This window comes from Anoplopoma fimbria, chromosome 4 (genome assembly GCF_027596085.1).
Source record: "Anoplopoma fimbria isolate UVic2021 breed Golden Eagle Sablefish chromosome 4, Afim_UVic_2022, whole genome shotgun sequence".
Taxonomy (NCBI): domain Eukaryota; kingdom Metazoa; phylum Chordata; class Actinopteri; order Perciformes; family Anoplopomatidae; genus Anoplopoma; species Anoplopoma fimbria.
The window spans coordinates 4,805,107-4,949,285 of record NC_072452.1 but is presented as its reverse complement, the minus strand read 5'-3'; the positions used below and the strand labels follow the sequence as shown (position 1 = coordinate 4,949,285).

Below are 144,179 nucleotides of genomic sequence, written 5' to 3'. Positions count from 1 at the left end.
TTGAATTTCACTGTTCCGAATACCAATAAAGAATATGATATTTACACTGCAAACAGCAGAGCAGCAGCTACGCACTCGCTGCCACATGTGTGTGTTTGTGTGTGTGTGTGAATCAGTATACATTTCACTTATTAGGTTTGTGTGAACACAATACACACACTCACAGTACATCGTGATTAATATTACTGCATTATTACCAAGTGTCTGTGTACTGTATGTTTGAACTTACACAAATAATTCTGTATTTTCAGACGTTTAAATTGACAGAAATTTGTGTTTAAGCATCATCCACTTGTGCATCCGTCTGTCTGCGTGTGTGTGTGTGTGTGTGTTTGTGAGTGTGTGTACATGCAGTAATGCGCTGCTGCTCGGTCGTTTAGCTTGTTGACACTTTGGGGTCAGAGCCATGCAGGGTGAATGGTGTTGGCTGACAGCGTGGAACCTCTTCATTATCCAGCCATAATGTTCTCATCGCCGTCGGCTCCCTCCCCCTCCCACGTCCCCTCGCCGCCACCGGCCCCACGCCACCGCCCTCCATCATTCTCCCCCTGCCCTTTCCCGCTCCGTCCCTCCCCCTCCCCTCCTCACCTGGCTATTTCCCTCCCCTGTTCCCCGCTATTCATCGCTGTCGATTCATCCTCCAGCTTTCTCTGTCTCTCTCTGTGTCCATGTATCTGTCTCTCTCTCTCTCTCCCCCCCTCCTCTCGCTCTCTCTCCATCTCTCTGACCCAATTCCACTGAAGTTATTACTTTTTCTCTGTTTCATGCTTTTCCCTCTCATCATTTTTACCTTCATTTGTCAATTTGCTTTGAATTATTGGCTTTACCGCTGTCACTTTTTGACGGAAATGATATTGCCAAAACAAAACCGGCTTTGCAAGAGCATTAAGCAATATTTTATGTATTCAAACGCTGTGAAGGTGATAAATTACAGCATTTGGATACAAGTGGTATGTTAAAAAATTGCCAGACTTTATGATATCTCCGTTAAATGGTTTGAAGACATGAACTGCAAGGTAGGCTTAACAACAGCTCTGTTCTTTGTATGCCATAAAAATCAAGCATTGAAAGCAACAACCAATTTCCAGGGGACTTAACTATTCGTAGAGCCTTAGCTGTAGTAGGGGGTGTGGGTGGCACCAGAAAAGAAAAGCAGCACTAATGTGCTCAGAAAATCCATGCAAAGTACCAATTGGAAGACAGAGTTCTTCACCAAGACCCAAACTGAGTCAAACTGGGTCCAAGGTACACTCATAGCTCATACAGTGGCATCTAGGCATACTCAGCATCATGTGCTAGATCATTACCAGGAGAAAACTAAATATATATAAGAATTCAAAATTTGCTATTAAATCACAATATTAAATATTCTGTCTATAGTATTTATCAGGTGGCTCCGGGAACTGTTGGTGCAGGAGGTGAAAACAGGACTTCAACAGAGCAGCCTCATATTAGATTATTTTGCCGTTCAAATTAACACACATGTGCTGCATAATCTTCATGTTGGAGGGTCGGCTTGTTGGGGTAAAGTTACTAGAAATTATCACGGGTTTGGGCGGACGGGTCAAAAAATGACAATGCAGCGCTCAGAGTAGGTTATTAATAACTTACAGAAAAATGCGCAATAGTCCACCTTCCACCATCTCCGATCCTTTCTATCGCTCTCTCTGTCAAACACACACTCACATTCGACTCTATTCTGTCCATCAACATTGAACCAAGCCATTGATTTCTAACCTGGATACAAAACAAACCATTTCAAGTGCTTCTGTTACTGTTACTGCCTAGCTTTTTCAAGTAGAGGGATAACTAAAGATTCATTGGTCATTAGGTCATGGACATCACTTCCATCAGTGATGATAATATCGGATCAAAAGGGTTGAAAACAGTACCAAGATCACCAGCATCATCCTTTAACCAGACACTCCACTTGTCTGTTATTTCCCTGCAGGTTCCTACGTGTCAAACTGTGACGCTAACGTATCCTTCTAGCTTCATATTCTGCTGCCTCTAGTGGCAGTATTAATCATTTTACTAATTTTGTAAAGGTTAAAACTGTTTTCAGGAACGTAAGTGGCAATGCCATTACAGGTGTGACATATAAGGAAAAAACTATACAATATAATAACCGACAACGCCACCTAGGTTAAGGAGTCTGGGGTTCCAGTGAGTTCAGTTTCTTTTCAAATCGGAGGGAGAGCAGCATGGGTCACCAAGACAGTACATAAAAGAACAGTTGAAGTATAAATGTATGTATACTCTTAAATTGTACCATAAAAACAAGTCTGTGTAGACGTTATTAAAAGGAAGCTAAAACCAAAGTTCAGCACGGCACTACCATAAAATGGGCCTGTCCAAACAGTAAAAGAGTAAGCTAAAATGAATTGAAGTCCAGCACAATAAAAAAGGGAAAAGTAAGGGATCTAAAAGAAATGAATGTTCAAACACTAGCCGTTCCAACAAGTGTTGAGGCCCTCATTGCCACCACGTCCTCAGACTCTCCCACCAGTCCTCTCCTCTTCCCTCATTTCCTCTTGCTCTACATCCTCTACTTCCTCCGCATCCTCTGCTTGATTTACGTCCCTGCATCTTCCAAGCTAGTGTGAGGGGGCGGGGGAACAATGTTGTCCGCAGAGCTGAGGAGCACTGTCCGGGATGATGTCCCCCATTGGTTTGGGGACTGCTGTTTTGGAGCCTCGATTTCAGAGATTTCAGCGTCGCCATCTTGGATTACAGCTGTCGCCATGTTGTTTTTTGACAACCAATGAACTGAAGTTACCATATTTGGAATGCAGACTAGTGACGTAGAGACACCGTATACAGCTCTTGTCTTGCAGCGACCTGTCAATCACAGTAAGCCCGCCTAAAGCACTCTCTACTTTATGGTCTATTTTAATTTAAAAGGGACCATAATTCACTAAATGAACATCATGCGGTATTGAAGAAGACTTGAAACTAGAGATTGAGACCATAAACTCATGTTTACAATGTTTACTGAGGGGAATCAATCAAGTGAGAAGTAATTTTCTCATAGATTTCTATACAACCAGAGGAGTCGCCCCCTGATGGTCAGTAGAGAGAATGCAAGTTTTAAATCACTTCCGAATTGGCTTCACTCAGCAGAACCTGAGGAACCTGAGGTTACCTGGTAGGAAAGCTAAGCAGGATACCCAGACTACATAATCGATGCCCACATACACATCTTGGTCTGACTGTGGCTCTGAGGTAAGATAAGATAAGATAATCCTTCATTAGTCCCGCAGTGGGGAAATTTACAGGTAGAGTGGGTCGTCCTTCAATCAGAGGATTGTCGATATGCTAACCCCAAATTGCTCGCGAAGGCTGTGCCATCGGTGTGTGAATTATTTAGTTAGTCCTTATGGGCATTGTACCTTGCATGGTACTCCCTCCCATCAGTGTATGAATGGGTGTGAATGGGTGAATGATGACATGTAGTGTTAAAGCACTGTGAGTGGTCGGACAACTAGAAAGGCGCTAGATTACAGGTGTAGCATTGCTCCCCAGCTCTACCTTCCTCCTCCTTGGCCTCATGCTGCTGCTCGTCTCTGTGTCTTTTCTTTATCAGTGTTGTTGTCCTTTTCTTTCTGTTATTGTCTGTCTGCTTTTGTCTTTATGGAGCACTGGTCCCTTCTCCCAGCATCACTTTTGGTCTCAGGTGGCGGTATTTTGGGAAAATCGTCAGGAAGTAAGAAAACGTAAAACAAAAATACATTTCTAACTCAAAGCACGCAAATATAACCAAGCATAATAATAATAAACTATTTAAAAGAAAATATATAGAGCCATTAAAACATTATTTCCGTTGTGTAACATAAACTGCAAAGCAGGAGACTTTTTTGATTTAATATTTTTTGTGTTTTTTCAAATGTTATTTAAAAAGACATTGTGGTTCCACTTACATCTACAGTACGTGTGTAATATCCAGTATGTCTTGTAACTGAGAATGTTCATGTGGTCTCTTCCCTCAGGTGGATAAAATATCTTCTTTCCTCCGACCTTGTCCCTTCACTTTGATGTGGCCCTCCTCTGCAGCCTGCACCTCGCCTCTTACCTCTCTGTTCTCCTTTCAAACCATGTCTCCTGCCTCACATTCTCCTCTCCTCATCTCTGAGCTCCACATTCTCTCTGCCTCTCTGCCGCTCACTCCTCTTTTGACTGCCACCTTGCCTCACTCTCTGCTGCTTCTTTCTTCGACCCTCCTGCTCCACTCCCGGTTACTCAATACTTTCAATTTACTCTCCTCCTCTCTAATCTGCCACTCCATTCATTCCGTGCTCCCCTTCATTATCTCCCCCTATCGTCCTCCGCCTTCTGTCCTCCTCTTGCTGTTGGCTTGTGTGAAGGATGGATTTAAGGATCCTCTCTTTCTACTTTCTCCACCCACTCGATACCTCATATACTGTATGCTCCTACAGTTGAATGCGTGTCACACTGACATGTGAGTGTTTTTGTGTAGTTCAATGCTTATTTGTTCCCTTGAATGGCTGAATCTTTCTTGTGTACATTCATATTAGTGTTATTAAAGATGTTACAGTTGATAACTTCTACAATGAAACAGTGATAACTGCGTAAGAGGTTTCCCAGGTGGCTCCAAATGAGTTGTCTAAAGAGCGCTCATGATTCGGAATATAACCGTTTGCAACAAATACACATTGATGCTGGTACATGTGGTTAGGAACCGACGTTGATATTAGCGATAGTAAATTACGATGAACTATATCTTTTCCCCTTCTCTTTATTTAACAGCAGAGAATCAGTAGGAGCTCGATCTCTGCATTGAATCATTTTTCCCCCCTTGTTTACATTTGTTCGCCTGGTTTTGAACCCCAACCCGCTCCACCGGTTCAACACCGGATCAACCGACTCACTTTGCCCAGGGGAATTTGTTAAGGTTTTTAGGTTTGACTGGCCCCCTAGTATAAATAAGGTCATGGTATGGTGACCTATCTAGATAAGCAGAGAAATATCTATGGGGTGTCCTGGTGGACCGGTGGTTAGGACACCGACCATAAAGTGCCACGGTCATGTGACGAAAACGTCATGTAAAATATAAATATTTTGTATGTTAATATTTTGTATGTTATCCACGTAATCATGAACGAAGAAGTATAAAGACTTCAAAAACACACCCAGGGCAGGAGGTGAGGTGGATGGGTCCAACAACCAGGAGACCGCTTTTTGTTCCCCATGTGGAACGAGAGGCCATTTTGATGTTTTTGTTAAGTAACTTGCGTAATGTAGTTATGGTACTTCCTTGGTTATTTAAGCCAAAGGACGCTCTTTTCCTTAACTCAACTTAGTATTTTACAATCTTTACCTAAACCTAACTAATTTTCCTGTGAAGATGTTTATTTGGTAAAGACCGTATGCATGTAACGGGAATTGACGGTTGTGCCACTTTTGCTGGCTTTCGAAGGCAAAAGCACAGAAAATGAGGAGTAACTTTTTGTAAGATATCATATGAACCTTTGTATGAGAATACTGAACAAGAGGACACATTGTCTAGTTGCAGAAATAGTGTATCTGCTCCACCGGCTCAATCATCCTCCACCAAAATAAACCTCTTTCTTTTGGAGCAGTTTGTGCCTATGCTGATAAACGGGGGAATGTAGACCTCCTTTTTTTTTAATCGCTATCTGAGTGTGTTTCGGTCACCTAGCTTCCTTCATCGTTTGCTTGATTTTGAACATATTTCATGTGATTATGGCGGTCCCTGAGGTTGTCAACAGGAAGTGAAATTATCTTGTAACGTCTGCTATTGCAATAGATGTAAGGAAAGCAGGGAGAGCGAGCTCACTCAGTGGCAGCAGCAGGTAGTCATGGCGCTCCCGAAGGCGCCTCCAGCTGCCGGAGAGATGCCACGTCAGTCGCTGCTGTTTGTGGCACGTTCATGCTGTGCGGCACCCCTCTGCGGAAAATATGTTCCAGCACGCATTGGGCCAAGGTGCAGTCTGAACAGATGAGGTTTCAGTCTGTGAATCAAGATGTGTGGCGTTTCTACTGTCCCGATGTCAATGTAGAGCTCGTTCCACCATCATGGAGTCAGGACAGCAAGTTGCAATTGTCTATAGGCGTTTTATCAACACACGTGTCCTGCTGCCTTCAGACTTCTGCAGGGATTTAATGAACAGAAGGAGAAGTTTCTCATGCAGTATAAAGCAGCTGTGGTTCACAGAATCACCGTACGAATCACCCAGATTTGATCCAAAATTTTTATTTACTTTATTGTTCTTGGTGATGAAATAACCAAAGTAGTAGCAAGTTGACATGGTGACAGAAACTGACACACTTTCTTTTTTAGATAAGTTTTTTTCTTCCTGATACCTGAAAGTTGCACACTGTCACTTTTGACCCTGTTAGACACATGGATTATAATTAACACCCAGTATAAACTTCTGTTAATATTATTTTACTTTTTATGTAAAAATATCAGACATTGTCCTTGTTAATTGGTAATTGCAAACATATTGTGGCTTTATCTTAGGTTTCATTTACAATTTTCAATTTCATCAAATGTTTACAACAGATTGAGAAGTATAACAATGATTCAGAGTCAGACAACTTTCTTCATAATAAGACATTTCATTACTAACATTAATTTATCTTTTGTTATTCATTGTCACAGTTTCCACAGATGTAGTGCTCTACACTACTCATGAAACCAGTGCAGACAGAAGAGACACTGCACCCACACTTCCTATTCGGTTGGTGAAATGTGGTATACACGTGCTGTAATTAATGCTGTAACACATACAGTGTGATCACAATAGCAGCGGGGTGAAATAAGCGACCATTATTACTGTAGAGGGTTTAAATAAACATCTGTTACTTTCATCCAGACAGTGACTCCTGAAAAACTCTGATATATATATATATAAAATTCACTTTCCGTATTTCAAAACAGCTTTTTTGGTACAACACTGTATGACGTATCATAATAATTTGTCCTGGTTCTGGTAAGTGTTGCATGCTGTACGTGCTTATCAGACTCGTATTCGAATTTCGATGTGTGACTTTTCTACCGGCTCGGTCTAGTGTTGCCATTGATAAAGTGACAATTTATTTATGCATTTCATGTCACGATTCAATGTATCCTCATAGTATGGTTTGTATGATATCTTGGAATTTTTTATTTTTCGTGTCTTCTCCTACGAATGTCCAGCAATGTGACCGATCAGTGCACATGTGCAAGCCAGTGCAGTGTAGAACCTGTTAAGATAAAAAAAAATAAAAAATACTTGGTTATGTTTGGGATATCATTTTGGTTTGTGTTAAAATAAGTATGTATCTTAAGTAAATTATGTACATGGTGACCTTCCTTTGTTTGACCCATCCATCCTTCCTGATCTCTGATCGACTTTGTCGCTCGTTACTCCTCATCACCTGACGTCGTTAGAGGCAGCACTGCTACTTTAGGTATATAGTAGGTATACATGCATTATAGTGACTTGCTGACTGTAACAGTTGTGGGTCAACTACACACTTAAGGTGGACTGGTCATATAGGGCTGAACATGAGACAAGCTGGTCCGACTTGGTCTGCTACAGACAACGTCCAACAGGGCTACAGCTGCTTCTGTGTCTAATTGAACGGCAGTTACACGTGTGTATACTGTAAGCCATTACAGTTTATTGATTGACAAAATGTCATATTTAGATAAAAATCCAGTTCATAAACTGATCATATTTATTATTATTCGCACACTTCTGTACAAACTTGGTGACAATATGTAGTCCTATTTTACACATTACAAATAGATAATATAGATCAATGCCCACTTCCATGTCGTATAATGTAATAAGATTGAGCCTGTAAATAAAGTTTCTCCCAAGACTGTATTTGACATGGAGCTGAGCTTGAGCTTGATATAAAACAAGCTCAGCTCCATATATACTGTATATTCTCACTGCACTTAGATTTTTTTAATAACCAGTTTTTGTGTGGAGAGCAGGGCATGCATTGTTTTTGTGTCTGTGTTTTTCGATCATTCCTCGTGGTCCAGATGTTTTCAGCTGCACATGCTCAAGCTTTTCTCATCACATGAAATGCACTTTTGTTAATATTAAAATGTATAACTTTAGAAAAGAGCAGTGTAGATGCAAAAAATTATCACAAATACAATATAAAGCTAATAGCAACACACCAACACACACACATACAGTGACCCTATGAACCTATCTGGCCAAAATGTAGCATGTAGTATTCAGTATGGAAAAAATACCCGTATGTGGCACTGATTCGGAAAACAAGTCTCCCTCCCCGACTGTATCTCACAAAACAAGTTATTGTGTTACATTTTGATATGTTATTCTATCACTTAATCCACTCCTGAGAATTTTTGAGGCAAGAAATCTAAATATATAGATTTCAAATATTGTCAGTTTTAAGAAAAATGTATGGAACAAATGTTTCCGAAGTTGAGAGGTTCCACAAACTTGATGTTGAACTGTTAGATTCAATTGTGTAAATGTGTAAAGGATGGGGGTGCTAAACCACGTAGTATCTTATACAGTCAACAAGCATTGGTCATTAACCCCCAAAAAACTAAGAGCTCAAAACTTTATTTCTTTGTAGTGGGATGTGTCTTGGATTAAATTCAATGTAGCAGAAACAAGAAAACAACTAGTATTTATGTTCTGTCCTTCCCTGCTGCCAGGAAACCAGAAAAGCTGTATAATGGCAGCAAAGAAAGTCACAGAATTCCACTTCCTCACACTTCTGCAGGTTATACAGAAACAGAGAGGCTGCTTTGTTATCTTAAATGAACATTGTCCATAACATTTCAAGCTAAAAATAATAAATGTTCCACTTAATTCTGCATATTATCATTCTGGATCATTGCTGAAAAAAAAAAAAATGAAGAACAAAAGAAATCAGCTGATTTCTTCTGGGTCTGCAAATAAGTGGTATATAAAACTAATTTCCGGGTGACAGGGTTGCATTTTTGAGTTGAGTTATGATTGACCCAAAATCTTTGTCTGACTACTTTCAACAATTCTGGAACACATTGAATAAGACTGATCCATCCAAACTTGTGTTTATGAAAATTCGGCTATCTGAAAAGATAAATCCTTGTTTGAAAACGTTTTACATCTAATTGGTAAAATGTTGCAGAAAATATCAATATTGGCAAGCATTTATGTAAAAGTACCAGTTTGTGTATCGGCCGTGACAGTGTATTATCGGTGGAGCCCTGCGATGTGTGTTCAGAGAGCGGGGATGGGAGTGTACTTGTGTGTCCATGCATGCGTGAGTGGACTGTCAGTAGTCACAGCAGTCCCAGTACTTCATATTCATGTCTCTCTCTCTCTCTCTCTCTCTCTCTCTCTCACTCTCCCTCCATCCCTTCGTTTCTCTCTCTCTCCCGCTCTCTCCGAGTCTCTCTCACCTGTTCATTTGTCGCTGCTTGACAGTTCTCATTATTGCCTTGGCACTAGCTCAGCATGTCCTGCCAAAGCAAGACACTGAAATGGAATTTGAGAAAGAGGGAGTGCGTGGGAGATTGTAAATGAAGAAAGGGAGGAAGATGCTGACAGAGAGAGTGAGTGAGAGAGAGAGAGAGAGAGAATCAGAAAAAAGGGGGAATCAAATTAGAGAAAAGGGAAAAAAGACAAAGAAACAGGGAGCAGTAGTAGAGAGCGAGGGATGCTGCAGCGTAATTAAAAGTACTTAACTCTAGCCAGAATGACAATGAAGAAGCACAAACGACACTGACAAAGGTATTAACATGGACACGTTTACCTCGACACAAGACAAACAGCCACATTGACAACACAGACACCGAGCCAGAACCGCAGAGCATCCAGAGGGCCACAACTGTGCACACCGCAGTCCCATTCAAACACGAGCAGGACAGCCGCACAGGGCTTTATTGTAAGTAAAGGTGACTGCTACTCAAGGCACTGAGTCCCATTTACTTATTTATGTACTGTTCCTTATCAGGGATCGTCTGTTCTTGTGGTTGATGTTTCTGTCGGTGGTGGCCACTTCTCTTTCGGCTCAGCCACGTTTCTCGACCAATCAAGTTGTTGTAATGTTTAGTGAAACATACATGTTATTTTCATTCAGGCTGTTCAGGCTGTTAAAAGACAACTATGTTAGACATTATGGACATTTACATTACATGTCATCCTCGGGTGTTACTGATGCTTGCCTTCATGCAGTTTAACTTTAGTTAGGAAAACAAAAAACATTGTTATTATATGTACAAAAATCCCTTAGATTTATATTTGTAATGTTCATGACAGCCAAAAAAAACAAGTGTGAAAGTGCTCACTTCCTTTATTATGCAGTTTAGGTGGACTAAAGGTATATATGTTCAGGTAGAGTGTGAGGTGACATGAACATGAGTCCATGTGACACATAGACATTAGCTGTAGCTTGTTAGCAAAATTCAGAACAACCTATGCTGCCTATCTGTATACACTTGGTATTTTGAGTGCATAAGTGTGTTAACATTGACAAGTGTAGTGTACTAAAAGTACCTCGATAAGAGTCCAAAAGTTGTCTAGATCGTTGGACACTCCCCATCAACCGTCGCCATCTTTGCTACGTACTGAAAGAGGAGGGAATACCAACCTATTTGATGAATGGACTCGCAGTTGTAGATCACTTTTCTTCCGTCTTCCGACCTTAACACTACATGTCAACATTCACCCATTCACACACATTTATACACTGTTGACAGGGGATACAATGCAAGGTGACACCTGCCCATCAGGAGCCTAAACTGATTCACATTCACACCGATGGCACAGTCTTCTGGTCCAAACTGACACATTCTGTTCAGATTAATACAACAGGCCTATACAATAACTGCACACAGAGCAGCTTCACCTAATGACATTAACATAAACCTATAGTATAGTTATATTAACCAGGCGAGTTCAGCGTGTCTATGTTTGAGGAAAATATGAAATATGACAAGAAATAATTTCAATAGGAATTAGGTTGTATGAGCGTCCAAATGGAAAGGTTCCTACACTGGGGAGCAGAAATATGCTCCCCATTGTTGTCCGTCCATAAGTGTTTCTTTCGGTATGTGTCTTTTGTTGGGTACGTCCTGTGACCCAATCTGTCTACTACTTGCACACGTGAAAAAATAACGGTGGTGACACACGGTAGTTCAGCATTTAGCACTATCAGTCTAGGGTTCGATCCCCGGTTTGGGCAGCGCTCAGAGATTGCATGTTCCTCCTGTGTTTGCGTGGGTTTCCTCCAGGTGCTCTAGTTTCCAAATAAAAAAGAAAGTTAAAAAAATCCCCCTTGGGCAGGGTTAATGTGGTGGTTGCGTCAGGAATGCAAAATCAAAAATGCAGATCATATAGATGTCCATACGGGTTTGGTAGAGGCCCAAGTAACCAGCCAGATAGAAATAGATGATTCCCAGTGGTGAACCCTTAAAGGGGACTGATGAAGACATTTTTTTAATTGTTCTTAATTGTTATATGCCTGCTGTACCGAAAACATACCGAACCATGACCCCAGACCATGCCACATACCAACACATGAATTTTGTGTACTTTTCCACCTAAAATAAAATATACAAAATAGTGTGAATTGCATCTCTAACAGCAGCATTAATAGAGAGACAATGACAAAGCGAGACAAAAAACAGCCTCAAACAAAAGATGTCTACAGCAGCATCAAGCCCATACAGCTGGGACCAGACCCAGTATTCACTGTGACGGGGTTCTGTGCGGTGTAAGCACGGGGGCTCATACATGCGCACAAACACTACACACATAGAGAGGCTTTATTGATTATGATGAGTCCTTCATCCTTTCAGGTTATTAAATTATTGATCAGAGACAAAGACTTTTAATGGAATCCAAATGTCATGGTGTGTGTATGTGTGTGTAAATGTGTAGTGTTTGTGCGCATGTATGATTCGCCGTGTTTACACTGCCTGTACTACATCATCTCAGTGCTGACTGACACAAGCACACACACACACACACACACACACACACACACACACACACACACACACACACACACACACACACACACACACACACACACACACACACACACACACACACACACACACACACACACACACACACACACACACACACACACACTTTTGAGGACATTCATTAATACGATGCATTCCCTTAACCCGACCCTAACCCTAACCTTAAACCTAAACCTGATCCTAACCTAAACCGACCCCTCAAACAGGCCTTTGAAGGTCTGTCCCAGAGTGAGGACTAAGTAGGGCTGAACCTAATGATTATTTTTGCATTGATTTATCCACCGATTATTTTTTGATTAGACCATTAATCTCACAACTAATAAATTATTTATTTTTTAAGAGATTATTATTTATCCATATAAAATATTAAACTCATCTGATTAATATTTCAATATTTTATTCAATCATCTTCTCATGAAAACAAACAAATGTAACAAGATAACAGACCCTTTTTTATCATATCACTGATCTGAAATAAACATGGACTTCCGATTTAAAAGGTTTGCTGTGACACATTAATTCATTAAAACAGTGTATGTCATGACAACCCTTTCTCTGATCTAGAGGATCAGTAATTTACGTAAAGTACGTGATTTAAAATGGTTATGACATGCATTGATCTCATCACTGGACTAACATTTAGTTAAGATAATCACTAGCAATTGTGTTTTTTGAATCAGTGAAGGGCAAGCAGGAAAATAATTGAAAGAATTGAAAGATTTAACAACAGTCACAGACTGTAAAAACAGTGTGTAACTTAGTTCGAACCATTTAATCGTCATAAATGGCAGTTAAAGTGAACAAAAAATATAAAATGACCGAATAACAACGTTAGATAAGGCATGGTGTAACTTTACCAGAATCCTTGCCGAAATTACTTTCTACATGGTTGCGATAAAGAAACATTTAGAAAATGAAATGTACCAGTGATTCCAGAAACACATTCCACACATTGATAATCCTAATATACCATGCTTTGGTGGGGACAGAGGGTGATCAGGACTTAAGGCCTTTACACAGCGGGGATGAACGATATATATTTTTTAAACGGTAGTTTTTGTCGAGAAAACTTCCACAAATAGTACTATTTTAATTTTGCAAAGAAAGGGGCATCTCTTTTTGAAGTGAGGCTGATTTTATCCATGTTTTGCACTGCAAATGGAGGATCGATGAGTTTGATTATGTCAACAATTCGCCCCGGCCCTACCCCGAAGGTCAAAAACTGAAATTTGTCCTCACAAAGAGAGCTGTACAAGTAAACACACACACACACACACACACACACACACACACACACACACACACACACACACACACACACACACACACACACACGCTTATACAAACACAATTACACAAGTACGAACAGAAGGGTTTGGATATATGACAGGATTTAATTTTCTTTGATAATGTTTCTCTATTTCAGTTTATCCCTTGTTCTGTCTCTCTCTCTCTCTCTCTCTCTCTCTCTCACACACACACAAACACACACACACACACACACACACGCACGCACGCACGCACGCACGCACACACACACACACACACACACACACACACACACACACACACACACACACACACACACACACACACACACACACATTGTCCCTCTGTCTTATCTCTTGCTGAGCTTTCCTCTTGTCTCGTCTGTTGTCCTGCTGCTTTCCCAATGGGCCAGGCCTCTCGCTATCACATCAAAACAATTCAAATGCCAGTTCACAGTCCAGGTAAGAAAAAAAAGTAATCTCGTGGTGGACAGGGAGAATATGGAGGCTGTGGGATTTCCCAGTCTTACAAAAGAAGGCCTTTCACGCTAGAGGATGATCATTTATTCACTGCAGACTTTCACAAACATTTACCATAATTTTCCTCAGGCGTTCAACCACGTTAGTTCAGGTGTGGAGGAGGAAGGGGGGCCTCAGGCTAATTCTTAAATCAGGCAAGAGGCAAGACGGCTACACACTGCTTAATTTGCAAGCTGGGTGGACTCACTTTCCTCCGAGGGGGTGGAAACTAAATCAAATGTGCAATGAAAAAACTCCAAACACTGCATTTCACTGCATTGCTGATTCTTAATAGGTGCAATATCTTTAATTACATACTCATTTTGTATTCCGTGGAATTTCGGTTTCAGCCTTCAGGTCAAATAGCATTAGTTACATGACAAAAAGCTCTGCCATATTTGTATGCAACATATAAATTCAATATAAAGAACCTACTCAGTGTGTTTCTTTTTAAATAGGGTAGATTTATTATATAATAGACATCAGACATTTTAAAATGAATTAGAGGTAGAACAAAGTAAGAATGATTGTTGGCCTCTTTAATCAGCTTTATATTCATGTTCTTTTGATGTGTCCAGTAAAGAGGTCCAGGGTTGTTTTTAGTTTAGCTTTATTTTGCTAGCACAAAGACTCATCCGCTCCGCTATATTTACTCAACCATTTTATCTGAGTATGTTCTCATGGGAAAATGTACACAACACACTGTGCCCTAATCATAAGCAACTGTCCATAGCATGAACTAAACATCCCAAAATGCAATAGATTGCTTTATGCAATAATAAACTGTGTTAGGGTAAAATCAGTCATGACACAAAATTGTCATTGGTGGTTTATAAGTGTCCAGTTTCTCAATTTTCAGCTCACTTTACAGAGAGCTAGGCCAGTACTTTCTCCCATTACTAGAATAGACGAGTGTTTGTACTAACCTAGGTTTAACATGACCTGTCTCTGCATTAGACCCAAGGAAATTAAACTTATATTCATTTCATTTCCTCAAACATGGGTTGAATGGCAAATGGGCAAATGTAATAAAAAAAACAATTATAAATGTTCTCTTTAAAACCTTGTGACTCACTTTGAAAAGAATTATGTCCTTGAAATAAAAAGATATCCACGTCAAAAAATGACCATAGAATTATATAATATTATTGTAAATGATCACTGAGTTAAATCTTTTGATTGTAGTGTGATCATAACTACAAAATGTTCATACATTTTCAGAATTTCATACCTTAAAAGCCGGTTTGTTACATAAGGCCACTCAAAGGGTTAGGGTTAGGGTTAGGGTTAGTTAACTCTAACCCTAACCCTAACATAAGAGAATGGCTCAAACTGGTGGAAATATATTACAAAAGCTGGGGTTTACCTTCCAATTAAAATTAAGAAAATCTAAAAAACAATTTCCACAGCCATAATGGTTGAAAAATAAAAAGTCTCAATAAGGGTTAAATATTCTCCTCTTTAGTGTGCATTTCTCTCAATGGTATCGGGCCATTAAATGTTGATGTATCATGTGTAAAATAATGTAATTTTTTGGAATACGTAGTCATGGGTGAAAATATTGGTCAATTGGAATTTACCAAAATTCTTCTGGTGTTGAAACTGCACCAATCAGTATTTCTAGACTGTGGGTAATAAGCCACCATTGGCCCCATATTTCACGTGGCATCCTCCTCCGCAGAGTGTTTTCTTCCCCTATAGCAGAATGATAATGTGTGGAGCCAGACCTTTCTTTAGCTGACCCAGCGCTGTGGTGAGAGGTCTGGCTATGACTAGGCAAGACTTTATTATCGGATGTCTGTGTCATTTTTCAGATTCAGCAGGTATTCATCCTCAGGACAATGGTCAATTGAAATCAATGTGGTGGAGGTCTTTAGAAATCTTTGGGAATAAAGATAATAAAAATCGAAAGAAAAACATCAATGGTTTTCAAAAAGTCTATGCACTCAAATACTCATTTGAACCTAGATGTGGAATAAGTAGGAAATCGGACTTCAAGTGACAGCGCTGAATTACAACCCAGCGAAACCCAACCCACCATTCTAACTTCCAAGTAGTCAAATACAGCATGCTTGGTCATTGGTTCTGTACTATGACGCTCTATTTACCCCTCTGGCATCAGTTTTCGCTTGGTACATGCATACACTTTTTTTTCCAAAATAAACTTATATCTTCACAGGTCGAACTTGTTTAACTTTAAGTAGCAAAGCTACTTGCATAGTTTTGTAATTAGCGTTCTTGACTTAAGTTAAGTATGTTACAATATAATACGTTACGTGAACATCATCTTTTGGATTCACAGGGGACACAAACGCCTGTTTCCTGAGGTTTTCCTGTCCTGTGTTTGTTTGACCCATCAATCCGCCCCGACCTTACATGCACTCATACTCATAAATTGTATATAAGAAGTGGAGGTAGTCATCGTGACATCACCCGTTGGTTTGTGGACTGCCGTCATGAAGCCTCGAGTTCTGCAATTTCGCCGTCACCATCTTGAATGACAGCCGTTGCTAACTTGGCTTTTTTGCATCAGATGAATGGAAGCTACCATATTTGGAATTCGGAGGAGTGAAGTAGAGATGGCGTATACAGCTCTGGTAGGAGCAGCATCCTGTTAATTAGAGTAAGTCAGTAAACATACAGTTATGGTCTATTTCAGTGGTTCTCAACGTCTTTTCAGTGATGTACCCCCTGTGAAATATTTTTTCAGCCAAGTACCCCCTAACCAGCGCAAAGCATTTTTGGTTGAAAAAAAGGTGTAATACACAGCGCTCTGCCATCAGTGTCTGATTTATTAAACTGTCAACACTGAAGATTGCATTGTTGCATTGAATTCAGTTTATGAACTTGCACTTATATTTTATTGAATATTTATTAAATAACTATTTTTAAAGGATTTTTGAATGGATGCTAATTTTAAATATATATTTTTTAAATCTCAAGTACCCCCTGGGGTGCCTTCACGTACCCCCAGGGGTACACGTACCCCCATTTGAGAACCACTGGTCTATTTGACTCTAAATGGACCATCATTTACTAAATGAACATCATGCTGTATCGAAGAAGACTTGAGACTAGAGGATTAAGACCATAAACTCATGACTACAATGTTTACTGAGGTAGTAAATCAAGTGAGAAGTTTCTTCTCATAAACTTCTATACAATAAGACTCCGGCCATAACTACGGCCACGTAAAGCTTCATATTTTGAAGTATTGGGCCACATACCGAGCATTTTGATGCTTTGGGAGTGAGAACTAGCTGAAAGACTGCAGGCCAAGTTGGGCTGGACACAAGCACAATGACATAAACTCTGATGCAAAAAACACAAATTATTGTCACCGTCTATTGTTGGAGGTATCTCCATGGACACTGCTTTCTCCCTGTCTGTCTGTCTCTAATACTTTAGCCAATCCTCCACTCTGCTGCTCTGTTTCCCTCTCTCTCTCCCTGTCTGTTTGGTGCTTGTGATGTCAAAGCTCGCCCGGCCTCCTGGTGTGCAGAGTTTGATTTTTGTGACGGAAAATGATGCAAGTGAAAGCAAGTAAATAAACCGGTTATATACATTATCTGCTCTCTATTTCACTTCCCCCTCTGTCCCTGTCTGTTTTGATTGCATACACACTGGAACAAAGCGCACTGAGACATAAACCGTATGCCTCGGCTTTCAGCACATGGGTAGTAAAATGAAATACAGAGAGGAGGAGGAGGAGGAGGTGAAGAGTGTGTGGAAGATAGAGAGGCTCTTAGGTGAATTATTTTGCTGGATTAATGTTGAGGATAAATAAAGAGAAATCTGAGGTGTCGGTGAGCTGCGATGAGCTCCATCACTCCACCACCTTAATGAAATCACCCAGCTCTTCATATTTCACTCAGCTACACAATCTGATTAAGACCTCTTCCAAATATGGACACATGCGTGCATAAACACACACACACACACACACACACACACACACACACACACACACACACACACACACACACACACACACACACACACACACACACACACACACACACACACACACACACACACACACACACACACACACACACACACACACACACACACACACATTCATGCATCAAATATAGAGACATATGGCCTGGAAAGAGGAATGAAGGGGAGGGAGGAAGAGGAGGAGGGAGGAGGCTCAGAGGAGAGGAACTGAGTGATGGGTTGATGTCCCGGGAAAACACATATGGACCCATCCTGCAAACACAAACTGTACACCAACTCCCTTGTGATGGGTCTGCCGTTTCCCGCACAAAGTTACAACAGTGCTGAGAGCTCACAAAAATAAAGCCATTATTCTCAAAGGAAAGTGCTGTAGCAAATTTCCGTTTGAGTCCTACTATAAGTTGCCAGTCCAGCAGAAAATAAATCATCGTTTTTGTTTATACTATATCACATCCTGGATGATAGAGTTTTTTTTTTTTCTTCACCACTCTCTCAAAGAAACATTTTTTTATTTTTGGTTGTGGGCAGATTTTGAGAGCAGTTGGTTCCAGGCACACCTCCAGATCTCAAAAGTGAAGTCAATGCTGAAGTGCCTTTTACTTGCATTCTTTCTAATAGCCAGCAGGGGGCTAATCCTCTTTTTGCAAAAAGACATCTGATTGTATAGAAGTCTATGAGAAAATTACCCTACTTCTCACTTGATTTATTACCTCAGTAAACATTGCAAACATGAGTTTATGGTGTCAATTGCTAGTGTCAAGTCTTCTTCAATGCATTCATACATCGGACATGGGACAGATATGGTCCCATTGAGAGTAAAATAGACAATAAAGCAGGGTATGCTTCAGAGCGGAGCTACCTAGTGATTGACCAGAGCTGTTTATGCAGCTTTAGGTCACTGCTCCACAGTCCAAATATGGTCACTTCTATTAATTGGTTGCAAAAAAACAAGATGGTGACGGCCAAAAAACCAAATGGCAATGGCCAACATTTGAGGTTTCAAGACCGAAGTCCACAAACCAATTGATGACTTTTCTATGAAAACCTCCACTTCTTATTTACAGTCCATGCCCTGGACACAGACAGTAATCCTTTGACTACAAGAAAATAACCAACAACACTAATGGTTGTGTTCACTTAGAATGGATTGCCACGACTCAAGATCCGATTCACAAAAGGTATTGTGTCAATGATATTACAGCGCAAACACGCCCTTAAAGTTTTTCACCTAAGTGCAATTAATCCTGTTTTTACTTCTGATTGCAGTTATCCAAGTGGCAGAGATGTAATGTTGCCTTTGAACCAAGAACTCCTGTGATTTGGACTGTTTTTGCAATGAGGCTCATTTGCATAGAATTCTTCAGAATCTGACTTATTTGGCCAATTATGTGTGCGCACACAAGGAATATTATCCCAGTTCTTTTCATTGCTCACAATGTACTTACGCAGAAATAAAATTTTCAGCTATGGACAAGGACAACACACTCTTCGTTACATTTGTGCCGGTTTAGCGGTCCCAAAAGTGGAGGCTGACTAACACAAACCAGGTTACTTTAAAGGTCTTCTCATCTCTGTCTGCTACCTGATTGTGTTGAGTGAACAGAGACAAAACGTTCGATTAGAGATTTCAGGTTTTCGCCAACAAAGCACCTATCTGAACTTAATCCTAACAAAAGGACTCCGATCACAATCAGAGTCCAGAAAGTCAACAAGCAGAAATATTGGCAATAGTCTCTTTAAAAGGAGGCTCTGGCTCGCGGGCCGCCTGACTATTTGAGTCCCTTTGTGCCCCTTAGTCCTCCATGCTATGTGTTATCAATACTTGGAAGAGAAATGGAAGAAAAACATGAAGTAAAATCTAAGGTTGTCCTCAACCTCAACCCAATCGATTGGTCAGTGAGAGGAACAGAAAAATCATTTGTGTGTTCTTATTCAACCCTGCAGCAATTGTGGTGACTTTTGTGATATTTCTGTCATATATTATTGTACTTCCTTTAAGACCATGACTTTTACTAAAACTTTTATTTATCAGTTTCAAAGCTGCTGTGCAAAGAGGACAGAACAAGCAAACGACAATTACCCCTGAACAGTAAAAGCCTGTTTAATTATTATTTCTGCATGTCTTGACTTCCTAAATGCTAAACAAGCTTTGTTTTTCCTCAAATGATCACATCTTTAGAATGTATTACTGCATTGGTAAGTTGAATAAATAATTAGTCAATTGAGATGATTAGACAACTAGACAGTTAATGAACAGTTTAATAACACACAGAATAACTTGAAAACCCAGCTAATCTGCTACATCTGGACTGTATGGGTGTGGTTTGAACAGATTTTATTGACAGTGACCAAATGAACATCAACTGTCATTAGATTGTTCAGTGTTGCTAAAGTGTGATTGGTGCATGCTTGCTTGTGACATCACATCACAACTGCCACCCGCAAAAGTTCTCTGATGACTCTGCAGTCGTCGGCCTCATCTCCGCCGGTGATGACAGAGAACTGAACCAGGACTTCATAGGATGGTGCCAGCGGAACCGCCTCCAGATCAACTCTGGTAAAAACAAAGAGCTGGTGGTGGACTTCCGCCGGGGAAAACACTGTCCTCCGGAACCAGTGAACATCCAGGGAATGGACATTGAGATTGTGAAATCTTATAAGTACCTGGGTGTTGACTTGAACAATAAACTGGACTAATCATACAAATGCACTTTATAAAAAGGGTCAGAGCAGACTGTATCTGCAGAGGAGACTGAGGTCCTTTGGAGTGCAGGGAGCACTCCTGAGGACCTTTTTCAACTCTGTGGATGCATCAGCCATTTTTTATGCAGTGGTCTGCTGGAGCAGCAGCATTTCGACAGCTGACAAGAAGAGAGCGAATAAACTTGTCAGGAAGGCCAGCAGTGTGCTGGGGATCCACTGGAGGTGGTGGGAGACAGGAGGATGATGGCCAAGCTGTCATCCCTGATGAACAACACCTCCCCCCCATGCAGGACACCCTGGCAGCTCTGTGCAGCTCCTTCAGCCACCGGCTGCTTCACCCCCGGTGGTGAAGGAGAGGTACTGCAGGTCCTTCCTTCCAGCTGCTGTCAGGCTGCACAACCAACTCTGCTCCCAGCAGACCACATGACACGTGCAATACAATACACTGTGCAATTATAGCTATAATAGTTTCTCTGTCTGTACATATAATATTTCAGTTATTGTGGATTTTTTTATTGCTTATTTATAATACTTGTTTTTATTTCATTTTATATCTTGTGTTTCTTTTACTATGTCTCTTGTGTGCACTGTACCCTATGCTGCTGTAATCCTGCAAATTTCCCCGCTGTGGGACTATTAAAGGATTATCTTATCTTACATTTTTCAACATCCACTTTGAACCAGCGAGAAAAAAAAAATACAAATACAGAAATATCAAATGGGAAATAGGCAAATCAGAAGGTGTGCTCCTGACCTGTCTGTTGTTTCATGCAAAGGGTCTTTACCACAAAGAGCCAAAGGAGCTCGTAAAACAAGCTTTTCCCTGCTTTATATTTGTCACTTCCTGTTTTAGATATGTATTTTTCAATTAGAGGGTGCCTCATTGCTGTTGCAGCTCCACTTGGTGTTTTAGACTGGAAGGACAGGAACATTTTCACATTAATGCCCATGCTTTCCTGGTGATATTGCTAATTTGTGTCAAGTCGGCTTGGCCGGCCAGAAACTCATTACCTGTTTTCAAGTTTAATCCATCCAGCCCACAATGCCATTAAAACAACAATAAAAAGAGAGAGAGAGACAGAGACGGAGAGGAATGAGAAGCAGAAGATGAATGGATGAGAATAAGATGTTGGGTTTTTCACCTTGAGATTTTCTTAGATAATTCTAATTTTAATTGTGACAAAACTATTAGTAATTCTACTTGACCAAATCGGATCTGTTGAAACACAGGCCTCAACCACAATCATGAGGAAAACCTTCACAATTCATTTTTGTATGGGGTGCTACCAGTAACTCACCTCAGGTGCAACACAGCAATACTCAACAAAAGGGTGCAGTCTACACTCTTATCCCAGTGTTTACACATGCATGCATACAGTGTAGGGACTTCACCACGGGTGCCTGAGCCTCCCAACAATGGCACTCGACTCTACCTTAAGAAAAAGGGAACTAATAGCAAAAAGAATCAAGACAAATAAACAAACAAACCCAGTTGGTTGAACAATATAAAAGAAGAACAACATCATGTTAAACAGGCAAAACAGACAACGAAAAACAGCAAAACCAAACCATGGTGCCAAAAAGGACTGCGGCCATGCCAACAGGTGCATTTTATTAGCTGGCCTTGATTAGGGAATTGGTTGGGGGAGGAGCAAGCCTGAGTTCACAATGATACACACTATGCTTCATAAGCTGGGGAGCATTCCCCACCACATATGGATGGATGTATCAACTTTAAACACATTCTCACACCAATGTTTCAAATAAAACAGCTCGGTAAGCAGCATTAAGCTTTAAACTAAGGCGCTGTACCTTCCCCTCTAGCTTTAGTTTAGCACGCCTCAGCGATGGCGTGTCAACATGCGCTCGTTACATGCATTGCGTCTTTTAAAATAAGACTTCAGCGACGTACATGCAGCGAAGTTTAAGTCCTCTAGGGTTTGCTAGCCGGGCTTTAGACTTTTAGTCTTGCTTATTTATTATTATTGATATCTTATTATGAACCGTAATGCATTTTGTGGGTATCAGTCGATTCCATTTCATTGCTTTTTTGCAGAGTGGGGCTGAATTAGAATCGGGTAGAGAGAGACGGGAGAGGCAGGGGGACGTGATGGGCAGTGATGGGGGTGTACAGCTCCATTAAGACAACAGTTAAAGTAGTGGTGACTACAGAGCAGCAGAGGAGACAGTTCTGACCGAGAATTATTAGTCAGCAGCGCAGTACTCAGCATCGCCGAGGACATGGCCAGGGCCTCTCTGTACTACACTCCAGCACACCAGACGACGTGCTCAGTCCCTGTGCCAAAACACAGCTGTAGTTGTTATTGGCAAATTGGGCCTCTACACCTGTGGCGGTGGCGTTTTCCCAGCCCTGACGATGATGATGATGATGATGATGATGATGATGATGATGATGATGACTCCTTTTGGCTGCGACGGTGAAGATTCCGCCTGCAGTGACGACGCCTCTGCTCAGGATGGAAGGGGAACACACTGTGAGAATTGCATTTCCACCTGACTGACTCTGGGAGATTCCATCACGGGACGTGCTGTGTGCATTTAAAGCTTGCATTAATGGGCTTTCTCCATCCGGATAAGATTCTTTTGCATGGATTACATATTAATAATCGCCTGTTAAAAACACAACCTAGCAACTTTTCCTCACTTCCCTCCTCATATCACTTTTTCTTTCTTCGTAGCTCTCAGGGCTCAAACACAGTGGGCCATCAGCTCTTAATGATGAGGGACAAAACCTACTGCTGTGCACTTCAGCTACCGCTATATTGCTCTGATGCTGTAATGAGACTGAACGAACAGTGTGTGTGTGTGTGTGTTGCGTTAGTGTTGTCTAATGGTTAGACTTAAGGGCTCAGATGAAGATTCAATTACTGTGGCCTGTTGTTGTTCACAGCCCGTGGGTACACACATACACACACTCACACACACTCACACCGATCCATACGCTGTCACAAGATTGCCCACACACTTCATATACTGGCCATAGTTCATTGACTCATTGAAATTTGAATGCCCTCAACACGCAGATAAACAAGCACACACGCACACACACTCACAACACACTCGACAACAAAGTCATTTAAGAACCCTGAAGGAGCAATATCCAAATCTGCCAAAGAGAAAAGAATGATAATTCTATTGAGAGTCAATCTCGGGGCGTTTTGTGATTATGGTTATTTATTTGGAGCCGCGCGGTACAGTCAGCGTCAGAATGAACGCAAATATCGATCTCTTTTAGGATATGAAAACACCTGCAGGCCTCAAATCATTCCTTGCAGTCTCTCTCTCCACAACACTCATTCATTGGCTCCATCTCAACTCCTCTCCTCCCCCTCCTCCCCCTCCTCTTCCTCCGCCACCACTTGAGTTTCATTCTCTCTTTACCGCCTTCTCATCTTCTTTTGAGATGGGTCATCTGAGGGGAGAAAAAAAGACCATTTGCCACTGGTGTTTAGACACTTTGTCTCTGCGGATCACTTTCTAACGTCCTACCTCCACAGAAAGAAGCAAATACAAATACCAATAAGTTCACTGTAATGTTATTCCTTTGTGAACACAGCAGCAGCGAGGCCAAAGGACGGCAGTCTGAGACGTACTTCAATCCATCAGTCCATCTGTCCAACACGGTCCAGATCAACATACCTCAACAACTGTCTGGCCAGCTTGCCATGACATTAGCTGTGAATATTCAAGGTCTCCAGATGATGATTCATAACATTTTTGGTCACAAATCTAAATGTTCCATCATCTCTTTGTTCCACTAATGGATAAAATGTTCATAAATGTCTCAGTGGATATAGATGAGTTCAAGTCATAGAAGATGAACACTACTAATTGGTGTTACCCCCCGACATTGCTCTCCCATCCCTCTCAAGACAACATTTACACTACACTCCCCTGTATTTAAAGCTTCACTTTTCAATTCTTTATCAAACTGAATCAAATTAGGACCTTCATTGAGACGATCCCAAGAATAATCCCTTTACATTGAAGATCCGCTGAACTTTTCAACAACTTTAGCTCAAAAAGTGCAGTGCCGGTTCGTGACGTGAGCATTGGCGACAGGATTATAACTTGTATCCCTGTATTGCTGCTTGTAGCGTTGTTGGAGGGTGTGCCCGTTCGGAGTTCGGGTCATTCACAATGCGTCCTCATTCAGGGCCCATGGGAGTGGCGCAGTCTGTATAGCTGTGGACGACATGTGCAACTCAATCCGCAGAGCCCTGGAGCCCCGCCCACAATGATGCTCTGATAAACCCACTGTATATATGTACCTGCCCTGCATCTAACAACCCACAGACAGATAGAGACTAGCTGGTGGACATAGTGTATAATTTAGCAGCTAAAGAGCTAGATAAAGAGACCAAAACAGAGCAAAAAGAGTAGCGAATATTGGATTTTAAATGTTTAGGAGCACAACTTTGCAGTGGAATTTCTTGAGCGCAATTATGATACCCTGAGGAAGAACATTTAAAAAAAATTTAAAGGGTTTCCAGGACTTTTTACTTGTAAATGTGTTTAGTCAAACCAACCCCTTGACTCCAAAATAACCCAATAGTCCAGTTTTGTCCAGTCCGGCGTATTTCTGTCAGGTCCGTCCTCTCAAGTTCAGTCTCCAGTTTGTTCCTGTCCATCCCTGTGTGGTCCAGTCGTGTGCAATACATTCAGTTCAGTCATTTCGAGTCGAGTCCAAAACAGCAGAAATTCAAAGAGACGTGCACAAAAGAAAAGCAGTGTAATATAGATCAATAAAGCAATAACAATAAAGTGAGAGCAATAAAGAGAGACATAACTGACAAAGAGGAGTGGGTGGGGGTGTGGGGAGGAAGATGTTTGATGAACAAATGTATTTATACTACACTAAGTTCAGGAATCAAGTAGACTCTCTGTAGTGGACGTAAGTGATCAAATAAAAGCGATCATCAGCATGGAAAGAAGTGTTTATGAATTATTTAAAGGTTCAGGGGATTTACAGTAGATGCCAGCTGACTTAGCTAAAGACCCGCTTCCTCTCCTCTCCATCTCATTATTTACTCATCCCATCTTCCACTCTGTTTGACCCACACCCTTTACTCACACACTCTGCCTGTCTACATGCATAACACTGCTTTCATCTTTTATGGTCTCTTTATGTCTTCCCCAATAATTTTTGTCCAAAATTACTAACTCACACAACTCATCAAAAGCGCAGCCAACCAACGTTTAAAATGGGTAGTTAAAATCCATCTCCACATCATCTCCTACTCATCTTTCGTCCATCTGTTGGTCCCAGATTTTTTCAACTAATCTCCTCCTGTCTGTCTTCATTTCCTCCCTCTGTTACCTTCCTCTCTTCTTCTTCTTCTTCTTCTTCTTCTTCTTCTTCTTCTTCTTCTTCTTCTTCTTCTTCTTCTTCTTTCTTTTCCTTCATCCTTAGCCTAGGACCAAATTCAACACAACACACAAGTACAGGCAGCAGAGCCAATGTAGGTTTGCGTGTAGCGTGAATTAGGCATTAGCATTCTGACATTTAGCTCAAAGTGCCATACAAAAAAATGAAATGGGTACTAACATGCCAAAACTACAATGTGCACTGAGAGGTATTGAAATTGCTGGAGAGCAACTGCGGCTCGTTGATCTAGAAAGGTGGTGTAAAGAATACACAGAAGTTGCACCGCAGTCCAAATCCCCACGTAGCTTATTACGACCCATATGTACATTTATTGTTAGGGCGCACCTCCAACCAAACTGTGACCGTTTCAGAATGTTAACCACGTGTTTAAAATTGTGACCGTTATGTTAAGGTATGAGGAGGTGTTTACCTGCTGCCACCGGTGAAGGTGCTAAATTAGGAAAGTGGGTATTAGAGGGTAGAAACCAGGCGGCAAACTCCAGTTCTGCCAAGGGAAGCCAATGCGGAAGTGTCTTAAAACTTGCATTCTCTCTACTGACAAGCAGGGGGCGACTCCTCTGGTTGCAAAAATAAGTTTATTGTATAAAAATCTCACTTGATTTATTACGACTTAAACATTGTAAACATGAGTTTATGGTCTCAATCGCTAGTTTAAAGTATTTTAAATACAGTATGATGTTCATTTAGTAAATTATGGTCCCTTTCGGAGTAAAATAGACCATGAAGCAAGGTAGGCTTTTGGGCGGGCTTACTGTGATTGACAGGGAGCTGCTGCAACCACAGCCGTTTACTGCGTCTCTACGTCACTCCTCCCCATTCCAAATATGGTAACTTCTGTTCATTGGTTGCAGAAAAAACAACAAGGAGTTTGCCGCAATCAAAGATGGCGACAGCCAAATCGCTGGACTAGAGGCTTTAAAACGGTAGTCCACAAACCAAAGGGGGACATCATGATGACTTCATCCACTTCAAACAGCCTATGCCTTGTTGGTTCAGGCTGTGGCTTGTCCACACTGTCTCATTCAGTTATTAGATTATGATTGTTTCAGTGGACTCAACTGCTTAAAGCTACTGATTTGGTCAATAGTAATGGCGTTCTAGAACAGTCAGTACACTTAGTAGATTTAAAGGAAAAGAAACGTCAGTGCCAACAAATCTATAGATTTCCTCCAAGCTCTCTTCTGTTCTGGTAAAACTAACGCCATTTATGGGAAATGGTGTGAAATTTGCAATTTGAGGGACACAATTTTAGAGCATCTCAGCAAGCAAACAAAGATAGTAAAATGCGGGTGCCAAGAGTATGTCATCTGCTCTAAGCCCCCTGCCACAATGATCCTTTCACACTGCCTCATGATTTAAGTCTGGGAGATAACACACCAGATGCTCTCCTGTGGGGAAAAAGTCTGCCACGAGAAAAAGGAATGGCATCAAAGGAATCAGTGAAGTTCGGATTTAATAATGCATTCTACATGTAACTTTAAATAGCCGCAGTATGTTAGTTATTCAGATTCATAATACAGGTTGAGAGAAATGTTAGTGTCCATCACATTGAGTGTGAAGTTGGTGTTTGATGTGACACACAGTACACACATCGTGCCAAAAGACAAACAGATATAGAATAATAACTGGATAAAATAGTAGTATAAAGTTAAAATAGTGTTTGTGTGCATTATAGTACTGTTTAAATTGATAATGGAAGTTGAAACAAAGCACTGACTGTCTTGGTCTTGATACGCTTAATTATCCTTGTTTCCAAGCAACAAATTAAAACATGGCCATTGAGTTGGTATTTGTGTGCACAGCCTTCAGACATTGTTCATTCATCCTCTGCCGATGCAACCAACAAGCTCAACTGCTGTTTCTCAACAACAGACATTTAGCCAGATAAGTTTCAGTGAGAGGGCAATTAGTGGAGTTTCCAACACGTGACTGATGGTTCAATATAAATTTAGACTGTTGAAACAAATCACACCAGTGTTCCAAGCAGAACCGTTAACATAATGTAAAGGCACAGTCACGTATTATGCAGGTGAGTAGTGACCATCGCCAGCTGAGGCTATATTTGCCTGGAAGTTCATGAAAGTTGAACACTTTTTTTGTTTTGCCACTGGTAGAAAATGTTATTTCGCCCCTTCATTGGCATAGAATGGAAGTCAACAGGCATTTATTAACAATTCTGAACCAGGACTGGTGTGACATGATGTAACTAAGATCAACCAGACACTGATAGAAGCTTTAAGCAACCCCTCAACTCATTTATTGTTTGGCTAGGAACTTGGCACAGACAGTAGACTGTAATATAAAATTGACTTCAGTTATTTTTGCACCACATTTAACTTGCTTGTTTGACAAATGCACTATTTCATGTTATATTGCAAATTTACTACTGTCAAATGCATTATAGTGACACATTCTCACTCAAAACTCGTCAAATACCGACACTTAGTCTGTAGCCCTGCATTCAGCCTATGATGCTCCAGGTAGCATCTTCCAACGTGTCAGTAATGGGGTGTCATGGACAGTGTGTCCAACACATTCATACTCCCAAACTTAAATTAAGTCATTACTGATTGACTAATGACTTTCGTGACAAAAAACACTAACGACTCAGGTGACAAATGTAAATATTTACTTTTAGTGTCGGACTGAATACAAACACCTGTCCGGATGTAAATCCTGTGTTTGTCTGACCCATCCAAGCTCCTGTCCCTCACATCTGTTTTAAGGCCTGGTGCGTCTGTTAAACAGTGAATTGGTGCTTTGCTATGAGACGCTGAAGGGCACTGACCAAGCTTTGGTGTTTGATAAGTTGGAAATGAGTTGGGAGTGAGGGGTTGCACAGCATCGGCAACCCCTTCCCCAAACACCTCTCTGGCATTGTGATCTGGAGTAAATTTCTGTAATTTTTCCAAAACTGACAATCCAAAAGGTATACGACAATCAAGAGAACACATGTTTGAGAACTTAATATATCCTTGAGACTCTAACCCTGATCTAAGTTGTTGAAACAGTGACCCCATTTACACTTTCACCTCGTTCACACTTTGTATCGGATGCCATCAGATGGTGGTGGAACACATGAAAGTACTGGTGTAAATGCCCCCAAAACACACTGAGGACAAACTTTGTTCAGATCGGCCATACCACCTCTGGAGGTGGTCAGGGAAACGTTGAACACAAGTGTAAATGCAATATCTTTTTTAATCCACATACAAGAACTACCTGATACGAGAGAAAGGATGCGACAAGCGGTTATTCGGGTTTGATGGAGCATTCAGATCTGAAACGTATCTTAATACCAGATGCACGCATTGTAAATGTGTATAAATGCATCCAATACCGATTTAAATCTGATTGTTCAAAGCACCTCTGGAGGAGGTTTGAGACTAGATTCTAGCCAAATGTTAAAAATATGTAAATGCTCCGTTCTTTCAAGATGCATACAGTATTTTCGCCTCCATTTAACTATGGTTAATAATGTGTTACCAAATTAATTGTAATTTTCTGATCTTTGTCTGATAATTAGAGTCTAACAAAAGTCAGCCTGTTTTCTAATGTGTCCTAATCTGCTGTTATGCATCACAGTGCACTTGAGTAAAAGCACTGCTTATTTCTTCTTTGAGAGAGCAGGAGATCTAAGAAGGGCAGCAAGGGTACAAGCAGCTGCAAAATGTAAGGATTACAGTTATACGTGAGATGAAAAGACAACCCAGCATGAACATAACAGTAGCCATTTCTTCTGTGTTACTCCAGGCTAATAGGGCTAAGTACTCCTAACACTAACGCAGAGGTTGTAAAACCACAGCTTTTATCTTAGCTAGACCAGCACTTTCCCCGCTGCCTCCGGTCTTTGTGCTAAGCTAGGCTAATCAGGTTCTGGAGCTATCTCTTTACCGATGAGATAAACTGACTTTGGGTCAGTAAGTCCATGTTGTCACAGAGTCCCCATGTAACAGCTCTTGCAACACAGTATAACCTCATGATGGAATGTAACTAAGCACATTAACTGATCTGCACTTTACTTGACGTACTTTTACTTTAAGTATCTAAATTGTATATAGCTTAAAAAGGCCCTATTATGCTATTTTCCGGGTGCATATTTTTATCTCAAGTTACAGTTACAACATGTAACATGCATTAATGCTCATAATCCTCCTTGTTTTTCTCATCCTGGCTGTCTTGCAGCACCTCTTCTCACCCTCTCTCTGAAACGCTCTGTTGTAGCGCTTGCTCCTCCCTCCAGAAAGCAAAGTCTGCTCTGATTGGTCAGCTAGCCCGCTCTGTTGTGATTGGTCAACTTTCACATTAAAAAAGCTCTCAAACTAGCCGGAAGGAGTTTTACGTCACTTCCGTAACATTGTGACCTTGTAAAGTTACGGAAGTGATGGAGAGAATTCTTTTCAGGCAGCTCAGAAGCAGTGTTTCTGGAAAGTAACTCCTCTAGTTACTTTGCAGATTATACTTTTACATATGAAAGTATTTATCAGAGGTTCACGGATTAATTGTTGTCATTGTACAATAAAAGATTGCATGATGAAATGTATATGCAGCCCCATATTATAAAGGTGTTTTCTAGTTTTTTCTGCGAAATTGGGTTTCTGTATTATATTAATTTCAAGTACCTGCAGCAACATACCCACACCAACCGGCCACAGTCTATGTGTGGCTTTAGGGATGCCAATAAGCAACTTAGGCTCAGGAGGTCGAGTGGGTTTACTGACATCAGTGTGTATGAATCGGTGAATGACTGGTACGGTAGAAAAGCATTTATCATTTCAGTGTACCACTGAAAACGGATTTACCTGAAGACTTATTGATATTACTCAATGTTGCGATTTTTGCCTTCAAAACTTGCAGCCATTTGTAAAAGACGCTCATCCTGTAAGTATATAAATAGACAATAAATCACTGTGAAATCTTGCAGACGTTCATAGTTACTAGAGGATGAATCCTAATGCTGATCAGAGGTGATGTATTTACTCTTCCTAGAGCGCCACCAGCAGGTTCACATACTTGTATCAGAGTTAAATGTCTTGACAATCATTGGATGGAGTGACATAAAATCTTGAGAAGATTTTTCTGTTCCCAAAAGAATGAATTGTAATCCAAATTTTAAATTTGTCCTATACTTTGGTTTATACCTGCAAAACATTCCCTCCAGACTCAGCCGGAAATTGTATGCTTATTCTCTATAAACTTTTTTGTAATAAGCTACAAATCATGTCCTGTATATATTGCTTAACTAATGCATAAATCATGAGATTTAATTTGTGAGCAAATTAGCTGGATTCTAGTTAAATAGCTGTTAATATCAGATGTATGCATTTGCTCAGCCTCTCTGAAAGCAGAGTAGTAATTCTTTTTAATTCTTCTCTTATTTGGTAATTACCACCTGCTAGATGATTTTGTTTTAGTGCATTCTTTTCTATTGTGCTACACTTCTTCTTTCAATAACAACAAAAAAATATAATCTGTAGGCGATTACTTAATTTTCAAAGAGACGTCTGTAAATAAGCGGATCATTTTATTTAAATCTTAAGGCCGTAAAAGTTTTAACATGCAGTAAAAGCTGAATGCAGAGTTATTTACCGTCCTCTGTTCATGTGAATGAGCCGCTGGACTGCGGCTGGACAGAGGGCTGGGAGGCCGGGTTAAAGAATATCCATGGATGTGGAAGATCGCCAGAAGATCCGTGGAATTTTATCTAAATTTTATACATGTAAGTCAAACTGTTTTTGGCTTCATGCACTACTGAGTAGGAATGAACAGGCCCCTGCCTCTGCCGTTGGATGAGGAAATACATTCAAGTTTCTAATGCAGCTGAAAACAAATTGGCTGTCTTTGTATAATGCTTTGACTGTCTCAAATAATTCACCAACAAAACTTGATTTACATGTCCCAGGATTTAGCGTGCCACGTGTGCCAAGTTACAAACATTCAGAGGTGCACAACCAAGGGCCATGACCACTTGCGGAGCCTACTCGTCCCACATGCCAGTAGTGTTTACGCCAGCTGGCTTCACTACGGCTAGTATAAACTACGGATCCACTCTCATTTTGGAAAGAGCTAGGTGTTTCGCCTCGTTATGTTATTGTTTTCCCACCATTTTCATATCTTCCTCTTGGATGTGTGATTACTATCTGACACCTGGTCTTTTTAAAGAGATTGACGTCCAGAAACCTCCCAAACATAAGAAAATCCAGGCAGAGGGCCAGTTCTCCACAGATACAGACAGCGCCACAAGCTTATAGAAGGTCATACGTGATGATTGAAAGGGATCATTTTTAAATAAGTGCATAAATTGTTTTGTAGTAAAAATCCTTCTCATTGTGCCTATCAGCAGCCGTGGAGGCAGAGACAAATTAGAGGAAAGAATGAAACTAATTAAAAGTCTCTGAACCTGATTGAATGGAAGGCATGCATTTAAAGTAGCCTAAGAATAGGACCTAAAAATATTCTAGAAGGAAAGATAATATGAAACAAATCCAGCTGCAACGTCAACCAACAACTGTTGTCCTGCTTCTAACTGCCCGTAGTTGGGGTCTATTCACCAACATTTGATCCATGATGAGCAATCACATTGTTATTTCCTCGAAAAAATATGAAAGGCTTTGCCTGTCTTAAGTCTTTTGTGTCACAGCTGCGTTTTCACACTGAATTTGTTTCACTTGTTTTAGGGGAGAAAATGAAAAAAAAAAGATTTTGAGATTGAATACAAATAGTTCAATCAGAATTCTTCTTCTTTCTCTATCTTTTTTTTTTTGGGGGGGGCGGGGGAATGCAGCTAAGATGTCAGGCACGTAGCCAGTCAGTCAGCCAAACAGTGTTATTAAGTTTTCTGCAATGCTTCAGTTCTTCATAAAACCATAATAAAGGATCTGCTTTATGGATTCTCGTCAGGATGCACAGCCATATCCATATTACAGTTACAATTCAGCTCATTAATTTTTCGGGCACTTTAATAGTTACTGCTGGTGTGTGTGCGTGCGTGTGTGTGTGTGTGTGTGTGTGTGTAGGCTGACTATCCCGTATTCTTTCGGTGAACAGCTTTAGTTCTGTTCATTTATGATTCTAACTTTGTGTTGTTTGCTGTATCAATATGTAATTAGAGGCTAGGAGCCACTGCAGTCTGGACCGGCTGTGTTTTGTGTTTATGTGTGTGTGTTTATGTGTGTGTGTTTGTGTGTGTGTGTGTTTGTGTGTGTGTGTTTGTGTCTGTGTAATGCCATGAAGTTTCTTTATGTGCCATCATTATACTTATGAGGTACAGACAACAGCCCTGCAGCCACTGAAGTGCGCAAACACACACATATTAGATGCACATGCTCTCTCTCGCACACACACACACACACACACACACACACACACACACACACACACACACACACACACACACACACACACACACACACACACACACACACACACACACACACACACACACACACACACACACACACACACACGGACGGTTTGCTGGTTAATGGAGCCCTTCTCTTCTTTAATGAGCGCTGTAGTCGTTCTTCTCTCTGCTGTCCCCCTCATTACCTTCCTGTCTTTACTCTCTTCCTCCTCCTCTCTGCTCTTTTGTACCTGCGCCTTGCTCTTTCTTCTTTTTCTTCTCTCGCTTCTTTATTCCGTGTCGTCAATTCCTCCCGTTAATTATTTTGTGTATGTCCTCCTACTCTTGCAGCATTCTTCTTGCCCTCCTTCCCTTCCCTTCCTCTCCTACCTTCTTCTCTTCTTATTTCGTCCATGTATTCCTTCCTTCTTTTCTCTTCTTATCTCTCCTCTCCTTCTCTTTCATCTTCCTTTTCACCCCATCCCTCAACAGAACAAATAACACAATGTCACGATAACATAATCTCAAACATTAGTGGTAATTTAGTCAGGGGCAACTACTTCTTCATTGACACATCTCAGATCGTATTAAGCTGTCGCTATCACTCTCTTCAGCAACATAAACACCCACCGATGACAACATTTAGCGTGAGGTAGTTCAGTTTACCTCATGTATCTTGAAAGCATTAATCGACTGGAGCACACTGATTAATGTACAAGCCCTTAATATGACAACACATTAACATTTCAACAGCCACTGTGTCTCATCAGCAGCACAATACACAAACTTAGTCCACTGGTCATGTAATTATGGTTTGATTGGATAATAAATACAACAGGAAGGTGATCTCATTGGATAATTCTCTTGCGTCTAGGTGTCCACATTGAAGGGAAAACTGGGGTAACTGTTGGATTGTTTACAGCTCGTGTTTCTGGTCTGACTTTTAAGTAATAATGTAGCACAAAGTTATCATTATCAATTTCCTTGAACCTATTATGAATCATGTTTTGGAGGTTGAACCAAAAGTGAGCGTCAGATTTGCAGGTATTTGACCGTGAACAACAATACTCGACAAATTGACAAACTCGTAGGATTAATGTCTTAAAACCGTGGATATTTGGTCCATATATATTTATATATATTTTCAGTAGAAGTGAAAGCTTTGAACCGCTGATGGTTCAAGAATAAAAAGGTTCAAGGTTCAAGAAGAAGAGTCAGTAGGATTCATCCTCTCAGGATCACTAAACCAAGAAGTTAGTTTTGATTGGCGGCCGACAACAACCTTCCATACAGTATGTATATTGTGTGGCTAAAAATGTGTGCATCCTTTAAAAAAAATTGGTCTGATATTCCGCTTTAAATACCAGTTTGGTTACATAATTCAACTGGTGTTGAATTATGTAATCCCCACGGACATGAAAATGATTAGATCATGTCAGCTTGGCTTTGTTAACTGACTCTACATACAAACAACAGAATACCTGTGTGATGACCCGGGGCATAGTTATGTCTTGCTTTAGGTCATTGTAATTGTTGGGTTTTCATATATTTATGGCATTAAAGAACGGCGAACACAAACTATGCACTTATGTCATCCTAACACACACAAACAGTGTGTGTTAGGATGACATAAGTGCATAGTTGACATGATCTAATCATTTTCATGTCCGTGCCTTTGATTATATTTTAAGAAATGTTCTGACAAGTCATGTGGACTGTTATCGAGTGAGAAAACCGAGCCTTAGGCTTCTGTAAGGCGAGTGACAACATGTCTAGTTTGGGCTATTGTGCTCACAGCACTGAATGCACCTTCCTCTAGACAAAAGAGAATTCACTCTCTGAATAGACCCAGAGCACGCTGAATACAGTGATCAGTACGCAGGTTGCACTCATGTTGGTATTATACTGGCTACGCATGAGGACAAAAGTGATATTGTTGACAGCAGCTGGGATATTTATGCGCTGTTTCGTAGCTGCAATGGATACCATGGCATTGCACCTGCATCTCTCTCCATCCGTAGCAGACAAATATAGCTGGGAGTCAAGCAGAAGCGCATCAAGCCGTGAACACTATCACACAGGTGCAATTAGGACTCATCTACCCACTGAGCAATTTGGAGATACAGCCCACGTAAACCTGGTCTCGCAGCAATACGCGAAATGACCACAACCTGTGAACAGCACATTATGTGGTTGTGGCACATTATGGGTTAATATTACATGATGGCACCAAGAAAGCAATGCCTATGTAAATTCAATTAGGATCTTAGGGTGTGCTTCCCCTCTACATACGGTGGGCGGTAGGGTACCTGCATGGGACAAACTGCTGTTCTAAAGGCACGGTTAAAATCGACGTAAAACTACATAAAGGACTTCTATCTCAGCACAGCATCGTGATCAAGCAGAACAATTCAGCAATACTGCTCACTCCCTCTGTTGCCAAATCCGTTGGCATGCCACAGCTGAAGAGTTTAGGCATCCAAAGATGCTTTCTGTCACATATGGTGAAGATTGGATCAAACATGTAGGAGAAGACACAAAATCCAGAATGGCTGGATGAATTTGACAAATTGTGTTGGATTTATCTTGATGCAACTTTAGGAAAAAGATTTAGTGATACTTGGAAAGTCTAGTGAGTTTTAGGCCAAATGAGCATTAAACATTTGGGAGTGTGGAAAGCTTGGATTGATAATGGACACCACATTAACAGTCCATTCAACTGTGTTCCTGTATAAATAGTTTTGTCTAACAACCATGGCCAAACAACAACTGTAAGAAACTTCAAACCCAGTAGCTTGTTATTGATGAGATAATCTCTGAAGTGAGATTATCTCATCAATAACAAGTTACATGTTTTTAAGCATTTGCACTGTGTTTCGTTAGATATAATATGTCCATGGCCTGTCTAACACGAACATGTATCTGTTCTCTTCCTCTTTCATTCCTGTAGTTCCTCCCTCTGTACTATCAAATCCTGTTAAATTGTATCTCCTCTCACTCTCACTTAATGAGGTTTCTTGTTTAATTCAAAATTATTTTTGCTCTTTTGAAAAACAGCTTTATATGAGTTCACAACTTGGGTATTATATACAAATAATATTTGCCCCACTAGTGGTGGTACCTGGATGGTGATGACACCAGGTTTGATATTACATTTGGTCCAGTTAGGATATCTTGACATGGCATGATATCAATTATCAATATCATCAATTTAGAGTCAGTCAAGTTAATTTTATTTATACAGCCCAATATAACCACCCTCTGTCCTTAGGAAAAAAAAATCCCCCAGAGACATTTTAACAGGTGGAAAATGGAAGAAACCTCAGGAAGAGCAAGTGAGGAGGGATCCCTCTTCTAGGATGGCTAGACCAGCAAGTTTGTATATAATAACCAACATAATAAACCATTTCCATTTTGGAGCTGAGAGCTATAGCACTATAACCTGATCTGAAAAGCCATCATTTTGAAACAGTTTGAACTATCTGAGGATAAAACTCTTACCAAAGGCAAAAACAAATTCACCAACCTCTGAGCAATTTGAAATACAGTTTACAGACCCCTTGGGATGAGTGTATTTGTGTGTTTGCATGGATCAGTATAGTGACTTTTTTTCTTTTCGGGCAGCTGTGGAGAGCAGTTCCTCCTGCCTACATGTCTGAGTGACCTTTAGCAAGATAGTGAACAGCATTTGCTCCCAGTGGTTAAGCCAGTGTCATTGTTGTACAGTGTGTGTGTGAATGAATAGGGGCGGCTGTGGCGTAGTGGAGAGCAAGGTAGTTCTCCATTCAGAGGATCGGTGGTTCGATACCCGGCTTCGGCAGTCGATGTGTCCTTGGGCAAGACACTTAACCCCAAGTTGCTCCCGAAGGCTTGCCATCGGTGTGGACTGGATGTTGCATGAATGTTAGTTAGAGTCTGATGGTGGCACCTTGCATGGTAGCCTGTCATCAGTGTGTGAATGGGTGAATGATATGTAATATACTACTGACTGTAAGTCGCTTTGGATAAAAGCGTCTGCTAAATGACTGTAATGTAATGTAATGAATGGGTGAATGAGTAGCATGTTGTAAAGCACTTTGGGTGAATGTGCTACCTAATTGCCGTCCGCCCAGTCACTAATTTTGTATCTATTGAATCTTGGTCCACCCGACCCGTTATGAGAGTTTTATTCCACAAAATGATGTGCTAATCAACCACCTGAACTGACACGCCAACGTTATGCATTTTAGCAGCAAAATTGTTAAGACTGAGATTTGAGACAACGACAAAGACAAAGGGTTAACTCAACTATGTGTGTGTTTGAGAGAGAGAGGGAGAGAGTGACAGAGAGAGGGAAAGAGATAGTGGAAGGTGGACTATTGTACGCAATCTTTGAATTCTGCTTTGCTCAACTTTTTTTTCCACCTGAACCTGTGATACTAATTTCAAAGTTTGTTTTTTGAGATGTTTTTGTTTTTTCCTATAGATTTTTATAAATCTTTGATTAACACTGGCTCAAGCCCCTCCAAGCCCCTTTTACTATGTGATGAAATTATATAATATTACAGTAGGGTGCTCCGTGATTGTACATGTTATTTTGTCTGTATACACTGTGCTCCAACACTCATTTTTGTGTTATGTAAGTGTGGCATCCACTTGTAAACCTCCCAGCACTACATTCAGTACATTAAAGCTGTAGTTCACAGGAGGCGGAGCCTCTACCACCAGGTTGTGCACAGGTGTTCTGCATACAGTGATCGGGATGGGATTTGTTTGTTTCTACTCCTGCCATTCCAACTGAACCATGTATACCCTAAGGAAGGTCCTTTAGACAGAATGATAAAATATAAAGTGTTCTCTGCATAGATTTAAGGGTGCGGATATCTATTCTACCAGTTTGAACCTTTTGTTACTTCCAGCCCCTTATTTAAGATAAAGCCGAGTGAAGCAGTGGTTATCCTGCAAAGTCCAGGCAGATAACACAGACCAGAGGACTCAATAATAGAATCCACACTTAATGTATGCGTTTATACAGAAAAGGAAATGTGCATATGCCAAAACATCATGCATACGCCTGCAAGTGCGCAATAATATATAAATCCCAAATTAACTTGGAATTTTTACACACATGGATCCGCTTCACATACCCCACGTTACACGCCCATATTCTTTTTTTCTTTTCTATGTGTGATTAAGTGATTACAAAACAAGTGCAGACAAGTACACACCCATATTATTTTACATTAAATAGTCAATGTAAAGCACCTCGTGAAGGTACCATACCCTGCTGATGAATGATTCTTTACGGAGAATCAAGGCAACAACCACGAGGAAGAATGTAAAGCAATTGTTCTAACACAGTAATCGAGGTGCTTGTGGGCGAAGTGGTCCCTAAACACTTTCCCCCTCCTAATTCTCCCATTCCTGTAGTCCTCTAGCAGTGTCAGTGCATGCATCCTGCAGCACTATGAATGTCAAGGCAGTATTTATATGTTTACAGCAATCAGCAAACTGATTGCTTCACATATGGTGAACATTCTCCCATCGGTTTTGTTTTAATAAATGACAACTTTTGCGCCGCTTTGTTCTATGAACATCATCCAGCAAAATTGTTGATTTACTCCAATCAGAGGGTCGGTGGTTCGATACCCGGCTTCGGCAGTCGATGTGTCCTTGGGCAAGACACTTAACCCCAAGTTGCTCCCGAAGGCTTGCCATCGGTGTGGACTGAATGAATGTTAGTCTGATGGTGGCACCTTGCATGGTAGCCTGTCATCAGTGTGTGAATGGGTGAATGATATGTAATATACTACTGACTGTAAGTCGCTTTGGATAAAAGCGTCTGCTAAATGACTGTAATGTAATGTAAATGTAATGTAATTTACCTGTGTATGAAGTTTCCTCTTTGTTTGTAATCTGGGCGATGATGATTGTATCATCCACAAACTTCAAAACAGAGTTCTCTTCACGTCAGGGATTGAAGTCATGGATGTACCGCATGAACATTGTGGAGCAGGCACACAGCCCTGGGAGGCTACTATGTTCAACACTAAAGGAGGGGGTGTGGCCTATTTTTGTGAGGAAGTTCAATGTCCCGAGTGTAGAACTCAAGCCCAGACTGCTAAATTTGCCAAGCTGTTTCATTGGGAGATGGTATTGAATGGCGAGCTGAAATCAACAAACAGCATTCCTATGTAGGTTTTGTCATTTTCAAAATGTATGAGGGCTGAGTTGTGTTTTGTGTTTGAGAGAGAGAGAGAGAGAGAGAGAGAGAGAGAGAGAAGAGAGAGAGAGAGACAGACAGACAGAGGGTAGTCTATTGCAGCAATATTTCTGTAAGTTATTAATAACTTACTTGTACAACAAACACGGACTTTCAACCAGCCGACCTATGTTCCTGCCCTGAGTTAAACCATGTCACTATTTTGTTAGTTTACCTTAGAAGTGTTAATTCCGTTCTTAAGTTAACGCTGGTAACATACCAAACAGACTTAGTTTACGTAAGTAACATATTTATCTTAACCCAAACCAAAATCTTTTCCAAATGCCTACAAATTTTGTTGCCTAAACCTAACCAAGTTATTTTGTTGTGTAAACCTTAAGTAAAACTATGTTGGAGGTTTATGTCTGCTGCCGTCCTTGCCACCTTCAACATGAAGCTCTTTCGTAGCCAGACAAGCACACAAATACTCTAGAAAACTTTTATTTTGGAACGGAAACAGTAAGTGCTAGTTAGACACAAATATAACTTGTCATGACTGTGGCATTTCTACAGATATAGACATTGAAACTGTAGTAATGTTGCTGGTATGATGTCAATATACTGTCAAAAGATCATTTTCACCGTCTATTTTTGCTGTGAACCGCATGCAGAAAAAATAGGCTGGACCTTGAATCTCTAGAAGAGACGCACCCGAGCTGCACCCGAGCTGCACCCGAGCTACCCTGCTCACACTGACAGTGTGGTGTAGCGGCTGCAACCTGTCAACATTAATAAAAAGCAAGTTCCGCCGCGCACACTCGGTGCTCATGCAGGCAGTGTGGCCTGGGCGATGGATGGTTAATTCTCAACCATGTAGAACAAGACCTATCTGCTATAATTATTGCCATGTAGATCAAAGCGTTTTGATCTAAGAACAGCTAAACTGTCATTTTTGGGCACCAATATATAACCAAAAAGTGACATGTGCACCAAACACTCTATGTTCAGTTAAAAATCCAACATCGGTTTTCTGTGACTTTATGCTCAGAATCATGAATACTGTACTGTACCGCATTATTCCAAAGTACATGACGTGCATGCTGTTCTTGACACTAAACATAGAATCTGACCTCAGCAATGATTAAGATTAATGCATTTTGTTGGGATGGAGCGTCGGCCATGATGAAGGCAGTCATCACGGAGATGTTATTAAGCTTTGTGCATTGCGTCAGCTCATCGTAAAACAATAGTAAAGGATTGATTTTATAGATTACACTCCAGACGCAGACCTCATATCCATATTCTATTTTTATTATTATACTTCAGCTCCTTGGCTGGCTGGTTGGTTGAATGATTGGCTAGTTGGCTGGTTGGCTGTAATAAGCTGCAGATCAGCAGTATTGAGTTAGTCGAATCTGGTAGAATCTATTAGTTCTGGGGAATTTCAAGTGAATGTGCAAATAGAGCCGACACTATCAGTTGGCTGCACACCTGGAGAGAGAGAAAGAGAGGGGGGCGAGAGAGAAAGGGGAGAAAGGAAGGGAGAGAGCGTTGCGATGATGCCTAATGTGGTGTGTAATGCTGTTTTTCTGTCTGTGATTGGCTCTATTTAACCCTGAGTAACCTCCCCCCCACCCCCATACCTTCCACACTTCCTTGCCAGCCAGCTGGATGACTGGCTGAGCTGCTGCCAACTTACAGGTCGTACAGATCGTATATGAGGAAGTGTACTTTTGCTGTTATCTCTACCTGCTCTTGGAAGGAAATTCGTCTTTATCTGTCCTGACCCAGTCGCTGTTACCTGGCCATGCTGTCTCAGCCACATCTACTGTGGATCAGCACAAACCAGAACCCATCACTGGTCACACAGAGGGAGATTTGGATAAGAGGAGAGGAGTGGAGAAAGTGGTGCAAGGGGGAGAAGGGGAAGAACCAGAAGAGAGAGATAGAACTTAATTTAATTAAATTATTATTAATTATTCTAACTAAGATTATAACATGTGGAACATCTATTCTGATGACCTTATGCCACGTATCCCCCAACACCCACATTTGCTAAACAAAAGGTTTTGATTTAATTTCAGTTTAAAAATAAGCCAGATAGCTGCAGTTCCGTTCGCCAATGCCATGAGCAAAAAAAACAATAGTATGATAAGGTGGGTTTCTTTTGCTCCTAAATGTAGAATAGCCTACACTGTCAGCTGTCATATTCATAGCGGATTAATATTCCGGAGAATGTGGGTGATTAAACATTAGTCACGCTGAACTTATCATTCATAACCAAATTTTGGCCTGCCGAAAAAAGAAAGGGATTCCATTTTACCATCTATCGAGGATTTTCACACAGCCAGAGGGCAGAAAACACATTGGTACCATGCCATTATTGCATTGTTTTTAGAAGTACATTTTCTATGGGACACCTTTCCATAACCTTTTGTATGGCATGCCACTCATTATAGCCCACTATGCCCCATTTAAACCTGGCGATAAAATGGAATCTATATCTGAACATATTATCTGAATGAGGAAAAGCACATGTTAATGCTGCAGACTGCATGGGGATCAGAATATGACCGGTTCAGCCAGCTCGATCCGATTTCCATTCCAACTAAAGTGTGTTCTGCTTGTTTTTTTCCTGGTACTGATAGGCTATATTGATGCAGATTTCATTCATTAATGCATGGAAAAAATTTGACGTCATTTTTGACAATATGTCTTCAGTCTAAAAAATTGTAAATGGTACAGGACACCAACAAATCATTATCACAAGGTCCACTTGCTGGATATTTCCCAACATCTTATAGCCTGCAAATAGACTTTTATAGACTGTTCTATTATCACGGAGATGGTTCAGTTGTCATCATGTGACATAAGTATTGAACTTTAATTTTGTGATAACTGGTGGTGGGTGGAGATAACCCCTGAAATCCATGTCTGTTCAAGGGTGTTCTCTGGCGTTGGATGTGAATGTCCTGCGTGATCTTTCTGTGGTTTTCAACGCAGCACGGCGGAGGGATTCTTTGGACCACAAGTAGTGGGAGATGAGGATCCCATCATGATTAAAGACCAAATCCACCTTGAATTAAGACCAAGACCCACACCACAAACCCAATGGCAACCACCAAAAGGCATTCCAGAGGGACTCCTTTTTGCGACTGGGCTATCAGAAAATGTATTGAAGTCATTCAAGAGCTTAAGATCTCTGCTACTATACCCTAAAGATAGGACCCCACGAGATGAAGAGTAGTGCATGGGACAGGTGTGGGGAACACTGTATTGGTGTAACAGTGATGAACATGGACAAGGCGGCAATCTCTGTTCTGACGAGTGAAGCCAAAATAATTAAGATTGCAAGGGCTATAATCCAAGATAGCGACAGCCAAATGGTCGAACTCAAGACTTCAACTCTTGTTGTCGCCAAACGAATGGGTGACATCACGATGACTAAGTCCTCTTCTTTTAGACAGTCTATGAAAATAATGGGTAAATCAGGGTTCACCGAAATTTAGCTTTTAACATAGATTTGAGAGGACTTGAGTTAAACCATATATTGAAAGTTAATAGCAAGCTGTTGTCTGTTAATAGCCAGCTTGGTTTGCAGTATTAACCCTACAGCTAGCAGCTGCAGGGCAGTTTGATTCTTGTTCTTATTGTCTTACCATAAAAGTGTTAAAAGAAACAATGCTTAAATTGAATGTTTCATCCCCTAGAAGAAGCACCGGGTTCATGTTAGCATCTGTGAAATTCCCAATCTAGTGGAAAAGGCTGTTCCTGTTAATACACCTTTGTTTAAATTCCTACACATGGTGGACTGCTTAGCATTGGGTTAATGCTGGAGTTGTCTGGTTAATACTTTGACACTGTGTAGTTAGCCTTGCAGCCAAAAGACTAAATTGGTAATAATAATAACAGATCTCACCTTGAAGTTGTGTCAGACGACAAAGTCGACTTTAGTGTTTTTGAGTTTAAATAAAAAACCTCCACACGTTTTGTCCTTCACAACAGATGATTGAATGCCACTGCTCTGACACTCATATTAAAAACTTACCACAAGCTATAGCAGTATAAAACTTACTACAGGGTATTATCTAACTCAATAGCTGTCTCAAAACCATATCTTGTAAAATCCAGCTATTTTCAGTTGTGAAAGTAGCAAGTCATGAAATTTATCTACACACTCCGTGAAATGAATATATGGTTTTTTGGGAGGGGAACCCTTCAGAGATGTGTTTAGGGAAAAGTGTAATATACAGTTTGGTATATTCTCCTTGACAGCAACACACTGCAGTTTGTTTTCACATTGCAAGATGACTATTTAAAGAGCTAATATATTTTTCTTTGTGTTCTCCCCCTTTCTGTCTCCATTTCTCACACTGTCACTCCGTGTTTCCCCCTTAATTCCCAGCCTCTCCAACTTCTCTCTCTCTCTCTCTCTCTCTCTCTCTCTCTCTCTCTCTCTCTCTCTCTCTCTCTCTCTCCCCCTCCTCACCCTTCTGAGTAGAGCCCTATAACCAGCAGTGATTTGATTACTCTGCGTAGCTACAGTCTTTCTTTGTTATCAGCCTTCATAAATGTTTAAGGGGCATTAAGGAGACGCAAACAGAGCAGACGGACTGGGAGGGGGGGGGGGGGGGGGTATCTTAATGCTTAAATGACCATTACCCTTCTCCATTTACAGATTAAAAGCTTTACTTTGTTTCCTCCGCCTACTACTCATCTTGCCCTCGCTCACCATCATCCCTCTCTCTGCATTTGTCTGTCAGGGCTCTGGAGAATCATTTCTCTTTAGGTAGATGACGGCAATGAAGAAAGAATTAGACAGACAAGGAGTAGAGGAGGACGGACAAATGAGAAAACTAGACTGTGAAAAGAAATAGAGTAAAAATTGGTTTTAATGTTAGTCCGATGATAGCATTTTATTAGGTCAGATCTGGATCCATTTATTCACGGCTGATACCATGGCTCTGACCACAGAAGTATGAATAAACTGTTTAAGTAGTGATGGTATTGGTAGTAAAGGTTGTTTAAAAATAATTTCTGGATATCTGAGGTCCTCATTTAGTCTCTGAATGTGAGTCCAAATACCTTTCTTTCTTTCACTATCCAAACCTGATCCTGGATCAGCCTCATCATCACGAGTCCCCTGGATTAGAGGACCCACTGGACTAGTCTAGCTAATGACCTCATGCCACATCTTGGTTTCACTAATAAACTAAATGACTACACTACTGGAAGCATTAAAATACTTAGACACAGCTTGTTTGCGGAAATCACAACCAACAACAAGCAATCAATGAAGTTACAAGAAGTAACATGAATTAGCAACAGCTTATATGCTAAGAATGAGAACTTCTAGTTGAATGTTTTGTTCACCACTACTTAAGTAAGTCTAAGAATTGGATTCTTTAAAAAAGACGACATAATTCAAAATCAACTGCACCAGTACACCCAAATATTCATTCACATTTGTGCTCTTAATTTTTTACTAGCATGTTTTGCGTTAACATCTTAGTGAAACGCCTTGAATCGATTTTGGGAGAGACTGAAATTGTTCACCCTTATCCTTAATAATAATAATAATTAAGCCTTTATTAGTCCCACAATGGGGAAATTATTTCTCTGCATTTAACCCATCCCGGAGGAGCAGTGGGCTGCAATGAAGCGCCCGGGGAGCAACTTAGGTTAGGTGTCTTGCTCAAGGACACCTCGGCATGTTGCCGGTAGAGGGGTTTGAACCACCAACCTTGTGGTTACGGGACAAGCGCTCTCCCTCATGTGCCACAGCCGCCCAAATTTGAAGCTAGTCACGATCCTTGTTTGCAAGATTCATAGAATTAAGATAACAAAGACAGATAAAAGGCATGGCGTTTTTGGAGAGAGTCCAGGGAGGAAGTGTGTTGTAGCCAGGAAAATACCATTATTGCAGGCATTTAGTAGAGGTATAAACATAATCTTTTAGGGTCTGATAACCGTTGCTCTGCTCCATAGACTCTCATGCATTTGTTACATATTTTCTTTATTTTCAGCTTGCTTTTGTAGATTTGAAGCTAGTCACAAAATCATTTTTATCGAGAGAGGTTGAAAGGAGATGTATGTTTCTGAAATGTTTCTACTTTAAAACCTGCAGAACTTATATTGTCAGAGTATGTTAGCACATCATTAACACATAACGATGTCTAACACATCGTTATCACTTCTATGCTATACAAGCTACTGAAGGTAAACTAAATGTAATTCTGCTTTGGATTTTTAATGGTTGTTACAGTGAATAAACACCGACCCTGGTTTACAGAAACATTGTCTTGATTGCCCGGTGATGTGATGTTTCACCTTTACACTGTGATCTGTACCTTTAGCTTCTATCTTTATCTTTCTAACCTGTTTTCGCTGCTAAATCAGTTTGATCCAAGGCATTTTGTAGATCCTTAGCAAAGGCTAAGGCTAAGAGATCAAAGGGATGGAGGTGGATTTTGAGGTAAAGAGAAGCCGAGGCCTGAATTCAAACAGGGTCATTGGTGAGAGATGAGCCATGGAGGCTAGAAAATACACAACGCTACTTCTGGAGCTGCTCCTCAGAGACTCAATTGCAGCGCTGGAGGAGACGCACGCACGCACACGCACACACACGCACACACACACACACACACACACACACACACACACACACACACACACACACACACACTCACAGACAAAGACAAACTCACAGACAAACATTGTAGACGTCTGTAATTGTGCGTGCACACCTACACACCGACATAGAAAGAATCCTTCCATCTCTTTCTGTCACACACATATAACAGGCACATGCAGTAGTTTGCTGAGGAGCAGACGATTGGTTCTGATTTCTGCCAGTGGGGAAGGAACCCGTCTGATTATTTAATAGGCCTTGGAATAGACCTCACAGGGAGCTTTGTGGGTATGTTTGCTTGTGTGTTTAGGTACTTCTATCTTTGTGAGGACTGCTCATGTTTTAGACCCATGCATTGACGATTTATTAGCCTGATGTCCAAAAGCTTGTCTGGCATTTGGACTTTAGGCTTTAAAGTTAAGCTAATAACCCATGACAGACAAATAAACGCTCACTCTTCTGCTTTCATCACAAATTGCTACAACGCAATGGTGACTCAACCTAAACCCCACTTTATGAAAGCTTTTATTTTTGCTTCGCAAACACCTGAGGCTCTTATCACTGCGAACCAATGGCGCACAGCACAAGACCATCGGGTGTGGCGAGTGATTTGTGGTAATTTTTTGTGGCCCGAGGTGCACAGCGTAACTGCAGCAGAGTTCTTGCACAGTATGGGATTAGTCAGACTACATTAACAGCTGGTGTGGTGATGACCAATCCCATCATCCCGTTTCCCTTCCCTGTAAAAGCAGAACCCTATCAGAGCAGACTGTAGCAATCTGACCAAGTTTGACTCCAGTGTCCCTATGCAGGAGAATGCGTGTGCCACAGCACTTCAAATTAATGATCTTTTGATGAGACAGAACGTTTAGTTACTGTGTTGCTCGAGTCGTAATAGAACCTCTGCTAAATGTCGCAAATGGGAATTAATAGAGGATGAGGTCAGTATCTCTGGACTACGTGCATTGCAACATAATTAACATCACAGACATGACTTCCTGTGGACGTTCTGGGATTTCAATAATTTCTTATATTCAATCTATCTTAAACAGCACACATTTTGATTTATAAATGACACAGCCCTGTTATAATAAATATCTGAACCAAAAAGCGGGCCTGGCGCCTTGAGGGGTCTCATTTCTATTTTTGTCCCTTCTGTTTAAGCTTATGTATCCATAGCAAAAACAACTAAATGATCGGCCAAGATATATGTAAATATTGCTTAGCTGTTGTTTTGAACCATTTTTGTTGTTTACAGGGAGGCAAGGGTGTCACGGTATCCTCAAACAGTGATTGGACCCAAACACAGAGCGTTGAGGAGGCAGCAAGATTACTTTATTGAAGATTCAGCAGATGGAAAAGAGTTGTCTGACAGGAAAACATGCAACAGAACCCACAAAACAACGATGACACACTGAACGGGGCTGGTATATGTAGTGAATGACTGATGTGGAAGTGGTGACATAGGTCTGGTGAGTGCATGGCTAACACAGGGACAGGTGAAGATAACTAGGACAAGGAAGACAGTCACAAAGTGGGAAAACACACAAAGGCAGGAAGTGAAGGGATCTGAAAAAATAGGAGAGGTAAGTGACAAAATAAAACTGGAAGCACTGAACTTGATTGAATGAGCGGGGAAGAATATGACAGGGCGTGTGTGTTGGTGCAGCACTGTCCGTCAGCCCGAAACAGAGCGGAGAATATTGATATATGGACAGACAGAGTTCGTCAGAGGGAGAGAACTGCCAGCCGCAAAAAGCTGTTTCCATATCATACGAGTTTCGTATGAACCTCCCTTTGCAGATTTTAACAGAGAAGCATTCATAAATTCTAAAATATCTTAAAAAACGATTTGATAGTGCTACGTTATTTTGTTAGTGCTCTGAACTCTTTTATTTGATTTTAAAACAGTAGCCCACCGATTTATTTAAATCTCGGAAAAATAATGCGCCTTTATCCCTAGATATCCTACTGATTTTGTTTGTGTGTTATCCACTTAATCATGAAGGAGGATTTATGAAGACTGCTAAAGCACACATCAAGAGGGATAGGGGGTGGATGTTTCCAACAACCTTTCAGCTAAGAGGCCGCTGTTAGTTCCCCATGTGAAAAGAGAAGTAAATGTATGTTTTGTCTCTCAAATTGTTTACTTCAATAACAGCACTTCCGTGGTTATTTGAACCGAAACAAAGATCTTTTCCTAAACTTAACCAAGTAGTTTTTTTTGCTGAAACCTAACAGAGGTTTATTTTGGAAAGACCTTATTCATATAACTAGTAATTGACACATTTTGCAGTCACTTTTCGAAGGATATCATATGATCTGTTGTAAGAGGATACTTCGCTTTATGTTGTTATTTAGACTTTCTGAGGGGTATGGAATGGTAAAATCCATTCATTTTATTTTATGAAAAAAATGCCACCTCGCAGTTTTCAAAAGCCCCTCAGTTTTCACTTCATCCTGGTGCCTTGCCTCTCCAAAAGGGATACTTTTTATAAGTTTTATGATAGCTCACCCATATACATACGTTAACAGGGAATGTCGTGGGTAGAGAATGTGATCAATGGCAGGTACTTGCAAGTATAGCAAAAACAACCAGTGTTTGCAATGTGTGTGTGTGCTTGTTTTCCTTTGTGCCAACATCGAATGAGTTTTTAGATATTGGTGTGTTTTCATCAGCCCCACACTGACAGGCTCTATTAAAAACACCCTTGGACTCATTCTCATCACAGTTTGATGGGAGTAATTCCCACGGCAAGCAGGGTGACGAGATGGAGAGCAGACAGGAGTAAACACGTATCCAATTTTAACGTTTTTTTTATTGAACTTGATTTATTTACTCTATCAGGCCAGTGCTAACTTGGAGGTCCTTTGCAAGTAAATAGAATCTTCAGGGCAAATCATTTGCATCATTAGGATTGCAAGAAGAGCTCCGTAGTGTTTTTCTCAGTTTGTCAGAGGCAGACTTTTTAGTGAGCTAAATGCGGGAATGAAGGTATTGTTACTGAGACTTGGATCTTGCTGTATCAGGCCATTTGTGCGTGCCACAATATGTCCTGTACTTAAAACTACTGCCTGAAGGAAAATCAATTTGCCTGAGAAGTCGATTCAAATAACAGCGATCCCTGCATGCCCTACGTTTGTATCATTATGCATGTGCAGGCTTATTGCTTTGGCCATATGTTCAAGCGAGTGCCCTTCCCAGCGAGTGTGAATATCAGTCTGCCGTTTGAAGACTTGATTAATGCAGACTTTTTCAGATGCACATCAATGTTTTCCCCTTGTCGTCCATCTGTATTCAACTATATTACAAAAAGACTGTTAAATGATGCTGATATATGTTCAGTTTATATTCATTTATGTGTATACATATATATATATATATATATATATATATATATATATATATATATACACATTTTAAATCAGTTCCCTATTTATAGTAACAGTTAGTGGGGCTGTCAATCTCATCCCGTGGCTGTGATATATCGCTTTTATTCACTGAAATCCTTGTATCTCCAGGTGTTTTGGCTTTTCAGTAGACAAAGAACGCCTATGAAGTCTGTAGAACCATCTTTTTCTTAAGATTATATGAAATTATTCAAACCATAATCTGGAGCTGCAATTTCCGTCACATATACTGCCGTTAAATATGTTCAGCAGTCTGACTCAATTTTGTCAATGACATCTTGACAACAGCTGGCCCTGAATCAGTCCTGTCATGTCTACCAACAGCAACATCGTCTAAAAAATATGTTCCCATTTAACTAAACTTGAATTACAATTTGAGGGAAACATATTTTCTCCTGGATTATGGTCGCAGCTTTAAACATGTCGTTAGCGATGTGAACTGTAAAGAAAAAACTAATCAAAACTTGTTGGATTCAGTTAAACATTATTTTTTGCCTTGAAATGAGTATGTTTGTTACGTTACATAAATTACGTACTCTATGTGCTGTACGTTACATACTTAAGTTACATAGGTCATTTACGGACGCTTGGTCAGGAACCCTTGGTCACATAGGTTATAGCAACAAAAGTAAAAGATTGTGGTTTGGGTTATAAGTATTTATTATGTAGGCTAGTGGCGGTGCACTAATGTGATGCTAGTTAAGTACTTACTGTAACGTACTAAATAAGTCAACATGGACTTTTGGATTCATACAACCATCGAAGAGTGTCCTGGGTGAAAGACCTTCCGGAGCAGTTGCTCTGGGTTTATATTGGAGTTACTTGAAAGCTGGTGCATCTCATGCTGATGCCAAAAATGGTGACTTTTTTTTAGAAGCCGCGGTTGAGATGAAACATCAATATTTGACGGCTGTAATGAGACTGAGCTGATATATCCAGAAGATCTGACTGAACATGCAACATTTGGAAATAAAGTCACAAATATGCCATTAAAGTAAAAGGGGCGAAAGTGTGTGAAACCAATTAAAATTGACTTATTTATTCTGGAAACTGACACTTTAAAAATAATAGGTTTAGAAAATAGTATAGAACCTACAATTCCTACACCTTTTATCTGACATGAATGTGAAGAACCTTAATTTAAGCTTAAAGTGACACTTTAACCTCACATTAACTCTCAAATCCAATGTGCTGGAGCCAAAACAGCAAAAAAAAAAAAAAAAAAAAAAAAAGAATGTGTAAATCTGCTCACTGTAAAAATATATAAGAAGTAATAAGAGAAGAACAGACACACTGGAAGTCAAGGTAAGGAAATGTCAGCTCGTACATTTATTTGATTATTCACAGGTGAACACAGCAGAGGCATGGAGTGTTTCATATCCCCTCGGGGGCACATTCAGTGGGGGCGAAATGTCAACGATCAGAAATAGAAATATGTAATGCGGGGCTGCATATATGCCCCCCCCAAGGAAACAACAGATTATTTTACCAACACAGTTTGAAACCAATCAACCACTGATCTCAACTGGAGTCGATGTGTACTTCTATCTTCTTTTTGTGTACATTTTTTTAGTTGTGTGTGCAAGAGAGTCCGGTTAGAGTTCATGTGCCAAAGAAACAGTCAAAGATTCACCAACCGTCCAACAGACAGAAAGCACAGGAGCAAAGAAGCGTTGGGATGAATCACACACTTAAATGGGGGAGAGTGGGGGAAAGCCCTGTGGCGATTTGACTCCCTCACTTCCGGCACTGTATGCACAGACATGCTTTGGGGGGGGAGGCTCAGCCTTGGTTAGTGTTCTTTAAATGCAGTACATTTATCTCCACCTGCGGCTGCTTGTCTCCGGGCTTTAGTTTGGAGTAACCAAAAGGAAAGGTTTACGTTTGACAGAAGGAAAGCGAAAAGAGAGAGATCCGTCCATTTTCACACGGAGGGATGAAAAGAGCAGATCAGAGTTCCCTTCAAGTGACAGCTCAATCCGCGCTGCTGTCTCCCCTTCAGAGAGACAACTTTTCATCGAGCCAGACTGTGCAAACGCTCGCTCACCAGAAAGCCAGTCTCATTTCCGAGTCTGTGACTGTGTGTGTGTTTGTGTGTGTGTGTGTGTGTGTGTGTGTGTGTGTGTGTGTCATCGCCTCAATCTCCACGGTGATGATGTCCCATTCAGCCAGGCACCTGCCGGGATAAGAGGTGGGGGATGAGGGGGAGGGGGGCTCAGTCAATCAAGGGGGAGAAAAAAAAAAAAGCATCAAAATGGCCGCCGTGCCCCTCGCCAGGTGTTGGCGCTTTGAAAAGAATCAGACTTCCGGAGATTATTCAGCTCCATTTACCTTTTCGGGATCACCCAGGGTGCAGCTACCCCGGGTGAGACCAGGGTTACCATGGCAACGCACGCCGACGGTGACATCTTGTGCATCTGTGTCGGCTGGGAAAAGAAACATTCAGGCGAAGACAAAAACACTTTGCAGAAACAGACATTTCATGTTAGATGTGAGGAAAAAAGAGGTTCTCAATTAGTCCATAAAGTCCCGGGAGTCCGTGAGGGGGTCCATGAGGGGTCCATGGAGGGTCCTAGAGGAAGCTCCAGGAAGTCCAAAACAATTCATCCACTAGATATTTAATTGTAAAGAAATGATCCCAGTCACAGAGTGTACAAGAATGAGACAGATATACAACTAAATATCAAATCAACAGCACAAACATTCTCATATGGGTCTGGGAAATTGGTGTAATTCTTCAAAACATTGATAATGGACTTTTAAATGACATGGCACACAAACCCCTTATTACACACAGTATGACACAGTTTAGCCAAAGTGCAAAGCCAGACTGTAAAAAAACCACTAAATTGTCAACAGAAATGAGAAGGTTGCGTGAAGGTTGTTGTGCTTTTTTAGGGGGTTACCAGAGTTTTTGGACCAAAGGGGTTAATGTGAATAATTACATCCAGAAGATTATTGGCCAGGAAGTGTGAGACAGAGGTTCCTCACCGGACACAACTGCTGAATGTGTTTTCATTTGTACATGTCAGATGAAGCTGATGACTCACTAAAAGGGAGTCTGTGTGATATTTGAAAGATGATTCAACACATTCTTCCTCACACGGTGAAAAAAAAGAATCTAATTCACTAGACATAAAATGCACCATTGCTCAATTCAATACACTGAGGGGTATTTGCTGCTTCAGCCTCACTTGATCTGGTATGAACAGTAACTTATAGTCAGGGGTGTGGTGATATTTGTTTAAGTACCGGAGTGCACCAATGATGCGTGCAGCGCCGCCGCGCTGTGTGTAGGGTACCGAGTGATGGAGGGGCACTAACACACCACTAACACACCACTAACACACCACTAACACACAACTAACACACAACTAACACAGGCAACACAAGTCAGGGCAGAGAAGGGAAGAAATAGGGAACTGATTTATAATGTGTATATATATATATATATATATATATATATATATATATATATATATATAATAAAAAAAAATATATATATATATATATATGTATACACATAAATGAATATAAACTGAACATATATCAGCATCCTTTAACAGTCTTTTTTGTAATATATAGTTGAATGTTCAGTGTGCTGCTTTATATTAAACTTAAAAATGTGAAATCCAGAAGCTTCTGCTGGATTGAAACTATTTATTTGTGTTTTTAAAACTTTAAACTTTGGATTATGGGAACTATGAATAATCTATTTCCTCACTTGGAATGTGTATTGTTACGCAATGTTTTAGAATTGGAGTCTCTGAGTGCTCCATGATAGTCTAAATGCTTTTCCAGAGGCGTTAATAAACTTTTCGGGCGAATACTTTTCATTTTGTGTATGTTTTCTGTGTGTAGAGTTTGGACAGAGAAGAGTTAGGGTTAAAATTGTGTTTTGGCAATTGCAAAATATTGTATTATTAAGAAGGAAAAAAATGATGGTTTTGGTTTAATTCTTGATGTATGGTGTGGCAAATTATATATATTTTTCTTTAAATAGACACTTTCAATGTAATTTTTCAATGCAACAATCAAATTTCAATTGTATTGGGACGTATCGGTACATCCTGTCATATTCGGTAATTTACTTTTTTGTTGTATCAGCTCTTCCTCGAACCTGACTCACTTCTGTGCGTCTCTGACAGATCATCAAGCATCGAGGTAAATGCTCCGCGCAACATCACCAGAGTTCTTTCCAAAAAAAAGCATTTACATTTATGTTTCAGAGGGGCCTCTTCCTTTAACATCTCCTGAACCCACAGCACCAGACTGAGAGCAGGAGAGAGAGGCAGAGAGAGTCGAGGGCAAGAGCTGCAGGAATTTCATATTTAGCGACTGTGACTGTGTTTGTGCATCTATGTTTATCTGTGTGCATGACTGAGGAATGGCTGTGAACGTGTGTGTGTGTGTGTGTGTGTGTGTGTGTGTGTGTGTGTGTGTGTGTGTGTGTGTGTGTGTGTGTGTCTGTGTCTGTGTGTCTGTGTGTGTCTGTGTGTGTGTGTGTGTGTGTGTGTGTGTGTGTGTGTGTGTGTGTGTGTCTGTCTGTGTGTGTGTGTGTGTGTGTGTGTGTGTGTCTGTGTGTCTGTGTGTGTGTGCAGGACCTACAGAGTGTGAAATGGAGCAGGGAGGTTCAGGCTTCAGCCGCGACACACACTGCAACACACGCACACACACACACACACACACACACTCTCTCTCTCTCTCTGGTTCTATCTCATGCTCCCTCGCCCTGTGCCACTAACCCCTCATCCTCCTCTTCTCTCTGCCTTCATTTCCCTCTCCTTCCCTGTTTTTCTCACCCGCATTCCCCCCCCCCCCCCCCCTCACCTTCCTCCTAACTTTCTCCTTCTGCTTCATTCTCAATTTTTCTCTCCGACCCCTCTTTCCATCTCCTCAACTTCTTCTGTAGCTCTCCTTTATTCTGAACGCTTTATCTCTCTCTGGATAAAGCTCTACCCGCTGTGGGGTTTGTCCCCCCCCCCCCCTGCCTTTATCTCCCGTTTGGATGCTCTCATGGAGAGAGAGAGAGAGAGAGAGACGACGACGGAGAGAGAGAAAGGAGAGAGACAGCATCCCCATGTCAGGCCAATGATGGATTAGAATACTAAAATACTGGAGAGAGAGAAAGCAGACACACTAGACGCTCAAATCTGACATGGTGTGTGTGTGTGTGTGTGTGTGTGTGTGTGTGTGTGTGTGTGTGTGAGCGTGCGCGTAAATCTACGCCACGCAAATAGAACAATAAAACAAACGCTTCTTTCCAAGCACACACACACACACACACACACACACACACACACACACACACACAGATATCCTCCTTCTCTATTGCTGTCACCCTGGAGGCTTTCTTTCCTTCTTTCTCTCTCTCTCTCTCTCTGAGTTGATTTAACGCATGGCTTCTCTGCTTGTTTATTTCAGTACATATTAATGTAAATCACCGGTGTCCACTCCCCCCCCCCTGCTGTGTCTCTCTTTCTCCCCCCGTCCAATCCCTCTTGTTGTCCTGCCATCGGGGTGTCGGCCTGACGACAAACAGCAGAGACAACAATTAAAACGAACAACGGCTCCCCGGGTAAAAAAGGCCGCCGCTTGCTCGCCATGCCAATCAGACGCTGGCCCTCCCCTGCTGATCTCAATTAACCCCCACTATTGTGTGTGTGTGTGTGTGTGTGCGGGGGGCTGGCTATCTACTTCTATGTAATGCAGGGGAAGATGGATGGAGGGAGTGATCTGAGGTCAGAGGAAACTGCTCATCACCTTTTGAGCTCATTTACTGCATACGCCATATGCTCACTTTGGTCAGATTTAAGAGAATCTCCCTGTCTGTTGCAGACAGAGAGCTCTGAGGATGCATTCCAGTGTAATCAGACTTTTACTGCTTTTGAGCAAAGCACTAAAATCCACCTCAAAGCCAATACAAGCCAACTTGTTTCAAGCACTCTCTTGGATCAAAGCGTCATTTGTGACACGTCCATTTGTAGTAACCCTGTTTAGACTCACTGCTGTGATCCAACATCAAATAGAATCCTCAGACTGAGCTGCATGTGTACGACCTCCAACAAGCTGCTGCAGTTTAAATCTCAGCAAGCCATTTCTAAAGGAGTTTTACCCAGGAGTTGGAATTGAGAGAATGATTCATTCATATGCAGATATCTGTTTAAAATGAATAAAAAGCTAATTCGCAGACAGACGATAGACGATGGGTAATCAGATTGTATTTCGGTCGATGCCTCTTTTGCTCTCCACACGGACAGTTTACCTAATGCAACCAAAGGCCACTCAAACATGATTGGTCAATACTTGGACTACAAACGGACTACAAACAGAATTCCGCATTCATCAGTTTATAGAGATTAGTGAGCTTTTTTTTTATAATCAGTCAATCAATACAGCAGTTCATAGAAAGAAAAAAAGTGATTCTTACTCAATTTATTTCAAATTTGTGAGTTTTAGACCGCCATTATCACAGTCATAATAATCTGGGGATAAGGGAAATCTGCTGTGGGAAAATGTTGGCTTATCTCACAGAACTGGCTAAACGCTTTCTATAAATAACAGTCTTACTTCTTTTCCGTTCCAGTTCGCACACCTATTGAACCATTCAGCATTTATATCAACAATAGAAATAGAAACGCGAATTGGCAGCTTTTCCTTGAACAAAAGAATGAACTGTGACGACACCAGTGGGCGTGTCAAATTCTACAACAGGTTGCAAAGAGATGATGGAGAAGGAAGCAATGGAGAAGTCAAATGAGAAATCGATCAAACTGTCTGCCCTTTACCGTTTGTGTACCACTTCTTACAGAACTGGACAACGCCACCTCTGTGCTCTGAACACCCGTTATTTCCAACTGCTTGTGTGCCGCCATGACGTCAAAGTTCAGACTGGCAGCGTGCCGCTGAGTGGGCTGAACCCAGTGGTGAGCGTGGCACAAATCGCAGTGCCGTTCTAAACGCAGTCCTTAATGACATTTCACCTCGATATTACTCATATTTTTTAGCTGGAATGAAGGCTACATCCACTTCAACTGCTTTAATAATGACATTATGTTTACAAGTGCAATTATTATATCAATAACAACATTCTCTTGAATTCAGCAGTATGTGTGTGCGTTCGTGTTAAATAAAACGAATCACATAGGAACATTCTCCACATTGTGAGTTCAATAAACACTAAATATATAAGTTGTCATAAACACTGTTATGCTCATCTGACAGAGATCATAAAATGCAGCGGTATGACAAAACAATGGACAGCTGATGTGGCGTTAAAATGACGGCTCCAGAGCAAGAATGATTCTTTAGTTAAATGCCTTTTGCCTCGACTTCTCTCCCCTGGTGTTTCTTCCTCCTCCGCTCTCGCATCTCACGTGGGCGGGACTTAGACGCAAGGGCGGGAGGCGAGGAAAGCAATCGAGGATGTACAAACTGGGAGAGGAGAAAGGCCTTTAGTGTTGCTTTGGGGCTGCACATGGGATTTGTTAATCGTCAGAAAAATTCCACATCATCCTTTAAATATTTCTTCAAGGTGGAAGTTGACACCAAATTACTTTAAGTCAGATGTTTTAATCTGCACAATGTGTTTCATGAGCTCTCTGATGAAGCCTAATGAAAACATTTAACAGATACATTTGCAGCCACTACAATGAATGAATGTTTCATTGTAATCAGTGTCTTCTGTTAGATTGCACTGCCTGATTGCTGTCGGAATATTTACTGTTCCTGCTGAATGTTTAAAGAAGTATCTCAGGTGAGCAGACAGAGCTTTACTCCGTCTCTTATCGCTGTTTCACTTGATGGACAGGAGCTTTGTCTGAGGGGTGTGTTCAGACAGAAAGGCCTTGGAGATTGTGTGTGTGTGTGTGTGTGTGTGTGTGTTTCCCAGCAGTTGCACACAAAGAGAAAGAGAGGTCAAAGTACACTGCAGACCTGTCACCTCTCTCTCTCTCCCCTCACCCTTTCATTCCCTCTGCTGTTTGTTTCCTCTGTGGCTCCACAAAAGCAAGAACCTCCTCTTCCTCCTTCACCCTTCCTTCTCCGTTCTGCCCTCCTCTTTCATTTTTCCCCTTCGTGTCCTTTTACTCCTCTTTCTCTCTGTTACTCTTTTTTCTTTCTTTCATTCTTTTCCTTCGCCTTTTCATTTCCTTACTTCCGTTCCATCATTGTTATTTATTTCTGTTTCCTCTGTCACATCTAATCCCTCACAGATTTCTGCCCTCTCTGCCTTCCTTCCTGTTTCAATTCCTTCTCTCCTCTCTTTTCTTTCTCTGCTCCCTTCTTCAGCTCTCTTCCTTGCTGCTTTCTTCAGTGTCTATTCCCTTCTTTTTCCTTTTTCTCCTCTCTATCCCCTTTCTTTTCGTCTTTCCTCCTGTGCTACTTTTCTTCCTCTACGATTTTTTCTCTTCCTCTCTTCAGTTTCCTGTCCTCTTTTTCTTCCTATACTTTCATCCTCTTCTCTTGCTGCTTTCTTATTGATACATTTTCTATTTTCCACTACTATTTTCTTCCCTTCTTTAAACTTCCTCTCCTGTATTTGTTTCCTCTCTCTGTCCCCTATCATCTCCTTCCTTTCCTTTTCTCTTGTTTCCCTCTGTTCTGCTCTCCTCACATTCTTCTTTTTCGTGCTTTCTTTCTTTTCTTTTCCCCCTCCTCTGTCTTCTTGCTCTCCACCTTCGCTGGCACCCCTGCAGATGGAATTTGATTTTACACATTCCAAGAAATAGGAAAGGAAAAAAAAAATAGTGTCAGCAAAAGATTTATAAGACATAGAAAATCAAGAGCCGGCGATTCTCTCTGCTATGTTTGTGCTCCAGGGTCTTTTCTGTTCTCGCTATAGCGCACTATTTCTATCATTGCCTGATTCGCACACACACACACACACACACACACACACACACACACACACACACACACACACACACACACACACACACACACACACACACACACACACAAGCCTCCCTCCAGGAGCCTGTCAGATGATAAAGAGATGTTGTCAGGGACTGATTAACAGCCTCCCAACTAAAAGCAAGTAAAACATCAAACGCACAAAGACCACACAGGGACTTGGCCTTATTTCTTTTCCTAATTTCTCCTCCATAAATCTTTCTCTCCCACTCCTTCTTCTTACTATTTTCCTTCTGTGTCGGTGTCAGAAGTATAGCGCGTGTATTTTTTGCCTGCTGGGGAGCTATTTGATTTGTTCTGCCGTTTTAGAGCTCATATTGTTTCTGGTGTATTGTTTTTATTATGACGGCTTTATTCATATCGGTGCCAGTGGCAGCCGGGGTCCCGGTCCCGAGTCACCGGGGAGGAGAGAGATAGGGACGGGGATAGAGCAATAAAGCAAGAATAAGCCACATCGGCTCGATACATGGCAAGGCCGTATTAGTGTGTGTTAGTCTATATGCGTGGCTGTGCTGACGTGGGTGGGATCGACAAAGTGCGAGTCTCAAATTATAACAAAAAGCTTTGCCCGATTTCCTTTGCAATCCCTCTGCCTGATCCCTGCACGCACAAACACACACACATCACACACTTGGCACTTGATGTTCATTAAAAAATGAGAGACAAGTGTGTAATTTGTCATTCGCCGCGGCCACAGACGAGGCACGGCGGCATGCGGGAGGAGGATCACTCCATCCATCACCGTGATAAAGTTAGACTGATGCATCATAAATCAGGGCCCCTTCCCCCCCCTTCAGTCATTGTTAGGATGACCCCTGGACAGGTAAGTCGCAACCAGTGGGACAAATCATCTTCCATCAATGAGTTAAAATATAATAAAATAAATAACATCAACAAGGTCTGACCGCAGCTGTCGGGTGTTTCTTTATGTGTGACGGTTTCACATCCAAGCAGCCACTTTGCTACGCTCCCACTCAGATCCTTTGTTTGTCCTATTTTTTTGCAAAGCGTCTGATTGACTCCAAGAAATGTACCATTTTTTTCTTAAATTTTAAAATTAAAAGACCATTAATTAAAAAGGGCCATAGGCAAATGAAGGAGTTTGGAGTGTGGATGAAGTCATTTTTGTGTAGCTGCCAATGCTAGCTAGTTAGCAGATTTTAGGTTGTTGGGTGTTTTAAAACAGTCTATAGTTTATCATAAAGGTAATGTTTGTCTATACAATTTATCCTTAACAACGTAACCAGCTAAGTTCTTTAGCATGCTAACACCTTTGTTTGCACTTTGCCAACGTAGCATCTACCATCATTTTCAGACTTCCTTTTTCCATGTACAATTTCAGGAGGCCAAATGGAAGAGTTAAGAGTATGTTTCTGTATCTCCTTATTGTTAGCACGGCAACTTGTTAGCATGGTAAAGTAGCCTATGCTACGGTAATGTGATAAGTGCATTGTGTGCTGTGCGGAATGGGAAGAACAGGAAACAGCCCCATTGACTTGGGAGCGTTTGCACCTTATTCTACAATGGTTAGCTCCTCTGCTAAAGACATACCAGATAAATGGAAATGTAGCCCAGCTAGCTTGCTTCTTTTATTAGGGTACATTTGTAGCCTCTTGCTAACAAGTTAAACATTAACCGTGCAAGATGTGCAGTTGGTTCTAAGCAGCTGCTTGCAGTTATTGTCTGTACGATATTACGAGCCAATATTTTATTCTGCTAACACGACTTGCCTAATATTTGGGTTTCTAACAACACACAAGCCACTCTAATTAACAGATTTTTTTTCTGGACCTTTGACAGGAACAGCTACATTCTGCTCATTGGCTGATGGCAGCATGCGAACATCCTACAACCACGAGGTCTTTCGTGTTCCGGGGATATTAATACACCACCACCACTGCAGTCAGACCACGTTGAACAAAGTGCAATTTTAAAAGGAGGAAAGGAACAAAGCAAGGACAGAAAGTGTGGAATCAAGAGGATGCTACTGACAAAATGTGAAGTCCATTTCTCCACTATGTTTCCTATAATTTAACAGCAATCAGTCCAGGATTGTTGGCAGGTCCATCGTATGTGAGCATGTATATGTGTGTGTGTGTGTGTCTTCTCTGTATCCTCTGTTCTATCCCCAGCTCAGGGAGGCAGATAGGAGCAGAAGGAGCAGCAGGGCGGCTTTAGGAGGGCCGGCGCCGAGGGATGGGGCCCCACCCGTACCAGGCGAGCCCAGGTTGGAGACGGTGGCCCTCTCCGAGTACAGTGGGATGACATCAAACTGGCCACCTTCATCGATCACCTCCTCTGTCTGCATCTGTTCCTCCTCCTCCTCCTCCTCACTCTCCACCACCTGACAGCGAGAAGATGGAGATAGTAGAAATCGGTTCTCAATTTGGATATTTTCATGTTCACAATGCTTATATAAAGAAACAGCAGCTACATGCATCTTACAACTAAATAAATAGTTCACCTACGCTCTCAAATGGTAAATAGTGAAGATCAGGTTTGATTTCTCTGAATTATTTGGGCAGATATTTGCGCAAGGCACTTGAGTATAATCTGGTGATTCATAATACGTAAACCATCATTTTTAATATAATTTTTAAATTTGAACTTGAATAGTAAACTCACGCTACGCCCTAAAGACATAGACTTTTGTGCTAGATATAAAAAAGAGGTACATTTGAACATGTTTAGAAATTGGTAATTACTAATTGGTATTTTCTTATTTGAAATTGGGTTTTAAGTTGATTAAACATAACTTGTAAGAAATGTATTTCTTGTTAAAAATTTAAAGAAAAAATAATGTAAGGGGCTGATGGGCAGGGTAATGAGAGGCACCTACATTCCAGCCAGAGGGCTCCATCAGCTCCAAGAGGAGAGCATTGGGATCAGTGGTGGGAAGAGACACACCTGGAGCTGATCAGCTCATCAGGCAGGTGAACAAAGGACAATCAGGGAAACTGATCTTGAGACATGCCTAGAGAGGAGTATATTCTCCCCAAGACCTCCAGGGTGTTGGATATAGTTGGAACCGCACATTCGGCCAGCGGCCGGTGGAGATAGTTCTGATTTTCTGGTTTATAATTGGACTCCTGACTGAGCTAGATTTTCTGCTTTGTTTGTGTATCTTTACGTTTGTTTAATTAAAGACCCTGCTTACAGCTGCTCTGACTCTGTCTTTGATTGCTGTTCTGCCACTATTTTCTTTGTCCTCTGTGCAATCCTGATACAAATGACTATGAGGTAAAGTACAGGTGATGTAAGGCAAAATACTCTGAAATACTGCATTGAACAAGCACATATTGAAACAAATGATCCTACGTTCTTAATACTAATACTAAATAAGCGGTGAGTGATGCATGATGTGAAGCCATTTTATAATGCCAAAGTATTTTGGAAGCCCTCAGCAGAATTTATTTCAACCACTAACATACACTTAACTTAATATAAAATGATAAAACAACCAATAAGTGCATATTTTTGCATGTAATTCTTTTGCAGGAAAATGTGAAAGACAGTGAACAGGCATACATTTTCTTTGCTGCTCCATATTTCAAAATGAAAATAAAGTTAATAATATAGATAATAACAAAATGATCAGCGTAATTTTGGGATGGTGTTTTCATTTTAGTGGGTAACCAAACTATGATCTTTCCATAAACGTAGCAAGGTTGATTTTGTGCTAACCAAACCTTCTACATAGCCTCGCCACATCATTGAACAGATTAATTTTCAGCAATGATTTTGAGGACTCGGACAGATGATTTCATTCTGCTGATCAGTCAAGTGTGTTTCCGAAGGGCAGTTACAAACAAGGTATTCTGTTGTTTCATTTGGAGGATTTTTTCTTTTATTCTTTCGTTGTGCTGCCAAGTGTAGATATTAGAAATAACACATTTTTAAATTGTAGAATTTAAAATTGTACAATATTACAACATGATTGAATCATTGACATTACTGTTAATGTTTTGTCATCACATTAATGTTTGTTTCGCTATAAAACACAATGTCCAATATATCATGCGTGTCAACGTGTGAGCACTTTGATTGAGATATGTCTCTTTTTAAAACTTTCAAGCTGTTGATAGAATATGATTCACTGCAGTGTTATGGGTGCTGACTGTTGAGGAAGCCCAGCTGTTCGCTCTCAATGATATGCACCGACATCTGGAGGAGCCCCAGGCCCGTGCTAGGTTATTGTGTGCAGATTGTTCTTCCACTGATAATAATACAGCACTCCATCATTTCATTGAAACTCTACATCTGATACCTGCTCATTTCATGTCGTTCAGATTTTGTTTTACTGACGTTTTTCGGCTCATTTTTAACTTTTCATCATCCAGTCTGACAGTCGCAGAAGTAAACAAGGCAGTTGTCTTGTTCTCCTTCAGGGTGCTGAGACAGAAGACGGTTAGGTTCTTCTTACTTTTGTAAAGTGATGTGAAATTAATTTAGTTCATTAGAGGTGAAAAAGATATATCTGATATGAATTGTGCGTTTGACAATGATTTAAAATGAAAGCCTGACCAGCAATAAGAGCACCTTCTTTCTCTGCAAAAAACTTTTCTCCAGCCTGCACAGTTATTCTTAGTCTCCATCTTGTACTGAGAGTCTTGTGACCTTTTCTTTGATCTGCTACTATTATAACACACTTGTGGGGGACAGAAAAAAGCCTGAAGAACATTATTAATATTTCTTTGAAGATAATTGGAAAGAAGGAGACATGCTTTTGGTTCTTTTTAGGACCAGCACATGTCCTGTGTACAGTGTTTTTTCATGCTGTCTTTTGCTGTAATAAGAAAATAGTTGTTATTGTATTTTGCTTTAGACCCCATTGCGACCTGCTATTGGTACGGTAAATTATAAATTGACTTTTTTTTTGTATAGCACCCTTCTAGTCTTCGGACCACTCAAATAGCTTTACACTACATGTCATCATTCACCCATTCACACACTGATGGCAGAGGCATCAGGACCATCCCATTCACACCACATTCATCCGCAATGCCTGCAAATGGCACGGGAGCAGCTTTGGGTCAAGTGTCTTGCCCAAGGACACATCCCCATGGACGTGCGGTAGTCATGTATGAAATAAAGTTATAGTCAACCACGCTCTTTTTCTTATACTTAACTAAATTGTTTGGTTGCCTTGATTTCCTGTGAAGACAGAAGATTATTTTGAAAAGACGCTACGAATGTAACAAGCGTATTTTTACACGCCATCACTGAGAGGTGCAAAACCGTTACAGAGTACCGATCTGGTACCGATATACAAGTTCGGGTATGAATCGATATCTGGAAGGAATAATGGTTTGGGAGCATCTCTGGTGTAAAGACACACAGAACACAATACAATCAGCATGTGACTGGATCAGATGGTCTGACTGGAAATGGGATTAGATTACAAATTATTACAAATTATTAAACATAAACAGAATAAGGTTATTATTTTTATTACTGAATGAACTGAGAACAGACAGAAAAGAGTGAATGAGTGAAAGAAGAAAAGGTAGGATTGGAGGACCCAAGAGAGGAAAGAAGTGGGGAATTTTGGGTAGGAAGAGAAAGAGCGGAGATACATATGGGCATGAATAAATTCATACTAATGAAGCCTGACTGATGCACTGCTTCCAACCAGCACCTCATCTAATCCACTCACTGGGAGAGAGACACAGACGGACACAGAGAGGGAAAGAGAGCGAGCGGAGGAGGGCAACTGAGGAATAGAGAGAGTTGGAATCCCCTCTTGTCTAGCGGCCCAGATTATCTCTGGCAGCGAGGCATGCTGGGAGCCACAAGCCACGGCAGATTGTGGTCCGGGCCAAGGTTACAGGAGCCAGCGCCGCGATTGGATTGGACGGCGTTTAACGGTCAGCGTTTCGGACGAGGGCAGCCAGGAGCTGCTCAAAAAACGTATGTGTTCGCAGCACATTTCACACGTCTGCCGCCGTCTGCACATTACCGAGCTGGCAGACTCAGACATGAGCCAAGAGGACTGGAATCAAAACACGTCTGGGCCAAGACTCGTCTGCCTGCCACAGACTGTGTGCAGCCTGATTGGTCAGAGAGGAGAGAGTCAGGATTGAACATTTGTTTGGTTGTAGTTGAAGTGTGACCCTGAACCCCTTCACCACCCACACTGCTCAGCACCAAACAGGACAACATGTGTATGAACTGAAGGATCAGTAGTTTAAGATAGGAACATTTTCACACTTAAACTGGCTAAATCTGAAAATGCTATTCCATCCATCCATTATCTTTTTTTAATGTTTCATCCACTTTTAATCAAACACAGCATTGATTAATAATGAGTACATGGTCACCTCATTGTTTGTAAATGTACCCACCACTCTTCTCATGTCATAGGAGTGATGTTTTGGGTTTACAGCTAAGTTCAATTAGCAGGTTTTGCTCTATGGTTCTCTTTTTGATGTTCCAAAATAAAATAAACACACAATAAAAATGAGGTTACTTTCATAAAGTTTTGACAGTATTTATTTTTATATACTTTGTAGTTTCTTTGTGTAATACTTTGGATTAAATTACAATTTTATGTATTTTGTACTCTATTCTATTATTGTACTATTTAATGATTACTTTATGTATTTTTTTTCATTTCTTTAGATCATACTTAATATATAAATGGTTTTTTGGCTTTCATTTATGTAAAGCACACTGGATTGCTCCTGTGTATGTAATGACAGTCAGGAGATAAAATCCTAGAGTGTGTGGTGTTGAAAGATTCTTGATGTTTGCCTTCTAATTCAGTTGCTAATTATGATTTTTCATAACTAGAATTGGGACACACACACACACACACACACACACACACACACACACACACACACACACACACACACACACACACACACACACACACACACACACACACACACACACACACACACACCATGTATTAAGGCAGGAGAACTAATGAGAACAAAATTGGCAGAACAAGCAGAGAACTAGTGCGATGTGCTGTGAGTGGGTCGCTTTTATTTTTTGAATGGTCTTGATCAGGTTTCAGTGCAGAGATCAGTTCACTTCACTCTGGTGCTCCTGTTCATCTCTCTGAGTTTACAGTCCTCATCCACAGGTTACATGTTGCACACATTGCAGCATGAAGAAAAAATCTTATTATTATAGTTATACGGGGGTTTCTGCAGTTGCTTTTTGTGTTAACCTAGTTCCTAGACTGGTTCCTAGACTATATATATATATATATATAGACTTTTGACCTGTGTTGTCTTTGCAGTTGGGAACACAATCATAAGTTCATTACCAGCTCTTCACAGTTGACCAAACTTAAAGAGTCAAGCACCTGATTGTAAGTAAGTGTGTTCAAACAAATGATCAGTACAGCTCCAGTGTAAATTTGCAGTTTGTTGGGTCTCAGCTTGAAATTAAGCTTCTCTCAGCTGTTGCTGAAAGATTGTGAAGTCTTTCTCACACATGCAGTCTACCCCTGAATAAGGAACATTTCCTGCATGGGGCCATGTGTGAACGTAAGCAGGGATCGATATTCTGTTTAATGTGTACGGGCAATTTCCCACCTCCAGATGTAGTAACATTTCAGGGAAAATGACGATGAATGGTGACAAATTAGTTATGGCTCTTAAAACCTCATACATCTTTGCTGTGAATGAAAGCAGTATGCACATAAAAGGGTTGCGTCCGTCTGACAAAGATGCTCTCACCTGGAGCGAGAGAGCCAATTACAAGACTCCACTGATGACGTATGTGAATCTGCAACTTGTTCACGGTTTAGCATTCACTCTATGGTTTAGCAGTCACGCTAATGCTTTCCCTTGTCTCACACACATGTTGAATATATTACATGTTACATAAACATTTTGAAGCGGACAAAACAGCTCCTCACCCACCATTTTCCTGAAAATAATAACAGACCCAAATAAGATCCCTATCTCCTTCTTCTTTTGTCGAGTTGTATTGGCTGCTGGCCTCCATAAGTTCTTGGAGACCCCAGCAGAGGGTAAAAATGGCGTATCGTTTTTTTATTTTTATATCAGGTATGCTCCAGGTTTGCAGGTGAATCTCTTACATCTTGTTTGAGCTATGAATAACTTAAACTGTATTCTTGACGCGTTTCCCATCGCCTGGACCTTAGCAGTCCTGAATAACACTGCTCCTGTTGGATCGTACGCCCTCTCTAGAATCTTTTGAAGGCTTGCCAAAGTGCTTTGATAACTTCATGCCCCAGAGCTGCTCCTTTGATCTTCAAATCTAATGCTGAATCACTATTGTGTTGTACTACCGCTGAAGAGAGGTTTGATCTTCTCATGTGGATGACAGCTGTTGATCTGATCAATCACAACTAATACTCAATGCATTTCTCTCTTTCCACCTTGCAACTTTCCTCATAACACGTCTGATGTTATGAGTAAATTGCATTGGTTCACTACCTCTTGTACTGTACGACAGTGGCTACCATTCAGAGCTGTGTTACACATACGCATCATATTAATCTTCTATTAGTGCTGACTAATATCCTCAGCACTTCCTGCTGCTTGCTGTTTCACAGTAAAAGCCTTCCAGTGGGCTTTCATCAAAGCTGTGCATTAACATTAACACACTGCACTCTTCATGTCAATAATTTTACGAGATAGTAATGCGTCTCTGAGGTCTTTAAAGGTATCCTTGAAGGTGAACCAATCATTATAGTGGATTCTGTATGTTAACTCAAACATATTGCACCTTGACGTATTTAAAGGTGCCCTGAGGAGCTTTCTGATAAACAAACAAAAGTTTGTCTTACGTCAAAATATTACTCACCAAAATACATGGGTGTATCCTTGAGCTCTAACATATGTGTTGAATGCATTTTCTTCCACATAAAACATTTGCAAAACAGATTTTTATTTTAAATCCTGCGTTAATTACATCCATGTTTACTTGCTATCAGTGTTCTTCTTCACTGCCTTTGCTGCAATGCAGCATATGTTGCCGTGTTACGGGTGCTTTTACATCAGTGAGATAATGGGAGGCCATTGGCAGAGTCTGCCACGTTAACTGTGTGTGAGCAGACATCTTTTGTTTTTTAAACAGCTCCATAGGGCTGGTAGAGATCAAAAACTCCACAGGGAACCCTTATTAGAAGTAATTTTGCTTTTTTTAATTCATGACTAATTTTGTTAGAACTCACAAACTCACATTTATGTGGTTTATTTGTTGTATTTGACTGCATTTCTGCCGAATTGCTTTTGCGTTGCTGTTGTGTTTGTTCTTTTTGACAATCAATTAATCGTTTCAGACAATTTTCATGAAAGAAATGTGGGGATTTTCTGCTCTTATTTGTAATAGATCACGGTAAATTGAATATCTTTTTGTTTTGGACTGTGAAAGACATATCTAAACGTTACTTTTAGCTCTGAAAAAATATGTAAACAAAATGTAAAATGGAGGACATGTGGTGGATTATTTGTTTTAACACATTTTGATATTTGAAAGATTTAGCAATTTATAGAGAAAATGTGTTAACACAAATTTAATCTTGCATTGTCACAAACCCAAAGTGAATAGTAACAGTAAAGTAATAAAACTGATAAAAAAAAAAGCACAGCAATGGAGATAAAATAAATTGAATAAATAAACAACATGCTGTGTGACAGTGACAAGATGAGCTCGAACCAAAGATAATAGAAAAGGCCTTGGGACAAAAGTCTGAGAGGTAATTTGAAATGTGGAGGCAACGTGCGGGATGAGCGGAGGTGGTACTCACGATGTTGTTGTGCTCAGGCAGGTGGTTGTGGCTCAGCAGCTCGTCCACCTGAACCAGCGGGGAGGGCCTGGGAGCCGGAGGGGGGGTGATGTCTGCAGGCAGGGAGTCGGGGCTCCCCATCCAACTGATAGAGTTACCTGCATGGAGACACAACCCCATCACTGCCTGTATGTGTGTGTGTGTGTGTGTGTGTGTGTGTGTGTGTGTGTGTGAGAGTGTTTGAGCCCTCCTGGCCCGCGTGCTGCGACGCTACATCTGAGTGGGCGTAAACCTACAGATCTATTTGGCAGCTTTATTGTCCGAGCTGTCGGCAGCTTGATGAATCACTGAGTTTTATGGGAAGTGCATTGACGCATTGATCCCAGCTTTAGTGTTTGGACATACAGGCTTCGGTGTGTATCGACGGCCGTATCGACAGCTGCTGTGATTGAGTGACAGCCGGAGGGGGCTTTACCCTCCGGCTCCTCTCCTCCCACCTCCTGAGCCCTGCAGAGGCCTGAAGCTGCAGATACACACTGTAAGACTCGTATGAATGCTGAGGCTGTAGCATGTAGCTGACACATAAAGAGGTAGAGTTCAGTTCATGCTGGGAAAGTCGCTGCAGGAACCAGCCACCCAGACAGATCCAGACGTTTGGATCCAAGACATTTTCTTCATTTATTCCCTTTGAGTTGTTCCTCAGATTGTCTTTGATGGTGACACATTAATTCTGTTTTCATAACTCTGGTCCTCAGATTCATTATTTAACACAGGGGTTATTAAAACAATATGGATAGCAGTATTGTTGGTAAATCTTTTAAATGTGACAAACAATCCCCAAAATTATAAATAATCAATTTATTTGGGGTGAAAAACGTCTGAAACGTGCCAGGGCATCATGAGACAGGAATACATACCATGAAACCATAAAAAAATGGTTATTAAAATAGAAAATAAGTTCCTTTAAATTATATTATTGTTTGGGACTTAAAGGAATTCTTTCAACTTTATTTACACAAATATCCTTTGCACCAAGAACGAGTTGATGTACTACATTTAGGAAAATATTAGCACTCTCCTTTTTGAGTGAGATGAGAAGATTGAAACAAATCTCATGTCTGTGTGTTGAGTACAGAGCTGGAGTCAGGATGTTATAGTTTAGCTTAGCATAAAGACTGGAACCAGGTAGCCTGACTCTGTCTAAAGTAAAGAAAACAAAAACTCCTAGCAACAGTCTAAAGCTCACTGATTACATCTATTTTATTTAGTCTAAACACAAACAAAGTTGGAAAATAATGTTTCCAAAATATTTCTTGACAAACATAATAATTGTATCATTCCAGCACTTATATGCATGTCTCCGGATACAGTGTTTGATGCCAGATACGATTATTGAGCGCAGGTTTAGGTTTGGCTCTCTGTACGGACACACTGGTACCAAAACTGGCAACCTAACTGTTATAACAAGACTCCGTTAAGCTGTGCAGAGTCATAGTGCCCGACTGTTGTTTGTCACAAAAATAGTTCCAGCATTGAAAAAGATGGCAAATTTGTGAGCTTTAAAGGTGATAATCGATGTGTTTTTGAACTTTGGCCGGAGTAGCTGTTTCCCCTTTATGCTAAGCTAGGCTAACCACAGCCTGGTTAAATCCAGTCACCAATAGCACGTTATCGCAACTCGCTACTTTTTTTTAAATTGACCAACAGAATGAGGAATGTGGTATGCTTGGCCATTTTTTCTCACTACATGTGTTGCTTAAGACTGAAACCTTGATGTATCAGTTTTCTATGGGTAGATTAATGTACATGTACAAGTTTCACCTCCTCAGTACAGTCTTGCTCCTTTTTGTCTGATTTTCACCAGACGTTTTTAATAACATCACTATAAAAACAACAACAATAAAGATGAGCAGAGGGCCCTTATTGAATCCCAGTTCTTCCCACTCTATGTGAATTAGTGTACACAAGTATCCGTCAGATGCAGTGCACATAGTAGAATCCACATGGCATTTTAATTAGATTTTGCCTATAGAGTCTCAGACAGCCACCAGCTCTCCTATCCTGAAATACTACCCTGCCCAAAGTCGTTTATAAATTATTTTGAGGTAATTTCATTAAATGCAGATTTTTGTGATATTGTGCTATATGGTGCATACTCCCAAACAAATTTGCAATTCATCCAAAATGACCTCAATCAAACTGGCACACTAAAAACTAAGAGCTCTGGTGGCCCGTGGTGGCAGCTGCCCACTTTCGCCAGTCAAGTCATTCTCAATCCCAACTCTTCACATACAGCAGATTGCTCAGTGGCCCTTCGCCTCAAACTGTGACTCTCTAGGTATCCATTTAGTGTCAGTTCTGAACGGGTCATGGAACATACAATTTCCCCCTTTACATGCACACAGTCCGTTTTCTAAATACCTTCCAAAGTTTACTTAGTTTTAAGGTTACCTTAAGCAACATAAGTGCTTTGTTAGGTTTAGTAAAAGATCATGGTTTGGGTTAAAATAAGTACGTCTCTTGAGGGGAAATAGGTACGTTTGTTACGTAACAATACTAAGGTAGAATAAGAAAACATCGACTTTGTTTCACATTGAATGCTGTCTCCTGGGTGAAAGTCCTGTGTTTGTTTGACCCACCCAACCTCCCCTCCTGTGCACCTTACAGACTCGCTCTTTATTCTTCGCCATTGCTCTGAGTATCTAATAACGATACAGATTTACTTTGGTGTTACTTGAAAGCCTGGTGTGTCTCATAAAGACGCTTTAGGTTCCCTCGGTGCCTTGGTACAAAGCGTCGGAATTTGACGAGTTGGGAGTGGGAACGGGTTGCTAAATTGGTAACCTAGCCATAACAGTTTGGATTAGAATCAAGATTTATTTTGTTTGAGAAAAATGTGGTATTAAAATGGTTAAGCAGTCAATACATCAACTGCAAATCCAACAAAAAAATATGATAATAAGGATAATGAACTCTCTGAAATCAGATGAAAATATCATCACTTTACAACATTTGAACATAGAGTGTAGACTCACGCAGGCAGGTGTTGTGGGTGAACATGCGCTGCAGTCTCAGACAGTCCTGCCACTGGTTGCCACTGCCTTCACAGTTACACCACAGCGACACGTCTGCAGAGCTGTTGCTGATGTAGTTGGGTGTCATGATGGTACCTACAGGTTTAGAGGGGTCAAAGTTGGCAAATGTTAGCTTGGGCACAAGTAAGAGGACCACCGTGTTTTACTTTACTGTTAATAAATCTGTATCACAGTATCTCAGAGACGGAAACACAAACGCCAGATGCAAAATTGGCCTGGAAACCTCTGTTGGCTTCTACACTGCATTTTACTTTGAGCAATTTGGGAGGAAAATCAGCTAAATTGCTTCACCGCACGACAGAGAGGAGGATGCTGTTCTTCTACTTCAAACAAAACTGAAACATAGCCTGTAGAAAAACATGATGTAGACTCTGTGACTTCTCCTAGGGGAGCTGAAGGGACATTTTGAAGTCCGGAGTTGGTGTTTTTCTTCTGCTCAATGCCGTCTTGGCAACTTTTAGAGGCAGAAAGCCAATATTTTGACAATGTGTTGAAGTCTGGATGGAGCTGAGGTAGCAAACACCATAGCTGAGTGCACACACTCAGCTATGATGGTGGTGGTGGGGGGGAGAAAATCATGTCTGTGCATTAACTCCGAAGTTGGAGCTGGGTCAATTAACCTAGCTTAGCATGAAGAAAACACTTAAAGGAGAGGGAAACAGCTAGCTTGGCTCTGTTCACATTTCAACAATACACCTACCAGAAACTGTAATGATCACTAATTAACATGTTGCATGTCATTTGTTTAGTAATTTTGTAGTCGTAACAACTGTAGGGTGCCTAAGAAAAAACAATATTTCTAATATGTTTCCAAGAAAACAATTTCCTGCACTCACATTGTTTGATTATCTTTGGCAGCTAACCTTGTGGATTATGCAGGTTGTGCCTTTAAGAAAGCTATCCATCATTGTCAGAACAACAGAGCCAATCACTGCCTTTCTATCCACATTTCTTGTCAGCTATCCTCACTTTCTATCTTGTCCAATCACCTCGCTTACACACTTCCTGCTTCTCATTCCTGCTTCTCCCTACACCACATTGCTCTCCAGTTCCACTCATCCATCCTTCCACTCATCCACTCTGTCCCATTCTCTGCGGCCACTTCTATTTGGAGACTTGTGCTTTGTTAGTTCTGTTACAGCGGTTACTCATTTTACAAATTCAAGGTTTAAACATAACTCCTTTGTCTTTTTTCTTAGTCCTTCTCTTCATGCTAGCCAGCATGCACATGTGCTCATATGATGTGTCTTACAGCAACAAGTGTTATACACAAGCTGATGGTTTGGGCTACTATGTATGGAAATTTATTCATGATAGAAAATAACTGAAAAAAGAAAGAAAATCTAGCTGGAATCAGCATGCCAGTCTAAATAAACTTAATACGAAATTCAAAAATTCCATGTGGCGCTATTTCCCCGGTTTACAAAAGTGTTAAGCCTTGGTTCCAATCATTCTACAATTGAAGGTTTACATCCATCTAGCATTATACGCATGCACAATTCCCAATCCACACTCCATTCCAGTTGCTAGCGGTAATGCACTATAACGTAGTTTGACAGGAATTCAACAGTCTATGTATTCCTTTAAAATTCTATAATTGGGATAACTGCGGATCTCCTTGCAAAATCACTAAAACAAGCATCCATTTCGTTATCTTCTTTCTTTTGGCAAACCAGCGAAAGATGCATACGCCACCAACTGGACTGGAGTGTGAAAATAAACTGGAGCATAAACAGGGATATAAGCCATAGGGTACACAGCTTTTTGTTCCAGGCTATAAACCTTTCTGCTGTAGGGCAGAACAGCAGTTTGGCATTTTAACATGGGGGTCTATGGGGATTGACTCCCTTTTGGAGCCAATAACCTGCAGTTTGTAGAACTTCTGCATTGGCTTTATTTTTCAGCCTTAGATGCTGCCACCTGGGGTTCGCACTGACCCTCGCCGAAATGGCCACTCAAGGCAGACCCTGGTGTATATGAAAAGTGGATGTATTGTTGACATATGTATGTAGCCTAGTAGCTTAGCTATTAAGCTTAGAAGATTGGTTTCTGATTGGTAGATGACTTCATGAAGTAAGGGATTGAAATAAACAGAAGAAAACAAAGAACTTGTTGGTGGTTTCTTTCAATTGGTTCTCGATACTGCCACCTTCAATGAGAAACACTGGAAGTAGCCTGCTCTACAATAAATTAGATGGTCGGATCCAACAGGATCTTGCTTTATTTCCTGGTCAAATGCAATAGTGAAAGCTCTGCTCTGAGGTTCGATCTGACCGCCAACATCAGTTGTGATTACATTACTGCTCTCTCTTGCTCTTCTGAGCTGACATCTTGGCTTTTAGATTGGCTACCATTATAACTGTTTGCCTGCTCAGTAGCGCTACCTCTAGTAATTCTACTTGGCAGATGTCAGTTGTTGATCAGAAATTAAATTACTGCCAAATTATATTTCATATCAAGTGCCCAAGGCCTCTCGATTTTTAAAATGTCCTACAGACAAACTCTGTAATATGTCAAAAAAAAATCCTCTCCTAGAAGTTATGTTATGGTGGAAGTAAAATGCAGACTATTCCTCATGAAATTCACATCACTCCTCCTTTTCTAACAGCTCCCCCTGCATCCCGTACCGATGAGTCCAGCGTAGGCTCGGAGGCACAGGCCGGCTGAGTCTTTCAGACAGCCGCTGGGTGTCAGAGGAGATGGCTGGCAGTTATTAAGGAAATCCGCCAGTCTGGACCTGGCAACAACACAAACAACAACTCAACATCAAACACAAGAAGTGGGCAGGAAATCAGGATGTGCATGTTAGGGTGTGTTTGCGTGCATTTCAATTTGGGTTTAAGAGATGTAGGTTTTCAGTCCAACACCGGTTTACATAGGACTTTTGGATTTATTTTAATATACATAAATTTGTCTTAAGTATCACTGTTTTCTCTTTACATAGAATATTACAGGATGGGAGAGCCAGTCAAACCGTCAAAGCACACTAAAACTAATCAGCAGTCATTGCATGCAATTCGAAGTCATACAACTATTGACAGAAGACATGTGAATCTCCAAGAATCATTTGCACAGAATGAACTTTGACATATGAATTGGAGTGAACAAATAGCAAACCATTGTAATAACAGTGCCGAGTTCTAATTCAATTCAGACAGAATTCAGTTTTCAAAAAAGCAACAGGATTTTCTTTGCACTAATCACTTTCAATAGAAGCCGGTCACATGAAGCTACTGGCGGCAGACACTTCTCTAATGCAATGCAAAGTTTAGCTGACCTCAACTTTTTTCAGTGATCGATGGTGAAGCATCACCCGATCATATTTTTTTTGTTTCACCATTTCTGGTCCACTTCTCCTTCCCTGCAATTCCATTTATTTAAAAATAAAATGTAAGAAAGACAAGCTGAAGTGCTTCTTAACCCTTGGTTGGCATAATCATGTTTTTATATAGCACTGGGAACTGGCTTATAGCAAGAATAGGTTTTCTTCCATTGCTTTAGATGGAATGGAACAGGACTTGTGGGGAAGGGATCTGAAATGGTGAAACAAAAACATTGGTTGACACTTTGCCGTGTCATTGCCCGTCACGCAGTAACCAGTGTTGAGCCTACATTTTTAGCTTCATATCACCGGCTTCGATTGAACATGACTTAAAACCTTTTGCTTTGTCACTCATAGTGTGAACATAAGGCAACAGGGAGCCGGAGAGGCCCAAACAGTATATACACTCCTCCTTCAAAGTATAAACTGCTCCACAAATAATGTTAGAAAATCTAAAATAATTGAATGTATTACAATCTAGAATGTATTATGCTAGTTTGCTGCTTTGGAGGATTATTTGCTGCTATTTAAAACTTTTCGCTCTTGAGCGTTCATTCTACAACATAAGCCTGCCACCTGAAGTAGCTCACCAACAAGCCCTTCGGATAGCTACTGAGTGTCCAGCACTGCCTATTTACCAGATACGGATGAATTTTGCTGTACATGCAACAGTGGCTACATGCATTCAGTAGCCGGATGATGTGAATAAGATCAAATATCTTTGTATCAGTATGCAGGCTATGTTACGTATCATTGCTATCAACTATCCAATAAATATGTACTCAAGCTGCCTAAAATCAGAATCAGCAGGTCAGACTTAAAAAAACAACCAAAAATGTAAAACAGCCGAGAAAATTGCAATCGGTGCATCTCTAAAACTGCCTTATATAATGTCATTATATAGCCTTTTAAATAACAGCATCAGCCCCCTACATCGGTCTGGGCGTCACGTCTAACCTGCAGAGGTCGTCTCGGCGGCAGAAGCTCTGCTGGTGGAGGCAGTTGGGTTGCAGACCCTCCATCTCCTGGTAGGAGCAGGAGGGTACGATGGTTTTCCTCCTCCTCTCACCACACAGGGTGTTGGTGCAGGGGCAGAAGAGGACGCCCAGGCTGTACTCCTCTGGCACCCGCTCCAGGAAGCGACGCAGGCCCCTGTGGCACTTGTGCTGGTTGCATCGGTTGGTCCCAGGCATCCGTTTGGTGCAGGCCAGGACATACTCCGATCGCAGAGAGCCGCACTTCTCGTACAGGCCACAGTCCTGTGCTGCCTTCAGGCACTGGTTCTCGTCATCCAGTTGCATGAAAGATGAAGCTGAAGGGGTTTGGGGAAAAGCCGAATTAGGTGAACGCAGGGCACCAGTGTGTGCAGAAAGTTGTGCAGAGTGCCAAAAATGGAAGTGCCGAACCTCATACGATAATTGCGACAGTACATTTTGCAGCTTAGCCTGTGAGTTGCAGCAGAAGTAAACATACTACATATAATGTGTAGACTGTTGAAGATGGAACAAAAAAACTACAAAAAAGGGACAGACAAGTAATCAACAATCAGATTCAGAGTTAGTGTCGTCTCACAATGCACTGTCGCACAGTAAAGGTTCACAGATCCAAGACACCTCTGAAAGAAAGGACGCTTTAAGAAACATTGTATGCTCAGCGTTTGAGTGTAAAAAAAAAAAGGACAATTACTTGACTAAGTGCTATTTAACTGTGTTTTTCTTAAATACTATAGCCTCTTACTTTATGATGATCATCATCCTTCCTCCATAGCACCATGATTTGGTGTTTGTAGAGGAGGGGTACATTTTACCATTTGCAGACTGGGTAAGAGTAGGAATCCCAGAAGAAGAGCCTCATGAGTGAATTGAAATAATAATAGATTTGACAAAAAAATAAGTCCTAGTGCCGGGCCCCAGACACCTGGCAGAGGTCTCCACAGGCCTGTTCTTTTGGGAACCTAACACGTTTTGGGACAGAAATGTAGAGTTACTTTGTCCTGATGGTGGTGGTAAGGGAAAGCTCATCTTATCTCCAAAATTAAAACGTGTTCAACCTATATATTGTTTCTGCATATGCCTATGCTCAGTAAACCTTATGGCTGCCTAAAAAAAAAAAAGGCAAAGAAACCCAGTCAAAATTTGGTCAAAGAAACGTTGGCCATATGGTGAAGGAAAGGAAAAGTCTGTTTTTCTCGCAGGCCTCTATGGCAAACAAGAATCATTATAAAAAAAAGGCTTGATGAATTGACGCAAATGGGCTCTAATAAAAACTTCTGCATAAACAGTCTCACAAAGCTGTTGAGTACGGAGGGGTTTTAAAAAGTAAGGTTTTAGTGAAGATGCACGTGTTTGGAAGGTATTAAGCATACTACTCGACAAATGAGACTTAGATTATGCTATAATTGTCGGAGAGTTTGTAAATGGATATTTTGATTAGTTTTGCTGTTGTTAAATTCAGCCCCCATTTACCTCATTTCAAGACTTTTCTCATTTTTTTAAATTCTCCATTTAATTCAATTCAATTCAGTTTATTTTGTATAGCCCAGAATCACAAATTACAAATTTGCCTCAGAGGGCTTTACAATCTGTGCACATGCGACATCCTCTGTCCTTCCCTCACATCGGCACAGGAAAAACTCCCCTAAAAAAACCTTTAACAGGGAGAAAAAAGGAAGGAACCTATGGGAGAACGACAGAGGAGGGATCCTTCTCCCAGGATGGACAGAACGCAACAGATGTCATGTGTACAGAATGAACAACATAACAGTGGAGGCATGCGAGAAAAGCAACATTTTCTTCAAGAATTCAAGATAACACGTGGTGGTACATTGTATTAAAATGGTAATCTTGTGGGGGAGGTATTCCTTTAAGGAAATTTAAAAAGCGCTAGTCAAAGAGATCTTTGGGTGTGATAGTTGAGGAAAGATTCATCAATAGAAATCATCCTCTGGATTTAGCTCTCAACCCAAGTGTTGGCTTCAATCCTTGGGCTCCACTTCCAGTGGGGCAAAGGAAATGTAATGACTTTGTGCAACCATTGACTGCAGTGTTCAAATCCAGCCCAGGGCATTCCTTGAGTTCCTTAAAAGTATTCTAATATTTTCTGGCCTCACAACTGAAAAACAAACAAATCAACAGCTAGCTAAATTTACCCAGGTTACCCAGCCCCATGTACAAGAACAAAGTCTAAGGGTGTCCTCAGCTGGCCACTAGTTATTATATCTTTATTGATTGATACATAGTGATAAACAGGTCTGATTATTTCTGTGTGTGTGTGTGTCTGTGTGTGTGATTGCGTCAAGAGTGCGTGTTACCTGCCACTAAGGAGGCCATGCGAGTATCCATTAGTGTGTCGTCATAGGGAGATATTTCCAGCTCATCTTCCCCTGGAGAAAAGGAACACACAAACATTGGCAAACAATGGAGTGATCACTTAAAATATGACCAACAGTAGCTTGGAAGGAACAAATGTTAGACAAATAGCAAAGGGTGATAGCAGTGGCAAAGAGATGTGATAGAAACTCAATGTGAGCTCCCTAAAATGCAAAGGAAGGATATAATCAAGATAATCTGGAATGAAGCAATAAAATGAGTTGAAAGATGGATAAAACCAAAGCATTTCTATGTTTTTCATGGTTTGCCATTTAATATATTTAGCCAAAAATTTAAGTAGTTTAAGACTAGAAAGTTTGATCCTGGTTTTAAAATTGCAACACTTTCCTTGAAAATAACAAGGGGATTCTAGTTAGTTATGTCATTGCACAAAGTATCAAGATAACACGTTATGAAGTAATAAGTAAGCAATACAGGAAAGAGATATAGTACCTGGGTGTTCACTTGAACAATAAACTGGACTGGACTAATCATACAAATGCACTTTATAAAAAGGGTCAGAGCAGACTGTATCTGCTGAGGAGACTGAGGTCCTTTGGAGTGCAGGGAGCACTCCTGAGGACCTTTTTCAACTCTGTGGTGGCATCAGCCATTTTTTATGCAGTGGTCTGCTGGAGCAGCAGCATCTCAGCAGCTGACAGGAAGAGACTGAATAAACTTGTCAGGAAGGCCAGCAGTGTGCTGGGGTGTCCACTGGATACGGTGGAGGTGGTGGGAGACAGGAGGATGATGGCCAAGCTGTCATCCCTGATGAACAACACCTCCCCCCCATGCAGGACACCCTGGCAGCTCTGTGCAGCTCCTTCAGCCACCGGCTGCTTCACCCCCGGTGTGTGAAGGAGAGGTATCACAGGTCCTTCCTTCCTGCTGCTGTCAGGCTGCACAACCAGCTCTGCTCCCAGCAGACCACATGACACATGACACATGACACGTGCAATACAATACACTGTGCAATTATAGCCACAATAGTTTTTTTCTGTCTGTACATATAATATTTCAGTTATTGTTGATTTTCTACTGTTTTTTATTGCTTATTTATAATACTTGTTTTTTATTTCATCTTTATTTTTATCTTGTCTTTCTTTTACTATGTCTCTTGTGTGCACTTTACCCTATGCTGCTGTAAGCCTACAAATTTCCCCGCTGCGGGACTAATAAAGGATTATCTTATCTTATCTTATCTTATTTTATATGACAGTGGTGGAAAGTCTTCCAACGATACGAGGATCATGGGCGTAAACATGAGTCATCTGCAACATCAACATGTCCAGATGGTTCAAATCCCCCACCAGAATAATGGAGTCATGCATGTGAATGATTGATAACAGATCAAACCAAGTTAAAGTTGCCTCACCAACACGCTGCTCTGTGTAAACTATTCTGTGACATGTTCTGTTCTATCTAAAAATTAAGTTCTCACTGTATTTTCTGACAGTTCACTGCATTACATTGACATTTACTTTATAAAAGCTAATTAGAAGAACAAAGGCCTCCCCCATGCCACCCCATGCCCTGCAGAGGGGTCCTTCAAGTAAAACCTCCCCTTTGCACAGCCTCTATGAGTCTTCCATGAATAACCCCCCAGGTTCTTAAGCCATCACGCATCTTATCACTATGCACGTTTTGCTTTTTGCGTTTCATTTCATGCCATAGCAATAGAGACCGATGCAATCGCTCCGGAGGTCAGGTGACGTAGTGTAAATAGCAAGAAAGTCTGGATAGGGAGGAGGTCGGTGTCGATGGGTGGGTGAAACAGATAAGCTATCTTCAAACCAAAAGTCAAAGTTTGAGTTTTTTACAGCAACTACCTAACTTATGTATGTAATTTACCTAACAAATATCCCTATTTTAACCTGAACAACAATCTCTTCTTAAAACCCAACCAAATGGTTTTGTTTGGTTTCGCTTCAACCAGATGTACAACTGTGTAAAGTACGACTGTGCGTCCTTATGTGATGATTTAAGAATGATAACGGGGAGTAAAATGATAGGCGAAGGCCTAAACACTGCCTAAAAATGTCCTTAAAAGTGGCATGCTTTTCACAAGACTTCCATGAGATCATGATGGCATGCAAAATCGTGAAAAGGAGGCCCTGAATTTAGCACTACACAAGTGACAAATTCAGTCATTTAAAAAAAAAAAATTCAACATATTGGGAAAAACACTTACGCCAAGAATGAGATTAGAAAAAGCAATATCAATCCGATATTTCTGTGTTAAGTCAAGCTAAAGAGCGAACGCAGTTAGCCTAGCTTAGCATAAAGACTGGTTACGATGGGAAACAGCAACCCTTGCTCCGTCTGAAGTAAAAAATAACGATGCCAACACCTCTATGGCTAACAAATTAGCATTCACATCCCATTTGTTTTGATTAACCAAACAGACACAGACAAAAATGAAGGACTATAAATACAGTTTAGTGTTACTTGGAGTATGTTTTTTTTGCTTGGAGAGGCTAATCACCCCCCAGCTCAAGCTCTACTTAATGCACATATATATATAAGAGCAGTACTGATCGTCTCATCTTACTCTTCGATTTTAATATCATTCTTGTTCTTCTAATTACTGAGGGCTTTATATCCATGTAACAGCACAACATAAAAACAGCCCCTGTCACTCATTAATATGGTCCCTCTCTCATTTGATTCTCACCAACATGGCCAACATGAGGGTGGAAGATTGATGGGCAGACCCAAAGTCACCATGAGCCTGGAGTGACTGGTGGACGAGCTGTTTGTGGCTGCAAATGACCTAAAACACCCTCAAAAGTTCAAACTCAATCAAGAATGTAATGGCATGTAAAGTCTTTATGTATGTAAATCCTATTCTACACTATATATTTATGGTAATGACACGCTAGAGCAGCCTAGCAGCATTAGGAGCTGAGGAGTGTGTAATTACACTAATGCTCCGCTGACTAATAGGCCACAGGGGAGCGGGACTCCGTTGGCTAGCGGTAGCTCACTTACCAATGCACACATCGCACCGGCACTACGGATGTGCCTCAGTTGCCGTGTGTGCTCAGAGTGAGGTCTCGTTGACTGGACCTCACATAGATACAAGAGAATGGATTGGAATTATGACACATTCTATGGTTAAAGTAGAATTGAACCAGGTTTGCATATAAATGTTCAGGTGAGGGTTTTGGAATGAACATACACTAGTATCTAGAAAGTCAGACGTAATTGTGGATGTGTTTTTAAGCGAGGCATCACAACAAACTTCCCTTTCTGTGCTGCCATGATCATTTTTCTTGCGCCTAATTCAGGATGTTACTCTAGTTGTCTGTCTTTATGTGTAAATAGCAGAGAGGGACTGAGTCTGATGCTCCTTAGTACATCGTTGCCTATTATTTTCTATATAAAGTGCAAGAGGCGTTTGCTGTGTCTGACTCATTACAAACAATGGAACAAGAACGTGCAATAAAGGTGAAAACGAGATTGGGAGCATTTTGATTGCCTCTCAACGGCTCTCAACATGGCCACGTCTGAGCCAGTGGCTTGTAGCTAACAGTGCTAACAGCGCTAACAGTACAAACTCCGGCAAAGCAAGGAGAAGCTCAGATAACGACACGTTCTGCTCACGTACACAGTACACCACTATATCTCTCGTCCTGCTGTCCTAAATTCTCACCAGAGCACCAAATGTGGGTGAATCACTGAAAAAAGTTGCCAACAAATGCACAGTTTATATTACAAATTAAATTACTGAGCCCTTTTAAAAAATTAGGTTTGGTGCTGGAAAATAACAGACAGAGGAGGGAAGTCAGAAAAGACTTGTCTAATGTAGTAACACATTGTTGGTTTTGGTATTTTATATGGGATTTTTGACAACTAGAAAAATAAAAACAAAAAGCCAGCTCATTATTAATTACAAGATGTGTGACTTCCCCTTAAAGCTGCACTGATACTGTTGTTCTTACATCATGCATGAGTTGTAATTGCTAAATGATGGCTTCTAGCTGAAATGCACTTGCAAACCATAAACGAGAAGACCCTCTATCCTGAAGTGCCTGTACTTTGTTTCTTTTGTCCTTACCAGTACCACGCACCCGATACACTGTTTTTGTAGCCATGCTAGCAGCCACTTTCTATTGAGTTGTTAGTGCAGCTTCACACCAATAACGCCCAGGATTACTATTTAACATAGGTCAACATTTCAAAGCAGTCACAGTACTCTTTTTACTGATTGGCTACTCTTTTGCCCCACTTTACTGCAAAAAGTTAAACTATCTTGAAATTTTAGTTTGGCAACACTTAGCCACTGTGATGCCCACACAAAGAATTGGCTTTATCCCCCAAATCCTTGAACTGGATGAGGTGATAATGAATGGATAGAGGGAGACCCAGCTTTAGATATGTCTTCCCACTTACAGACCTGCATGCATGTCCCCCCCAAACACCCCAGCCCCGGGACAGGCCTCACTGACCTGGCAGCAGGCGGACCCTCCAGTATATGCGCAAGCAATACTCCTCCCTGCGGAAGCCGCGCTGGCACTTGCAGGCCAGGAGAGCGGGGTGCTTAGCCAGCAGAGCGTCTTGTCTCTCCAGGCACTCGGCGGCCACCTGCTCCCCCAGGGGGGACGCCGCTGCTTCGGCCGCACACAGCTCCAAGCCCCGGTACAGCGCCTCGCACTGTGGCTCGGCGGAGCACACTCGATGGGCCTCGACGCAGTCAGTGGGAGAGGGAGGGAAGGGGAAGTAGGGTGCTGAGGATGGCAACACACCTAAGGGAGTACAAAAGAGATGGAGAGAGATTAGGTAAGGCAACATGTCTAGCAAACCCTTTGTTAAGGCCTGGGGACGAAACAGCTAATATAATATGTGCATGTTTGTAAAATGTGTGGTTCTACAAGCTAAGGTATTGTAATGACCCTATTTACACCTGGCATTAACACGCGTCCAGGGTGATCCAACCACAAGTGGACACCACTAAATACAAGTGTAAACCACCACCAAGATTTGCAGACGTAGTCTGGGACACATTTGCCCACACATCTTTTGTGTAAAGGCTAAGGCATCCTGTTGAGTCCCCAACAAGGACGTTATAGTATAATAAAGCCGCTGCTCTCATATGTGCTTCCTTTTGCTCAACTCCAGTTGGTTCCTAAAAGGTGTAAGCTGTATTTGTCCAAACATCAGAACATTTCGTAAAAAACATAGAGTTATATGTTATATGTGCCTAAAACATCTTGGCAATTTGGTTCGTCTGCAATATGTCGAGGAATAGTCTATATTGCTTTTATTTCTTCATCTTTTGATTTCAGGCAGACTAGGCATTGGAGTGCATTGCAGATAATGTATTTACATTCTCTCCTGCTAATTTATTAAGCATTACGAAAAAAAATTAGCTATTGAGTCTTGCGAAGGTTAGTTGACGTCACCTTAAAAAGCCACTTTGAAAGAGACTAATGTCATCGCGAGGTTCAGCAGATAGTGGACTGCTGTGGCTCAGAGGAAGAGCATTAGAGGTAGAGACTGGACAGGGGTTAAATTAATGCAAGTCCATTTACCATTTATCACCAATAGAGAGAAGAGCTATCTGTCTGCCTACGGTGACCAGATGACCCGGTTTGTCCCGGTTCCAAGCTGGGTATCCACAACAGAAGTCCTCAAATATGTTTAAAACACATGTATGTCCCGGTTTTTATAATGATAATATGCAAAATAAAAAATACTATAATAATACTTGCTGTCACCAATAACATAGACATTTATCATGTTCTGTCCCATTCACCCAATATACAAACCATAAACCATTCACCACAAATGCAAATTGATCTCTGATTTGTCTTTATGTATGTCAATAGATGTGTCGTTGTCAAGGCAGTTGATAACTCTTTCAGCTCTTTCTGACAGAAGATGCAGTACGCTACAGTTATTTGTCATGCTGAAGAGTGAGCCAGTCTTTTCTCCAAGAAGTTTACTCTTTCCTGCATAAAATACCTGGCAATGAAAATGCTGAATTTTGCACAAACTGAAAGAGTACATTTTCGGTCCTGCAAGGTGGAATTGGCAATATGAAAGATCTGTTAAAACAGCTACATACCAATATTCAATAGCACGACTTTGGTGCGTGCATAAGGGCATTCACGTGCATCTGTAGGAATGGTAACAATATGTCCATCACCCATTTACACCTATTCATACACTCATGGCAGGTTCTACCATCTTAGTAATCATTCAAACCCATTCATACACCACATGCGCTCCGGGGATCATATCAACGATCGTCTGATTGAAGGATGACCCGCTCTACCACTGAGCCACAGTCGCCCTTAAGAGTGTACAAGGGTCCCTGTTAGGGGTTTGATAATATGGTCACTGTAGTGTTGCCAAGACATGTGAGATTGTGTTGCTTAAACCAAGGCAGGTCTCAGACAAAGGTCATTTGTAAATGGTAATGGTAAAATATCATTGCAGGTTATAGTATACTTTACTGCACCTGATGTGTTTATTCATCTGATGTCTTGAAGAACTCAGAAGAAAATATTTTTGTTATCAAACGTCCTGAATAGAGAGCTGAAGTCATGACAACACGTCATTCAGCATTTCTTTCATCAATATATAGATTTCTTTAAATGATGGACATTTTCTGTCAATAGATCTTCTCAACTACAGCATTTGCTACCTGAAACTGAAACTTTCACAATTTTTTCAAAGTTAAACAAGGATTTCCTTGTGAGCACATTAGAAAACAGCTCCCATGAAAATGCACAAGCGCGGCATCATAACATAATTTAGTCTGTATCCGTAAAACTCACCAACGTTCTCCTCTTAAGTCATTTTTTATATCTTTCCAGTTGAATCGCTGCTGTGTAAAAATGTCCACCGTTTCATCTTGCAGAATATACAAAAGGTCCCGAACATCGTGTCCTTGACAGTTCCCATGCAGTAATTTAATGGTTTAGGTATGAATTCATGCTCTGATAGAACTTCATACATTCTCACAATCCTATTTGGTCTGTTTTAATTTTACCCCACAAAAGATGATGATTGAAGGAAGATAAAATCCCTATCTTTTCATGAAAGCACGCTGTGTTTGTTGGTCGACATCGGAATTGCGAAGCAGCCAAACTAAACAGTACGAGAGTTTGTTTGAACCTGTTGATTTGTTTGAGGTGTGAAAGCACTCTAACAGGTCAGGGAACACTGCGAGCCAGCTGCATCCCAATAGTCACGGCCTAAGCATGCAGGTCGGCTTCCACTCATCCAACTTTTTAAAGGACGCACATCCCATTTTCAACCCTATACCTTTCTGTTTCCTTTTCTAGAACAATAAAGTTGACGCTCTTCAGCCAAGACATTCAGCTGCGGATGACGTTCCTCCCAGCTAGTTTTCATTTATTACAGGCAGCGTTTGCACTGTGTGGAACTTTCACCAAGAGAGGAAACTGTTGTTTTCTGAAGTGTGTCTGCTTCGATTTGCAATAGCAAAGAGGAGAAGCTCCCCTGGTAAAATCCAATAGCTGATATATGCACAGGGGGGAGAGTGCAGAGAAGTTGTTTGAGGACAGCAGAAATGTCACACGGGGAGGAGAAATAGGGGAACGGAAAGACGGATGGGAAAATGGAGAGGTGCGAGGCGAGGGAGAGGGGCAAGAGACATAGAGGCAGAGGAGGAGAGTGAGCGTACCAATGTGAACCTTGATGGGTTGGACACGCGCACAGTATGAGGCACAATCAGCATGCACCGCCGAAAATGATGTTCTTAGAATCACACCAAGACGCGCACATATGCACACACACACACACACACACACACACACGTACACGCAATTGCAAAAGAACAACACGTTAACACACACACACAAACGCGCATGGCTGCCCTGAGAAGGACCCTTTTATGTGTGTGTCCTGCTGGGAGGGAGACTGGAGGCACAGAGAACCCATCATTACTACCAGAACACAATACTGCACAACCACAGGGGGGTGGGGGGGGGGGGCAAAGCAATCTGTCTAAGACACACACACGCATACATACTCGCATATTGGCTTACACACACACACACACACACACGCACATATCTTGGTGTCGGAATAAAGTGGCTGAGAGAGCATAAACAGCTTAACATTCAGTGCCGGATCAGTAGACAGTATGTAAATTGAATACTGAGTGTGCTGATGAAAGACTAACCACATACATAAAACATTGTTGGTTGAACAAACAGCCTTTGTGGAGCGCCGAATTCACTTTATACACACATCAGACTGAGGCTCGATCCTGACCACCTCTCTCTGACAAGAGGCCGTCCCGTCTCACGCCAGCGTCGCATCATCAAACTTAAAAAAAAAAATAATAATTCACCGCGGCTGCACTTGAAACAATACGGTTTTTATTTCTTAAAACTAGACGAAGAATACATTGTTTCACAAAAACAGTCCAGTGAACTAACTTCAGGGGTTTGAAAAAAAGAAACTGCAATGGAGTCCACCTGGCGTCACATGGTAGTAAAAAAATTAGCATTCAGATCAGTTGCTAAGCCTAGGCTACAGATTAATTAACTCTGTGAATGGACTGCTAAACTCAACAAATGCTACCAAAAGCCAGAATGCATCTGGCAAATCATCATACTAGTTAAAGCTACTAAAAGGATCTTTTATTTTTTGTGTTGAATTTGGCGGACCCCGGTGGACAAAGCGGTAGTGTTTCCATGGGCACCGCTGCGTTGTGTCACGATCTGCAGCTGACAGACTCCTTTAAGAAAAGCTCTTATTTTAACTGCTGCACGGTCTGACCATCTCAGTCCTGGTTCTGGTTCCAGGACTGAGATGCCATACTTCGCTCCAGCTGGTCCACCAATACGGCCTGGACCTTCAGTAGTGTGATGTTGATGTTGGCTCCCTGGAAGTGGCTTCTGCAGCCGCAGACGGACCCTGCTGCCCCACTGCAGCTTCTCTCAACAGCACATGTAGTGGAACTTCCTGACTTCAGTCGATGTACAGGTCGTCCTGGACATGAAAGTTCCTCCTGACCTCCACCTTATTTTAGCCCAGACCCCAAAGCCGGATCTGGCTTTTTGCTGCGGGTGGCCCTACTTGAGTCTGAGCTAAAGGAGTTTCTGTCCAGCCTGAGTGCCAGGGTATCTGACTGAATGACGAATAACTATACAGAAACAGCCAATCTTCTCTTCTGATGGTCTTGTTCGCTTATGTAGGTCATATAGAGGCAACAATATTACATTGACACTGTTTCATAACCAGTTAAAAGTTAATCTTAGTAACTTTATCTAAAGGAGCGGGCTTCAGGGGTCTGGTAAGATTACCTCTTTCTTATTCCACATCCCCAGAGTTGTTTCATTTTCAAACTTGTAGTCTTCAGACCCAGCTGAAGGTAACTTGAGGACCCTTATATGACTTCACACAGCCCACTATAGAAACAGTAAAGGCCATATACAGCTCCTTTCACATATGCCGTAGAAACATACTTTGATGTGTTAAGATGGAGTTAAATGGTAGAGTTCCCCTTTGTCAGACTTAAAACCAGCCATGTAGGCAAGCAGTGATAGTATGAAAACCATTGTGCAATTCCACTTTGATTGTTGAAGGAATAGTAATATTTTAGGAAATACTTGGGAAGCCTTGCTGCTGCTTTAGACTGCCGCAGTGATACCAGCTGTTGGATTGCAAAAAAACATTTGTCTCAACTCAATCACTCAAAATCAGAATGTATTGTTCTGGTCTCTAAATCAGTCTCACTGAAAGCAGCCTTGTCTGCTAAGTATGTACAGGATTGCTACTTGTTGTCCAGGGTTGTCCAGTCTGCCTCCTTCAAATAAAAATATTTCAAGATTCCAGATTCAAACTAATGCTCTAACACTCTGACCTTAAAAAAGTTATTCCCATGATCATCCTCTTGAGAATTAACGACTGTAACTCCCTCCTTTGTGGCATCAACCAACCTCACTGGTTTTAACAGACAGCGTCACATCGTTTTTGATTTAGAATTGATTTAGAGATTGTAATGATAACTTTCAAAGAACGTCTGGGACTAGCCACTAGCTGCATAGAGGAAATGTTGACCCCTATATGAGCCAGTTCTCAGCGTTATATCCTTAGGTGGGGCCCTTCTGGCTGTTCCAAAGTCCAGGCTTAAATCTAGAGATTACTGTGCTTTTGCCATCAGGACCCTTCGGCTTTGGAACAACCTGCCTGGGGGAGAAGGCCAGCAGAATCAGTGACCTCTTTTAAATCACTTCTTAAAACTCATTTTTATAGATTTGCTTTTATATGACATCTTCTTTCATGTAAATAATAAACTGACATACCATTTTTAATTCATGTATATTTTTTACCAAATAGATCATATGATACTTTAACATTTATATGTCACGAGGTCGAGCGTTTGTCCTGCAACCACAAGGTTGGTGGTTCGAACCCCTCTACAGTCAACATGCCGAGGTGTCCTTGAGTGAGACACCTAACCCCAAAAGTTGCTCCCCGGGAGCTTCTGAGCAGCCTACTGCTCCTCCGGGATGGGTTAGATGCAGAGAGTTGTAATTTCCCCATTGTGGGACTAATAAAGGCTTAATTATTATTATTATATATTGTGACACCATCTTTTAAGTACATCCTCTGCAAAATAAACTAATTAAACAATGGAGTGAGTGAACCCCACATTATTATAAATGTAATTTTGTTTTACATTCTTGTCTTGTCAGTCTCAACTCTGGTGAAGTAAAAAGTAAAGTATCGCTACAGTGGCAAACACAGAGCCAGAAACAACTTTTGTTGCTCTACTACTCTGCCTTTTTGGCCCAGATTGCTCTGTGACAGGACCCTGCCCCCCCCCCACTGCACCAAAGGAATCCTGCTGAAATGAATAAGGTAGCCAGTGTTGTTGTTGCCTAGTAATTGTAGCCGTAGGCCCCTTTAGGACACTCTCAAGAGGTGTTCCCACAGGAAGTCCAAGTCACAGCGTGTTATGTTGCCAAGACAGAGGGCCGGGCGGACCAGAGAGAGCGCCAAGCGGCGAAATTGTTTAGCTAAACCTAACTTTGGCAGCAAGCCTTTTTTCCTCTCAGTCTTCAAAATGTTCAGTCAGAGAGAGAAAGCTCCTCACTAATTTATCTTCCCTGGAAAAGAACCAGGTGTAAATGTTGATGAATAAATATACATGCCTCCATTTTGGTAGAATTTCCCAAAAGCCTGTTTGCCATCAGTGGATCGCAGAAAGGAAGATAAAAAAAAATGTCGTTGCTTCTGTGTCTGCAGGCGGCGAGCAGCACTCTCCATCAGTGCTGGTGGAGTTTATCATTGTTTTCCCACTGAAAACAATGAGCATACAGTATGCCATCTGCTGCACACCAGCTCTGTGTGAATACACAGAAGAGTCTGGAGAGCTGCTTCGAGGAAAACCAGCATTCAGACCGAGTGGCCCGTTTGTTTGACATTCACTCAATCCAGCAACCAACGGGTCACGTTTCTCAGCGAGTGCTCCAGGTTTTGAGCGGAATGTGACGCTCCATTTGGACTCAGCTAACATCTGTACATCTGGTCCATTAGCGGATTAAAACAGACTGCAAATTACACTCTAGGAGTCCAAATCTTACAAATAATACAAGGTCAAAATTTGCTTAGTGTTTAGTCTGATAATGATAACATGCCACAGTTTTTGATCCAGTAATTGTAGCAAGGTGTAACTCTTAAAATAGGAAATGATATACTATTTTGCCCTGTGACAGACTGGAGACCTGTCCAGGGTGTACCCTGCCTTCGACCATTGACAGCTGAGATCGGCTCCAGCACCCCTGCGACTCTTAACTGGATAACCAGGTTACTGAAAATGAATGAATATACTATTTTCTCAAGTGTCAGTATGAACAAAGTTGAGAAAAATGCACCTTTCACAAATAATTATTTTTTCTTGTGCCACAGTTTTTGACAGTCTGAAAACATGTCTTGGTCAACACCGAAACGTAAAATATGCTAAATGAAACCCGTCAGTTTGACCCTGCCTGGACTGGCTGGTACTTTTACAGCCATCTCCAAGCAGCAAAGCAATATGTTTAATTTGCAAGGAGTGCCTTGTGGTAATTAGAGAATATAATATTCAGAGACACCACATTGCGCAAAGGACAGATGTTCCGAATGGAATCACAGGAGAGGGATGCTAAAGTGTGGAGCTTGATTGCATCCTAGGATCAAAGCCGATATCTGACCAAACTTCTTTCATTTATTTCAGAGGTAAATAAATTATTATAATACATTTTTTACTAAATTCATTATAAGTGATGACTAAAATATTTAAAAAAAAAGTGGAGACCAAAGTGCTTGCTGGGAAATAGAACTCTATATGGAAAGCGACTTAGCATCAAAGAGATAAACTGAAGACATATACCTGTGGATTCTCACTTAAATGCTGTGTCAGATTCAGATGGATGGAGTTAACATTTTGGGGACTGAGGTAATCAGTGAATGAACAGGAAGCTAGATTAATTATTCATTAGCACTTTACTGTGCGTGAATCTAAAGCAGAGCTTAAGTATCCAAACATGCAACGTCCAGTTGCTTTTAAATTACTACACAATTGTTTGTGTGTGCGTATTCAGCTATTTCGGTTAGTGGTTAGCTAAACCTAACTTTGGCAGCAAGCCTTTCTTCCTCCAAGTCTTCAAAATGTTCAGTCAGAGAGAGAAAGCTCCTCACTAATTTATCTTCCCTGGAAAATAACCAGGAGTAAATGTTGATGAATAAATATACATGCCTCCATTTTGGTATCACTTTTTGTTTGAAATTTAGAATTTTAGCTCTACCTATAAACTAGGTGTTTGTTTAAAGGTGCAATGTGTAAGATCTGGTCACATCCTCCAAACAAATAGGGGTCAGCATTTTGCCTCTACTACTGGATCCTTACAATCTAAAACAATAAAATAAAATAAAAATACTAGGAATAAGCAAAGGTTGACCAAACTGCAGAAAAACACTGCCTCTTATAATCTTAACCTGCGGCATTGGCCATCTGTGTGTTTAACGTGCCGCTAACAACCAGGGGCGTTATGGTCCATGTATGTATTTGTTTGTTAGATTAAATAAATAATGGCAGAAAAGAGAGAACAATTTAGATTTTTGTTCATTTAGCGGTTAGCTGTAGCAACTCACATTTATCCAGGGCAAATCCGAGTCACAGCGGGCTGTTGTAGTGCTGGTGTATAAACTGTGTAACAGCAGCAACAGAACTTTTGCCGAGATCCCCGGCGCTGGGCTTTGTGCTGGCGAAAGTGAGTTGCTACAGCTAACTGGATGTGTTAACTAATCCACTAAACAGACTATGAAAGCATACCTCGACATGATTGACAAGCCCACGGGGCAGCTCTACTTCTTTGTCCTCTCATGTTGTACTGAGGACAGACTGGACGCTACAGAGACTAACAATCACCTTTTGAGATACAAGTGGTATTACAAGACAGGACGGGCCGGGGCTAGCTAGTTAGCATGCTCATATCAGTAGATATCTCTGAAACACAATACACAGACTTCTTTGACACTTTTTGATAAGACAATGGATGGAACAACGTCAATTCCACAATGAACCTCAGAATAAGGTTACATGACTTGTGTTTTGCGTATTGTCACTCAAGGTCCACTGCCAAAAATAATGCAAAACAAGGTCAAAACCAAACTTTCTAATTATCAAAATAAGGTTTTCTTGTGTTTGAACCAAATGTTTTTTGTAACTGACATAGTTTTGTGTGATGAATCTTCGGTATATCAAAGCAGGCTGGTCTCATTCAGCATTCGGAGCAATACCTACAAAAAACAATGCGCCATAATTCGTAGATATACAACAAAATAATTATTTGTATGTTATCCACATAATCATGAACAAGGATGTATAAACACTGCAATAGCACACACAGGTTGGGCATAAGAGGTGGATGGGTCCAACAACCAGCCGCAGTTCTTTACCCATGTGGAACAAGAAATCAATGTTGATTTATTTGTCACGTCACTTTCATGATGTAGTTGAAGCACTTCATTGGTTATTTTAACTCACACAACAATCTTGTCCCAGATCTAAGAGGTTTTGTAGCCTGAACCTATCTAAGTATTTCATGATCGTTTCCTAAAGCGAACCAAGTAGTTTTGTTGCCTAAACCCTACTGAGTAGTTTTCTGTGAAGGTGGTCTTTTATTTTAAAAAGACTGTATGCATGTAATCAGCGGATATTGACACGTGTTGCTGGCTTTTGTGGGAAAACATACAAAAAATGAATGGTAACTTTTCGTATGATATCACGCAAACTGTTGTATGTGGATACGTTGATCAAAGAAGTGACAGCCCTCATATGGTCCATTTCTAAATAAAAGCTAATCACAGCTAATCCGAGCTTTGAGTCATCTCATGATTTGGTTAGATACCCAGAAAACAAGTGGAAAACAACACTGACACTGAATTTAACAGCGCCAAAACCTCGCAGCAGTGGAGCAGGCTGCCCATTAATGGCTGATGGCTGAGGTTTAAAGGGCTCTTACTGGAGAGACGGACTGCAGCAGAGTGAAGACAGACTCCATGTTTGCAGCCTGTGAATAGAGGACATCTAAGAGCCGACGCATGGACTTTGGGTCGCTATTCTGTACTTCCGCAGAAAAAGCTTAAGTTGAGAGCCAATAATTGGAGTCTGAGTGACCTTTTAACAGAGCAAAAACATCATATTGGTTAAATTAGTTCTGCAGCACCAGGGTAGGTCAACCAATCTAATAATAAAGAAATATATAAAATTGTGTGAGCAAGAGCATATGGAGCAGTTTGCAGAAAATCAACGATATGAGCTGAGCTTTGGTTCCCACTTCTCCCTTCTCCACTTCATGCCAGAAAGCCAGCACTCTTCCCCCTCCGACATGAACCAGAATAATTTGTGCAAAAGTTAGTGTGTCACCTGCAAATTTCTAATCACGTTTCACAGACACTCCCAGGTTCTGAATCACTAAGCCTCCACATTCTCTCATTCTCTCACTTTCTTGTTTATAAAAAACGGAGGTAACAGAGGAGCCATAATTAGCGTAATTTGTGATCAAAGAGCAAATATTAGATAATGTCTGACTGGTTGCAAAGGTCTCAGACAGTGATGAATGCCTCCCGTTTTTCTTTCCATTTCACAAAGGAACCCCTGCCGTGTCCCTGTGTCCTAAAGGAGCTGCTACTTCCAGCCCTTGTGTTTCTGCAAAATGGGACTGTTATCCGTTTGTGGTTTTCACAAGAAAACTGCTGGAAAAGAATGAGTCATTTGAGGCCTACGGGATAACTGCAGGGGGATTGGGTGTCAGGCTTTAAGACGGACTGTAACACTCCGTTCACACATACGAAACCCATAAACAGGAGACACAACAGCTGTCGTCGTGAATCGAACCTCCAATAAGCATGCTGGAAGAAGTCCACCTCTGCACAAAGGCTCAATAGGAAGCATTGATCCAACATGGGGGATGTTGAAAAAAAGGTAAAATGTCTTCTGACACGTGGGAGTGATTAAATCTTCATATTTCTGACACTGTATTCATTTTCTGTGTCATCCCCAGGACAAATTGTAATTTCCCTTCTTCTAGATACGCATAAATTAGTAAACAGACTTGAATGACACGACCAGGGAAATTCATGATCCCCAGAAGATAAACCCTAAATTACCCACTGGCCTTTTGCTTGCGCAGAATTAAGGATAAATAATACATCTTTAATCCCACTCCTGGTAAAATGTAATGACAGGCGTAATGAACAGCCTTTAGTTGTATATATATAAAGAAAAAAAATCTGTCGCAGGACTATAATTCCTTGTTTCATTCTGTTAGCTTGACAGCTGTGAGTACTAACAGTAGCCCTGTTGGTTGTTTACGTTCATCATGATCATTTTGGGGGAGTGGCTTTGGCTGAACGCCTGAAGAGACGGGCTGTCACTGTTGCTAAGAGTGCAACTTTTAAAGCTGCTAGCTGCCTTCATTGGAAAAGAGTTGGCAACACTGGACTTAGTTTTTTGTTTGGATGCTTCTTAAAATCTACCTTACTCTTGCTGGTTTCACCAATGTTGTCGACCTCCAACTTTAACTCTTTCATTTGAAACAGCAGCTGAAAAATAAATAATCAGTCATGACTTGGACCTGGTTAGGTGGTCTCGACTTAAACAGTGCCGCGCCCACGCACACACACAAACACAAACATAAAACCTGGCTTTGCAAGGGCAGAGTTAAATATCATTAAACTATGGACTTAGCAATATTGATTTATTACTGAAATGTGTTTCTGAAAATGATTATTAGTCCCGGTGGATTCATGCCTCAGTCACCTCTTTATCATATGGTTTGGTGCTTCTCACTCCTCACTAATGTCAGACAAAAAGTAAGAAGTAGGAAGCCCATTCTTTGCAGTTTTTCCCAACATATTTAGGATTTGAAGAAACAAACTAAATGTCTGGCAGAGGCCCCCCCGGCAAATAGGGAGGGCAGTCTGTCGAAAAGACTAACTGGGGATTGTGGGTGCAGCCACAGATCCGAAGCCAGTCTCTGACACATCTGTCATCACCATAACAGATGGGCCTGAGGTCATGCCGCAGCTGACCTGGGATCAGCCCTGGCTCTGACCACACAGAGCAGCGGTACCTTCAGGGACCACTGACTCCGACACTGAGTTTGAGTAAGGACACACCGACACACAAGCACCCAATCTAAAGCCTCTGCATACTTGACACACACACACACACACACACACACACACACACACACACACACACACACACACACACACACACACACACACACACACACACACACACACACACACACACACACACACACACACACACACACACACACACACACACAGCCATGGAAGCAGAAGCCAACACACCATCTGCCGCTCCTGTGTTTGAGTTCCAAATCCCAGTTATCAACAAAACACACAGAAGACCTCCAAACTAACCCTCTTGGATACACCATTCCCTTTGAGAAGAACGTTATCACACACACACACACACACACACACACACACACACACACACAAACACTCACACATGCACACGGCACACATAAACACACACACACACACACACACACACACACACACACACACACACACACACACACACACACACACACACACACACACACACAACTCCGCACCCAGATCAGATGGAACCAGGTGGATGGAGGCCAGGTAAGTTGCTCATTTTTCATTAAATGTGACAGAAGAAGGAAGATAGATTTCCTCACTTCTTTCACCAAGTTCATTCACCTCACAACACTTCTAATCCTCTTCGTCTCCCTTTCTGTCTGTCTGTCTCCGTCTCTCCCTGCCCCCCCCTCAATTCAATTCAATAAGCTTTAATGACATGTTGCCAAAGAAGAACAATCCACAATAATATATTACGTAAAATATAAATTTGAAAATAATATCACACGTTATTGTCTCAAACAGATAAATAGACAGCCGACAAATAAATAATTACAGTGAAATTATGACTAAATCATCGAACTTAGAGTTAGATAATCAAATACAACCTGAATAGTTCTAATTAACGTTTTTTCTCTAATATGGTTACATACTGGGTGGTTGAATGCATGACTTGTGGTTCTTCTGCTAAACACAGGTTGATCACATGTTGTCTCTGCCTCTAACCTGGTTTTGGAATTGCTTTTTTTCTGACAGCTTCATACATTGGGCAGAGAAGGATAAAATAGGACCTTAGTCTTTTTTTGTGGGAACAGATTCTCTCTTCTCTGGGTTTCCAGTCCTCATGATACCGACTTGATGCCATCTCTAGTTTTATGGTCGCTGAGTCTGTACATTGTGAATATGCATCTGGGTTTTTAATGCTGACAAGGTATTGTGCTATTCTCTTTTTCAATAAATGATGAGGTTCTACTTTGGTAATGGATCTAGTTTCATTTTGCCAATATTCAATGCGTCTGCATTTATTTCCCTTGTCAGTTATGTTTAGATGTGTTTTCAAATGGATGATGGAGCCCTTGGTTTTTGAGCTGGTTGCTTGATGATTCTCAGAGGATCTGTGTCTGGGCAGAGCTACTTAAAAAGGCTATCTGATGGCAGTATTCAGGATCAGCTTGTGCCAAGTGAACCTGGATCAGGATTGCTCTTTTAATCATGTGCAGCGACAGAGGGAATTTCCTCAGCTCTACCCTGGTTTGGACTGTTTCTGTGGATCTTGAGGATTTCCTTAAAGAACTGTGGACATGTGTGACATTTCTTGTGAGTGTTTTGTCCCAAGACTGATGCCACTGGTTCATTAGAGGCACCCCTACACTTCACTTCCCAATGAGGACAGGTTGAATAACGTTACTGAATAATTTTTGCCAGATTTTAATTGGGGGGGGGTTATTTAGAGATTTCCTTATACTATCGTAGGCCATTCATTCTCTCTCATATCACCCTCATCTTTTCCCCTTATCCCTCACTCTCTGTCTCTCTTTCATCTAACCCGGGCTGATCGCCTCTCCTTTTCCGAGCAGCTTTTCACACTTATCATCAAAGCAGGTTTATGATGCTCATTTCTCGGGCTTCATTGCTCTTCATAGACGTCATCGTCTGTCGCCGAAGATCAATACAGATAAGACAATCTCCCTCTCTCTCTCTCTCTCTCTCTCTCTCTACCGACTGGAGGTACTCCTGTTGTTCAAAAACACACACCCCTGCAGTGCTGTGGAATCTTCAGTAATTGCAAGGTGAGATAGCCTACAGCCCACACTTTCAAACACCTGACACCTGTGCGTGTTTTATGTGCTATAAATGGAGACAGGGTCTTTGGATGGGGTAATTTAAAAAAATAAGACTACTATCATATATGTATCAATATCAATCAATGTTTTCCAATAATTTAAAAGGGGAATTCCATTCATTGTTGAAGTTAACCTCTCTAGTCATGTTGAGTGCTACTCAGCCTGTGAAAACTGTTGAATGACGTTTATGGCAGTTTGATTAACTCGCAGATTAGGGGATCCGCACAAATGTTTTTTGTGTCAACTTCGGTGAACATTGAACTGTGCAAGATGCCTTGAACTTTCCGACATTAGAGGGAACGGAAAGCAGAAGAATCCAAAATGGAGGCGGCTATAGTAGCTTATTAGCTATGTGATTAAGTAAATGACAGTTCTGAGACAGGAGTAGATGGTTCTTCTGAATAAACTATTTGAACTTGTTCTCTCACGACGGAGCTAAGCTAACAAGCTAGCTAACTGACCATTAGCAGGCTCGCTAGCATTGAGAGCTTTATTTTCCTTCTTCGATCATGTTTTATTGAGTGAAGTTGTGTGCAATGGTGAACAACGGCTAACTGAACAGAGGAGAGTTAATAGATAAAAGCTCTGGGAGATGTTGACTGATTATTGCTAGGCAACCTGGCTAGCTTTTTAGCATTTAGCTCGTCAGCTACATTTGTACTTTTTTATGTCACCAAGCTTCCACAATCCCAAATTTTGGGAAGGTTTTGCAAATAACTTTTGTTATTCCATTCTCTCGGGTGACCAGACCTAAGACATAACCCTTGTGATGTCATCAGGGTTATCTGAGTTCAGTCTGGCAATCTGTAAATGTTTAACAGAAAGCCTGCATTACAAACTCTAGATGTGGAGTTTGATAGATGTGAGCATTAACCAAACAAATGAATGGTCCAATCAAAGTTGGTTACATTACTGATAATGTTGGATACATACTTTTCGAGCTTGTTCCATGCTGAGGACTAATGGTTGAATGGTTTAACTATGTAACCGTTCCTTTTATGTGTGTGTGTCTCTAGCAAGACTTTCAACCCCATGAGGTGTAGGTAAAGACAAAATCACTAGAATACTCATTTAAAGGACCTATGTTTCATTATTATTAATCATGGCTGAAAGAAATGTGTTCTGTGGGTTAGTCCATCTGGCAAAAGACAAATGTTTGACACTAAAAAGACACTGATCAGTTTTTAAATCCTTTTTCTCTTTACAGGATATGAGTCAAATTGATATTCTATGACCCGAGACTTGATGCAGCGTCAACAAATATGACGATTACAGTAGCCTGTCCTATATTGACAAGGCATCGGGGACTGAATTTGGTGAATTTACCTTTCGTCAGACCCTAAATGAGACATGAATTACGACCTATGGTCCCTCTATTCGCCACTGGGAGACTACTTTGCCGGGAGGAGAGCGGGAACCAGCTCCTGAGAGACATTGTCACAGCTCTAGTAACTCAAATTCAGCCAGCGCAGACCCTAAGGTTAGCGTCTCCGTCACCGGAGTGCTGTCTGCTCTCTTCCTGGCTGTAGACTGCTAGTGGTGATGTAGGATGGACCCAGCACTGTGGCTGGCCAGTCTACTGTTCTGCTCATTTTATATAAACACTCTAAAGCTTTGTTTATAGCGTATAGATCCGAGCATGAACGGAGACGTTTATACTCTATGTGCTGTGTGCTACATTATTCTCTGAAACACCAGCGGCCGTACAAACAAAATGAACTGTGAAAATTCAAAAAGACAACGAGTAGATATGCCCATAGGCTGTAGGTGTCAAAAAGCCATAAAACAACCTCCACAATGAGGGATTGTAATTCTCAGTTAACTCATATCACATATCATGGGCAGCTTTATTGCCTTTGTACAAGCTTAAGAAAGATGTTAAGTATTACATGCATCATAAGAAAGTCCAATTTGAAGTCGATGTGATTCTTTTATTTCATGACGTAGATTATTCCCAAAGGGTCAACTTTATCTTAACATTTTTTTTAAACAGAAGATGGCGTTTCGTACAATTTTCAACCATTCATCCATTATCTTTAACCTATTATCCTATTCAGAGTCACGGAGGTGCTAGATCTGATCTCAGCTGACATTGGGTGAAGGCAGGGTTCACCCTGGACAGGTCTCCAGACTATCGCCGAATTACATATAGAGAGAGACAACTATTCACGCTCAAATCCACACCTATAGGCAATTTAGAGTCATCGATCAACCTATAGCACATATTTGGAGAACCCGAGCTGAAAAAGGGATAACATGCAAACTACCCACAGAAGGACTGTTTAGCACGGGAATATAACCAGGGCCCCTTTTTTTTTAAGGTAACGGTGCTAGCCACAAAACCACCATGCAGTATTTTAAGCAATGACATACAAATTTCTAGAAATTTTGTGAGAAATGTCAATATTTACACCAGCGTTGATGTGTTTCAAGTACAAAACAGTACTTTATGTAGGACCCTATCACTAAGTTTCACACTGTAAGAAGCTGATTGAGATTGGTTTTCAAGGCCTTTAAGGGGAACCAAAAAAGGGAAACTGTACGTTGAAGGGGGACCCAAGGGAGAAGGTAAACATTCATCAAGGGCAGCTTCACTCCAAAGGATCAGCATCAGTATAGGTCTGCAAAAACCCACTACGGGCGCCTATGCAAAATGAGCCCTGTCACGCACCCTCCCACCCCTACAAAATACACACAAACACGCACACCTGCCTGCGCACCGATAAGACGTCAACCACCGCCGCTCCGAATGTGTTTGCACACCGGCGTCGGTTGGCTGCACTTCCTCATTGAACGACTTGAACAATTTATTCTGACGCGCCGCTGAATCCGAGGGGGAATTTAGATTGAGATTGAAAAAAGAAAAAGAGAAATCAAACGTGACCTGAAAGCGTTGCAGGAGACAGAGAGAAGGGGGGGGTTAACTTGAGGCGAGGGAGACGGGGAGATATAAGAGCCTGCCACTCAACATTACAGTGTCACTACAAGCTGGACAATCATTAACGCGACTAATGAACACAGCGGGGCCGTGCTGCAGTACAGTCCGTGCACACGTAAGCCACTGTGGGGGAATTTCATTAGTCCTGCTACAGCACTGATATAATCCACTGATTCCCAACCAGGAGGTACTTCTGCTGGGGGGTACCTGAGGGGTATATATCAACTTATATGAAAAATTGAATAGAACTGATGACTACATATCCACATGTGTGCTTAGAAGTCAAATAAACACACAAACATGTTTGAAATTGGTGTGAACTCATTACTGCTACTCCAAGTGGTGCAAAGCGCGAATTAAACCGAAACTACTGCAAACTAGAAAGGTGCACGACCACTACTCTGCGCGTTTTAATGAATACTAATTGCTCCTAGTGGGGAAACAGAAATGACGCGACAGATATGCTGGCCTGCACCTGCTCCATTTTGTTGCAATATGCATATGTTGCAATATGTTTGCAATAAGTGTGAATCACTGCAACCCCGAGAGGTCTTTAAGCACACAGTCAAAAATGAGCATTGAAAACCCAACAAGCCAAGAGGCTCAGCAGTATGCAAAATTAGCTGTGGACTGACAGGTACATGCACACACAAGACGGAAAACATTATTTCCTTGCGAGATAACAAGACCATAAAAAAGTCCAAGACTGACGAATAATATGTGTGGATGTTGCAAAGTCTAACTGAAACTGGTTTGTCATCCTGTTAGACTCCACCTTTTTAAGTAGGTCAGACGACCTCCCACTGTGACTTCAAAAAATAAGAAAAAAAGAAGCAACAGCCAGATATGGGCGTGCCCTAATAAGAAACTTTGGACTCCTGGACATTGATTACATATTAAATCAGTTTAATACTTGTGTCTCTCTGTTTCTACCCACAATGTGTACCTGTTGACCAATCCACTTATCTCATCTTCAGGCCTTTGAAGGATTTGCATAAATCCTTCACAGGAAAGGGTTTTTGGCCCACTGACAAGGGCCTTTCAGACTTATGTTTCCTCCCAATCTTTTTCTGACCGTATGATTTTTGGGTCTCCAGTACTCAGCAGTTTGTTTCTCTCGGCTCAGTCACGATCACTCCCAACGTCAGAAAACAATGCATGGGTCTTTGTTCCTTTGTCCAGCTTGGTAGATCTGCCGCCGCACACTGACCCATTTGTAACGTATGTAATAAAGTATGTAATAAAGTATGTAATAAAGTATGTAATAAAGAGCAATGGACACTCACTAAAATGCCCCTTTAGCTCTTTGGCTCAAACACCTGTACGTGACTCTTAACATGGTAGTTTAAGGCTTTACCACACGGCCGCTATTGTGCTATAAACAATAGAGACGCTCTCTCAGAGTGAGTCTATGGTGCTGTAAAGACGCCCCTTCTTTTTCTTTCTTTTTCTTTTCATTTGTCAGCATTCAGTGGCCACACACAGGCTCTTCAACACACTGACACGATACAAAACACACTAAAACACAAAGGAATAAACCAAACAAGGTCACCATCAGAACAGTGCTACGCTTACACCCGAGCAAGTTCATCAATTACAAAGTGGTCATCTACAAGCGGCGTATAATCAAAACTTCTTACATTTGGTTTGATATTTTGCACTTTTTAAGTAAAGGTTTTTCCTGTTTGTGTATTAGAAACCATTCAATGCAACTAGTAATGCTGTTTTCAATTTTAAAATCTTCAATTTGTTGTATATAATGTATGGTGTTTGTGTAAAAAACTATCAATGGAAAAAAGGAGAAACATTTTAAAAAGGTCTATGGATCCAAAACAGGGTCAAGTGTTTTTTTTACAGAACATTTACTATAATTAGATATCAAGAAATGTGTTCTTTTTACAATAACCAAGACAAATATTCTCTAGAGATGTGTAAGAGTGTATAAACTGTCGGCACAGTGGAACAATATTATCCCTGACAAATCTTAAGAATACCTTGATTGTCACTTTCTTTGCATACACATAAATACATCTATGGGCCCCTAAAATCAATTCATTTCTTGCAAAAGTGTTGTCCTTAGTTTGCTGGGGGACAAAATCACTTAAAGTGGTCATTAAAGCCGACCGAGGTCCTAAATTCAGCGCTTCACAGTGCTCTACGGATCATCAATTGCTGTTACTTTAGACCGTATATATTTTAAGCATTATATTATTTAATTGTATTGTACAAAAAGAATTACAGTCATTTAGCAGACGCTTTTAAAAGAATGGCATTAAAAATAACAATTGTTTCAAAACTACAAACTGATTTTTAAAAACAAGCTCATTTTAAGCAAGTCAAATTCAAATCTAAATACATTAAGGAATGATTAGAGCTGAAGATAAACAGCCAAAAACATGTCCTAGCTGCTGAGGGTTGGTCAGTCTCTTTCAGTCTTCCTTTGAAAGTTTCAGAGCTGGAAGGGCGTAGCCTAGTGGTGCTTCTGATGATGGAATAAATGAAATGGCCAGAGATGTATTGTCTAAACTAAAGAGAGCACAGGAGCTCAGCCGAAAAAAACGGAATAATTGGGACCAAAATATACTGGCTTGATGTAAATATTCGGTAACAGCCAAATGAAACATTTATTGACTCTGCTAAAGTTGGCAGGAATAAACAAACACACGCACTTCTTCTCATCCATCCCCGTGAAATTGACCACAACGGGCCATAAACACGCACCTCACAGACACAGGAGCAGCTCTCTCTCCTCCTCTGAGGCTCTCCTTCCTCATCTCTATCAACTTGTGAGTTGAGGACCATCTAGACAAAGACTGTTATATATATATATATTTTTTTTTTTTTTTTCTTTTCACCAAACATAACAAATTCTCCCTTTTTTTTTTTTTGATGATAATAAAAGTCAACTTGTGAGTTGAGGACCATCTAGACAAAGACTGTTATATATATATATATTTTTTTTTTCTTTTCACCAAACATAACAAATTCTCCCTTTTTTTTTTTTTTTTTTTTTGATGATAATAAAAGTCAAATCCCTGCACGTACCTGAAAAGAAGAGAGCGAGCACACTCCCGATGAGAAGCATGTTTGCGGTGCTCGGGACCCCGAGGGGGGTAACAACGCTGGGACCGGAGACTTCTCGGTGCCTTCTGGTCCAGCAGCACCGCCGTGCGACCCCTGCAGACGGACTCCCCTCCCCAGCCTGCCGCTACATTCACCGGGGACACGCGTCCGGTCGCCCCGCTGCTCGGTGCTCGGTGCTCGGTGCTCGGTGCTCTGGGTCGCTCAAGTTTCCTCAAATCCTCCGACGGAGCAGCCTGAGTCGGGAGCAAAGTACGAGCTGGAGAAGGCAGCCTCCGAGAGTGAGTTTTGTTTAAGTGCCAGGGGTGGTGGTGGGGGGGGGGGTAAATCAACAACTACTGGATGGAGGAAACGTCAAGCGTCACCGGGGGATGCAGCTCAGCCCGCGGACAGTCATCGCGACGCGGCTCCGCTGGTCAGAGGAGGGTCCCGGTACATTCTGCCATCATGATGCTGACGGGCAGAGGAGGCTGGGGTTATTAACTGGCGACATCCCTCCTCCTACTCCTCCTCATCCTCCTCCTCCTCCTACACCTCCTCCTCCTCATCATCATCATCACCTTTAGGGACATTATTGGATGAAAATAGGCCTATACTGAGTTCATTATAACTGATTAGTAGTTTAATAGTATTTATTTTCATTTTATGTTATCCTCAAATAAGGATACATTTTTGATGCAATCCAAGTGGCTTTTGGAATCAGCTCCAAAGAGCAAAATATGCTAATAATTATAGTTTGTTGCCATAAACCCAAAGATTAAATAGATTTTTTCTCAAGGTTTCGGCTGCCTGCCAGTAGTTTATTGGCTAGGACATCAATGGCTAGGACACTATGGACTTCTACCACAACGAAATCAGTGAAGTCTAAGTGTCTTACAAAATAAACAGTGCCATTAAAATGAACTATATCCTATTAATCTTCCGAATGGTTTGGAAAATTGCACGATGAAATGAGAGACACCTATAACTTTCTTTTTATACAATTGTGGTCATTAGTTGTGCGTTAACTGGTTGCTTTGGCATCAACTTAAAAAACAGCAGTGTTGTTTTTACAAATGGGTATTATCTTAATGTATTTAATTTAATTAAGTTAACTTTACCTGTGATAATAATTTATCTCCAACCTAATCCAATCTTATAATACATTTTATTTATATATGACAAGATTTATGACATGCTGACAACTCACAGTAAATTATCAGCATTATCTTACAGTTCATTGTTTCTTTGACTTTTTTTCCCTCTAAACTGTTTTGGTTCACTCTCATGGCTGTCACCAACCTCATCTCCCAGCAGCAGGCAGCTGTTTGAAAGAGCTGTGATAAACTGTACACTTTACCTGCACGGTTTGAGACTGGCTGGTCAACATAGCGGAGCATTTAGCAGCTAAAGGGACAGGTACTTCCTTCAGGAGTTGGTTGAGACCAAAAACAGCTAAAAGGAGAGTGAATATTGGACTGACATTCATTAGTGGCCAAAAACACTGTGTGTTCAGTATCTGCTGGATATGTGAGCAACTGTATGTTATTATGTAAACCATATAAACCTTATATAGTAATATGTACATTTTGTGATTACAATTTGTGCAAAAGAAAAAAAAACATTTCCAGCTTTTATTGAAAAGGAAACCGATATTAGTCCAGTCACCAGTAAACCAATATAAATTACATAAGATAAGATAAGATAAGATAATCCTTTATTAGTCCCGCAGCGGGGAAATTTGCAGACTTACAACAGCGCAGAGTAAAGTGCACACAAGAGACATAGCAGAAGAAGACAAGCTAAAAATAAAATAAAAAATAAGATAAAAAAATAAATAAAATAAAAAATGAAAAATAAAAAATAAAATAAAACAAGTATTATAAATAAGCAATAAAAAAAACAGTAGAAAAAACAACAATAACTGAAATACTATATTTACAGACAGAGAAAAAAACAACAACTATTTCAACTACTTTTAACTTTTTTAACCATTATTGCACAGTGCAATGTGCAATGTATTGCACAGGTTTCTATTGTCATGTTATTATGTTATTATTGTCCTGTGGTCATGTGGTCTGCTGGGAGCAGAGTTGGTTGTGCATAATACAAGTTATAACAACACAAATAACTACATAAAATGTATCAAACGAAATACTATAAAAATCACAATACACTAACTCTAAACATATGATGAAAAGAAAAGTTTTAGTAGAATGTTTTGGGAATAAAGTATTGATATTGCTAAGTAAACAGGTAAGTATCATGCGGTTACCATTGTTTAGTAAAAATGTAGCTAGAATTTCACTGTTAACTTTGTTAGAATGACACAAAGGTGCCATCCTCCAACTAAACTTTCTTCTGTCTTCTTTTTCTGCCACACATACTCCACTTAGAGCCTAATTCAGTTGAAATACTATGTTTAGCATCCCTACTCGTCCCATGGAAATGCTTGGTTATGACCACTTGGTGTCAACTAGGTCTAGGCAACAAAACTACTTGGTGAGGTTGAGTAAAATATGATGATTTGGGTTAAAATAACCATGGTTGTTACGTACCTTCCGTTACGTAGCCTACGTTATGTATGTGATGTAAGTTAAGTAAGGTTTGTGAATTTGGTGCAATACGCAAATTACGAAAGTAACTTAAAATAATTCAACATTGACTTTTGGGATATGAACAGAGGTCTTCTGGATGAAAGTCCTGACTTTGTTTTACCCATCCAACCTCTAATATAGCCGGGGATGGGTTTGTATTGGAATTGCTTCATTCTATTTTTAAACCCAATAGGTCATATACTGCAGCTTGGTCAGTGCTCCTAAGCTTCAAATAACATCGCTCTACATACCCCTCTACCATAAGTTTTGGACAAGTCAGGGACGGCGTGTCCTATTTTTATTTTTATTTATTTATTTTATCTATTGTTTGTTTTTTCAAATGTATAGCACTTTGAGCTACATAGTCTGTATGAAATGTGCTATATAAATAAAGATTATTATTATTATTATTATTATTATTATTATTATTATTTATTAACCCTGTGTACATGTACAGTGTCTTTTAAAAAAATATTTTTTAGATAATGTGGTATATTTTTAGGTCTTGCACAATACAGCGAAGGCCCCAAGGTCTTTGTCCTTATATGGGAAGAGGATGTGCAGGATACCAGGGGTGGAAGGGTAGATGTTTAGACTAACGGAGCCCCATACATGGTCTGGACTTCAGCCCAAATATGAATAACATGCACCCTATATAAGGAGGTTTAAGAGCCCGAAAAGGAGGGAACTCACAGATTCGACTCGAGACCTCCGGGCGATCTAGACGTCCGTCATGACATGTGTTGCTTGTTTGTAATAAACTTTATTATACCAGCAAGAACAGTGTCCGCGGAGCATCCTTCCTCATCACTTCAACAGCACTGTCGCATGAAAGATACGACAATAACAATACCGCTTCGTTGGGTTTAGGAAAAGAGCGTAGTCAACTTTAACTTTACATGCTAACAACTCCCATGACTAGCGACTGACAAACGAGTAACGTGACTGGCGACTGATACGACAAAATGTCCACATTTAATTTTAGTTTCGCACAGGACAGAAACAGAGGTCCCCTGGATGAAAGTCCTATGTTTGTTTTGATACCTCCACCTCCCCTCTAGCCAGCCTTTTGTGAACAATCTGACACTTCTTATTACGTCAGTTACCCTCAGCGAGTGGACGCGAGTGTATTGACATTGGAAGCCCGCTGCTTCGCATACACTTGCTAAAGGGTGCATACATGCGTCGGTGTGGGTTTCCAAGGAGCACTTGGCACAATCTGCAGTTTTTGATGCGGAGTCAGAATGGTGCTGTTCATCGGTAGCAGAACAGGCTGATTGCAACATAATTAAATCATTTTCTGGCTATAGTGTTACATTTCACTTTAACTATATGCAAAATGTTTCAATGTATAATGTGTCAACCAAATATGATTCCGTTTTGTATATTTAAGTATATTTAAGATGTTTGTCCCCATCTCCAGTGAGAGCTTATTATAATTCCCCTCCGACATATCATAGAAATATACACTGAATAAAGATAGTGGAATATGAGGACCATTATAGCGATTTTAATGGCCTCTGGCAACAAAAGAGAGGGAACCATAAAGGAAAGCAAATTTGGGAGGATTATGCAATATTACAATGTTTCCCGTTATGTAGCCTCTACAGCAGTGGGGTTATTGATAGGGCTGGAGGGGCTCCACCTGTTAAATCACTGTAGCGTCACTGTTATTTTCATTTGCACATAACGTCTCAACAGAATAACAAAAGAATGACACTCTTTCTGCCTGAGGTAGGAAAATGTTTCTACATTAATCATTGCAAAAAAACAATTCATGTCCCTGTGTCTTGCGAAGTTCCTCTGGGATCTGCTACAGTCTCCTAAAAGGCAAGATTACTCATTTCAACTGAAGTAGTACCTTCTGTTCTTTATAAGTATTTGTGGCTCTGTATTTTCATCTGTACCTTTCCTGACATCTTCCATATCTTTATCAGCAACAGATAATACGTTCATTGAATTCTGCAGACATTCTAAAAGGCATTCACCTGAATATGTGGACATCTGTCCTGAATTCATTGTGGGATCCTGATCTAAAGTGAAATATATAATTACATACAATGTATATCACTACATGTCTGAAAGTACATGAAAGACCGAAAGGAGAAGTTGAAAATGTTGGTAAAAAAAATAGTTTTTGCTCTCTTCCTACAACTGAGATGATAGGTTTGATATCAATCTTGTGTCTCGACATGAAGTATTGTTGGAGTCAGTATGTGGTTAGCCTAGCTTAGCATAAAGAGGAAACATCTAGTCTGGCTCTAGCTAACTTAAAAAAAACTAAGCCCATCAAAAACACTGCAGCTCGTTAATCAACACAAACCTAAATATAAAATCAACAAGTTATTGTTATATGCAGGAACTATTCCTTGATGAATAACAGTTTACAACAAAAGGTTATATCACAGGTGGCCAGATATGTTCTATGGTTTAATCTCTGTACAGGTACGATGATATCAACCTGGTAACCTCCCTGTGAGGACAAGACTCTGGGAAACTATTCAAAGTCACTGCATAGGTCCAAATTGATTAATACAAATAAAATACCATTCATCACATGAATCGATCCCTTTTGAAAGTCTTGAACCTGCTCTTGTGTATTTGTCATTTCATTTTCAAAATTGAGAAAATGTAGACAAGACATGCATATGTTTTGTGCCTATGGCTCTCCAGTCGTTTTGCAGGGAGTGTAGATGGTGTCTGGATTTGGTGAAGCGGAGCACCGTGCTCCTCATCTACAGTGCTGTGGTGTGGGCCGTTAGGTACACTGCTGGACTGGATGATTGTATAAATGGAGGAGAGACAAAGTGGAGGACACACTTTTTATGGCTGACAAACCATAAATAGCAGTAACAAGTACACACGTGCATATAACATTCACACGCACATTCTCACACACACACACACACACACACACACACACACACACACACACACACACACACACACACACACACACACACACACACACACACACACACACACACACACACATTCCAGCAAAATATGTGCTTAAATTTCTTCACATACATATATCCATAATCTGTGATGGAAAACACAGTTTTATGGGTGCGCATCCGCAAAATGCTAATGCCTGAGTGTTACAGATTAGTCTCACTGACAACAGGGGGAAACAAGATAATAGAATTAGAATTCCAACCAAACTGTCTGGTTTTGTTTTGCACAGAATCATGAGCATGAGATGAGCCCGCTCTATTGACAACATAGCAACAGGGAGGGCAAAGAGACAATGACGGGCAGAAAGCTTTTGTTTCTGTATTAACAGCTTTTTCAGCTCCACTTACAAACCCCAAACTGTAATCAGTGAGTCCTTTTTTAATGGGGACATGCGCACACACACACACACACACACACACACACACACACACACACACACACACACACACACACACACACACACACACACACACACACATATATATAATCAGACACACACATATATACTCCCACACACATAAGTGTTACAACCTTGTCCCATCAAGCAAATTACATGGCTCTCTGTTCACCCCCAGAGGTCATTCAGCCTCATGGCCTGTTGGGCAACAAGCTGCTCTGCTAATCAGTGGAGAGCTTCCTCTCTCCAGGGAGAGACATATGGCGAGCAGCACTGTGACATCACAACAAATAACAACCTCTGTGACATCACAATAAAGGCTCTGCAGGGGCGCCATAAATCTCTTTGTGACCACATCTGGCTCCACTGTGGAGGTCTACTGCCAAACTGGCTGTAAGGTCTATCTATGCCACTACAAGGCTAGATGAATGTAGACACCCGACACTGAAGAAGCACAGCAGTGGCTTCTTCAGTGTCGGGCTTCTGGGTCTTTAGTGGGGAACGTTTTTTTTTTGTTGTTGAATCTTCCTGAAGGAGAAAAAAAAATCTGAAATGTAAATTATTTAATTCTCGACCACCCCAACCCTTGCCGCTTCCTGTGTGTGTTTGTGTGAGTAAGGGAGGGGGGGCTCTTATAGTCCATTTTGCCCCTAGATTAGAGAACCACTGGTTTATTGACTAATCTAGCCCAAGCAAATCCTAACTGCATATCTGGGATATATATGCCAGTGCATTCTGATATATTTGCCTGAGAACTAACCTGTCCACAAGCGTAATTAGCGTAGGCTAACAGAGCTGGCCCGATGTGATAATTAGCCAGAAAGCTAATGCAAGCTGCTGCGTCTTTAGCTCCTGGTAGCCTGTGTGTTTAAGTTGGCCTATGTGACACTACCTTTGCTTGATGGGTGGTCAAAGGTCATCATGTGCAGGGCATTTAAATTCAATGTGTTGTGCTTTATAGATGGAAAGATTTATTTTATTTTGTTTGCCAGGAAGGGAGAGAACAGCCTGGCAGGAGGAAGAGAGAACAAGAAGAGTTCAGTTGAGTTTAAAGGGTCAATAGTACAATAGAACATGTAGGACAAGAAAACAGGCAATCTCAGCAATTAAAGCACTTATAGAAATATAGAATATAAGATAAAAAATTGAAAAAAAGATGATCAGGTAATGATCCTGATACTTTGAGTGTTAGGGTAATCATAATACATTTGAAATAAATAAGGAACATGAAAGCACCTTTGTGGCAGCTGGGCAGCTCATTCAGGTCATCATCATCCTCCATCGGCTGATTCTACCAAAGAGCAGGACGGAGCGCTTCAGACGCTCATTTGTGCCCACTGCCATCAATTTTTATTGTATAATATGTTGTATTTATTATCTGTTTCTGTAGTTGAGCTGCTGCAACACCCGAAATGATTGAGGCATCTCCCAAAACTAGACACACTACTAATAACTCCATGGTAAATACTAGTTTTAGTATTGGTGCACTGGGTTTCTGTCATCATTTATGCATCACGCCTGTAAGTGAAATGTCCAATTTGTCAGATGATCATTTTAGCATTGTCATCAAGTCAAATTTTAACTCTCCCAATATTTAGATGTATGACCAAACAGCTGCAGAACTAATAACATTTCCATTAGCTTCAGCTATACTGTTAGCATGCTAACATGCTAAACTAATATGGTGAACATGCTAAACATTATACCTGCTAATCATTAGCTGTGTGTTGCACCAACTGGTCTTTACTAAGCCTGGTCCCAGTCTTTATAATGGTCTTTACACTGGTTGCACTTACCAAACCTAAGCCTAGTCTTAACTACACCTGGTCTTAGTGATGCATGTTTGTGTGAATGCCCATGCAACTTATTGTTTAGCAGCATGCATTGCTCTGATACACTGATAACAATCTCTCACTATCTTTTTTAACGTGTAGCCAATCATTTATCATTTGCAGCAACATTATTATTGAATGATAAAAGAAAAAGAAAATACAAACAAAACACAAACACATACACACACACACTGCCTTCTCCACCACATCTTCACCACCTGAGACAGATAGATGTCTAATTGATAGCTTACTTATTGGGAGCTGTCAGTTTCTGCCGTTATACGAAAAGGGGGGGTAAAGGAGACGGATTCTAGGGGCCCATGATGGAGGGGGCCCAGAGAGGCCCCTAATGATGATGAAATTATAATACAGAAAAAATAATGACACTAAGTTATTAACTAACATATAATCACACATGTTTTCACAAATATGGTAATGATAGTCAAAAATACCATTAAAATGCATAATTGTATGTAAAATAGCATCAAAAATTTTTGCCGCTGTGTTGGGGGCCCTGTAAAGATTCTTTTCATGGGGCCCAAAATCCCTAGCGGCGCCCTGGTTATACGCCATTCAGATGGCACTGGATTTGGCTATCTTTGCATTTTACAACTTTAGGACTTAATGATTTGAATACAGATTATTCAAGTGATCATAAAGGGAAGTTTAGTTACCGTTGGTTTACCTCAAAACAAATTAGAGGGAGAAGTCATTTTCCGCCCAATGGCTCATATACCCTGAAGATTAAGTACACGGTTTGGCATTTGATAACTTTCAAATTTGGCTTCAAAGCCAGTCGCTCTTCCTGGGGGCTTGACATAAGCACTTAGCTCAAAGCGCTGTGCCTAAACCAGCAGTTACCAATGTGGGGCCTTTTTAAAAGGGGTAGAAATGCAAGATCATAAGCACACATCCAAGAGAAATCTACTAAAATGACAGACACAGAGCTGCAAGAAACAAAAATGGCTTTTTTTCATGATGCATCATTCAAATACACTGCATTTCTTGTACTCATACTTTTTGGCCTTCCACCCTCTTTTTTTTCCTTTCCTTTTAGCTCTCTTCTGGGTAAAACAGGAAAGGTATGTAAAGATGCTCAATGAAAGGTTCCTTAGAGGGCACAGAGTGGGTGAATTTAGTAACTTGCACTCACCCAGTAAAACTGGATATATTTCTAAATTGCTAATTTAATTTCAATTGAAGTTTCCTGACACACAGTAAGCTGACTTTTCTTAAGATAAAGTTTTTATCTAAAATCCAATCACTGCAATCAATGTAAATGTGCCAGGGTTACCTCATGCTAATGGCCTTTGTTGTCTCTGAAACAACGATCTTGGCATGTTCGCTGCTTGGCTAATATTCACAGTGCAACAAAGAAACCACTGATACAGAGGATGCAATCATCTGCAATCATTTTAATGCAATTAATTTAATGGATTTGTACATATTTATAAATGTTGATGATGTTGCTGTCCTCAACAAATGTTATATTTAGCTGCCTAGTTATCCGGTAAGCAAGCCTTAGACTGGTGAAAATATTTCACGGTCCTCCTGCAAATGACACTGCTGATGAATAAATAGTCATTGAGAAGCTGTTTAGAATAATAATAATTATATTATATTACATTAACAAATGCAATTACAAGCATGCAAAAGAAGTACAGACTTAATATAAACAGAACAGGCAAGTCGAACAAATATGTTTTTAAAATATTTGGGCTGCTTTGAGGTGCAAAATTCCATCCCAACACTCCTGGGTAAACTCAATGACTGTATATAAGAAGTGGACATAGTCAGCGTGAGGTCACCCACTGGTTTGTGGACTACAGGTTTGAAACCTTGAGTTCTGCATTTTGTCCATCGCCATCCTTGCTATTGACCTTTGCCATTTCGTTTTTTGTGCCTCAAGAGGGTGGAGCTAAGCACAACCAAACACCCAACTGAACGCTGAATACATTTTAGGCGATAGAAATGTTACAATTATCTTTCATGAACCGGATCCCACTGCGAATGTGTTTAAGTTCTAAGAAGAAAACACAAACACCCAAACCGGACAACGCCGTGATAGCGACCTGTCATTCACAAGGTAACCTTTCCCAAAGCGTAACCTGCTTTATGGTCTGTTTGACTCTAAATGGGACCATCATTTACTAAATGAACATCATGCTGTATTGAAGAAGACTTGAAAATAATGACTGAGACAGTAAACCCTCATATAATATTTACTGAGGTAATAAATTGAGTGAGAAGTAGAGTTATTTTCTCATAGACTATGCATGGGACTTTCTTTTCCAAAAGTGAAAGAGATAGTCGTGTACAGACAAAGTAAAAAGAGAGCTTACCGATCACAGCATGACGTTGGGCGTGAATATCAAATAATCAGTTTTTGGGGTGTAAATAAAAGTGATGTAAATAAAAGTGATGCAGGGAGAGCCTCCTTGTCTGTATGGTGCTTATGTGAAGTGTAAAGCACAAATGCTAGATGTCATAACTTTGTATCATCCCACTATTCTGACTTAAAATGAGACATTAAATAAAGTCTGACCTGTTTCACATAAATACACATGTTAACCATGATGTAATCTTTAATCCATAATTTTTCATCCATCATCCATCACTCTAAGGCTGTTGCTGACAGACCAATAGTCCCATCACAGGATACAGCCTAATGAAAGATCTTATGCTTTGGACAAGAGTCCACGTAAAACTAAATTCAACCAATTTTCATTTAATAAGCATATATATATAAATATATGTAATAACAAATATGACTTTAATGGGAGGAGAACAATTTATAGGGGCTGGCACCTTGTTTTGGGGAGTGCTGTAGAGTGACTGCCACTCAATAGGCCTGAATGGGAAAATCTGACATCAAAGTGAAAGTTCTCTACATCTATGAGCTATCAGCCGGGTCATTGAAAGACAAGTTATGTAACGTGTGTGCTTATATTCAGCTATTTCATGTGGATTATCTATTAAACATGCCGCCCTCTCAAAAACTTCTAAACAAATGTAGATTCCCAACAGAAATCATCCCTCCTCTGTGGTGACATTACTTCATGGCTTCTTGTTTTCTGCTCCTTGTCAAGCCCTGTCTTTGATGATACTGATCAAATGGATGACGCTTCCGGTGCGGAGAATCAGCCTAATAAAGTCATTAACATCAAATGCACTGTTCTTTTTCTTTATTTCACTTTCATTTTGTTGGCTTTGTCTGTTTGTTTTTGTCTGAATGGGGTACTGTGAAACAATTACACACAAAATGAATGTTAACTTGTTGTTAATTTCAAATGCATATCTTGAAAATAAAAAAAATGTGATCACAAAAAAAAAATCAGCTCATGCTTCTTAAATTTTGTGTGTCTTAAATAGATGTTATTGACATTTATAATGCAAAGAAATTAAATATGCTGGCCGTTATCAAAGGCAAACTGACAGCTGCAGCAAAGCTGTGTGTGGACACTACTCACGGAAGAGAAGGGTTCTTCTTTGTGAAACATGAACAATTCATCAGAAGAGCTGAGTTAACTGTGAATAATCAGTTTGATTAGTTAATTAACATATTTAATTACGGACAAGACAAACAAGGTTTTTAAATTTCACAAAGCCAAGCTTAGCCTTAAAAAATCGACTTCTCCTAAAATATATTTTATTATTTCTTACTATTCATGAACAGACACCAACTCATTTGGCAAACAAAAGAAACAGTATAAGGTTCTGTAAAATACCTTAAAAGGCTCAATCAAGCTGGTGGGAACTGCAGTCCAAAATCAATTTAGTCATTACATGTTAGGACAAGATAATCATACAGTGATATGACTTATGCGCAATATTTTAACCACATAATGACACATCATGACCATGATCATAATTGCCCTGTGGATAAATGAGTTCTCAGATGTGTCCACAGCTGCTTCTTGTCCTAAAACTCTTAATTTGACCAGTTATTCTTTTAAATCTAGTCCAATGTCTTTGGATAAGCCACAGTATTTCGACCCTCCAAGGCTTCATAACAAAGAATAAACAAAGAAATGCTAGACGTATAATTTACAGTCCACTTTATTCTCTTTTTGAGTTAGCACACCAGAGACTTTTTGAGTGATTTGTAGGCAGCATGATTTATTATCCAGATCACATTTGAAAGCTATAGGTGTCCAGGAAATATTAACCTAACAGCACGTAATCTGAATGATTTGATTTGATTAATTATTATTGCTCTTGACTCACAGTGTAAGAGAGCTTAACAGCTTCATTTTGGAGTGAATAAATGCTTTGAACATTTCTGCACTTCAGCCACCTCTGGTCAGTTATTGCAGAACATTTGGGCTGTGACAAAGTTGGCAGCAAAATAAACTTCTGTCTTTGCAGGAAACTACTCAGTTGGGTTTAGGCAACAAAACTAGTTGAGACAGTACAAAACAACAACGTAGTACAACAAAGTACTTGGTTAGGTTGTATTAACAAAACTACTTGGGAATGTTTAGGTAACAATGTGTTTTGGTTCACACATGACACGAAAAAGCCCTTTATTTTTTTAACCATGCACCACCCTGTCCTCCTCCCTACGCGGGTTTCCTCGGACTCATTTGAATCTTATTTGTGAAATATCTAAAGCAAATGTAATCAGTGACAAAATACTTTTCCCTCTAAGTGTAATTGACAATGCAGTCTGTGACTGGGCTGCTTCTGGAGGCACTGGAACTTAACACGTCAACCAACACAGCACAATCACTGTAGTAAATACGCCACCAACCTAAGACAAGAGCTTGTTGTCTATTCCCCCAGCTGCTCTCCCTCCCCCACACTATCAAAATACTACTAGAACATTAAATCACACAAATATGATCGTGTCCAACGCCCTGAGGAACAGCTTCGGTGGACAGTGTGACCGGAACCCAGCTGGAGTTGGAGTGGATTGCTTTGGGATCCGCAACACGAAGATCGATAGCGGATATTGCACTTTGTTTAACCGGGCCCTGACTATCTACAGGAGGTGGCACACCTCCCCTCCTCACACTGGAATCTTTAACCCCCTACTCTGACTGTCCTCATCACTGGCAGATCTAAACAGCTGCAAAAGACGCCCTCCCTCCCAAAAAGAGCCGCCTTAACAGCAAGGTACCACCTTGACTTCCATGTCTCAACTGCCTTTGTCTCTCAACCCAGAATCTCCACCCGCTGACAATCAGACATACCTGTTGTCAGTTCCATAAATAAGTCCTGCAGCCCATTCCCAACGTGACTTTTTCCTCTGCACTTGCGATATGTAAGATCCGTGCAACCATAGTTATGCTTCCATTTTTCTTCAGCCTCAAGCAAGAAACAAATGAAGAATTTAGGAAGATAAAAACGGCCCGCAGTGTCCATCGGTGTACTGGCTGCTTCCCTCCTGTAGGACCTACCATGTGCGTAACAGCTTCAGGGCTGTCCACTCCGTGCCAGCTAGGGGCAACCCCTTTGGGATCGCTGGATTCTTACAATGATAAGGGATATGGAGCCCCACAGATGCAGGTTTTTCTCTGTCCCCATTTCGGCCAGGGGCCTAGCAGTAGCAGCTTATTCTTTCCCTGGATCCGCCGGGAACCCTTACAACAGCGGCAAATCTGAGAGACATTGCGATGAAGGAGAACCTGAATCTGCTCGCAGCCCTTCAGACATCTACCAGAAAGAGCCGCATTGCTAACCCTTCATGTGAGGCACCAGCAACTGTGGGCCTGGATGCTGTATGGGTGTGATGCGAAGGTTAGGGCTGCCTCCTGCTGCAGTCCGCAACATACAGGGTGTTGGTAGATGGTCCACGTTCAGAGCTTGTGGCTGGGGAGAAGGCTCAGATACCACAACATATCCCTTGCCAAGCGTGTTAACCCACCTTCAAACATCCGAAGTTCACAATTTGGCCCTATCACCAAGGCTTTAACACTGGTGCTGTACCTTCTCGGCCCTGACATTAGCTGAGAGTGAGGCGGCATTCAAGAATCTCAACAGCAGTCAGGGGCATAGCAGCCCTACGACGAGAGCCAGGGAGAGAGTGAGGAGGACCTGCTGGCGTCACCAGATCCACCGGAGAAAAGAACCAGGAATGGAAGATGGACCTGGAGGTAGTGCACCAAAGGGCGCATATCCAAGAAGGAACTCACTGGCAAGGAAACGTTGAAGTGGACCGTTTCGTTCAGATGAAAAAAAATGTCTTTGTTGGGATCGAGAAATGGGACGAGAAGCCTAAAGGAAGGTTAGTCCCAGAAGAGAACGTGAGAAGAAGTGGTGTAGGCCGTGCACGAAGCACTGGGCCATGCAGGCACCGTTCCTACACGGAAGGAGCTGGAACAGCAGCGACTCTGGATTCCTGAACGAGAAATCCACAGGGTCCTCAAAGACTGTGAATTGTGTGGTCGATACAATGCAGGGCGGAGAGGATAGCTGAAGCCAGTCCCTAACTAGAAGAAACCAGGAGCTAAATATGGCCAATAGCAGACAAAACTTACCACCCTATGTCAGAATGGCCACTGTCAACGGGGTGGTTACCATGAGAAGAAGGACTACGGGGCTCTGGACAGGCAGAGCTCTGAAGAAACTAGGATATGCTAAGAGAGGATTTCTCTCTAACGACAACGAAGTATTGGAGTGGCGAGAGGTTACAATTGCTTGTGTTGTCTGTCAGAAGCCGACCACCCTAGCCATTTGCTGGGAGGGACCCGGGCATCAGAAGCCAATCCGGGTCCCACCAAAGAAGAGAGAGTTTAACGGGATGCATCATAAACCAGTGAAGGTTATGGATGCTTATATCTGCGGACTGTGCAGAGTGGAGTTCTTACCCAGGGTGATCATCATCACCCAATGGGACCTCCGAGGAACAAAGCTAGACCTCAGGGAATGTGTCTGCCAGTGGGATGGGAAAAGGCTACATCTCTGTGGCACATGCACCCTACTCCAAAGATACGGGGAAATGGTGCAAGTAGGTAAAGCAGAGGGATGGCAGGTGAGGAAATTCCTGGAGCCAATCCAGGCGCTGACACCGACTTCAGTGGAAGAAGGGGCTGCTAGAACACCATCCCTGGCAACCCAAGCTCAGAGCCTGGGGGCAGAGGGATAAATCAGATCACCCTCAGCACCACCTCTATACCCATCACCAGTGGCTACACAGGAGGGCCATGAAGCTGGCCCCGCGATGCCAACTCCATGGAAGGAGACGGTCAGGAGAAGTTGGCCTTACCGCCCGTCCCAAGTGGAAGTTGTCACCGCACCACTGGCCATAACCCAAAGCCCCATGTCCTTTAGGGTTTACCAATTCCCTGATGAACCTGGATACACCTCTGTGTCAGAAGAACTACCCGAAGCTCACCTTGAGATGGTGGAAAGCAAAGGTTGGGTACATCAATCAACTTCAGCATCCCCTGAAACAACGGCCCAAGACCAATCAGATGTAGAACATCGGGATGTAGGAGTACAGACGGAAATCACAGGGGTGATACCGAACTAACTCTGTATGTGGGGTTTCGATGAGCAACAAGGGGAGCTGGTGGAGATGATTCCTGAAGGAATCCAGGCGGGCCAACAGGAAGCCCAACAGCCACTACAAGGAGAAGATACACTCTACAGCCCCATCTCAACAAGCTCTACAATTGATCAGAGCCTAGAGGCCATTAAGGAGGCCATAGAAGGGTGGATGGACCAAGAGCCACGTGAGCTGTTTTCACTCGACGAAGATCTGGAAGTGCTTGACAGCTGGGAATGGGAATCGAGATCGGCTTCGCCTGAGAGTGATGTGCTTGTTCTCACGATCTCAGAAGATGAAGACGATGATGTCTTCCTGAAGACACCGACGACGACCGGAGGCAGCCTGTGACCTCAAGAAGGGGGTGTCAGGTAGAGTTGAGATCCCAGAAGAGCTGCCCTAAGAAAGAAAGGCATAAAGGCTGGGATATAAACACCAGGCCGAAGAACACAGAGCTTATATGATTAGAAGAGCTGCTTATTGCATTTATGTATTGTGAATTAATATGAAGTGATTTATGTGATCGTAATAATGATTCAGTTAATAATATGCACTGAAGACGCAACAACTGCTGAAAGTCTCCTAACCTGCTGGCGAGTGTGTACTCATGTAACCCTGAGAGTACTGGGGATTTTGCTTTGAACAATGACTGGCACACAGCTGAGGACATCGACTGGGACAAGCATCAGAGGACTTCGTCTCTGCTCACGGCAAAGAGGACACCGATTGCGAGCAGGAATTGGCTGACGGAGATTTTTCACTTCCCCCCTACATGAACAGGAGAAGAAGGACACTGTTTTCTGTGACTTTGTACGGAGTCAAGAGGATCGCAGTTTAAAGGAACTTCTTCATCTTGGCAGGAGGAGTCGGGCGCTTCGCAATCCATGCGAATCACCCCCTCCACCCAGCCTCGGCTCAGTAGGAAATTAAACGGAATGATTGGATGGTAATGAAATTAAAGTATTTGAGCTGTTGCTTCGCCCCTGCTAAAATATCCTGCAATAAATATCTAATCTGCAATTTAAAGTACAAAGTCTTGAGAATTCATTGAAGAGCAAGTGAAGAGTACTCGTGGTAGTAAAAAGTTAAGTATTGTGTGCCTGACAACAATAGAGTTCTTAATGGTTATTCTGGTTCCAAGTCCACTAAAACAGACCCTCAGGGATAATTCCTAGCCTTTAAATCCTGGCACCTACCAAGAGCCTAGGTCCATTAGAGGAAAGCTGCCATTAACTGACTTGACTGATAGCTGTGCAGGGCCATGGGGGCCTCTCTGTTGTGTGCAGTTGTCGGTGGAAGCAGGGTAGACGTCAGGAGGGACGGCAGATAGCAGCCAGGCGAGTTTCCTCGACCACCAGCTTAAACAAGTCTCTAAGTGTCCTTAATACGGGCTTGGAGCTTCGGACCCTTTAAACGGTGAGCTGGTTCAGTATATAGTCCTGTATTGGGCTTATATCACCCGGATCTAACACTTTTCTAATAGAAAAACGCACCCTAATTGTAGAACCAACTCTCTTTTTTACACATAAAAGTCCTGGCCAACTTCTTTTGTTCGAAAATCATTTCTCTGGAAGGGTTTCCCCTTCCGCCTCACTACAAATAGGCAAAAGAAGTACTTGCTTTGTCTCAGTATGCTGTACCCACGGTAAAAGGCAGACACGGTAGCTGTTCAATCATTACAGAGGACACTCGCAGGGTGTGACCGTCAAAACAACGCTTGTCTCACTGATTGTGTGACACCATCACACAAGGCTTACAGTGCAGCGGGAATGGAGCCTCTGCAGGGCCCGACCCCAGTCCGAATCCTCTCAGCATGTCGGCTGCTATTGCTCAGGCTGACTCTCACCGCTCACAACTGACCAATTGGCACTTATACTTTGCCACATGGGTAACTGCAATTATATGCAAAAAGGGCAAATTGCACTTAGTCGCAAAACTTTAAGTGCGTGTTTGAGCTGTTATATTATAAGCGCATATTGTTCATGGAACACGGAACGGGGGAGATAAATGCATTGAAACAAACAAAGGCCTGTATACTGATATATGAGTATTGGGTAAAGTTACAGAACACTTTATTAGTCCAACACCCAGATAGGCTAAACAGCAGCAGCATAAGACTACTGTTTCAATACAACTAATGTATTTATCAGAATACTAAGAAATAGCACCATGCTGAATACTTTATAAATTAGCAGGTGGAGGCGCGTAGAGACAGCTGTTTGAAGCCTGTGTGTTTTTTTGGCATGAGAGATTAAAAGAAGAGACGTGTTTTGTCTTTCTGTCTATCAATCTCTGCTTTTCTTCAGGAGCGGAATACGTTCTTGTTGTTGAATTTCCAAATTTTGGACTTGGTCTTGGACTACTTAAGCTTGGTACAGCGCTCTCTTGTGGCTGCTGTTTTTTTTTCTTCTAGGAAGGTGTTTGTTTCACGGTGAAAGCCCATCAAAACTCAACATTGACTTCAGCACTCCAACATACATCCTATTGCTGCTGCTTCGGTGTAAAAGGGAAATATTCAGATAGGAGCGGATGCAGTTCCACATGAGCATGAATTAAACCAGACATTGTTAGCAAATCTCACAAACAATTTCACATGGAATCTCTCCCACTCAACCTCTCCCTATCTCTCATACCTACACCTCTCATTTTGTCTCGTACTTGTTGTCTCTACCCATCCATGTCTTGGATGTCCCTCTCTCTCCTCCCCACGTTTTGCCCTCCGCCTCCTTCCATCTTCCTCTCGTTACCGTTTTATAGGCTTGTTAGTTCCACTTGAGATGCCAAATGACAAACAATCTAAACCCAGTGAGCCGCTACCTTGCTGCCCTGGTAGAGCTGCAGAGTCTAAACAAACAAACGGATATGAGCTGAAACACTCACACAGTCAGCCCCCGCCCGCCCACCGTAAATCCTCATATAGGATTCAGCCACTTAAACACACACATGAGCTGTTTAACGACAAACACAAAGTCACATTTAACCTTTGAATTGACAGTGTGGAGAGGCAGTGAGCCGGGTTTGATGAGCTACTGTTGTTGCCGTGTTTTTTTACACTTCATTTTCCGGCTTGATTGATTCTTTATAACCAAAATACTTTTAAATAACTCTATCAGTATCATTTATAGTTGTATTTGTGGGTATATATTTTAATGTTAAATTATATTTTATATATTGGGCTCACAATGCTATGTAGTTATAGCAGTCGTGTATAGGCATTGATTGTTGCTCATCAAAACTCATTGTATTTATCCTTGAGCTCAAACAAACATTTTCTTCCTCATAAAATGCAAACGTTTTCTTTTGTATTTTAAATCTGGTATTGTGTACATCCATGTTCACCAGCTTGCATTCTTCTTCCTTAAATCCTGCCTTTGTTGGTGCATTGCTACCTGTTGATCAGTGTAATACTGTGACACCTATTGATTTTAATACTTGATATTTGATTTAATGATGTCAAAATCAAAAACCTAGCCATGGTTAGTACTACTGAGCCGGTGACAACAGTTGTACGATGTATTACAGGGATAGTTTTGATTGTTCGAAGTGGGGTTGTATGATGACATGTTGTGCCCTATCAGACTACCAATTTTCAACCCAGTGTCCTATTCAGTATTTGTATTGTGGTGACGTTCATTAAGATTGGTTTGTTTGATTATTTATTTGTTTGCTGGATGCAATTTTGTGGCAAGGTATAGAATGTTCGATGGGAAGAATTATTTAAAAAACAAATCTAGAGAAACCAAAAACATAAGCAACACACGTGAACCATAAAAATCATGTGACACCCCAGCGCCCACACACAGGGTACTTCTCCTTTATCAAACATCTGCCGATACTGTGTTTTGTTGTTGGCTCTGAGCCTTGGTGAGTGACTGTTCCATGCTACTATCAGAGCCATCGCCACCCTTCTGTGTGTGAGTGTGTGTTGGATGTGTGTGTTTGTTTTCTGTGGTGGAGGGGAGGCGCAGGGGTGAACAAACATGTCCTTTTGAGTCCGCGGCTGCAGAGCTAATATTTACCAGTGTGCCCGACGACATGCAGAAGGTCAAATTAAGCACAGTAGCGACGGTCGCAGGGCACAAAGAGCCAATGACACGCCTTATCACCTGGATGAATTAGCCTCCGTCTGTCAGACTGATCACCAACACAACACCAAATGAGAGAGGGATGGGGGGGTTGTATTTTAAAGGATCCCCTTTTAGGCGTTTCTTCTTTTCCGCCACCTCCTGTGCAGATAAGAAGACCTGAAAAAGGGGATTAGCATGTCTAACTGAAGCAAAGACATAGGCTACTAAGCACTTACTGACTGTTCTTCTTCTTTTTTTCTTTTAGTCACTTGTGAAACAAGAATCCCTTAAAAACTGCTAATTCCTTAATTTAACCCTGAAACATACCCAACGCCTTCCTACATCAGGGTATTGATTTACCCATTCATTTGAAATACCTGAAATATCTCTTGTTAATTACGTTTTTTTTAAAGATTGCTAACACACTTAAATGACTCACATGAGCACATTTATTGAAACCCGCATAAGCTTTAGTTTTCAGAGTTCCTTTTTGCAACAATGTAAGCCAATAAATTATACAAAGTAAATGTAATTGTACATGCTAAGCGCTTTTCTAGTCTTCTGACCACTCAAGGCGCTTTCACACTACATGTCATCATTCACCCATTCCCATCAATTCATACACTGATGACAAGCGCTACCATGCAAGGTGCCACCTGCCCATCAGGACTCTAACTAACCCTTCACAACAGTTCATGGACATTTTGGGATAAGTGTCTTCTCCAAAGACGACATGGACCAACCGAAGCCGATTATCTGATTGAAGGACGACCCTGCTGAGCCACATTTTGGACACTTTGAAGTTGTTGTAGCTGGTCAAAGATTAAGCTAGCAGTGTGAAGTCAGCAGCAATACGTTCGTTTCCATTGACAATAGGAAATAAGGCCTGTAATAATCAGCACACATTTCGATTTTTGAGCATGTGATGCAAAATGTATAGTTTGTTAAAATGATATTATTGCTATGGTAATTTCCGTTATGCCCATTATGAGTTAGCGTCAGGCTAAAGGACTTGGCGCTAGTTATTTGCCACATAGTTGTAGCAGTTATGCTACCTATGTCTGGAATTATTTTAGCATAATGCTAAATTGTGTAGTTGATTGAATATGCTTTTGTAACTTAACAGTGATTTCATATGTTTTTTTGTGTGTATTTTAGTTTTACAGTACTTTCACGTGGTAAGCAATACATAAACAGCGTGAACTGTGAAGCTTTTGTTTGAAGTATTTAGAACTGTTATTTATTGTTATTTATTTTAGTAGTTTAAATATCTACAGTATGACCCAATAGTCACCGGTCGATTTACTGCGCTTGTCTGTCACATGGTAGCCAATACAAGATGACATTTGGAAATCATCATTGGACCAATGCGATATCCTATTCTGGTTAGTGACTGGCAAACAACCCATGGAAGGATATGTTCCCTTGGAGCGTCATTTGACAATTTTGGCCATCACAAAAAGGATAGCATAGCTTTCATAACTGCTACCTGCATCGTGATATTCTTTGGTTCTCCTCAAAATAAGCTTCAAAACGAACTATAACATGATGTTTTGATCGTATTGTGCTCCCTTAACATCAAAATGCACACTGTACTGTAGGTTTAGTATGCATATGCACACCAAGTCCCTTGAGTAGATTTATTGAATTAAATGTCGTTACTAAGTGAACAAAGCAGTTTCAAAAGCACTGGGATGTAGAAACACAAATAAGGTGATGTGGGAGTTTACTCTGTGAAGTAAGAAATAAAAATACCTTGTAATGTTGAAAATTCACTATAGAGAGAAAAGAAAAAGAGAAGGAAGAGTACCCAAAATATATTATCAATGTTCCCATATTGACTAGTTAGATAAAGTAATACAAAAAGACTATGTTGTTGTTTTTTCAACCCCCAAAAATATATACTTTGATTTATGTACTGGGCATGTATATCTGACATCAGTAATAAAAAGGAAACCCAGGTTGTGTTAGTGTGCACACCCGTATAACTGCTGCTGCTGAGGCCTAATTGTATTTTAAAAGATTTAGATAATTGCATTAGAAAGGAAACAAAAGCCAATTTACCTTTTCCTGAAACCAACTGGAGGGTTCTTAATTGGATCAGTGAAAACCAGGATTTCATTGGAATGTTTCTGTGGTTTGAATTTAGAGCCGAGGTGAGGGTCATTATTACACTTTACACAAGAAGGCTGCTTTTCTAAACCAGCAGGCATAAAGGAGGTGTTCCAAACTGGTTCTCAAAGGAAAGCATACTCTGTTAGTGTAAAAAAAACCACATAGCTGCATATCTGCATCAGCAGGATTTTAACGTGCTATCTCACAAGCCTCTGAGCTGAATGATAGTCTTTTCAGGGTGTTTTGACCATTGGATCCTCTCAGCCCTCCAAACAACCCTAGAGCATTTTTGGAGCATATGAACCCTTCTGAAACAAACCATGTTAGTCCTCCTGAGGAATTGGCCTGAGTACTGTTTGCTTCAACTCCCCGCTGCAGATTGCTTAACCTTTGCATTGTGAACACAACACACTCCGGGTTCGCACAACTTAATCATTGTTTTTTAGCCCTCTAGGCTTTCCACTAGGGATGACCCATTTGATCAGTTGCAGATTATATTCTGTTGATATTCAGTACAAATGTGCAATCGGAAGATTGCAGAGAAAACCCCAATAACGATTAGGGTTACCAATACTTTATTACGTATTGAAGATGAAGGGGACCCATGATGATTTAGGAGGAATGTTTTATGGGTATAGAAAAAGGTTGAGGGATGAAGGGATTGGGGTCGTGTGATGAATGAATTAAGGGTCAAGGGATGAAGGGATGAAGGGTGAGGAAGGAAGGGTTGTGGGTAGATGGATAGAGGGTGGGATAGGTGGAATGAAGGATGATGGGATGAGGGGGGAAATTCTGATTGTAGGCTGAAGGATCCAGAGAGGGATAACGGACCGGTGTCATCTGGAGGGAACCAGGAGAAGGGAGACGTTTCTTCTTGAGCTCTGTAATCTCTTTATAGTTACTTTGAGGGAAAGGTGCGTGTAGGCATTTCTGATGTAGTTAAGGTTGGAGTGGAGGTATGTGAGGTTTGCAGAAGACCAGTGGACAAATTTTTTTATCACAATTGTCGGGGATTCTCTTCCTAGAAGGGGTGGAGGTTGCTCTGATGCTGAATGAATGCCTCGAGTATAACAGGGAATATCCCAGATCTGTGTCAGATTTGGCGGAAAGTGGTGGTGAAACCAGAAGCATGTGGACCACTTTGTCCGTCTCTGAGATGAGCACAGGGTGGAAAGGCCTGACTGGCTAGACTTAAGTTTAAGTAATCACGGATCGGTTCGGATGGACATAGGTACAGGTCTAGTTGGAAGTGGTTGGAACTAGACAGTTTTCTGTATGGGAGTGCCTGTGCCAACCCTAAAAATGTCATTAAAGGGAAAGCATTGACCAGAAGAGTCATGAAGGTCAGATCTGTAGTGTGAACAAAAAGAGGACTAAGGCACCATCAGAGCTGAAGTGGACCAGAAATAGTAGAGTCCTCTTTCAAATGAGCGGACAATGTGAATGCGTATAATCCCTTCTCTTGTTAGTCCACTTTTTTGTCCAAGAGGACAAAAACAATATATGTAAAAACACCATTAGCTTTCTGTCAAAGTTGGCACTTTTTGTATTTCACAGTTAACTTCATAACATGACGGAACAATACTGTCAGTTAGTTACGATTTTAGACTTTATACGATTTTAGACTATTCAGCATCTGGCAAAAAAAAGGTTGCTGTACATAAGTATCATAAATATTTGTTTGTAACAGAGCTTATTTTCTGCAATAAATCTGGAATCCAATGTAAACATCCCATTGCCCTTTTTGTCCCGGGAACCAGGTTCAATACTAACTTCCGGGTTGGCCTTCTAAAATATGTCATCCCTGCAGCACTCTGAATATGTTTTGTTTCGAAGTATGTCACATGACAGGAGCTGTTTCACTGCCTGTCAGTAAACTCATTTACACCTATTCAAGCGCCCACAGTTTCTCACAGCACAAAACTGTTTTTTTCCCCTTCACTAATTAGTTTAAAAAGAGATAATAACCAAAATTAAGAAGGGGTAAAAAGCTTGAGAGCATGCAAGGCTGGGCCTCCCAACATCAAGGTCCCTTCATTAGAGAGCAGCTGTTGAACTGCAGTCAGATGACTCAAGTTGATTTCAAAGTCTTTAAAGAGTTGTCGCAGCCGGGCTCTGGCTTGTGTGTATCGGAGGGGAATGAGGATTGAAAAGTGATGGAGAGTGACAGCCGACAGATTGCCAGTGCTCGCGGCATCGCCCTCAGGTGAGACTGGGGAAGACAGATCACCCCGGCTGATGTTTAGGCGAGGGAGGAGTAGAGCACAGCTGTGTGTGTGAAGAGGGAGGGCGGGGTTGGACCCGATGGGGGGTGCAGAGAGAGTGAAAGAATGAGCGTACAGTAAAAGCATGTGCACACACAATCTTAAGTGCGTACATGGAGGATCGTGTGTATTTCTGACAGTTCGGGGGCCCAAATGTGTGTGTGTGTGTGTGTGTGTGTGTGTGTGTGTGTGTGTGTGTGTGTGTGTGTGTGTGTGTGTCAGACAAGGCCCCGCGGCTGTCGCTAAGCAGCTGACACTTCTTAGCGACAGACTGACAGATTCTCACAAACTAATTTGACTCAGAGGAAGACGACACGAGACGCTCATGAAACTTTTCACCTCCTGCCAGTGGAGAATGTACTGCGGCGCTCATGGAGATGATGATGATGAGCAAACCACAAAAAAAAACAGAGACACATGCAACCACAGACAGAGAGTGTAGGAGTTGGAGAGAAAAGCAGGATAGCACACCTTGTTGACGGAAGAGGATATGACAGGGTGAGGGGGGGGTGGGGTTAGATCGCCTGCAGACATGTATGGGAGGTCATCAATTAGGCATAGAAAAACTGAAATACATGCAGCCACTTTCGAGCACACATAACACCCGTTTTCAATGTGCTCAGAAGTCAGTTCATTGCACAGCAAAGGATTTACTTAGTTTCAACTGTTCTGTCGTGGCAGATGTGTTACTTAAGTGTGAAAGTGCTTCATTGAATTAAAGCTGTAGGCCCTCTTATTTATCGTGCGTGTTGGTGATGCCGAATTAACTGCATTCCTTAAGTAAAGAAGGCTCTTTTGTTTTTTGCTGTATCTGTACCTCTGTAAAACTGTTTGATAACTCAAATACAATCAAAGTGACTTAAAATGTTTCATAATCTTGTTTTGCTTTGTCTTATATGAATATAAATTGTATTTCCTCTCACAGGCTGAAATTAGAACGTTATTAATTAGCCACATAATACCGTAACATTACAGCAAACAATGTTTCATTTTCTGCAAGCAAAAGTGTAACATAACTACTAAAACTACCCATACAATACAGAATTTGATGTAGTAGGTTTTTGCAGGGAAAATGTACCCTAAAGCGGCTGTGGCGTAGTGGAGAGCAAGGTAGTTCTCCAATCAGAGAGTCGGTGGTTCGATACCCGGCTTCGGCAGTCGATGTGTCCTTGGGCAAGACACTTAACCCCAAGTTGCTCCCGAAGGCTTGCCATCGGTGTGGACTGGATGTTGCATGATTGTTAGTTAGAGTCTGATGGTGGCACCTTGCATGGTAGCCTGTCATCAGTGTGTGAATGGGTGAATGATATGTAATATACTACTGACTGTAAGTCGCTTTGGATAAAAGCGTCTGCTAAATGACTGTAATGTAATGTAAAAAAGAGCGTTTCTGTTGTCTGTACATCAGTCAGCTCTGTGTACGTGTCTTTGTTTTAACACTACAATATGTTACATGTCAGTGACTCAAACTCTAATGATCTGTGTCTGTATGTTCTGAGAGATAGAGGGGAATAGAAGGTGGAAAGTGGACTGTTAAAGGCCACTATTTTGTATTATTTGTCACATCAGAAATAAATGCATCATATATAATCTAAACCTACTCGGAACGCTGCTTTGTCACTTTTTAAATTGCTCACCCGTACCCTTGATATTTTCTTGTAAGCTTGAACCTGCTTGACCCCATCGGGTGACAGTAGACCCGCCAATCACTAGTATGCAGACATCTCATCCTGTAACCTGGGTTATTCTGTCAATATCTCAGACCCTGTGAAAGAGAGAATCAGTGAAGTGTATCTTACATAGGGTTGGTAGGAAAAGCTATACGAGTGCATAATGAAGCCAAGTAACAAGGTCGAAAAGAGGAGGGACCCCTGGACCAAACCCTGAGGGACACCAGTAGTGAGGCTGCAAGGTTTAGACACAGATCCTGGAGGGTGGTCAAATGGTTGTCAAAGGCTATTGAAAGGTGACGGCAAGCAGGGCAGTCTCTGCAGTGTCAGCCTTGAAACCAGACAGATGGGGGGACATCAGAAAGTTGAGTGAGGAACGCATGTGTTTTAGAGAGAAGATGTAGAAGAGAGACAGGACTGTAATTCTTTACATTATAGAGGTTGAGTGTTGGTTTCTTTAAAGAAGTCAGAGCTATAATATAGCAGCAAACACTATTTGCTATGTAAAGATATAGTGGGCTAATGTCTACCTGAGCAGCTGTGTGTGTTGTAATCCGGGTTTCTCTGGGATTTTTTGACTGTGCCGGCCACAGATGCTTTTAGTGCATGTTAGTGCATGTTAGTGCATGTTAGTATGCAGAAGTGTTGCAACCACCCTCCAGTTCCTCCTAAAGTAATCCAGGTGATTTCTGTGCCCTGGAGTGGAATTTGTGGTGCTTTAAGCATTGAAATTCTTTCCAACACTGCGACCAGTTTTCAATGGAACTTTTTCTTTGGTAGAATATTTTTCCCCTTGAAAACAGTTTCCAGAAATAGATGTTGCTGTTGAGGTATTCTAGTTACCTTTGGCAGCACAAATCAACAATTTTATTTATTATTTTTGTATTGAGTTGGAGGCAGATGTCTCAGAGGATATCTCAAACGCTGGGTAAATAAAACGGAACTATCTGCAGTAGAGGTGATTTATTTGAACCGTGTCTTTCATGTGTAACCCTAAGAATGACCTCCATGTGTGTAACTTGATGTTTGAATGCAATAAAAGCAACTACAGAGCTGATAGCGCGGGATATCTCTGAGCAGTGGGCTACAAAGCACCACAGCTAAGATAGACACTTTAATAAAAAAAAAGGCTCTGAAAGAAAGATCACCACTTTAACACCGACTCATAAGTAAGCGGTCGACCCGCAGTCAAACCCGTTTGCAGAGCGGCTATAAGTTTCAGCCTTCGCTGCTTTGTGAGGCACCAAGGCCGGTATAAACAGAGACTAATTCAAAGGCCAGACACACATTCACTGGGCGATCCACACGAGGAAGCCACATCCACTCATCAACCATCCAACAACCGCACAGCTCTTGTGGGAAATTACAAGGCCAACACACAATGGGCTTGTGTTTGACTGTGTGTGTGTACATGCTCCCACTAGTGGCAATAAAAAAGTGTTGACGTGAACCTGTGGTAGAGCAACTTAGCAGCGGCCTGAAAAAAAAGCAGGAATTAAATGCCACACACACCCACACACAAACAGAGAGTCACGTAAATCCAACCTCTATATTAACTCCATGGGGACCCTCTGATGGTCAATAAAAATGCCCCGAGACCTTGATGCAGATCTGATTGTCCTGAAAGCGGCCTGGGCTGCTTATCTGCTGCGTGGAGATAGGCTACAGTAATTCACTTAGATCCCAGATACTTCAGATAAACTCCTCTGCTGGGAACACAACAACAACAAGACAGGCATGGCCGGAGGAAACGCCGTACTCCCAACTCAATATTCTCCCCTACAAACCTTCCCCTCTTCCTCCCTTCTTCTTCTCGTCTATCTGTCCATCTAAGTTCCTCTCCGTCGCCTTTCTTAACTATCCGTCTCACGGATGAACTCCCTCTCTCTCTCTCTCTCTCTCTCTCTCTCTCTCTCTCTCTCTCTTCTTTCCCCTCCTCTTCCTCTTCCTTCTCATCTGCAACATTCCTGTTCCTCTCTCTCTCTCTCTCCTTTTGGCACAATGAACCAGGCAGAGCACATCCTGCAGCAAATGCATTATCTAAAAAAAAATCCATAAAGTCATCAGTGTTTTTGTTGTTTTTCATTTCTGAACCCGCTGCTTCAGCGAGCTGTACCCCCCCGATGAAGGCAGAGAGAGAGAGAGAGAGAGAGAGAGAAAAGAGGGTCAGTTGATCAGTAAACCTTCAGAGCAATGCCAGTGCTACGTCCTCACACACACACACACACACACACACACACACACACACACACACACACACACACACACACACACACACACACACACACACACACACGCTGGCTGGCAGGCAGCTCATGGATCTCAATACAGTCAGTGGCTCAGGTCTTGCACAGCTTGTTTTTTATTCTGTCCTTCAAAAAAAAAAACTAATTAACAGCAAGTTGCTGCTCAGCACACATTTCCCTCGCTGCATTTGTGAGGACTTGACTGGTTGAAGAAGTATTCAAAGCCAGCATTTAAAGTAAGTGAGTAAAAGTCCTTCAGTCCAAATCCAATTGATGTAAAAGTATAGTATCATCAGCAAAATGTACTTAGAGTATGAAAGTACATGTACTTGTAATGCAGAAATGTCCCCTGTGACTGATATATTATTATATATACAACATATCCTCATACAATCATTTGTGATATCCTACGAATAGTTCCTCCTCATTTTCTTTCAGTTTTCCTACCAAAACAAGTGTGACAATTTCTGCTTGTTACATGCATACGGTCTTTTCAAACTAAACTTTGTGAAAAATAAATCAACATTGACTTCACGTGTCACATGTGTAAAGAACTGCGGTCTGTAAATATGATGGTGTATCAATGCATAAATGGTAAATGGACCTGTAACTGTATAGCTAACCTCAGGACTAACTAACATTTACACCCATTCATTCGCTGCAGGCACAGCCTACTGGTTTAAGTTTCTTCCAAGGATCCTCTGATTGAACCGCTCTACGACAAAGCCACAGTAGCCATAAGCAGCATTTCACTGTTGTAGCTGGTCAAGGCGGAACTACATGTAGCATTTCTCGATTACTGTAAATATTCATGACTAATGAGCCACAACCAAAATCAAAATTTGGGAGAAAGATAAAACGTCATAATTATTTAAGATGAAATGAAGGTTAAGATGTGTCAGATGTTGCCAGATGTTGGCCAGCAGCAGGGTCCAACCTGTTTAACAGTCTGGTCTTGGGGGGAGTCGAGCCATCCGTTAGCAGACGCAAGGTGCTGGTGTCTGTGCTGGTGTCTGTGCTGGCTAAATGCTACGGCTAACCACTAAAAGCTTCTTTGCCAAGTAGGCTCCTGGCTATCATTTTCTCATTTCTGCCACTTTTGATTACATCCAATAAACAAACTATCAGAATGTACACGGACCCTATTACTTCAGCATGATTGACAAATCATTGGGGGCAACTTCATTTTTTCTTCTTCGTCCTAGTAGTATGGTAATTTGGTACATTGTTATTATAAGGAATCAACGATAGCCGCTTAAAGCACAGCGCGAGAGTTTTCTTTATAAAGATGTTGACAGAATACGCTCGAGAAAGAAAAGCCAACAGTTACACACCCTTGTGCGTATTCTAGCGCACACACAAAAACCCAAACACGCACACCCAAACACACACAGTATCTAAACACTTGCATCACTTACACCGATCACCCGAGGAGCAACAGGCTGCACACAGCGGACCCATGTGGGCTGTTCTGTCCCAGTATTTTCACCCTGCAGGCTCTTCAAGGCCACATGAATGTGTTCATGCTCTTCATGGAATCAAAATACACTTACCTCCTTCTCAGTGCAGAAGAAATATCTGCTGCGACTGCTAATGAAAGAAATGGCTTAACTGTGAAAAATGCCTAACTGTGCCCAGAGCCAACTATCAGGGTGTGAAGGCCCTATTTAAAACCTGTCTATATCTGCTTCACTACACATAAGCAGTGTGTCACTCTGCTAACAAAGTGTTTCTTAATGCAGTTTCATCCAAGTAGTATGCTTTTAAGTAAGGGACACTCTTGTAACAAGCATACCAAGGAGGGTTAAATAAAAGTGTCTATCGAGTTGCATTGTTGGAGCTGTACGATCTAGTGCTTTTGGAGCCCTTCCAGAAACTCTGCAAGCAGCAATACCTGGAGACGAGCAATCTGTGTAATTTTAAACGGCCACGCACTCCAAACAGACACACTTTATTCTGCATCTCAAGGTCTTCTTAATTGGATAGAGTTTGCTCATGGTAAAAAATAATGCAATAGAGTTGCATTATGGGAAGTGTATGATCCAGTTTTTTTGAAGCTCGACTCATAGTAGGATCTTTAAAATCAGGACTCCTTTAGGCCGCTACTGCATACATTTTGTCCATTCTTTTTGTAAATCTGTCTCTTGCAAGTCCGTCAACCTCATGGTACAAATCTAAATCACTGGACAACTCCCCTCTAAGGTCCTTCAATTAACTCATTTTATAATAATATTTTCAATAATGATGACACTTTAAGGCTGCATTTTGGGTCCCTAGTGTTTCAGCAGTTGGCCCTGTCGGTAAACCAGCCTTGGTGTTTACAGCACATGGTCGCCCTGTTACGAGGTTCTACACTGGCTGGACACGCCAACTATCTGCATTAGTGTTGAAAAGCTGATTTTTTTGCTGATGCCTTTCCATATTTCTTGCCCATAAACTATAAATGGCCCACTTACTGCCAACGGTTCTCCAAACCAGAGCATATGTTTGTAGATTGATTTGCTACCTTCCAGGCAGCCGGTGAACTGTGCCGAGTTTCAGAGCATCAACGGTGAGCTAAGAGCTCTGCTGGGCACTAAAACAGAATCATTATGCTTGATTGTTTTTGAAATTCTCATATTGAGAAGGCCCCCCCCCAGCTTCTTTATTGCTTTGCAAATATCCATCAGGGTTTTTTTGTGTGCGTGTGTGTATGCTTTTTGCTATGATGTTTCAATAGTGCAACAATTAAACAAGTGTAATCAAGGAGAACGTGTTCATTCTGTTTTTTTTTGGTTTTGAAAATTAAGTGTTTTAATACCTGGCTTAATATTTTCCTCATTTGTTATTCCTCTTTTTCGGTGGGCTTACCAACAATTCTAGGTAAATTATATAATTTTTACATATACTTCCTCATTCTAACCAAACCCTAAAGTCTAATGCTTTACTAATTTCAGTTTGATCCTCTCATCCTAGCTCTAAATCCAAAGCCTAATCTTGAGCTAAACCCTTTAAGATGTGAGGAGGGTTTTCAAACTGGTCCTCACAAGGATGGAAAAACAAAAAAACACACACAGACAGACACACACATAAACTGCCAAGCACAGACGGTTGTTACTGAATAAAACATTTGAAACACGAGTAAAGTGACTTTTTCTCGCCAGCTGAAGCCAGGCTGCGGGAGCGGCACAAGCCTTGATGTGCAGATGTGTCGGGGAGTTGAATGAACAGCTGGAGACCCTCCTCTCCCATGTTCACACACTCAGATACGCTGCCCGTCTCACCACACGTGATATCTGTAACACGGTGGGTGGTTTGAGCAAGCTTTTGGTTTCATGCAGGTAAACAGTCCGTTTGGAGAGCGAAAGAGGTGGCATGCATTGGCTGAAAAGCAACCAGGCAGTAACCTCCTGTTCTGCCTGATGCGGAAGTGTCTTAAAGCTGCATTCTCTCTACTGACCAGCAGGGGGCGACTCCTCTGGTTGTATAGAAGTCTATGAGAAAATTACTCTACTTCTCACTTGATTTATTACCTCAGTAAACATTGTTAGCATGAGTCTATGGTCTCAATCTCTAGTTTCAAGTCTCCTGCAATACAACATGATGTTCATTTAGTAAATTATGGTCCATTTAGAGTCAAATAGACCATACAGCAGGGGATGCTTTAGGGCGGGCTTACTTTGACAGGCCCTTTGCTGCTACCAGAGACGTGAATGGCGTCTTTACGTCACTCCTCCCCATTCCAAATGTGGTAACTTCCTTCATTGGTTGCGAAAAAAACAAGATTGTGACAGCCGTAATCTAAGATGTGGAAGCGAAATATGCCGAGCTCGAGACTTAAAACGGCAGTCAACAAACCAATGGGTGACGTCACAATGACTACGTCCACCTGCTTGGAACCTATTGGCCATCGTCTGACTATGATTTTCTTTTTTATAAAAGTGGCCCTATTATGCTTTGCCACTTTTTTCCCTCTTCTTTAGTGTGTTATATATATTTTTGTACATGTAAAAGGTCCGTAGAGTGTAAAACCTGAAGTCCACGCCTAAAAGGAGTTACCCTCCCCCTCAGAATCACTGCTCCTGAGCTGACTGAAACGGCTCGATTGAATTGTCTCCTTCACTTCTGTAACTTTATGAGGTTACAATGTTATAGCTAGTGACGTAAAACTCCTTTCGGCTAGTTTGGCCCTCAAACAACAAAAGAGAGAGACGGAGCTGGATGTAAAACGTTGACCAATCACAACAGAGTGGGCTAGCTGACCAATCAGAGCAGACTTTGCTTTCTGGAGGGAGGAGCAAGCGCTACAACGGAGCATTTCAGAGAGAGGGTGAGAAGAGGTGCTGCAGGACAGCCAGGATGAGAAAAACAAGGAGGATTATGAGCATTAGCGCATGTAAACATGTTGTAACTGTAACTGGAGATAAAAATATGCACCCGGAAAATAGCATAATAGGGCCTGTTTAAGATAAAAAAATAACTGATAACTAAGTGTAAACTGGCTCCTTTTGAAACAATCCAGTCATAAAACATCGTCTCAACTCCAATTCTCGTGTTTCATGTTATCATTTGGATATTTAAGGCATTCAAGAGAGCACTTTGGAGATCCTGTTCAAACTACATAGCTAATTGCGCTGAAATATAATTTTTTAGTTTTTAAATAGTTTTCCCCCCTGTTGGTCTTCATGCTAAGCTATTCCAAGCTAGCCTACAGCAAACATGGGGATTTCCCTTAAATGCTAGACTCGTCATTCAGGGATCTACAACCTAACCATATGATTCAATTAGGGGTGTAATATTTAAGATAAAAAATTCAAAATTCAAAATGAATCTTCTCAACATATTGAATCTAACGATGTCTCTCTTTCAATCTCAGTTTCAGCTTCTAACAGATGAGCATTAATGTATGTGTGTTTGTGTCTGGCCTGGCTTACACACACACACACACACACACACACACACACACACACACACACACACACACACACACACACACACACACACACACACACACACACACACACACACACACAGGCAGAGAAAAGACAGAGTCGGCCTGTAACTAAAACAAATAGCTCAGCTGAAAATCAAAGTCAGCGGTACGGCAGCGTTTTGCTTTCCCTATAAGCTACTGTATAATGCAGCTCTTTGCTGTCTGAAAATAATGTTTGTGGAGCTGACAAAGCAGCAGTCCTCCATCGGTGCCAGAGGCCTGTACTTTATCCTGTGACACGCAAAACAACACCCATGGCAGCGCATAGAGAGAAAGCTCCTCTTTATGGTGAAAGTGAGGCTGTATTGCACAGGTGAATGTTTTATTTAAATTAGTTTTACTAATCATTTGAAACAAAATCATTTGAAATCAATGAGAGGAACTTATTTCTGGTTATGAAATAGTCTAATTTTGATGACCTACATAAGAAAACGTTTAAGATTGTTTTGTTGAAATTCTCATTACATCTTGTCAGCAATCAATAAATCAAATGCTCTTACCAAAAAAAGAAAAAATCTGTTATGTGGCTGTCGAGGGCAGTTATAAACCAGCCCAATCATTTCATTAGGTTGTAATGAAGGGACTTTCTGTCAGTGTTGTCTCATTTGCAACTAACTTTAGATTTATCAACTTTTGGAGATAGTTCTGCTAGCTGCTTTTATTGGAAAATAGTTGTTGTGTTGTATTATTTCACAATCTTCCATTTTCTAAAGAAAAAGGCTAGTCACAGTCTACTTTTAATTGGTATAAAATATAATTGCATTTATACAAACATTTTTGTTCACAGGGTGACCTCATGTTCTCCAGAGCTGGTGAAGGAAAGAGCACAACACTCTAAATATATTCCTGTATTCATGTCTAAACCAACAGGATTAATGTCTGTTTAGACATTATGTCTAGGTATTTTAGTATAATTGATATTGGAATGTGAATTCTATGCATTTCTGACACTGTAAAAATGTATTTACATATCTATGTTGGGTTTTGTTAGAAGCCCTGTTGCAAGTAACAAGTTAGTTATAGGCTTCTTACTTTATTTCCAATATAATGGATTTCCATAGGTAGAAAAGTCGTCTTATTTGTAAATCAATGCTCTGTACTTGGACAAGACACTAAGGGGAAAAGCATTGTTTTTCATACACTGGTCATTTTTGAGAATCTGGGCTATTTCTCTCCCATAATATGTCTTCATTCAGACTAGTGGAAAGAATACTTTCAAATACACATTTAGCTGCTTATTTTACTACTTTGTCTATTTACATCTGTAGATTCAATTAACTAAAAAGTTAGCATTAATGTTTCATATGCATATTTAAACATAACATTTCAGAAAACTTGTAATACAAAAAAAGGTCTTTATGTAGGTTATCAACTGGCGAGTTTGATGGGGAAATTTAAAATGTATTTTCTTTATCCTATTTACCTGTAGTGTCTCTGCTGAGCTTCCATTTTCTCTTCAGTGAACGCCGATTTTCCCACTGACTGCCTTTCCCTACGGATGGAGTCGCCGCTTCAAGAACCAAGTCAGTTCCGGTTCTTGCCTTGGCCTTTTGCGCCGGGAGGGCAGGGACCAAACACAGAGTGGCGTTCAGCAGCCACGGACGGGCCTGCCAAGCACTGTCCAAGATTCAACTCAGGGTGGGATTATTTCCAACGCTTCTGTGTGATGCTGTAGGGGGACCAACCCTAACCCTGTCTTTAGGTAATGTAAACACATGGATGGCTCTGGAGCCAGTGTTCAGGCTGACTGTTCTGGGCTGCTGTAGAAACATGGCGGTGCAACATGGTAGAGGGACCTTTTTATAAACTAACTAAAAAAACAATAATTCTTAGTTTCGGGTCATTACACAATAAACTGAATATTATACTCCATTTCATCTCATAAATCCAATTAATGTTACACACTGTTCCTTTAATTAAAAGTGAAAAAGCATTAGCATTGAAATATATGTGAAGTCCCCAAAAGTGAAAGTACTTATTTTGCAGACTGGCTCCTTTCAGAATAATATCATATTATAAAGATTGCTGTATTAATGTGTGCATAACGTTTATGTTGCAGCTGGTAAACATGCTGCTTTGTATACTGCTGGGTAGCTTAACCTTTGATAATACATCATCATTTGTTAATTTAAATATATTTAGTATTTTTTAGTTTGAATCTATAAGGTAACTAGCAATTAAAACGATACAATAAATACAATATTTGCCTCTGAAATGTTGAGGGTAAAGTTGCATAAATTGGAAACACTCTAATGAAGTACAAGTACCTCAAAATTGTACACACTGTACCTGAGTAAATGTACTTAGTTCCATTCCACCACTTAAAACACCAAACTCCATAGAAAAATACCTTTTAAGTGCTACTTTTTTTACCCCAGCCACACGTTCCATTTATCTTCACAGAAGAAACATCTTTTTTCTCAACCCATCTGGAAAAAGTACAAAGTCAATGGATTTTGGTTGATGTCAATATAAGCAAAAGTATAATTTTTTTTTAAATAACACCAATAATTTAATAATTGCAAATACTATTGAGATCATTATTCTCAGCATTTATTCTATGTAAACTGAGGATCATTATGCAGCAAGAACCTTAAGGAGATGAAGTCCATACAAAGCATGTTTTATCGGCGCGTCATGTTCCATCTCACAGCAGAGAGCACTGCAGGGAAAACAGACATGATGCAACACTGACACCTTGTGGAATCCCTCATACAGTAAATGTGATGGTTTAAAGTCAAATGTGTCAGGGTTTTTTTGTCAAGTTTCTTTTTATGGAATCTTGCATAAAAGCTTTTATACAGTGTTTGGTGTGACTTAATTGAAAAAGGATGAGTCAATACTATGTGCTTTTGTGTAGACTGTTTCTTTAGTTTTTTCCCTCTCTTGTTTACCATTATATCTTTAGATATATTTATTTTTTATATTTACTTAATATAAAATATTATTTACATTATGACATTTTCCATCTTCTTTAAATGTGTAGTGGAGGATTACTTTGTCGGCATTCTGTTACTTGAAAGAAAAGAAAATGCTAAATAAATTTGTGGTCACTTAAAGGGCAGCGTGTAGCATTTTACGGGATCTATTGCCAGGTGCAATATGTAATAATGGAATTGAATGTATAAAAGTATATAATATATATTAAATATAATTTAAATAAGTATGTTTTCTACATAATCACCTGAAAATAAGAATCGTTGTGTTTTCATTACAATAGAATGAGCCGTAATATCTACAATCCCCTATGTTACGTGGCTCTTGTTTCTACGGTAGCCCTGAATGGACAAACCAAACACTAGCTCTCGGCGGGGCCTTTCCTGTTTGAGTCTCAGTCGACATAGTCTCCTACACGCTTGGCACACGGGACAAGTTTCGGTTGGTTGCATCTGCAACCTGACTGCCAAATGTAGCCAAATCCTACACACTGGACCTTTTAACATGTTTTTAGATTCGTGTTCACTTTACTGGAGTTGGTCTAGTTGGTTTAGTTAAGCCTCAATCAGGTGAGGCATGATGCTATTCAAATGACAAGCTACTTTAAAGCTTCTTTATCAAGCAACTGAAACTCCTTTTCCAGTGGACTATTTATAATTTTCATTCGTGGATATTCTTGTACAGGGAGGGTACATCTTTCTGAACCTATACAGAATTGCGAAGAATTGGTTATTGTTCAATACATGACAAAAACAACCTGTCTGGATTCCTGCTGCAATCACTTTTATAGCAGTGTACTCTCTGAATTTATATTTCGCTCATGCAAGAAACAACACAGACTTACCTCACTGAGCAGATGGAAATACTATTCTCGTGCTCAACCATCTGTAAATGATAAAGATGATTATTCAAAATACAAAATATTACAATATTCCTATACCTACAACTTTAGATGTAAATGAAAATATAATTAGGCCTGTGGAAACCTGACTAAAACACTGCAAGATGTGAAACAAAAAATAAAAAAAACACTAATGTAACTGCTGCTGCATCCTGGCACCAGCAGTGACAGTTCCACCTGGTTTGCTCTCCATCACTGGCTGAATGGAGTTCTGGTAACTGGCCAGCTCCTCTACGGAGGTTAAGTCAGGAGCATCTTAAACCACCTTGTGTTTTTCTTTTTGTTCCGCCCTCTCCCTGTTTTACAGAGTGCATTGTCACAAAATGATCAGTAAGCAAGTACAAGAGATAGCAGAGGGAGCCCAGTACATACCATTCTGTAGGATATTTTATGTTCAACCCATCGGCTACAAAGGTAAATTATATAACTGTTCTTTTAAACTCCAAAATAAAATAAAAACTTAAATAATTACATTTGAGGATTACTTACACATATAATATTGTTTAATCAACAATATTATATATTATATCAACCTGCACTTAGCTAGATGGAAATGATCGAGATAAATAATGAAGAAACACATCAGGTTACTTTGGATTGGTTGAGTGACGTACGGAGAATAAGGCCCAGGTGACTCGAGCCAAATTTTCCTCCAGTCATGAGCTTCAATGGTGGGTTGTTGGCACCGCCCTACCCAACTCGTTAAGTAAGGCAGCTTGTTCAGGGCTCCTGACCATGCATCTGTGACCATGCAGTTGGTCTCAGTCATTTAGCAGATGCTTTTATCCTTACAGTCAGTGACCATTCACCCATTCACACACTGCATCTGTGACCATCAGTTAGGTCAAGAAAACTTGGGACACATTGCCCTACTCTCTCCACTACGCCACAGCCGCCCCAGTGCTACTCCGAAGGCAGGAGCCCCAACCAACCAGCAGGGTCACTAGTGTAGCACCAAGGATGGAAACCCTAAATCAGTGGTTCTTAACCTGGGTTTGTTACACCGTATCTTTGTGAGCAATCCTTTTCGAGGATGGTGGACATGAAAACTAAGAAAAGGAACAGACTTTGCTGCGAAAATGATATGAGAGTGGCACTTGCCAAGGTGAAGCCGCGCATTTCTGAACTTGTATCTGAAAGGCAACAGCAAAAGTCACATTGATTTGCAGTAAATATTCACTGAGTTATGTTTTTGTGTGAAATTCATGTTTTGTTTGTCGACAAACCGATCCTCACAGCATCGTACGCGTACCTGATCGCAAATCATTGATTGAGTTATGTTTTTGTGTGAAATTCATGTTTTGTTGGTTTTGTTCTTTGCACACAGTGATTTTGTGTGCAACTGATGCATGGTTCATTTTGTGCACTAATAAAATATATACCTATGTTTTGAAGAAATCATATTTTATTTTTCCAATTACGAAGGGTTCGGTGAATGCACTGATGAAGCTCGCAGGGTTCAGTACCTCCAATAAGGTTAAGAACCACTGCCCTAAATGGCTTTGCACCCTCACACAGCCAAATTGTTCTGCTGGATGGATAAACCAAGCTGGAGATACCACTACGATGGTGGAAGTGGCTCATGGGGCAGGAAAAATAACCCATGCTCCACCAGTCCAGTTTCTATGTTATTATATGTCAAACTAACTTGCCTCAAATGAAAGGACTGGATTGGCTACCTTCATATCAACCCACCAGACAGGCACTCACTGCTCATCAAAGGAGTCTTGTGTTCATTATGATATATTTACTTCATGATGATCATTTTGGGGGAGCCGGGTGGGAATCAGTGTTTCCGACTTGGCAACTTTTTTCATGCTAGTCTTTCAAAATGACCAAGCCCAGCTTTAAATCCAACTTTGATGAGTTGTTATTTCTTGATGACAGTGAAATAAATGTCGTTTTCTTCTACTTCAGCCAAAAAAAACTTTGTATTGTGATTGATTTGACAGGCCGAAGTTCAATTCAATTCAATTCAGTTTATTTTGTATAGCCCAGAATCACAAATTACAAATTTGCCTCAGAGGGCTTTACAATCTGTGCACATGAGACATCCTCTGTCCTTCCCTCACATCGGCACAGGAAAAACTCCCCTAAAAAAACCCTTTAACAGGGAGAAAAAAGGAAGAAACCTCTGGGAGAACGACAGAGGAGGGATCCTTCTCCCAGGATGGACAGAATGCAATAGATGTCATGTGTACAGAATGAGCAGCATAACAGTTCTTAGATACAACACATTCAATGTATATGACATAAATTATTCATATAATAAGACTACTTATAATAACAGCAGCAATTATTACAGTAGAAGTGCATTTCTTTTTGACACTGACTTGTTTGTCATGGTGTGTGTTTCTTGTTGGGACTCATATGAAACACACATAGGCTACTTTTGTCACAGAGGAGACTCATGTCCTGTTTGGGGTTGTTTTTTTGTTGTTGCTAATATTTGAACTCAATGCGTCCCGAGGATGTGGCCTACGGCACCAGCGGGCCGTGAAGGCGGCGCGGGGTCAAGTGTAACTCAGCGTCCAATAGTGGGCTCCAGGTGCGGGCCGGGGGGGCGACAGAGAGGAACAGCGTCCACCAGGCCAACACTACACCGGAGGAGACGATGGAAAGCCAGCAGAGCCAGGTAACGCGCCCACTGCAGACTTTGTTTCTGTTATTTTTATTTTTTTATTTTTTATTTCTTTATTTTATTTCTTCTAAATGGCTCTCATGAAGTAATGAGAGCCGCTTGTTTAAAGAGAAGATGTAAAGTTGGAGATTTTGAGCGGAAGCCAAACTTTTGTCAGCGCGAGGCGAGTCCGCTCTGATTTAGTTAGTTTGTGTCGTGTGTTTAATCACGCGCTACATTGTTTAAAAAGGCCGCGCGGGTCTCGTGCTCAGTAAGGGCTCGTGTTTGTCGTGTTTTTTGTTGTTTTTTGTGTTTTTTGTGTTGTTTTTTGTTGTTTTTTTTTTGTTGTTTTTCGTTGTTTTTCGTTCTTTTCTTCCTGCCTTTCTAGGCTGAGCCCACCTGCCGCTCATTACATTAATAAAGAACCCGAGTTCAAAACGTTTAGTACATTCTTCTAGAAAGGACACACACACATATATATATATATTATATATATATATAGATAAGATAAGATATATATATATATATATATATATATATATATAACTATAACCTGACATTTCCCCTGGAAATGTCGAAAGTGAACCGTTGTGCTTAAGGTATTTAAACTGTTTCTCTCTGTTAATGAGCTGTTCTCCGTCACTGTAGCGCCATATGGAACTGAACCCTGGTTTCTTAACAGCGACTTTGCTTCTTAAGCTTAACTTTGTTTGACGTTTTTCTCACAACAGCTTTTGAAATGAATAAAAAAACAGTTCTTCAAAGCACAGTGAAGTCGTTTTGTTATATGTTTTGTTCTGCAGCGAAATAAACGTTTCACCCAAATGGCTACTTGGTGGCAAAGAGACATTTACAAACCTGTACACCACTCTATCAGGCCTTTGGGAAATTTTGACCAAATCCATTGTGAGAAAATTTCAACAAGTGGAAACAACCCCCCCCCCCATTTACCAAAAGTTAGCATCAGATAATGCCTCATTTACATGTTTAAACAACATTTAAAATACAAACACAATTCTTTTAATTTAAGTAACAACTGAGGGAGTTTCATGGCGAGGTCTGTTATTTAGTTTTAAACTGTTCACCTGTAGTGTCTTCTATAATAATAATAATAATAATAATAATCAATCCTTTATTAGTCCCACAATGGGGAAATTACAATTCTCTGCATTTGACCCATCCCGGAGGAGCAGTGGGCTGCAATGAAGCGCCCGGGGAGCAACTTGGGGTTAGGTGTCTTGCTCAAGGACACCTCGGCATGTTGCCGGTAGAGGGGTTTGAACCACCAACCTAAATGCAAAAGCTTACGTAATTCGTAAAGAACATTTCATGACTAAAAACTATTCTCTGGTTTATGGAGTGATATGAAGCATTTGACTTGGAATAATACATTTACCTGACTATGTCCACTGTTGAGAGTTCTGTTCTGGAAATGTATGCAAATTATCACATTTACTAAGATACTACCTTGTTTTCATATTTAGAGATAAAAATACCAACATAATTGTCTAAATGTAAGAATACAGCTAGGGACATTTCATGGTGCTATCTATTTTTAAATATATATTATTTTACCCTATTCATCTGCCGTGTCTTCCCAACAGAGACAATCGAGCTGATGTTTTGTTAACAGCTCCACTGCTATAAAAAAAACCACTCAAAATGTCCAATTGCTAATCATACTTTGGGGTTTGTTTTGAAACTGTACTTTATTGTGCCGTTTGAATATTTTAGAAACGTTTCCACCAAAAGACAGCTTTTGTTTCAGTCGAGCTACCTTAACGCGCTGTGTTTGTGTGAATAATACACTGTAGACACAACACGTTGAAATACCGCTTTTCTTTTACAGCATGTTTATGCTTGCTGAACAGATGTAATGATTTAGTTTTGGCTTTTTATTCGCAAAGTTTGTATTACACTTCCAGTGAGTAGTGTTAGTTATCTACACGTTACCCGGTTCACTTTGTGTCTTCACTGGTTCCTCTCTGCCCCATACAGAGCGGAGCAGAGGCTGCAGCATCATCACAAATTACACCCAAACGTTAAAAAGCCGCTATAATGTAACCGTTAACAACAGAGCTTATCTCATACTACTTAAATAATCTAGTGCCGGGTCTCTGTTCCCATCCCCTAGTTTAGATGGATCACATTCATGCAAATGCATTCTTTGATAGATTTGCAATCAACACCATCACTCTTCAGATAATGAACAGCAGCAGTCAGTTCTTGTCCTCATTATTGGTAGTGATGTTAGCCAGCGTTATGCTCTGAAAATGAAGCCATGCCATAATCTGTACACTGTCAAAGGCTTTCTTTTTATGCTCCATGAGGGTAAATAATGTGTGTGTGTGGTCACCAGATTTCTTAAGCCATCAACTTATTATTTCGCTGTCGGTGAGAACAGCGAAATAATAAGTTTGGTGAATGGAATCAGTTTGCTGTCCTGGACAACTATTTGATTATAGCTGTTTGAAAGCTATAATCTACTGATTGTATACTTTTTTTTTTAAATAAATGGGCTAAAGCACAGA

General features: G+C 41.0%; 2 protein-coding genes across 2 annotated transcripts in view; one reads left to right on the top strand and one right to left on the bottom strand.

Moving 5' to 3' along the window:
* Positions 1–60,445: 60,445 nt before the first annotated feature.
* Positions 60,446–103,970, bottom strand: gfra3 (GDNF family receptor alpha 3). The gene is made up of 10 exons (XM_054598168.1): positions 103,941–103,970; positions 102,566–102,837; positions 86,645–86,757; positions 82,294–82,590; positions 77,785–77,856; positions 75,432–75,786; positions 73,780–73,889; positions 71,093–71,227; positions 68,079–68,215; positions 60,446–60,686 (listed from the first exon to the last, which is right to left on the bottom strand). Exons 1-10 carry the CDS (start codon positions 103,968–103,970, stop codon positions 60,465–60,467), a joined length of 1,743 nt encoding a protein of 580 aa, XP_054454143.1. The 3' UTR covers positions 60,446–60,464.
* A 37,549-nt stretch (positions 103,971–141,519) lies between these two features.
* Positions 141,520–144,179, top strand: part of dnd1 (DND microRNA-mediated repression inhibitor 1) — an 8,538-nt gene continuing 5,878 nt past the window's right edge. The window contains exon 1 of the mRNA XM_054597702.1: positions 141,520–141,663. Coding sequence (XP_054453677.1) covers positions 141,643–141,663 — 21 coding nt within the window. The 5' untranslated portion in view covers positions 141,520–141,642. The remainder of the gene's footprint in view (positions 141,664–144,179) is intronic.

Bases quoted from the DNA above. Each gene is read 5' to 3' on its own strand.
- gfra3 (XM_054598168.1), bottom strand. From the start codon at position 103,970: ATGTTGACCAGCCAGTCTCAAACCGTGCAG. The intron at 75,787-77,784 runs GTAACACGCACT...AAACCCCTTCAG, and splicing joins CATGGCCTCCTTAGTGGCAG to CTTCATCTTTCATGCAACTG. The intron at 71,228-73,779 runs GTACGGGATGCA...CTAAACCTGTAG, and splicing joins AGCCTACGCTGGACTCATCG to GTACCATCATGACACCCAAC.